Source organism: Thamnophis elegans, chromosome 1, assembly GCF_009769535.1.
Source record: "Thamnophis elegans isolate rThaEle1 chromosome 1, rThaEle1.pri, whole genome shotgun sequence".
Classification (NCBI taxonomy): Eukaryota; Metazoa; Chordata; class Lepidosauria; order Squamata; family Colubridae; genus Thamnophis; species Thamnophis elegans.
The window spans coordinates 169554318-169676213 of NC_045541.1; the positions used below are offsets into that span (position 1 = coordinate 169554318).

Sequence of the window (121896 nt, forward strand, 5' to 3'; positions counted from 1 at the left end):
ACCCAGAAGTGACTTCCAGTTTGCTCATAGGGTCGTTTTTTGCCCTCCGGAACCTTCAGGGAAGCCTCCTGAAGGCCCCTGAAGGCTGCGGAGGGCGAAAATCAGGGCTGTTTTTTGCCATCTTGATGGCACATGTCGGGGGGGGGGCGCCTCTGGTGGCCCAAGCGCTCTGCCAGTAAAAACAGAGCTCGGGAGAGCTATGGGAGGCACTCCTGAGCGTCATTTTCATTGGCAGAGGCACTCTGAGCCGGTCCTTCGCTATTTCCAGAGTGGCCAGATCTAAGCACCCTACGGGCCGACTCCAGCCCCTGGGCTTTGAGTTTGACAGCCCTGCTCTAAAGAATCACCCTCAACTTGAAACTTCCTTATCTTCTCCTTAGTTTAGATATGTGAAATTAGATGGCTTGCATTCAGGTCCATATTAAGTTTAGCCCCACCTGGGAGGCTTTGAAGATTAGGATATAAAAGCAGATGACGTCCGTCTACCTACCTGCCGAGGAGGGGAAAGAGGCATTAGCAGAACTGGTCTGGGACAGATGCCAACAATGTGGTCAAGAGCTTGGTAGGTCTAGCATGACTGAGATGATGCAGTTCTTCTGCCTTGGGTACAACCCACTGATCAAATTGGGTTTGGGCCAAAAAAAATGCTGGAAAGGGGGGGGGAAGAAAACGTGTTGGGTGACTGTGATGTGTTTAGCTTCTTCTTGGCAAAATGCCTGTTGAGGGTGGAAGAAGTGAAAGGGGCTATCGTGTAGCTTGCCACGAGTTGGAAAGATTTTGCTTCTCAGGTGTACAGGTGAGCAAGATTGCAGTTATTGTCATGGGACAGGTTTCAAGAGAGAGGGAGGGAGGGAGAAAGAGAGAGAGAGATGAAGGAGAGAGCAAGAACAGGAGATTGGGTGGAGTGAGTTACTTCCTGTTCCTTTTGTGCTTGCTTTTTAAAAGCCTCAATGCCTTGGCAATGTTGGTCTTCTGTGCCACAGCTTGGAAGCCACTTGAGGTCATCAGAAGCATCCTGGAGATCTGGAGAAGGGCAACAGCATTCCCTTTGGCAGGAAGGGAAGGATATAGGCAGGTAAGCCATGAGAATATTTCTCGCCAGCAATGCACAGCATGGATCTATTTGTCTCGTTATCCCTAATGAGCCCCAAGGGGAAGAGAAGAGCAGTTTGGGTGACTCCAAGCTTCTCCTGGTGCAACAGGGGAAGTGGTGCAACAGGGGAAACATGTTGTGTTACTGGAAGACGCAGAGGTGATGTCGTTAAGGTATCGTTAAGCAGGCACTGCCAGGCAGCTGCCAAAAAAGCCAACACAGTTCTAGGCTGCATAAACAGAGGGATAGAATCAAGATCATTGAAATGTTAATACCCCTTTATAATGCCTTGGTAAGGCCACACTTGGAATACTGCATCCAGTTTTGGTGGCCACGATGTAGAAAAGATGTGGAGACTCTAGAAAGAGTGCAGAGAAGAGCAACAAAGATGATTAGGGGACTGGAGGCTAAAACATATGAAGAACGGTTGCAGGAACTGGGTATGTCTAGTTTAATAGAAAGAAGGACTAGGGGAGACATGATAGCAGTCTTCCAATATCTCAGGGGCTGCCACAAAGAAGAAGGAGTCAAACTATTCTCCAAGGCACCTGAGGGCAGAACAAGAAGCAATGGGTGGAAACTAATCAAGGAGAGAAGCAACTTAGAACTGAGGAGAAATTTCCTGACAATTAGAACAATTAATCAGTGGAACAACTTGCCTCCAGAAGTTGTGAATGCTCCAACACTGGAAGTTTTTAAGAAGATGTTGGATAGCCATTTGTCTGGAACGGTATAGGGTTTCCTTCCTAGGCAGGGGGTTGGACTAGAAGACCTCCAAGGTCCCTTCCAACTCTGCTATTGTATTGTTTTGTATTGTATTGTATTGTATTGTATTGTATTGTATGCTATGGTATGGTATGGTATGGTGTGGTGTGGTGTGGTGTGGTGTGGTATTGCATTGCATTGCATTGTATTGCATTGCATTGCATTGAATCTGTTAGCTGGTGCAGAATGGGAGAAAGTGCTGAAGAAGTCAATTTGGATGATTGTGAAGTTAGAATAAGATTCAGACTTGATGGCTTTTCTTTGGGGTGAAAGGGAGAGAAAAGAAATGCATATAATTAAATGTGATGAGAGGAATGGCATGCAAGAGAAAGGGATCCATTGCACAATGCATTCTAGACCTGTGGAACGGACTATCATTCAGTTTTTAACCTCATTTGAAAAGAGAAATAACAGAATCACAGAGTGGGAAGGGATCTTGGAGGCCTTCTATTCCCTGCTCAAGCAGGAGACCCTGTATCAGTGATGGAGAACCTTTTTGGCATAGAGTGCCGAAAACGTTGCGCGGAAACACCACACACGCATGCACCTGCTCGTTGGGGCCGCACTCCGGAAAAGCTGACATTCCTGTTTCTGGTGCGCAAGCACACCCAACAATCAGCTGGCCAGCATGCATGCGCATGCTGGTTTTTGGCAGGGCCACGCACGCAGACAACTGATCATCATGCACACATGGACACCACAAACCCAGAAGACAAACGGGCAAGGCCGCGTGTGCCAAGCAACATGGCTTTGTGTGCCACTTTCGGCACATGTTCCATAGTTACACTATCATGGCCCTATATCATTCCGGGCAAATGGCTGTTCAATCTCTTCTTAAAAACTTCCATCGATGGAGCACCCACAACTTCTGGAGGCAACCTGTTCCACAGGTTCATTGTTTTCAGTTTCAGGAAATTTCCGCTTAGATCTAGGTTGCTTCTCTCCTTGGTTAGTTTTCATCCATTGCTTTTTGTCCTGCCTTCAGGTGCTTTGAAGAATAGATTGACCTCTCTCTTCTTTGTGGCAGCCCCTGAGATATTGGAAGACTGCTATCATGTCGCCCCTAGTCCTTCTTTTCATTAAACTAGACATACCCAGTTCCTGCAACCGTTCTTCATATGTTTTGGCCTCCAATCCCCTAATCATCTTTGTTGCTCTTTTGTGCACTCTATCCAGAGTCTCAACATCTTAAGATGTTGAGGAGGAAGAGAAGATCTATCAGAGGTTCTTGGCAGACGCAAGGAAAGAAGCTGCTTCCTTCATTATAGCAATAGCAAAAGCAATAGCAGTTAGACTTATATACTGCTTCATAGGGCTTTCAGCCCTCTCTAAGTGGTTTACACTGAAGTAGCCTGCAGTGCTGCATTTATCCACTGCGCCACCTCGGTTCAATTCCTTATGAACTTTTCAGAAAAGTTCTTTTTCCTCCCATTGTGGAAAAAACAGGAGAATGGATTGAGCTAATTATTGGATTTTAATTCATTCCCTTCCTCCTTTGGAGAAAAATTGCATAATGCAGAAGTCCTCACCTCAGGGGAGGGGACAGAGAGTGACACATGCAGTTCTGGTGAAATGTGTTAATCTGTTAATCTGGGTAGTGAGTGACAAGGGATCATCATGTCATCTGATAGTCACATTCCCAGACCAGGTGCGATCTGTGCAATGGGCTGTGATAATAATCTTAAAGGAGCAGGAGGGAGAAGTGTAATCAAGAGAATGGTCAGGAAAAGGGAATCTGTGTCCAAGGCAGAAACATAATGTTTTAAATTAACAGATTAACAGAGTTGGAAGGGACCTTGTAGGTTATCTAGTCCAGTCTCCGGTTCCACCACAAAACCACGGTAGACTAAAGCGCGTATGACTAAAGCGCGGTGACAAAACCGCACCGTCAAAACCCCGCGACAACAGCGCGCCGACAACAGCACGCCGACAGAAGCGCGCTGTAACATAACCCTAAAAATAACCCTAAACCTAACCCTAAACCTAACGCTAAACCTACCCTAAACCTACCCTAAACCTAACCCTAAACCTAACCCTAAACCTAACCCTAAACCTAACCCTAAACTTTACCTTAAGTTAAATCGCGCTTCTGTCGGCGCGCTGTTGTTGGCGCGCTGTTGTCGGCGCACTTTTGACATCGCGGTTTAGCGCCGCGGTGTTGTCGGCGCGCTTTTGACGTTCGCGGTTATGTCATGCCACGCAGTCTCCACTCAAGCAGGGGATCCTACACCTTTCCTGACAAATGGCTGTCCAATCTCTTGTTGAAAGCCTCCAGTGATGAAGCTCCCACAACTTCCGAAGGCAACTTCTGTTCCATTGGTTGATCGTTCTCACTGTCATAAAATTTCTCCTTATTTCCAGGTTGAGTCTCCCCTTGGTTAGTTTCCATCCATTATTCCTTTGTCTGACCTTCAGGTGCTTTGGAAAATAGCTTGATCCCTTCCTCTCTATGGCAGCCCCTCAAATATTGGAACACTGTTATCATTTCTTCCCTGGCCCTTCTCTTCACTAGACTAGCCATGCCTAGTTTCTGTAACCGTTCATCATCATATGTTTTATTTATATATTAGTGACTTGTTGTGTCAGTGTTGGTCGGGAGTATTCTTGATGGTTGGGCTGTTCTGTTAGCTTGTTTGGCAGTTCCTTGTTTGGGGCACTTTTTCCCTTCTTCATTGTAATCCTAACCTTGATTGATTGCAATGTGAGACAGTGACTCCGAGTTGACCCTCCTTATTTATCATGAAGAGAAGGGGAGGGAGGAAGGAGGCAGTTTCAGACTTGCAAGGTTCCTATTACTGTTACTCTAGAGCAGTGTTTCTCAACCTTGGCGACTTTAAGTCCTGTGGACTTCAACTCCCAGAATCCCCCAGCCAGCACAGCTGTGCTGGCTGGGGGATTCTGGGAGTTGAAGTCCACAGGACTTAAAGTCGCCAAGGTTGAGAAACACTGCTCTAGAATAAAATAAATAAAATAAAAACGTAGCCTTGGTTTCCCACTCTGGTCTACGTCAAAGGGTTGAAAGTGTGTCCATGTTACACTTGAAAAAAAGTCTCCAATATCTAAGAACTCTTGTACAAGTGGCTCAGCGATCATTTGAAGGGACAACAGCGTTGGAAAAAAGTGACTTACAACTGGTCCTCGCACATGCGACCCTTGCCTCCTCCACGCAGTCACATGATCAAAATTCAGGGACTAGGTAACCGGCATGCAATTATGACAATTGCAGCATCCCAGGGTCATGTGATCACCATTTGTGACCTTCCTAGCCATCTTCCCACGAGCAAACTCAATTGGGGGGAGCCAGATTGGTTTAATGACCACACCATTCACTTAACAACTGCAAATTTCTCTTAACAACCATGGCAAAATTATCACAAAATCAGGTACAACTCATTTAACAAGTGCCTTACTTAGCGACGGAAATCCTGATCGTAAATTCTGTTGGTCAGTTGAGGACTATCTGTATGCAAAGCCCAGAAATGTAAGGGGGTCCTTGGTGCTCTCTGAGCTTGGTTGCTTTTGGGGGGGGGTAGGCATTTCATTATGCATACTACGTAACGTCATCAGTGCTAGTAAGGAGTGCAGTTTCAAACTGCACTCCTCACCAGCATGGATGATATTACCTAGTTGGGTGATGAAACATCTGCAAGAAAATGATCATGCTCAGAGAGCAATCAGGGCCTCTCATGTCAACCCTGAGCTCCAAATATTCTCCTTTATTAGTCCAGGAATGTTTTAGAAATAAATGTGTTGCTCTGGTAGATTCTTTCATTCATTTCTCTCTTTTTAAAAATAAAATGCTGTAAAAATAAAATCATGGGGGGAAGTAGCACCTAATGGGCATCCCTACTGATGAGAGCCATGGCAATTATTCTGTGTTGGGAGCAGTGATGGGTTTCAAATTTGTTTAGAACCTCTTCTGTAGGTGTGGCCTGCTTTGTGGGAGTGGCTTGCTGGCCATGTGACTGGGTGGGAGTGGCTTGCTGGCCATGTGACTGGGTGGGAGTGGCTTGCCAGCCATGTGACCAAATGGGAGTGGCTTGGCAGTCATGTGACTGGGTGGGCGTGGCCAATTTGTAAAATGTGGTGAAACTCACTTAACAACGCTCTTGCTTAGCAACCAAAATGTTGGCTCAGAAACTCTGGCATTTGAAGCACACAAGTCTTAAAGCTGTCAAGTTACAAGACCCTTGCACCACCTAACCCTTTAGAAAAAAAAACCCCAGGGGTGTTCAAACTTGACAGCTTTAAGACTTGTAAACTTCAACTCCCAGAATTCCTCCTCCAGTCATGTTGGCTCAGGAACTCTGGCATTGAAGTGTGCAAGTCTTAAAGCTGTCAAGTTACAACACCCTTGCACCCCTAACCCTTTAGAAAAAAAAACCCCAGGAGGTTCAAACTTGACAGCTTTAAGACTTGTAAACTTCAACTCCCAGAATTCCTCCTCCAGTCATGTTGGCTCAGGAACTCTGGCATTGAAGTGTGCAAGTCTTAAAGCTGTCAAGTTACAACACCCTTGCACCCCTAACCCTTTAGAAAAAAAAACCCAGGGGTGTTCAAACTTGACAGCTTTAAGACTTGTGGACTTCAACTCCCAGACTTTCGAGGAAGGATTTACAGTCACAGACCTTATCTGGCTTGGAGAGCTGACAGTCCGATATCTGATTGATTGATTTGATTTTGATTTTATTAATATTTGTAGGCCGCCCTTTTCCCTGAGGGGACTCAGGGCGGCTCACATAAAATCAGGCGAGGGGAATACAAACATTGACATAGAGACATATTATAAAATAGTAAGCAACATACATTCATCATTCGGGAGGGGCGACTATCCTTGTCCCCAGGCCTGACGGGCTAGCCAGTTCTTAAGGGCTATGCGGAAGGCCTGGACGGTGGAGAGGGTACGAATCTCCACGGGGAGCTCGTTCCAAAGGGTCGGGGCTACTACTGAGAAGGCCCTCCTCCTTGTAGTTGCCAGCCGGCACTGGCTGGCCGATGGAATACGGAGGAGGCCTAATCTATGAGATCTTATTGGTCGCAGGGAGGTAATTGGCAGAAGGCGGTCTCTCAAGTATCCAGATCCACTACCATGTAGGGCTTTATGGGTGACTAATAGCACCTTGAAGCGCATCCGGAGATCGACAGGTAGCCAGCACAGCTCGCGGAGGATAGGTGTTATGTGGGTGAACCGAGGTGCACCCACAATCACTCGCGCGGCCGCGTTCTGTACTAGCTGAAGTCGCCGGATGCTCTTCAAGGGCAGCCCCATGTAGAGCACATTGCAGTATTCCAGCCTAGAGGTCACAAGGGCCCGGGTGACTGTTGTGAGAGCCTCCCGATTCAGGTAGGGTCGCAACTGGCGCACCAGGCGAACCTGGGCGAATGCCCCCCTGGTCACAGCCGTCAAGTGGTGGTCAAACGACAGCTGTGGGTCCAGGAGGACTCCCAAGTTGCGAACCCTCTCTGAGGGGTATAGAATTTGACCCCCCAGCCTGAGTGATGGAATATTGATCGAATCTTTGGGAGGGAAGCACAACAGCCACTCGGTCTTTTCTGGGTTGAGTACAAGCTTGTTAACCCTCATCCAGTCCATAACGGCTTCAAGGCCTCGGTTCATCACGTCTGCCGCTTCATTGAGTTGGCACGGGGCGGACAGATACAGTTGAGTATCGTCCGCATATTGATGGTATCTGATCCCGTGCCTGCGGATGATCTCTCCCAGCGGTTTCATGTAGATGTTGAATAGTAGGGGGGATAAGACCGAGCCCTGAGGCACCCCATATGTTAGGGGCCTAGGGGACGATCTCTGCCCCCCCACTAACACCGACTGCGACCTGTCCGAGAGGTAGGAGGAGAACCACCGCAACACGGTGCCTCCCACTCCCACCTCCCGCAGTCGTCGCAGAAGGATACCATGGTCGATGGTATCGAAAGCCGCTGAGAGGTCAAGGAGGACCAGGATGGAGGAATGTCCTCCATCTCTGGCTCTCCAGAGATCATCGGTCAATGCGACCAAAGCGGTTCTGCAGAACTTGGCAAGGAGTCTCAAAGAGCCACTAACCAATTAAGCAAACTAATTGTCTCCTGCAAACTCCACTCCCCTTTCATCCCTCTGGGAGGGGCCATTCACGTTCACTTGTGGCCTTACTCCCAAGTCAACCCCTGTTCTTTAGCTGTTCCTTTCGTCTGGCAACTCTGCGCCTGCGCACACTGGGAACAGGCTCCAGCTGTTCATCTGCCCCACTGATGTCAGCTCTGAAGGCAGCTGATCACTGGCATACGGCTCTGGCCCGTCTCTGCCTCCAACACAGAGCCCTCATCAGAGCCTTCCCCAGACTCCAGGACTGGCCCATATTCCTCCCCAACCTCCTCACTCTCCGAATCTGCTGCCAGCTCTGCTGGCTACTGACAGGCTGCAATAGGGAGGCACATTTATTTAAGTATTAGATTTATATCCTGGCTTTTCTTCAGGAGCTCAGAATAGTGCACATAGCAATCTCTTGCCCTATTTTTGCCCTCATCCTATGAACAAGCCAATGAAAAAGAATCAGGGAGCAATCCTATGAAAAAGCCAATACAAGTAGTCCTTGATTTACAACAGTTTGTTGACTGACTATTCAGAGTTACAATGGCACTGAAAAAAGTGACTTATGACCGTTTTTCACCCTTATGATGGTTGCAGCATCCCCTTTGTTGTCCGTGGCACGACAAAACCGCGCTCGTCAAAATCGCGGTGATAAAATCGCGGCGCTAAAGCCGCAACATCATCACCATGCGTCATCACCGCCGCGACAACAGCGCGGCAACAGAAGGGCGCTTTAAAACGGCGCCGCGGCAGAAAGCCGACTTCAATAAGGTAAGGATTAGGATTAGGTTTAGGAGTTTGTTTTAGGGTTAGGTTTAGGGTTAGGTTTAGGGTTAGGTTTAGGGTTAGGGTTAGGGTACTGAGTGCTTGGGAATGCGCGGATTTGCCCTCCGCGATTATGTCATTGCGGTAGGGTCGCGTTTTTCCTTAGCGCTTAGAACGGCGCGGATTAGTCTTCACGCTTATGTCTCCGCGGATAAGGGCTTCGCGGATTTGTGGTGGAACCCCCAGGGTCACCTGATTTACGATTGGATGTTTGACAACAGATTCATATTTATGACGGTTGCAGTGTCATGGGGTCATGTGATCCCATCTTGTGACCTTCTGACAAGCAAAGTCGATGGGGAAGTGAGATTCACTTAACAACTCCGTTACTAACCACTGCAGTGATTCACTTGAGAAATGTGGTAAGAAAATGGGGCAAAACTCGGTGAATTCTCACTTAGTAACATAAAGTTGGGACTCAATTGTGATCATAAGTTGAGAACTATCTGTACAATCCTAGGCTACATTAATAGGGGGATAGAATCAAGCTCATGTGAACCTCTAGTACCGCTTTACAAAGGCTTAATAAGAACACACTTAAAATACTGTATCCCGTTTTGATCACCACAATATAAAAAAGATGTGGAGACTCTAGAAAGAGTGCAGAGAAGAGCAACAAAGATGATTAGGGGACTGGAGGCTAAAACAATTGAAGAATGGTTGCAGCAATTGGGTATGTCTAGTCTAATGAAGAGAAGGACTGCCGTGATATTATAGCAGTGTTCCAATATTTGAGGGGCTGCCACAAAGATGGGGTCAAACTATTTTCCAAAGTACCAAAAGGCACAAAGAAACAATGCATGAAAAGTAATCGAGAGAAGCAACTTAGAACTAAGGAGAAATTTCCTAATGGTGAGAACTAACAACCAATGGAATGGCTTGTCTTCAAAGATTGTGGATGCTCCATCACTGGAGGCTTTCTAGAAGGGACTGGACAATTTGTCTGAAATGTAGGGCAAACCTTTTTGCCATCGTGTGACAAAAGCGGGGGGAGGGGGGACCACAGGGAGGGTCATGCGTAGGCATGCCCACACTCATAATTCTATGTGCATGATCCCCTGTGCATGCACGTGCGACCCCCCCCCCCCCCGTGAATTTGTGCAATCCCCTGCACATGTGCGGGGGATGGACCTTTTTCCCCCCTCCCCAGGCTCCAGAGGCTTTCTAGGAAAGTCTGCCCCCCCCCCCCGGAGGGCAAAAAATAGCAATAGCAATAGCAGTTAGACTTATATACCGCTTCATAGGGCTTTCAGCCCTCTCTAAATGGTTTACAGAGTCAGCATATCGCCCCCACAATCTGGGTCCTCATTTCACCCACCTTGGAAGGATGGAAGGCTGAGTCAACCTTGAGCCAGTGAGATTTGAACCGCTGAACTGCAGATAACAGTCAGCTGAAGTGGCCTGCAGTACTGCACCCTAACCACTGTGCCACCTCGGCTCTTTTTAAAAAATGGCCCTACGGACCCTACAGTGCGTGCATATGCGCACTGGCCAGCTAACTTCGGCCTTCATTTTCTGCCATTTTTCGCCCTCCTGAGTCTCCAACTTGCAAACAGGAAGTTTGGGAACCGACTTCTGTTTTTCTCCCTCTGGAGGTTTCAGGAGGATTCCCTGAAGCCTCCGGAGAGCGAAAAACAACTCTACGGGCAACCTGGAAGTCCGTTCCTGAACTTCCGGATTGCCCATAGGGCTGTTTTTCTCCCTCCAGAGGTTTCAGGAGGCTTCTGAACTTCCAGTCGGTTCCCAAACTTCCGGTTTGCAAGTTGGAGACTCAGGAGGGTGAAAAATGGCAGAAAATGAAGGCCATTGCACACTGGAGCTGACAGGGCAATGCCTCAGGTGCCCTAACAAAGGGTTCATGCCATAGGTTCACCATCATGGCTATAAGGTCTCCTGCTTGAGTAGGGGGTTGGACTAAATGACCTCCAAGCTCCTGTCCAACTCTGTTATTCTATGATGTCTATGATGTTTAACAGGTTACGAGAACTGCAACTTGCTTGGATAAACACATATCTGTCTTCTGACAAAAGTTAATAAATAAATAAACATTAGTGGTAGCTTTAACTGTTCAGTCATGTCCGACTCTTAGTGATTTTCTAGACAAGTGCTCTCCATGCTACCTATCAAACTTCTTTCGGTTGTTAGATGTTCCTCTTTTCTTCAGTTATGACGAAATCAAGCCAGCGAGTTCTTTCCTTGCCCCTTCTTTTTGTTCCACTAACCCTTCCTAGCATCAGACTTCTCCCACATAGTCTTGTGATTTTGACTTCCAGTGATGTTCCTGGTTTGATATGATTCAGCACCTCTCCGTCGATTGCACTGGCCATCTGTGGTATTCGCAATAATTTACCTCAGCGCCCCAGTTCTAAGGCATCAATTCTTCTTCAAACGGTGTCCAAAAAAAATAAAATTAATAAAACATTACAAAAAAAAAAACAATAATTAAAAATAACAACTAAATTAAAACCGGTTTGCTCGTAGGGCCGGTTTAAGCCCTCTGGAGTCTTCAGGAGCCTTTCAGAGGCTTCCCTGAAGGCTCCGGAGAACTAAAAACGGCCCTACGAACAAACCAGAAGTGACTTCCGGTTTGTTTGTAGGGTCGTTTTTTGTCCTCCAGAGGGGCAGAGGAGGCTGTTTTCACCCTCCCCAGGCTCCTATAAAACCTCTGGAGTCTGGAGAGGATGAAATAAAGCATACAAAAATGGGGGGAAGCACCTGTCATGCGCACATGTGCGCTGGGGGATGTTATGCATTGCATTATGGGTGTGGCGCACCTGCGCATGACCCCCCTGCGCTCACCCCGCTTATGGCACGCGGGCCAAAAAAGGTTCACCATCGCTGGTATAGGATCTCCTGCTTGAGGAGAGGGCTGGACCAGAAGGGATCCAAGGTCCCTGGAAAAAGTCTGGTTGTCTTTTGAAAAGTTATCTTCGGGACAACCTTGATCTGGGTGACCGAGAGTCTCCATAGACACGAAGACCAGGCTTTTTCCTAGGTGCCGGCTAGAGTGAGGCTGTCTGGCATTAATCATGGCACATTCCAAGGAGATGATTGAGGTGCCAAATTTTGTTTTATTTTCATGGTTGCAGTGGCTTGCCGTTTTTAATAGCTCTGGGTTTTATTGCTGTTGTAAGCTACCCAGGGCTATAGCTTTAAGATAAAAGCAGCCATACCAATCTTTTAAATACATAAACAAATAGTAATTAGCCCCACTAATGCAGGCATCAATCTCTCGTTTTCAATAGAATTAGGTTAATTATTACAGTAGCTGTTGAAATAATTGCTCTTACTCACGTCTTAGTCATCTCACGTTTGGGCCCATGTAGTGTGCTCTACAGACGGCTGTCCTTGAAGAGCATCCGGAAGCGGCATTAATCGGATACTTATGGGGGCTTCGAAAATCGGCCCTTGGGCCCTCCCTATTGCGGTTAGTCATGATTGACGGCAGTTTTTTCCCAATCACATCCTTTCCCTAGTGTTGGCCCCAATTTGGGTCTGAGCTTGGTGCCGAAGCCAATGATGGAGGTGCAGGTTTTCTGATTGCTTTTTATTGGAGTACTCCAAGGAAAAGGGTTCCTGGTCCAAAGGCCAAGAACAAAGGATTAAGAAAGCTACACATTTTAACTAAAGGAGAAGGCAGGACAAGGTGAGATAATAAGAAATCTCCTCTAATAAACATTTTAGCAATAATTCTACAATTTGTTCTATTGGTCTATAGCTGTCCCATTCCTAAGCCTTGGCAAATGTATGCTCCAGGAGTTATCTAATAGACATTTCATTTGCTGCTGACCATCTCCATTGCTAACTTTTGGCTGAGGTCTGCAAATTGTCTAATCCTTGTTACCTTTTATCAGCTTTCTAGCTACCCATAATTGCTACAAGCTTTACACATAGATATTTCCTGTTCCTTGCCAGACGTGCCACCCCCCACCCCAATTACAGTCTTCCTGGTTTACTTTCAAGTGTGTGCCATGACCTTGCTTTAGCGGCCAGCCCATCACTAGTGCTGCGTAACAGAGTGAGCTCCTGTTACTTGTCCCAGCTTCTGCCAAATTAGCAGTTCGGAAGCATGTAAAAATGCAAGTAGAAAACTAGGAACCACCTTTGATTGGAAGGTAACAGTGTTCCGTGTTATGCCAGCCACATGACCATGGAGACGTCTTTGGACAGCACTGGCTCTTTGGCTTTGAAACAGAGATGAGCATCACCCCCTAGAGTTGGGAACGATGAGCACATATGTGCGAGGGGAACCTTTAACTTTATCTTATAATACAAGGTATTAGTTACATACCTTGAAGCTACTCACTCGTGGGGTTGAAAAAAAGGGAAGAAAGGAAGAAAGGAAGGAAGGAAGGAAGGAAGGAAGGTTATTCCTTGTTTTATTGCTCTTGCTTCTGTTGATATTATAGTGCTTATTTGGTTTCTTATTTACATACATAGAGCTTAGATCTCAATAGTACAGCATAATGAATTGAATAATTGTTATTGTGTAAGTATCACCATAGCAATGGTCCTTTACAAGACGGCCAGTCAGGTGTCCCAAAGGATTTACACTCTTTAGACTGTACATATGCATGGACAGTTCCATGCAGTGGCATGAAAGCGATCATCCTTTGAGCAAGGCCATCCAAGGGTTACAAGCAGCATCACTTTGAGGATTTTCCAGGGACAGCTGGGGTACAAAGTGACTTTCATGATTCTACAACAAAACGATCTCGGTTTATTCTGGTAGGCGGACATAGTTTACAAGCTGTTTCTTCCTGATAATTTACTTTTTATATCTACCCCGTGCTTGACCTAGGCAAATTCTTTAAACGCCAATTTCCTTGGCATGGCATTAGGCATGTTGGCATGATAGAAGTCGTGGGTGGGTGCTGGTTTTCTGAAGTGTCTGTACTTTGCTTTCTTAAAATACATACGCTGGACTCTAAGGATATGGAACCCTTTGTAAAACATGATCTTTTCCCTCCCACGTGTCAGAACCACTGGGCTTTGATGGTTGGTGCTATTTGGGAATATTAACAGACAGAGGTTTTGTTTTTTGTATGGCTTAATTTCCTGTTCAGTGGCTTCAGAGAAAAGGTGGCATATAAATTGGTGCAAAGAAGGATAACGACAAATAAAACTGTAATAGCGATCAAGATGCGGTGGCTCAGTGGCTAAGACGCTGAGCTTGTGATTAGAAAGGTCGGCAGTTTGAATCCCTAGTGCCGCGTAATGGAGTGAGCTCCTGTTACTTGTCCCAGCTTCTGCCAACCTAGCAGTTTTAAAGCACGTAAAAATGCAAGTAGAAAAAATAGGAACCACTTTTGGTGGGAAGGTAACAGCGCTTCGTGCGCCTTCAGCATTTAGTCATGCCAGCCACATGACCACGGACACGTCTTTGGACAATGCTGGCTCTTCGGCTTTGTAACGGAGATGAGCACCACCCCCTAGAGTCGGGAACAACTAGCACCTATGCGCAAGGGGAACCTTTGCCTTTACCTAGCAATGAAGAACAGGGGTGGAGAAACCCAACGATTAAGACAAATCCTATCCAAACTAGAGAAGCACATAAGCACATAAGGAAAAAGGGATATGTCTCATCCCTGACATTAAAATCAAAATAAAATTGATCTGTATATTTAAAAAAAGTTCCATCCACATCTCAAGACGCTCCCTATGAATGATCCTCCAGCTGAACTCTCTCCAATGTGGCATCCTTTAAAAGGGACAAGAGTACCACATGTCAAATTCCAAAGTTAGCAATAGCAATAGCAATAGCAGTGGACTTATATACCGCTTCATAGGCCTTTCAGGTCTCTCTAAGCGGTTTACAGAGAGTCAGCATATTGCCCCCAACAATCTGGGTCCTCATTTTACCCACCTCGGAAGGATGGAAGGCTGAGTCAACCCTGAGCCGGTGAGATTTGAACCGCTGACCTGCTGATCTAGCAGTAGCCTGCAGTGCTGCATTTAACCACTGCGCCACCTTGGCTCAAGTTGGCCTTTAATAGAAGAGAATATATGTAGCTCAGGGTTGAACTGTGGAGTCCTTGATGCTCTCTAAGTTTGGTTGTTTGCTGGCAGATGTTTCAGTGACAATGGATGTGGGGTTTACTTCACTGTTTACATACAGTAGCTTGCTGTACCATTGTTGTGCAAGTGTTTTTTTTTTCTTGGTGTTCCTTGACTGTTTTCTGCTTGATTGTTTGTCTGGTGTTAATCCCTGTTTATCTGGATGTTGTTTGCTGGAGAAGATGTGTTCTGATCTTTTTGTTTCTTTCTTAGCTTTGAATGGTGTGTAAATGTGGTTTATCTCTATGTATCTATTGATAACTGACTTGTCTAATTGCCAAGCTTCTCAGAATTCCTCATCATCAACCACCTCTGCCTCATTACCTACTTTCAGTTTGACGGACAAAATATACCAGCATTTTTTTAAATGGAAAGTTCATTGTAATTGACTATTTAGGATCCCCCTCATGGGTTGCATATGCAGGTAGGCCAGCTTTGGTTATGAAGCTTGGACTTGTCTACAGTAAATTCTAAGCTGAATGGTGCTTCCCCTCCCCCCTTTTTTTGCAAACAGCTTGTTTGTAATACTATCTGTTTTTGTAGGCTTAATTAACTGGCTGATGAGTGAAAGCTATGCAGGAAAATTCAGGTGGAAGAAATAAAGGATTATTTTGCTTGTCTCCTTTTCTTCCTTCTTTTTCTGAACTGCATTGTTAGCTAATCTTTCAGGCAATCAAGTTTAACCATGAAAACCTAACGATGGCAATTATGAAGATGTGCCGAGTCATTTTTGACTCCTAGCAGCTGCATAGATGGGTAGATTTCCTCCACAAAAACCAAAGAATGCCCCTATCGATCCCATCTTAACCCAGCATTTTATTTCTCACTGTAGTCATCCAGAGAAAGCCACCATGGTGGTGAAAGTCCTGGAAGAGAAATGAGAAGACCCAGGTTTTCGTCCTGCCTTAGGCTGGGTGACTTCTCCACTCATCAGGCTCTGAAACAAATTGGCTGATCAGCAAAATTGGCTGTCAAGCCTGCAGCCATATTTTCTTTTTCTTTTTTTAAATAAATGTTTTTAAAACAGTTTAAAACAGGTACACATCTTTCTTTACATCTGTAGAAAATGTATCAATCAATTACAGATAAGTTTTGGTACATCTCCTCCACAGTCAACCAACATAACTCATATTAGCTAAAGCATTATTATTATATATCCATTTTCATTTAACTGTAATTATTATTTAGAAATATTGATAAAAGTAATAATCTTGAACAATCCCTGCCCACACCGGTGGGAAAGGAAAAAGTCAAAAAAAAAAAGGACAAATGAAAAATTAAAATTAAAATAAAAAATAAAAAATAAAAATAATACAAAAAAAAGACAAAAACGACAAAAGACAAGGCAGGGAGACAAAACAAAACACAGGTGTCTATCATGAAAAAAAAAGAAGTATATCAACTGGTTACAACATGCTTTGGTGCTTCTCTTCCATTAACTCATATTAATTCAAATATCTTAACTCAAATATTTACCATATCAACATCATTATACCTCCAGTTTTAGTTACCTATGGTTATTTAAACATCCTTCATCCTTAGCTATGCATTACATAATTAATCCATAACACATGCTGACAATTCATTTACTTATTTGTAAAATCCTCTATTATCATCAAATCCTCATATCCTATTTTAGCTGGACATCCATAATATTTAATTATATCATATATCATAACATTTTCCCAGTATTGATTAACATTTGATTGTATGTATTTTATTTAGTTTTTTAATAGTGATAATTATTGTAGTTAATGCTCTTTATGTATAATCTTCCAATTGTTAGTTATCATATCAATTCCACATTATATACATTACTATCAATATCAATTATTATTCAACTATATCTGTTACAAGAAAAGGCAATTAGGTTTAACTAGTTTTCAATTATATTCTTCAATCTATCAGCCAGTTCCAAATTATATATATTACTATCCATATCAGTCATTATTCAGCTATATCTATTACACATTAAGGTAATCAGATTTAGCTAATTTTAAATTACGTTCTTCCATCTGTCAGCCAGTGTCTCTCCAATAGCAAGGTCTTCTCCATCCAATTGCCACGCGTTGGGTAAATTTACCAAATGTTTTCATAAGCAAATCCAGACAAAGATATTTTGGCACCTTTGGACTCTGAATGTCAGTGATGAAATAATAATGTTGTCCTGGGCTTGTAAAATTTTCAAAATTAACTTTAATTCTCAAGGGTGGATTTTCCATTCCTCCTGCACTCTGTCTCTTTAAATGAGTCTTCTTTATAGCTTCCCCCCTCCTTTCTTCCTCTGAGATAGACCATACACCATTTCTCACATTTTCCGTTTGTATTTCAGGAGCATTTAAACATTCAACGATCTCAGTTTTTACTTCATATTTTAAAATCAGATGATCCAATTTTCTTTCCAGCTTTTGATAAGAGTCAAAGAGTCCTCTGCATGCGGAAAAAAGAATCTGGAATGAAATCTTAGAGGTATTTTGGGACGCCATGATGTGTCGCAGTTAAAAATTGCAAGCTCTTTTTTTTTTTCCACAGACTTCTTAGTCTCTTACAGGCTGTGCAACAAAGCCAAGTAATAAAGTAATAAAAGTGTCGAGTCGTGACGGGCTAATTAGTAGAGAATAAATTTTACGATCCACTTAGGGAGATTCAGAGGGGGGAGGATGTTGAGGAGTTTCTTGAAGCATTTAAGAAGTAAAGTAACCACCAGCCATAAATCCATTAAAAAAAGCCAATTCGCCGCTAAATTTCCCTGTTCTTTGGTTTCAGTTATCTTAAGTTTTTAATGCGAACAGTCTCTCTTGAATAATAAAATCAGCTTACCAGATGACATCACTTCTACCATTCTTAGGGGCAACCTGCAGTTTCAGTTAGCATGCAGCTAATCCAAAAAGGAATTGGCACGAGGAGTTAATACCCCCCCCAGAGACTTGCGGGTGTCTCTGAGGTCCTGGGTCTCTCCTCACCTTCACTGTCGTCTACGGGACAGCTAGGGTTCAAAGAACCCGTCCAAAAATCCTTCGGTATAGAGGAATTTCAGGAGTAGCCTGAAACTCCATCTTCTCACTGCTAAGCCCCGCCTTCTTCTCCCCAGCCATATTTTCTTGTAGATCTCAGGCCTGAGATATTTTCTATTATTCTACTATGCATTCTCTATTGTGGAAAAATGGGAGAGGGGGTGTCAGCTTCTGCTTTGCTGTTGCTTCAGCTGCCATGAAACGGGGGGGGGGGCGTGTATGTGGGAGGGATTTAATTGATGTGCTGGAGGAATGTTCTAGGATGTACCAGTCGTTGGGATTACGCATGCGTACGTGTTTCCCGCCTGCATCAACGGCCTACACATTCCATCTTCGGCCTGTCTTTTTGAAGTTATCTCACACCTGACATTTGAAGGACTTATGATTGGACTGGAGCTTTGATCCTAAGGGGGGGGAACGGGTTTTCCTATATATCAATTGCTTTCGCGCCATATTATTCAGATCTTGCTTCACTACTGCTCGCTTACCATTTATAATTAGTAAAAGTACTTTGGATTTCCAACCCATGGAGTCTCTTAGTCTTCTTTCCTAATTATGGAGTGGAGTGGGGCGTGACAAGAAGCAAGATCTGAATATATCCCTTTCCAGGAGATTTACGTCTACCGAGAAGGGAAAGAATGTCTTCTCCGACCAGAGAGGAGGAGGGCGCAGCTGGAGGGGATTCCAGTGAACTAGGACCTCCCGACCTTTCTTTACACCAGCCCAGCCCGTCTGACCGACCTTTGCACGAAGATTTATTTCAACTGCAAATTTCCAGTCAGCCTGAACCTTCCCCCCCACCCCGTTGGTCAATTTCAGCGGGGCAAAGAGAGATAGAGACAAGCTGGAATGCTGGGCTCACCCAAAGACCACCTCCACAAACTTCGCTGGAGCCAGGTGCTGTGAGAAAACTTCAGGCGAGTGAAGTCCCTGACTATTGGAGCCAAAGGTACTGTGGGGAAAGCAGAGGGGGCGATGAAGGAGAATGGAGAGGCTATCAGCACCGGGGCCCGATGAGAAAACCCCAGCGGAGTGAATTACCTGATTATTGGGGTCAAACATTTTTGGAAGAGAGAAGGGGGGAGGAGGCAAGAGACTGGGGAAACTGGCAACGTTACCCACGCCAGGATTCTCCCCCACCCCCCCCCTCGGCCCGTGTCTCCCCCTGCGGCTAGAGGTTTCGCTGATCAAAGAGGACCTCCCCCCCAGCCTCCCCCCCGAAGACATCGAATGGCTAAAATCCCTCCCTTGCCTGTACGTTTTAAGGGGGATTCTACTAGCCTTCCCTCCTTTCTTATGCAGGTGTTTAACTACATGGAAATTTATGGCCGGGACTTTGAATCTGACACTTTAAGGGTCAGAATGATTCTTTTATCTTTGGATGGTGAGGCGGCTACATGGTCGACTGCTTTGCACATGTCTGGCTCTCCCCTCTTGGGGAATTTCAACCGTTTTATGGAGGCTTTCCGCCAACGTTTTGATGACCCATTAACTGAGAAGCGGAACAAATTGAAGTTTTTAACCTTCGACCAAGACGATAGACCTGTCGCCCAATACATCCAGGAATTTCAGTGTCTCTCACAATACATGAGAGGATGGGGGGAGGACGCCCTTCTGGACAGATTTGCTGAAGGGTTGAACGCAGACATTTATCAACAATGTGTCAATCGTAACCTGCCAAGACGCTTAATCACGTGGTTTGAGCATGCTGCAGACGCCGAGCTTGACTTAATCCGTCTGCGTTATGCCACAGAAGAAAGAAGGAAGCGGAAAGAGAGGGCTGCCAGGTCCCTCCCCCCTCCTACTACGCAATCGTTTTCCAAACGACGAGGCGACGCGAGAGGGCCCCATTCTGGCTCCTCCAGACCGTTAACATGCTTTCGTTGTGGCAAGCTTGGGCACACCGCCCCCGAATGTCGGGCTAAACTGCCTCTCTCTGCCCAACCCCCTCCCAGACGTGATGACAAGCCTGCCAGAGGCTCTGAAAAGAAGAAGAAGGAGACAGCGTTCGCTGGGGAAACCAACCCCCCTCCTTTTGCCCAGCCATTAAAGGATGACGCAGATGCTAACTCCTCTTCTTCTGAGGACTCTGATGACGACACATCGCCTCACTGGGTGAGTTCAAACAAGGGGCCCCTTCTCATCCCTATTGAATTAAAAGTTCCTCCTGAGGGGACCCCTGCCACCCTCCTAGCTTTACTTGATTCCGGCTGTTCCCGATCCATGATCAATCCCGCCATGGTAGAAAAATTGGGCATCAAATTGCGCACTTTGAAAACCCCGATTGTGTTTTGCCAAATAGATGGATCGATTGCGGGGGGGGGGGGGGGCGCCCATTTTTTTACTGAGCCTTTGGAAATGAGGATGGGTACGCATACTGAATTAATCTCTTTTGTGGTCGCGCCTGGCATGGACAGGCCACTCATTTTGGGCATCCCATGGCTCCGAAAGTGGAACCCTCACATAAATTGGCGGACAGGCCGCTTGCGTGTTCGCTCGAAGGTGCCTCCAGTGGGGGAGGGCTCTCCGGACCGACCTGACGTCACTAACGTTCCTGAAGTCGCCGCTAGAGGGCAGGAGAGGATTGCAGGAGAGGACAAAATCCCGAAAGAATATTTGGATCTTAAGGATGTCTTCAGCGAGCAATCTTCGGACATTCTACCCCCCCACAGGCCTACTGATTGCTCCATTGACATTTTACCCGGGGTCAAACTCCCAAAACCCCGCATTTACTCCATGTCACCCAGGGAAATGGAGGAGATGCGTTCTTTCATTGACAAAAATTTGAACCGTGGGTTCATTGAACCGGCTCGACCCAAAGTGGCTGCCCCTGTACTATTTCGTGAAAAGAAAGATGGGTCTCTTCGTTTATGCTGTGACTTTCGCAACCTTAACGCGATCTGTACTCAAAACCTCTACCCACTGCCATTGATGAAGGACTTGTTAGCGCAACTGGGGAAGGGCCGCATCTTCACAAAATTGGACCTGCGAGAAGCTTACTATAGAGTACGCATTAAGGAAGGGGACGAATGGAAGACCGCATTCAACTGCCCTCTTGGTTGTTTCCAGTTCCGAGTTATGCCTTTTGGCCTACAGGGGGCTCCTGCTGTGTTCATGCAATTTATTAATGAGATCCTGCACGATCATCTCTATAAGGGCGTTATCGTATATCTGGACGATATCCTCATTTATACTCGCTCTTACGACCACCACGTCAATCTGGTGCGCACTGTTTTGAAAAAACTCCGTGCTGCCAACCTGTATGCCAAATTGTCTAAGTGCGAGTTTCACCAAACGACTATTGACTATCTGGGCTACCGTATCTCCTCTGATGGCGTTGAAATGGACCCTGAAAAAGTGAAGGCGGTCACTGAGTGGGACGCACCCAAAACTCGTAAACAGTTACAAAAATTTTTGGGTTTCGCTAATTTCTACCGTCAATTTATTCCCTCTTTTGCCAACATTGCTCTCCCTATTACTAATTTACTCAAGACTAAAGGCGACCCGAAGCCTAAACCCAATAAGCCTTTGGACTGGACCATGGAATGCCAGGCGGCCTTCGAAAAACTTAAACGCCTTTTTGCCGCTGAACCGGTTCTTAAACATCCTGATCTCGACCAGCCTTTCGTCGTGCAGGCGGATGCCAGTGATGTCGCCGTTGGGGCCGTTCTGCTACAAGCCAATGACCAAGGTAACTTACAGCCTTGCGCGTACACCTCACGTAAACTCACTGACACAGAGCGGCGCTGGGCGGTTTGGGAGAAAGAGGCTTTTGCGGTCCGTTGGGCCCTCGCTACTTGGCGCCATTTCCTCGAAGGCTCTAAACACCCATTTGAGGTGTGGACTGACCACAAGAACTTGGAAGCGTTACGCACACCTCGTCGTCTCTCCCCCAAACAGATGCGTTGGGCCCAATATTTTAACCGTTTCAATTTCACTCTAAAGTATATCCCGGGCGGAAAGAACTTCATGGCCGATGCTTTGTCCCGATTACCTCAGTATAATTGTTCCAAGCTGAGTATCGTCCAACCGCTCTTGGCAGCTCCGGTACTCACACGTCAACAGACCAAAGCTCAGGAGGAAGTGCCTCACGATCTACTTTCTGACCTCAAAGCGGCTCTTCCTCAAGACGACTGGTTCCTGACCCATCGGGACGAGTGCACCATGAGGGACGATCTACCGTGGATAGGTGCTAAATTATACGTCCCCGCTTCCCTACGACTTGTCGTCCTTCGTCGCGCTCATGACTCCAGGATGGCGGGTCATTTTGGGTTCGTCAAGACTTTGCACCTCGTGAAGAGACAATTCTGGTGGCCTTCTTTAAAAAAGGACATTGAACTTTATGTGGCCAGTTGCCCAGTTTGCGCTGCCGCCAAAAAGCCGCCGGGGAAACCGCAGGGACTTCTACAGTCTGTCGCCCGCCCGGTTGCACCTTGGAAGGAGATTTCTATGGACTTTATTGTTGAGCTCCCCGAGAGCCAGGGGCACACCGTCATCTGGGTGGTCACTGATTTGTTTTCCAAGCAAGTTCATTTCGTGCCTTGCCACAAAATTCCTTCCGCCAAGGCGTTGGCTAAATTATTTCTTTCCCACATCTACCGGTTACATGGGGTTCCCGACCGTATTATCTCCGATCGTGGAGTCCAATTCACATCTAAATTTTGGAAGGAGTTCCTCGCACGCATTGGTTCCGCCCAAGGCCTTAGCTCCGCCTACCATCCTCAGACTAATGGCGGCTGTGAACGTACTAATTCCGTCCTTGAACAATATTTACGTTGTTTTATCAATTATCAACAGGACGATTGGGTTGACTTGTTACCACATGCTGAAGTGGCCTATAACAATTCGGTTCACTCCAGTACGGGCTTCACCCCTTTCCGGGTCGTTTACGGCCAGGATTTTGTTCCTATTCCCGAACTGCCTACGGCCCAGCCTCAGGTTCCTTCCGTTGCAGACTGGAGTGAACGTCTCAGTCGCCTTTGGCCCCTGACTCTTTCCATCTTGGACGCTGCCCATAAGGCTCATAAGAAGCAGGCTGATAAGAAACGCTCTCAGCCCTATGAGTACCACGTTGGAGATTTAGTGTATTTGTCCACGAAATTCTTGCATGCTACACAAAAATCGAAGAAATTGGGTCCCAAGTATGTTGGCCCTTTCCCAATTGTGAAAGTTATCAATCCTGTTTCTGTTCGTTTGCAATTGCCCAAGCATCTCAACCGTATCCACCCAGTGTTCCACATTAACCTCATCAAACCAGTTCGGGTGTCCAACCTAAGGCCCACAGATGACCCTCCGCCTGCTCCGTTACTTGTGGATGGGGAACATCATTTTGAAATTCGTGACATTCTTGATTCCCGTCGGCACCGTAATCGCATCCAATACCTTGTGGCTTGGAAACATTTTCCCCCCTCCCACACGGAATGGGTTGATAAGTCCCACGTTCGTGCGCCCCGCTTACTCCAGAAATTTTATGCTTCTTATCCCGACAAGCCTTGACTTCTCTCCCCTCCCTTTTTCATTTGTTTTGTTATTTGTCTGTTTTGTTTGTTTTTTCTTCCAGGCCTGACAGCCTTTTTCCGGGGGACGGCCGGATGTCAGCTTCTGCTTTGCTGTTGCTTCAGCTGCCATGAAACGGGGAGGGGGGGGCGTGTATGTGGGAGGGATTTAATTGATGTGCTGGAGGAATGTTCTAGGATGTACCAGTCGTTGGGATTACGCATGCGTACGTGTTTCCCGCCTGCATCAACGGCCTACACATTCCATCTTCGGCCTGTCTTTTTGAAGTTATCTCACACCTGACATTTGAAGGACTTATGATTGGACTGGAGCTTTGATCCTAAGGGGGGGGAACGGGTTTTCCTATATATCAATTGCTTTCGCGCCATATTATTCAGATCTTGCTTCACTACTGCTCGCTTACCATTTATAATTAGTAAAAGTACTTTGGATTTCCAACCCATGGAGTCTCTTAGTCTTCTTTCCTAATTATGGAGTGGAGTGGGGCGTGACAGGGGGATTGTACGGAGTTAGATGATATGTAGCCATAACAAAATTCTTTCTAGAAAGCCAAGGTCATCCTTTCTCTTTGCACCTCTGCACCTGACAGGATGGGTGGAACTGCCAGCATGGCAGTGGAAAATTGGACCATGGGATGGACTTGTGGGTGTGGAGCCAAGATCTTGAACTTTCAACTGGGTGGGGAAAACCGGGAAGCTTTCAGATTCGGGTTTTCCCAGATGTGCCAAGATGGCTCTCTTAATAAATTGGAACTTTGAGCAATACTTTGCCTTGGACTCTGATTTAATTTTGGATGCTATTTGGAACCCTGACACAATCATCACAACATGCATTGGTAGCTCTGGTTTAAAGCTGTTGGAAGAAATATCCACCTGGTTCAGTTCCAAGCTGGGAGAAAGGCACTGGAGACAAAATGGAGGATAAAGGCTGATTGGAAAGAGGGTCCATTTATTGATGAAGCAGAACCACCAAGTATGTGTGATTCTGGGTAGCTGACCACATGGAGTTGAGAGTGAGGGGTTTTTATACCTTCTCTTGGGCTTTGAACTTGAGCTTCCTGTTCCTGTGCAAGAACATGTATTCTATTGGCTCATGTTAGACTCAGTTTGTCTGAGCTAAGTTTGGTTGAAGTTTGGGCTGATGCAATGAGGGGCTTGTTGAGCAATTCCTATTGTGGCTGAGGGCTAACCCTATTTTTGTTCAGACCATGTTTCAGGGAGTAATGGGTTACCAAATTTGCATTTCTAAAAGCTGGACTCAGTATATTATCAGCCTGGGGGCAATGAGCTGAGGCTCCAAGTTTCTGTCTCCCTGATGATTTTTATTTCTCTTTTAGGGGAAATATTTTATCCCGCCTTTTTAAATATTTCTCAAAATATTTCATTCTTCTAGGAGAGGGGTGGGTGCTAACTTTCTACGAAGCCATCTAAGTTAGAAGCCATATCTGTGTCTTGTGGTAATGAGTTCCACAAGGCTAAAAGGAGTTAAACTTATATGATTGAGTCTGTGTCAGAGGAATTATTGAGTCTGTCATCTGCACCTCTATAACTGTCTGGTTTGGCTCCCCAACCAAACAAGACAGACACAGACTTCAGCGGATAATTTGAACTGCAGAAAAAACAGTTGCTACCAACCTGCCTTCCATTGAGGACCTGTACACTGCACAAGTCAAAAAGAGGGCTGTGAAGTATAATTTAAAACTAGCTAAACTTAGAGAAATTTAGTGATAATAGATATAATTAAATACATAATTGATAATGATAATAATGTATACAATGCGTAGTGTTATGATAAGTAATAACTGGATATGAATATTGAATGGTACCCATGAAAGGAAGATTAGAAACCCTTTTGGATTATATATAAAGGTTAATAATAATTAAAAAAAGAATTGTTAGATTCAGTTAAGTCTTGATTACTAGGGGAAAAAATGATATGATGCAGGATATAGTTAAATAAAGGAGGGATAATGATAATAATGTATATATATGTATGGGTACAATATAAGGAAATGAGATGTAAATTGTAAACAGTGATTTGGAAAGAAGGATAGAAAACTTTGTTAGTAAATATTATGGTTGTTTAGCTAGAATAGGACATAAGGATTTAGTGTCATTGGAGGATTTTAGAAATAGTAAATGAAATGCCAGTATGTGGTTATGTATTAAATCTTGGTATATTTTATGATGAAGGACATTTAAACAACTATAGTCAAATGAAAATAAAGGTATGATGACAGTAACATGTATAAATATCTGAGTTAAAATACTCTAATTACGAATATGAATTATGCTTGATGACTGTGGAAGAGATGCACGAAAGTCTTTTGTAACCAACTGATACACTTTCTACAGTGTGTAAAGAAGGAAGGTTAGATGTGTTAGTTTTGAAAATTAAAAATTAAAAAAACTTTTTTTAAAAAAGAGGGCTGTGAAAATATCTACAGACCAGCAATGGTATCCTATTATCTTCACTACCGGTTTGGTAGCGGGAGCGCGCATGCAGAAGGTCCATGATGATGCCTGGGTGGGTGGGCGGAGCCTTGTACCACCACCACCACTTCTGGTTTACCCGAATCAGTGCAAAGCGACGTTATAGGGCATTGCACATCAGAACAACTAGACACAAGGAGTCGTCGTCCCCCCGCATGTCATCACTCTGCTAAACAACTAATTCCCACAACACTGTCAAATATTTACTAAGATTGTATTAGTATTATTCTTTGCAACTTTCCTATTACCCATTTCCTTTTCTACTTAAGACTACAGCTGTGTTGCTTGTGTCTTTATGATTTATACTGTTTATTTAGTTTCCTAGTATGATTTATGTTGATGGCTTATTAGGCAGCCGATGACTATCACTGTTTGAGCAAGGCCTGCCAAGACTTTGGACTAACAATCAGCCTGAAAAAAACACAAGTCATGGGTCAGGACGTGGATTCCCCTCCCTGTATTACAATCTCTGCACAAGAACTGGAGGTTGCCCATGACTTTGTGTATCTTGGCTCAACTATCTCCGACACTCTCTCTTCAGATACCAAGCTGAATAAACGCATTGGTAAAGCGGCCACCACATTTTCCAGACTTACAAAGGGACTGTGGCTTATTAAGAAGCTGACGGAACATACAAAGATCCAGGTCTATAGAGCCTGCGTCCTGAGCACACTCTTGTGCTGCAGTGAGTCTTGGAGAGCTGAACACCTTTCATATGCGCTGTCTCCGACGTATCCTTGGCATCACCTGGCATGACAAAGTTCCAAATAGCGCAGTATTGAAATGTGCTGGAATTTCTAGCATGTATACACTATTGAAACAGCGACGTCTACGCTGGCTTGGGCATGTCGTGAGAATGGCTGATGGTCGGATTCCGAAAGATCTCCTGTATGGAGAATTAGTGCAGGGAAAGCGCCCCAGAGGGAGGCACAACTGCGATATAAGGATGTCTGCAAGAGGGATCTAAAGGCCCTGGGAATGGACATTAACAGCTGGGAAAACTTGACCTCTGATCGTTCAGCTTGGAAGCTAAAGACGCAGCATGGCCCCCTCCAATTTGAAGAGACACTTGTTCGGCAGGCTGAGGCAAAGAGGCAGTCCCAAAACCAGCGAAATATGGGCGGCATTTTCAAGAGTTAATTGTGGAGAACTGAAAGGAATTTGGTGGGGGGCAGGGCCAAGCAGGGCTTGTTGATAATGGTTTGGAGACGTTAAAGAGCTGGAAATGTAAATTTAAAAGGTGCAAAAAGCAAGCACTTTTGATTTCAAGTGTCAAATCTTATAAGTGCCTGTAAGAGCAGCCTCAAAATGAGGCATGCTTTCTGGATGCAAAAATTGTTGAGAATCAGGGATGCTACCAAGAAGATTCCTAACATAAGGAAGATGGCGGGGGGGGGGGGGGTTCCTACAGATTTTTTTTCACCTTGATAAGCACATGCTAAAGCAACCTCGCCATCTAATTGTATTGCAAAAGCCTCCCACTATAGTGCGTGTGAGAAAGAGGGGGAGAGGGAAAGGGGAAGGAGAGAAAGGAAGGGAGAGAGGGAGGGAGGGAGGGAGAGAGAGAAAGGGAGGGAGGGAGAGAGAGAAAGGGAGAGGGGGAGGGAGGGAGGGAGAGAGAAAGGGAGGGAAATAGGGGAGACAGAGAGAGAAAATGAGGGAGAGACAGAAAGAGGGAGAGGGGAGGGAGAGAGGGGTCAGCTTAAGACATCTCTTAAGGATAAGTTGTGAGAACACAAAACTTTGTCCTCCAAGGGGGAAGAAAAGAGGGGTTTGAAAATACAATTATTAAATTTTCATATGACAGAAAGAGAGAGAGAGGGAAGGAGAAGGAAAGAGAAAAGGGAAAGTAAGGGAAGGAGAAAATAGGTCTGGAAAGGAGAAAGGAGGTTAGCAAGGGTTGTAAAATGGGTAAAATGAGTTGCTGCCTCAGGAATTCTGGGACTTGAAGTCCACAGGTCATAAAGTGGTTATAGTTGCCCACCCCTCCATACAAGGTATGGTAAAAAAGGCAAGATGGCAGTCACATTTCACACAAAATGCAGGTGGAGCTTCAATCACACTGCCACAGCTGCCATTGTGACTTTTGGGACACCGCTGCTATTTCTCTAGTGATCTGAAACAAGAGGTGGTATTCAGCAGGTTCTGACCGGTTCTGGAGAACCGGTAGCGGAAATTTTGAGTAGTTCGGAGAACCGGTAAATACCACCTTTGGCTGGCCCCGCCCCAGGGGTGGGTTTCTCGCCCCGTTCCAACCGGATCGGTTGGAACGAGGCTGGTGGCGTCCTCACGCACGCACGCGGTGCGCGCGTGCATGCACGCGGCGTCCTTGCGCACGCACGCGGTGCGCACGTGCACGCATGCGTACTAGCGTCTGCGCGATGCTCCAGCTGCTCCTGGAGGATCGCGCAGGCGTTCTGCACATGCGTGGAAAGCGCGAAATTTGAAAAAACCGGGTAAGGAGCGGGCGCGGGTGTGCGTGCGCCCACGGGCACGGGGGGGGGGCTTCGCCGTTCCCGGAAGTTACTTACTTCCGGGTTCGGCGACCAACCGGATCGCAGGGACCGGTGCGAACCGGTCGAAACCCAGCCCTGCCCCGCCCCCATGTACTTTCTGCTTCCCGAGTCCCAACTGATCAGGAGGGAATGGAGATTGTGCAGATTGTGCAGGCTGGGCAGGGGACAGAATGTATCTGCCCTCTGTGTGGAAGGGATTGCCATTCTCGAATTGTCTTTTGAGACTGAAGGATGCCAATTGAATGACTATCACTAAGTGTTGTATGTTATGATTCATGATGAGTGTATTTATGATGACTATGATCATGACTTATCACTTATATCTTTTATGTACACCAGGGGTAGTCAACCTTATTATACCTACCGCCCACTTTTGTATCTCTCTTAGTAGTAAAATTTTCTAACTGCCCACCGGTTCCACAGTAATGGTGATTTATAAAGTAAGGAAGTAACTTTACTTTATGAAATTTATAAAGCAGAGTTACAGCAAACCCCTACCGCCCACCATGAAGCCTGGAATGCCCACTAGTGGGCGGTAGGGACCAGGTTGACTACCACTGATGTACACTGAGGGCTTATGCACCGAAGACAAATTCCTTGTGTGTCCTATCCAGTGGTGGGTTTCAAAAAATTTTCAAATCTATTCTGTAGGTGTGACCTGTTTTGTAGGAGTAGCTCGGCGGTCATGTGACTGGGTGGGCGTGGCCAACTTGGAAAATGTGATGAAACTGCCCACCCAGTCACCGCTTGCTCGCTCCCCTTGCCCGCCCACCCCGGCTGTGGAGGATTGGGAGAAGCCCACATGGCGCACACTCCCTTCTCTTTGACAGCCTCCTCGTTTCCAATGCAGGGGGTGGGGAATCCATGCAGTGGGAGGAAATCACATGGATTCCCCATCCCCTTCATTGGAAACGAGGTGCCTGTCAAAGAGAAGAGAGCAGTGCGCACCACGAGGCTTGGTCAACAGCCAAAGAAGGAACAGGAGGCAAGGATTCGGCTGTTGGACAAGCCCATGTGGCGCGCGCTGCTCTCTTCTCTTTGACAGCCACTTCGTTTCCAATGAAGGGGGTGGGGAATCCATGCGATTTCCTCCCACTGCATGGATTCCCCACCCCCTTCATTGGAAACAAGGAGGCTGTCAAAGAGAAGGGAGCATGCACCACATGAGCGTCTCCCAATCCTCCATTCTGGCAAAGGAAGAGGGTGGGTGGGGCAAGCAGGTGCGGACAGGTGGGGCAAGTGAGCGGCAACTGGGCAGGCAGGTTGGGGGAGCGAGTGAACAGTGACTGGGTAGAAGGGGTGAGTGTGGAGGTTGGGAGCAGGCCAGAAGAGGGAGCATTCCGGTACAGGGCCTCTGGAAGAACAGGTACGGGAAGGCATGCTAAATTTCACCAACCGGTACACCTGTACCGGTCCATACCGGCTGAAACCCACCACTGGTCCTATCACACTTGGCCAATAAAGAATTCTATTATTGATGCATATGTACAGGTAGACCTTGACTTATGACCAGTTGCTTAGCAACTGAAATTCCAACTTACCTGGGGGTACTTATGACCCAGATTGAAAATTCCAAAAATCATCCCACCCCTCCCTGCAGGCATGTCGCCACCCAGAAACCAAGTTGCATTTACAACCATTTATGGCGTCTTGCAGTCATGTGACAGTGTTTTATGATGGTTTTGCCCAAAACTGGCATTTACTTCTGGTTTTCAGAAAAACTTTGACTACAGCAAACCTTTACTTCATTTAAAGACATGGATTCACTTAGCAACCATTGCAAAAAAATTTGTGAAAGCAGATCAGTCACATGGCAGTCATTAGTTACGACTATGGAACACAGACTTGGAGGGGACCTCAGAGGTCTTCTAGTCCAACCCCCTGCTGGAGCAGGAGACACAGGAAGAAGAGGCTCCGTAACGGTTGTAACTCGAGGACTACAGGACTACTTGTATTCCATGATCTGCTCCTCCTCCTTTGAATCAGCAGCATATTTTCTTTCGGTAGTGACAATAGAAATAGTGAATAGAGACCACACAGTAAAGATTTCAATACTATAGTGTTTCCCTGTTGCAGCCATAAAAGCCTTTATGAGAACTAGGAAGTTTTATAAACAACAGCTGTTTTACTTTGTATACTTTTGACAGTTGCATTACTTTTAATTTGGTTCCCCCCACTTTGGCAGTCAATAAGAACTAGAAGCTTTGGTTGTAGTAATGAAAAAGACTTTTGTGTCCTGTAATAATGAAGCATGTTTACATTGTTTGCATAACTGGTTTTGTTCTACACTGTTTGGTCTTATTATTCTAGCCTTGGGAGAGATAATTCCCAGTCCACTCAGGTTTCTGAGGTCCTGCTTCACAAACATTTTTTCCATGCATATGCTCCAAAGTAGTGAGTTGATTTTAAAAACAGAAGAGTAAGTTTCTGGGAAGCATACGGCACAGAAAAATCTAATTTATAATTTACAGAAACTGCATTTTCTATAATTTAACGGATACAACATGTTTTGAATAACCTTTATGCCTTTCACCTTTAGGGCTCCTTTTCTCTGTTTTTCTTCCTCCTCCTCCTCCTCCTCCTCCTCCTCCTCCTCCTCCTCCTCCTCCTCCTCCTCCTCTGTTGATCAGAAATTCCCTGCTTAACACATCGTCCTTCTCAATATTGCCTTCCTTTGGCTGGCTCCTCTCTGTCACTACTTGTCTGGAAACCCCCCAGATTGGATCACTCTGGATTTCTGCCCCTTGGTCTGACAGACTTCTCTAAACCTACTCAAGAGAACTCTATGATGTTGACATGGGTCCAAAAAATATAGGAATCTTCCAGAGGTGGTATTCAGCAGGTTCTGACCAGTTCTGGAGAACCGATAGCGGAAATTTTGAGTAGTTTGGAGAACCGGTAAATACCACCTCTGACTGCCCCCCCTCCCATCTATTCTCTGCCTCCCGAGTCCCAGCTGATGGGGAGAAAATGGGGATTTTGCAGTAACCTTCCCCTGGAATAGGAAGGGAAAGGACATTTTACAGTATCCTTTCCATGCCATGCCCACTAAGCCACACCCACCAAGCCATGCCATGCCCACTAAGCCACACCCACCAAGCCATGCCATGCCCACTAAGCCACACCCACCATGCCATGCCATGCCCACTAAGCCACACCCACCAAGCCATGCCATGCCCACTAAGCCACACCCACCAAGCCATGCCATGCCCACTAAGCCACACCCACCAAGCCATGCCATGCCCACCAAGCCACGCCCACAGAACCAGTAGTAAAACATTTTTAATTCCACCACTGGAATCTGCATAATCTCAGAGGAGACTATTTCTCCAACTAGAGGACAAGATAGTTGCACTGTTTAAAGAAGGAGATATGGGGAAACCTCCTGTGGTTTCAACATTTTCCACCCTCACAGATTGCAAGTTTGAAAAATCTCTGCATTCTAAAAAAATCCCAAGTGTGTTGTTAAGTGGATTGCAGTGTTTCTCAACCTTGGTAACTTCCAGAGGTGTGGAAGTTCAACTTCCAGAATTCCCCAGCCAGCTATGCTCTGCTAGCTGGGGAATTCTGGGAGTTGAAGTCCTCACCTCTGAAAGTTGCCAAAGTTGAGAATCACTGAGATGGAGGATGACCACATTATTACTATACCAAGCACAGTATTTCCTGCAGGTACTTGGAAGGATGTGAATGGCACTACTGGATTCTTTACAAGCAAGTTTCCTGGCCAGGACGACAAATGCCATGGTCAGATTGGAAGGCAGACGATCAGATAACATTCCAAAGGCATCCTTGAACCTTATAGGTCATCTGAATGCATCCTAGCAAACCAGACAGGCCTGGTTATTTTGTATGCACACTTCCCAGGCAGGTGATCAGCCCCTCACAGGCTTGTGATGCTGCTAGTGGATTATTCCCTCCAATGAGGACGATTGCGTAGTCAGGATTAAACTAGCCAGTGAGGCTGTTCTTATGCTTGTGTTGAACCAGCGTGCCAGTTTCTTTTTCTGAGTTTGCTGATGTGGAAAAGAGATAAGAAGAGGGGTGAGCCCGTTTAAGCCCGTGGGAAGGAAGGCTGGTGCATTTTATCATCCTAATCTGCCCTTTGGTGTGGGAAGGACTCAGGGGTATTTCCAAAGAGGCTCTTGCAGTGTGTCCCCATCCTCACACACACCCTTGGGTGACCCATCTGATTTTCCTCTGGCCAGGCTGCAAAACTTTTGCAACTCTAGAAAGTTTGAAAGTGAACTGTTTCCCCATTCCCTGCTTCTTGAGTCTCAACTGCCTCTCACTACTGAAATCTGGTGTTACTTAAGCCGCCTGTACCCAGCCTTAATTCTTCTAAACCGTTTGATAATCCCGGTGGAAAAACATACAAACAACCTCCAGGAAACCAAAGCACGTGATTCCCCTGCTTTCTCAGCCACAGCAATCAGGCTGAAAGATAACTGACTTGTGCCCATCACAAAGCGAGGGAGAAGGGTGACTGGGGATCTAAATCCAGATCTCCCCTCATCCCAGCTCAACCCTTCTAGGTCTGGCAAATCTTCCAGCTCTCTGGACTTCAATTCCCAGAATTCCCCAGCCATCCTGGCCTTTGCTGAGAACTCCAAGGGTGGAAGTCCAGACATCTGGGAGGCACCAAGGTTGGGAAAGGTGTGGTACCCTATCGCTTGGGAAATGAGTACAGGTGGCAGAACGGCTAAATAAGCCTTGCAGCTGCATTGGAATGTACAAGAATTATTCTGGAGGGGTGAATGTATCAGTCACCATCATCCTAATCAAAACGCTACAGATACTTCTTGGAGCAGCTCCTACCACTGTTGGGATCATAGCCAACAAGGGATAAGCTATCAAATTGCAGGAAGGTTAAATGACTTAATCTTTTCGCTTTCTAGATTTGAAAATGCCAAGCCAAGAGTCTCTCGGGAGTTACCAGGATGAGACTAAAACAGGACAAGGTAAGTACAAGTGGCGATTTTTAGAATCACAGATGGGAACATTTTTTGGGAGGGGGGGGGAAATATACAGATTTTTGAACCATGAAATGTATATAACTGAAGTAATTTTTTCCCCAGGTTAAAGCTTGTCCCCAGCTTTAGTTTCATCTCCAGTTGATGTAATCCAAAGGAGGGGGAGGGGAACGACACTTTAGAAGCTTGAAAAACTTGAATTTTTGGGGAGATATATCTTGGTATTTCCTCCCTGGAGCTGAGACTGGCAGACTTTGTTGGCAAACTTTTTTCTACTGTAATCAATAACAAGGAATCCTTTGTGCCCTGTTTCATTTTATTTCCAGCTAAGATCCTAAGGTGGTTGATATCTCATTGAAAGGCACGTGTGGATCTGTTCCTCACATAAGATCCCATCTGTGGACCAGAGCTAGGGACTCATAGAATCATAGGGCTGAAAGGGACCTTGGGGGTCTTCTAGTCCAACCCCCGTCTCAAAGTAGGAGCTTTATACTATCCCAATCAAATGGTTGTTTTCCAAATCCTCCAGCAATGGATCACCTACAACTCCAGGAAGCAAGCTATTCCATCAATCAATTAATTGTTCTCACTGCCAAAAAAAAATTTCCCCTTACTTCTAGGATGGATCACTCCTTAACAAGGTTCCACCCATTGCTTCTTGTCCTGTCCTCTGGAGCTTTGGAGAATACATCAATCCCATCTTCTCTGTGACAGCTCCTCAAATATTAGAAGACAATTTGTCAGGGTTTGCAATTATCACATTCCCTCCTAATCCTTCTCATGAGTAGGCTAGGTTAGAGACACCTGGCTCCCTCAACTATGTCTCCAGCTATCTCAAGATGCCTGTTCCTGGCTTTTTCTGAGCTCAGAAGGGGAATAAGGTTATAAGGTTATAAGGTTTATTGCACTTGTATGCTGCCCTATTTCCGAAGGGACTCAGGGCGGCTAACAAACCAAAGGGGAAAGGGATAATACAGACAAAAACAACAGGCAAACAAACAAAATACAAAAACAATTTAAAAGCAACCAACAGCCACACAAATTCGAGAGGGGGTGGGAACTCATCAGCCCCAGGCCTGTCGGAACAGCCAGGTTTTAACGGCTTTGCGGAAAGCCTGAAGGGTGGTGAGGGTCAGGATCTCCACGGGGAGCTCGTTCCAGAGGGTCGGAGCAGCCACAGAGAAGGCTCTCCTCCGGGTAGTCAACAAACGGCATTGGCCGGTGGATGGAATTCGGAGGAGGCCTAGTCTGTGGGATCTAATAGGTCTTTGGGAGGTAATTGGCAGCAGGCGGTCTCTCAAGTACCCAGGTCCAATACCATGAAGGGCTTTATAAGTGACGACTAGCACCTTGAAGCGTATCCGGAGACTGATAGGCAGCCAGTGCAGCTCACGGAGGATAGGTGTAACGTGGGTATACCGAGGTGCACCCACAATCGCTCGCGCGGCTGCATTCTGGACAAGCTGAAGTCTCCGAATGCTCTTCAAGGGCTGCCCCATGTAGAGCACATTGCAGTAGTCCAGTCTTGAGGTCACGAGGGCGTGAGTGACTGTTGCGAGAGCCTCCCGGTTGAGGTAGGGACGCAATTGGCGCACCAGGCAAACCTGGGCATAAATAATAAATAGTAGGGAGAGCTCGTTATGTATGCCTGGAGGGGGAAGGGGTAGGATAGGGAAGACTGAGTAAGCATGAGATATTACTATTAATGGGGAATCTTCATTTGCACATAGATGATTTTGTTGGGGGGGGGAGATCCTTGCTCAATTGGACCATGGGGGACACATGATTTTTGAGGCCTCCTGAACTCACAGCATACACACATGGAGGACTGGGGTGACGCTGAGTTCCCAAATAATTGAGGTCTTGTGATCCCTAAACTTCCCACTGAGCGAAACAGTCATCAACAGGCACATAGACGTACACAATTTCTACATACCATTCAAAGGAGGCAATCAAAAAGCCAAAAAGAAAACAAAAAGACCAAAACACCTCATCACCAGCAATCAACACACAGATGAGCCGAGACGAATACCAAGATGCACATTAGAATTATAATCAAGAAGCAAAAAATGCCCCAATCAAGGAACTGCCAAACAAGCTAACAGAACAGCCCAACCAAGGAACCATCAAGACCACTCCTGACCAACACTGACACGACAAGCCACTAATATATAAATAAAACATATGATGAATGGTTGCAGGAACTGGGCGTGGCTAGTCTAGTGAAGAGAAGGACCAAGGGGAGCCATGATAGCAGGGTTCCAATATTTGAGGGGCTGCCACAGAGAGGAGAGGGGTCAAGCTATTTTCCAAATCCCCTGAAGGCCAGACAAGGAATAATGGGTGGAAACTGATCAAGGAGAGATTCAATCTGAAATAAGGATAATTTTTCAGACATTGAGAAACCAATGGAACAGAAGTTGCCTTCAGAAGTTATGGGAGCTTCATCACTGGAAGCTTTCAGGAAGAGACTGGACTGCCATCTGTCAAAAATGGTGTAGGGTAGTGATGACGAAACTTTTTGGCACGAGTGCGCAAACTGGAGCATGCATGCATGTGCATGAAAGTCCGTGCGTGTGCACGCCAGAGCACCTCCGGTCCTTCCGACGCGACCTAAAAAGTTGGCTTTTCCAGCAAGCCGGCCTGGCCTGAACAAAATAAAATAAAGGATTGATTTAATTGTTAATTTTAATTTAATTTTTAAAATGTTATTGTTGATATTAATTGGGGTTTGTTTTTGGATACTCTATCTAATTTCCTTTTTAACTTTTGTAATATGTGTTTTTTTTTAATGTTGTACGCCTCCCTGAGTCCTTTGGGAGAAAGGCGGCATATAAATCCAATAAACAAACAAACAAACAACAAACCAGAAACCTGGAGACCAACTGGCCGACGCACACATGCCTGTTTATTGGCCATTTTTGGCTGTTTTCAAGCCATTTTGGGGCCATTTTGGGCCTGAAAATGCCCCCCAAACAGCTGAAAAACAACCTGAAAATGGCCCCAAAAACAGCCCAGAAAACGGCCTGGAAAACGGCCTGTTTTTTGGCTGGTTTTGGCCGTTTGGGGGACTGCTTTCAGGTCATTTTCTGCCACTGTGGCGCCCACAAAGACCAGCTGGCTGGTGCACATGTGTACACCGGAAACCAGAAGAGCAGCTGGCGATGGCACAGGTGCCCACATGCCATAGGCTCACCATCACAGATGTAAGGGCTGCTTAGGTGGAGGGGGTTTGGGCTACATGACCTACAAGATCCCTTTTAACTCTGTTAATCTGTATCTGTACGAGATCAAACCCCACCCTCTACTAGGATTAGGATTAGGATTACTTTATTTATATGCCTATATGTCGCCCTTTTCCCTGGGGGGACTCAGGGCGGCTCACAATCCAAGGGGGAGGGGAGTACAAGACAAAAATACACACATAAAACAGTACATCGTTAAAAAAACGCAACAGTCATACTATTCGGGTGGGGTTGAGATCTTAGCCCCAGGCTTGTCGGGACAGCCAGGTTTTAAGGGCTATGCGGAAGGTCTGGAGGGTGGTGAGGGTACGAATCTCCACGGGGAGTTCGTTCCATAGGGTCAGAGCAGCCACCGAGAAGGCTCTCCTCCGGGTAGTTGCCAGTCGACATTGACCGGCTGATGGAATTCGGAGGAGGCCTAATCTATGGGATCTTATTGGCCTAGTGGAGGTAATCAGCAGTAGGCGGTCTCTCAAGTATCCAGATCCAATACCATGAAGGGCTTTGTAGGTGACAACAAGCACCTTGAAGTGCACCCGGAGCACTGATGATGTTACCTAGTTTGGTAGTTAAACGTCTGCAAGGAAAAACCTAGCTCACCTCTGGAAGACCCTGTGTGATGATCACGTAGGGGACCTTTTTCTTTCTCAGCATCCTTTCAGTGAGACTCCCGTTGTTGCAAGGGATTCTTCACCTTTTGAAGAGCCCCTCCCCTCCCCCTCCCCAGGGCTCCTTTGAGATTCTGGTGAACCTCTGTGGATCCCTCCTCAGAAAAGTAGTTTTCAATGCATAGTTAAACTTCATTGACACAGATTTTATTGCAAAGGCAATTGATTATACTTGGACTCGGTGATCAGGATAGTCACAAGTTGTGTGGGTATTTAGTTTGAAGTACAAATGGTGCTGACCATTGCCAAGGCAGGGCATGCTTTCGGAGAAAACGGCACAGATAGTCCACGAAGTGCAACCACAATTGGGGCCAGTATTTACTGTCCTTTCCTTCCAGATTTTACCTGGGTGGTTAAGGCTAATAACCGGGCGTATCATGCACAAATTCGAAAGAGGCATCTCTGGTGTTTGAAGAAGAGGAAATATGCAGTAAGTCTTATTGGAGGTCAGGGGAGGGAGGGAGGAATAACAATGTTAGGGATTTCAAACCCTCTTTATATTCTGCTTCCCTGTTTGTGTGTGTGTGTGTGTGTGTTTGTCTCTCTTTGTTTTAAGTTTAGTGAGCCTCCCAGAAGCTAACTAGTTCCTTTCCTTTCCCTCCCCTCCCCTCCCTTCTCTTCCCTCCCTTCTCTTCCCTTCCTTTCCCTCCCCTCCCCTCTGTCCCCTCCACTTCCTTTCCTTTCCCTTCCTTCCCTACCTTCCCTTACTTTCCCTTCCCTCCCTTCCCTCCATTTCCCTTCCTTCCCTCCCTTCCTTCCCCTTCCTTTCCCTTCCCTTCCCTTCCTTTCTTTTCCTTTCCTTCCCCACTTCCTCCCTTTCCCCTTCCCTCCCTTTCCCTTCCCTTCCTTCCCTTCCCTTCCTTTCCTTCCCCCCTTCCTCCCTTTCCCCTTCCCTCCCTTCCTCCCTTTTCACATTTCTAAACCTTTTTGCTGTTTTTCTGCTAGAAAAATAAACATGGCAAAAATGTCACAAATCTCAGCTTTGGTCTTGCCAAGAATACCTGCCTATTCCATTCTTCACACTTCGCAAAGTGGATTTTGATTTATGAAAATGTACACGTGATAATAAATTAGTTAGCTCAAGTTTCATGTGAATCTTTTGCTGGTTTCTCGTTTGCAGGCCAATGCCATTAAGACAGCGAAGTACAACTTTTTCACTTTTCTCCCTCTCAACTTGTATGAACAATTTCACCGGATGGCTAACGTATACTTCTTGTTCATAATTCTTTTGCAGGTAAGAGGGCTCTTTATTCCATTCTCGATTAGTAGCAAAATTAGGACCTTTCTACTTTTTTATAGAGATATGTACATAACCTGTTTAAGGAACCTGTCAGTTCTCTAAAGCAATTCTATTCCCAATCTATTTTTAAAAAAATATGGCATCCTTTGGGGCAGAAGAATCAAGATGGCTGCTGCAATCACATGACTGAAGTCCAACCCCATTTTAGCATGCATCACACATGTGAACAAGAGATAGAGCTGTCAGCCTTATGAGATAGACCAGTCAGGAAACACAACCAGGTGAGCTAATTGGAATTAAGTAGAAGTGTAAGGTAAAGTTTCCCCTTGCACATATGTGCTAGTCGTTCCTGACTCAAGGGGGCGGTGCTCATCTCCATTTCAAAGCCGAAGAGCCAGCGCTGTCCAAAGACGTCTCTGTGGTCATGTGGCTGGCATGACTAAACACCAAAGGTGCAAGGAACACTGTTACCTTCCCACGAAAGCTGGTCCCTATTTTCCTACTTGCATTTTTATGTGCTTTCGAACTGCTAGGTTGGCAGAAGCTGAGACAAGTAACGGGAGCTCACTCCGTTTCGTAGCGTTAGGGATTCGAACGGCCAAGCTGCCGACCTTTCTGATCGACAAGCTCAGCATCTTACCCACTGAGACACCTCCTAAGTAGAAGTGTAAAAGTATATTTTATGAGTCTAAAAGTACAGTTCTTCCCCTGCCTCTTTTACAACCCAGAATCTAGGGAAAGTTTCTTCTGAGCTTCTTGCTATCCCAGATTTCTACTGAGGGCTAAATTGCCTTTTGCCTGACATTCCCTTGGTGACATATTTTAGCTCTGCCTTCCAAGGTCATTTTTCACATAACATTACAGAAGCTTCAGTTTCACTGGCAGACTTGCCATCCTGACTTTTTGGATTCACTTTCTAGAGCCTTCTTGGTATGAGGAAAACAACAACAACAACTCCATGAGAAATCACACCACTTAAATTCAGCCATTCTGCCCCCAACCTGAAGAGTATGAACTTGAATGACTGAAAGCTGGAAGTAAGGATTGCATGTGGGTGGATGGTATTGGTGCAGAGGTGGCATTCATCAGGTTCTGAGCAGTTCTGGAGAACCGGTAGCAGAAGTTTTGAGTAGTTCAGAGAACCAGTAAATACCACCTCTGGCTGGCCCCGCCCCCATCAATTCTCTGCCTCCCGAGTCCCAGATGATTGAGAGGGAAATGGGGATTTTGCAGTAACCTTTCCCCACCATGCCCAGCAAGCCACACCCACCAAGCCACACCCACCCAGCAATGCCAACAGAACCGGTAGTAAAAAAATGTTGAATCCCACCATTGTATTGGTGCTTACCAGATTGAAGTTTGAGGTTAATGTGGGTTTGAACAAGATGAATAATATTTTGGTATACGCTTTCACAGCCTGTATCTTTTGGGCAAGGTTGAGCTTGAGGGTTTAGTAATTATATTGTCTAGGCCATGGTCACTATACTCTGAAGCTCCACACTGCCCAACAATGTGGACATTCGTAGGCATTCCATCATTGGATGTTTTTAAGAAGAGATTGGACAAGCTTTTGTCTGAAATGATATAGGGTCTGTTGCTTGAGTTCCCTTCCAACTCCCTTCCAACTCTGTTATTCTGATACCAGTTTTGGCTTCTATTTTTTCCTCACCTTTAATTACACATGAATCCTACTCTATGAGGATACAAGGAAAATTGCATTTATAGTTTTGTCACGTCTCATGAGTTGCCACGATATTTTCCAAGGGTGACTCAACACTATTGCTTAGGAAGTTGGAGTGCTTGAATGGTTCCACCACAAATGCGCGAACGACAAAAGCACGTCTGACTAAACCGCGGTGACAAAACCGCACCGACGAATGAGCGCTGAAGCGCGCTGACAACAGCGCGCCGACAGAAGCGCGCTGTAACCTAACCCTAAAAATAACCCTAAACCTAACCCTAACCTTAACCCTAAACCTAACCCTAACCCTAACCCTAAACCTAACCCTAAACCTAACCCTAAACCTAACCCTAAACCTAACCCTAAACCTAACCCTAACCCTAACCCTAAACCTAACCCTAAACCTAACCCTAAACCTAACCCTAAACCTTACCTTAACTTAAATCGCGCTTCTGTCGCCGCGCTGTTGTCGGCGCGCTGTTGTCGGCGCGCTTTTGACATCGCGGTTTTAGCGCCGCGGTTTTGTCGGCGCGCTTTTGACATTCGCGGTTTTGTCGGGTCATGTGCTTGAATTACTTTCCCCATAATTTTGCAATGTTATACAGCTTGTAAGTGAGCAAACAAAGTAGAAGCATAAAGAGCTTATATATTTAATTTTGAAAACAGAGGATCCTTGAAGTGGTAACCCTTTAAAACTTCCTTATTTCCTATTCCTTGCCCGCTTCCCTAACTTGGTGGAGTACCATACTGTCTAGATCCACGTAGAACAAACTTCTACATCAATGAAGAGAGCAGGATTCTAGTTAATCTTATCAGATCTACCTTGGGGTAAGAGCCTATTTGCCTGTGAACCTCAAGGCCTCTGCTTTGCCACTTGTCTGGCCCTTCTTGTACAACAAGAATACAGGTAGTCCTCGATTTACGACTTCAACTGAGCCCAACATTTCTGTGTCTAACCAAACTGTTTTTAAGTGCATTCTTGCCCCCTTTTATGACCTTTCTTTTGTTGACACCCTGCCAACAAAAGTGCGTATAGTCAAGGCTGTGGTTTTCCCAGTTGCAATATATGGCTGTGAAGGTTGGACCAGAAGGAAGGCTGGGCGTCAAAGAATTGAGGCCTTTGAACTATGGTGCTGGAGACGACTCCTGCGAGTCCCTTGGATTGTAAGGCGATCAAACCGGTCAGCCTTAGAGGAGATCAACCCTGATTGCTCTTTAGAAGGCCAGATCCTGAAGAGGAAACTCAAATACTCTGACCACCTAATGAGAAGGAAGGACTCCCTGGAGAATGCTGGGAAAGATAGAGGGCAAAAGAAGGAAGGGACGACAGATAATGAGGTGGCTGGATGGAGTCACTGAAGCAGTCGGCGTGAGCTTAAATGGACTCCAGAGGATGGGAGAGGACAGGAAGGCCTGGAGGAACGCTGTCCATGGGGTCGCAAAACAACTTTGCAACTAACAACAACGATGACCTTTCTTGCCACTATTGTTAAGTAAATCACTGAAATGGTTAAGGTAGTAACAAGGTTGTTAAATGAATCTGGTTTCCCCTTGACTTTGCTTGTCAGAAGGTCGCAAAGGGTGATCCCACGGCCCCCGGGACACTGCAACCGTCATAAATATGAGTCACTTGCCAAGCTTCTGAGTGTTGATCCCATGACCATGGGGAAGCTGCAATGGTCCGAAGTGTGAAAAACGGCCATACGTTTTGTTTTCCAATGCTGTTGTAACTTTGAACGGTCACTAAACGAACTCTTGTGTACGTGCCCTGTTTTGATTCTACTTTCCCCAAATGGAAGGAATGCTTTGTTCCTGCTGAAGGTATTGAAGTGAAATTCTCCCTTTAAGCCTCCTTTGTAATAAGTAAAGTTTCCCTTTTACCTTCTGTTACAGACCGTCCCACAGATCTCCACACTGCCTTGGTTCGCACTTCTCTTTCCCCTCGGTATCTTGTTCTCCATCAGGGGCATCCGTGATTTAATTGATGATGTCGTAAGTACCGTATTTGTTTTCAGCGCCTGCAAAGGAATCCGCCTAATTGGATGATGAGTGTCTGTTATCTCTTGGAGGAGGATAGTAGGATCATTCTGTAGCGGATGAGTCATCTGTGGGGTGGGGGGGCGGTGGGGGGTGAAGGCAACTCAACAATCTAGACCAGTGTTTCTCAACCTTGGCGACTTGAAGTTCTGTGGACTTCAACTCCTAGAATTCCCCAGCCAGCTGTGCTGGCTGGGGAATTCTGGGAGTTGAAGTCCACAGAACTTCAAGTCGCCAAGGTTGAGAAACACTGATTTAGACCAGTTGTCAGGTCCCCGTAGGGACACTGTCATTCTGGAGGGGGAAGGGGCAGGTTGCTGGAGCTAGATTCCTTCCATGGCTTTCGCTGTTGCTGTAACACATGGGTCCTCAAACTACGGCTCGCGGGCCACATGTGACCCACCAAAGCCATTAATCCAGCCTGCACAGAACCAAGAGGCTGTCCCGCCCACATCGCCCCGCCCACCCTTACCTTTGTGAGCCCCGCAGGCTGGAACTGAAAGGTAAGGTCAACAATTTTGGCCTGCCGAGACATTCTGGAGGTGGGGAAGGTGAAAAACGGGGCATAGAGATGCCCCAGGAGGCAAAAAAAAATTGGGCAAAACGGCCCATTTTTGTCCTGCAATGAGGTTCTGGAGGCAAAAAATGGGGTGCACAGACACCCCAGGAGGCCAAAAAAACAGTCCATTTTCACTTAGTTTTGGCCTGCAGAAACGTTCTGGAAACGGGGGCGGTGAAAAACGGGGCACAGAGACACCCCAGGAGGCCAATGTTTAGTGGACTGTTCAATTGACCATGCCCCCCCAGTCATATGACCACCTAGCCATGCCCACCCAGCGGTCCAGTGACCCCAACAGTCTGAGGGACCATGAATTGGCCCCCTGTTTAAAAAGTTTGAGGACCCCTGCTGTAACACATGGAATTTGGAGAGAGAGACAGATGGATGGGCTTCCTCCCAGCCAGAACCAGTTTACTGAGGTTGCAGCACCCTGAGAGTGAACTGCTATCAAGTTAAGAGCCAAGGTGGCGCAGTGGTTAAATGCAGCACTGCAGGCTACTTCAGCTGACTGCAGTTCGGCTGTTCAAATCTCACTGGCTCAGGGTTGACTCAGCCTTCCATCCTTCCGAGGTGGGTAAAATGAGGACCCAGATTGTTGTTGGGGGCAATATGCTGACTCTGTAAACCGCTTAGAGAGGGCTGAAAGCCCTATGAAGCGGTATATAAGTCTAACTGCTATTGCTATTGCTAAAGTCTTGGAGTTCTCAAAACACCTTTGGGGCATATTGTTGGCTACTGGTGGACTGGGGGATTGGGGTGGGATGGGGTGTTTGAAAAAGGAGAATTAGCTTAACGCTTTGCGTAGGAACTTCAGGTTCTGCCTGACTTCTCCGCAATCACTGTCTCTCAGTAAAAGTCATTTCAAGAGTCATGCTTTCCTGAGAAGATAGCTGAGGCAGGTCCTTTTCCAGTTTGACAACTTTAAGATCTATGGACTTCATCTTCAATTCCCACTCAGAATGCATGGGCTGAATGTCTGTGTCTTATCTTGTCCAACCAACTTTCCTCTTTCCTTTTTTCTTTGTTGTGTGAACTATAAAAAGGAATGTAAGATGGGTCTTGAGGTTCTCCTCTTTCATAAAAAGAGATCCCACTTTGTTAGGTTACTCTAATAAACTGCTTTTTAAATTATCTTTTGACTCGGTTGCTTTTTGGGAAGGTAAACTGAGGCAGAACCTAGGGCCCGATTTGGCTATCGGGGTCACCTAAGTTTAAAGAAGGTAAGCCTAGGGCAAGAAAAGAGCCAAGAAAGGCAAGAAGGGTGATTCACCAGTTGTTTTATCATTGTTCAACTGGAGAACTCCACTGTTAAAATATAGCAGTTAACTCTACTCTATTTATGCCCTGGGATTCTCGGGTTGACCAAAGCTAAATGAACACATCTTACAGGACAGAATTATTGTCATCCAGAAAAGGCAAAAGAAGATCAGGGACTTATCTAGCATTGCAAAAGCTCATTTCCTGTAGGCATGTTTTGTATAAACTTTTCATGATTTGATTAAGGTGACCAGATTTTCAGATTGGAAAAGAGGGACGCCTTTGACCGGGGGGGGGGGGGGGGGCGGGGGGGGGGCTTGATTAAAAAAAAAATTTTTTTGTCAAAAGGTCACCCCAGGACACTGAAACCAGCATAAATACGAATCTGTTGCCAAACAAAATTTTGATCACGTGACCATGAGGATCACGTGACCACGGTCGCTAAGTGTGAAAAATGGTTGCAACGGTCGCTAAGTGTGAAAAATTGTCATCAGTCACTTTTTTCAATGCCATTGTAACTTTGGTCACTAAATGTTTTCCCCCTCCTCGAGACTCCTCACTTCTTCCTTCATTCCTCTTGCTTATCTACCTTCACCTTATCCGTCTTCTGCTCTTTCCCTCTCTTCCTTCCTTTCTCCTTCCATCCACTCTTCTTTCCTCACTCACTCCCTTCCTCCTTTTTTCTCTTCCTTCCTCCTTCCATTCTTTCAGCTTCATTTCTTTTGCCTATCTACCTTCTCTGTCTTTCTGCTCTTTCCATTTCTCTCTTCCTCTTCGCTTCTGTTCCTTCCTCCTTCCCTCCTTTCCTATTTCTTCCTTCTTCCTTCTGCCTATCTACCTTCACCTTCTCTGTCTTTCTGCTCTTTCCCTGTCTTCCCCTTTCCTCCCTCCCTTCTTTCCTTTCTAGTTCCATCTTTTCTTCTTTCCTCTCTCCCTCCCTTTTTCTTTTTTCCTTCCTTCCTCTTTCCTCTTGCCTATCAACTTCATCCTCTTTGTCTTTCTGCTCTTTCCCTCTCTTCCCCTTTTCTTCTTACCTCCTTCCCTCTTTTCTCCCTCCCTTCTTCTTTTTCTTCTTTTTTTCTTCCATCTTCCTCCTTCTCCTCCCATTCTTTCTCCTTCCATCCATCTTTTCTCCTTCCATCTTCTCCCCCCTCCCTTCTTCTTTTTTCCTTCCCCCCTCCCTCCTTCCTTCCTCTCCTTCCCTTTCTCGCACACAGGAAGGGGAGGGGAGGCTTTCTAGTCGCTTTCACAGCATAATTTCTTTATCTAACTTTTAAAAAACAGTGTGCAAATTTCGTAACCTGCGAAGCACCAAGTTATTATCTTCTGTTGTTACAAATTCGCAGCTACTCCATTCTTTCCGATAGGGAACTGCATTTCCCAAGATGCCTCAGGTCCTCAAAGCGCTGAACGCGGTTTTGCAATTGACTCCAGTGAGGCCTGGTAGCCGCCGGTTGGGGTGGCTGTCAAGGCGCTGAAAGGAAGGAAAGGAAGCTGCAGCCGAAGGGAGAGACGCTCGCCCCCGTGTTCAGCAAAGCAAGCCCGCTGGCGGCGCCTGTGCTGTGGTGGGAAGCGAACTGCGGGTCCCCCCCTGCCGCCGCCTTCTTTACCTCTGCCTCTTCCAGAGCCCGGGGTGGCTGTCAGGGCGCTGACAGCGGAGCAGACGCGCCGTTTGTTACTGCTTCCAGCAATCGAGACGGACGAGGGAAGCGGTGGCGGCGGACGTCAGCAGCGACTGTAACGAGGTGCGGAGGAAGAACGGAAGGTCCAGCCATGGACGAGCAGGCTGGCCCCAACAACAACAACGCGCTGCTCTTGCCGCCACCTCCGGATGGGAAGCAACCAAGCCTTGCAGACTCGCTTCCCACCACAGCGTGTTGTTGTTGGGGCCAGCCACCGCCGCTTCCCTCGTCCGTCTCGATTGCTGGAAGCGGTGGCGACGGCTGGAGCACAAATCCGGGCAGGTGGTTCTGGCTGTCCCTTCCCCAAGCATATCCCATTGCTGCTGGCGCCGCGGCAGGAGGAGCGAGCGAGAGAGCCACCGACCGACCCCGCGCATCCCATCGCCGACTCCAACTCAGCGGGCGAAGGGGCGAACTCTCATTAGCAGCGGGGATGGTTAAATGTTACATCGGAAGATTGATGGGGTATTTTAGAATTCAATCAGCGCAGTAACAACTAAACAGGCAGGCATGCCAAGTGGCACAGGACAGGCAAGAATTTACCAGGGGCTTTTTAATTAGGGGTGGAGGGAGATGGACCTCAATTCAGGACCGCGTGAGGGAGTCCTGTTTTTTCAAGCAAGAATTCTCAAAGAGCAGTTGCTGCCGCGAACGAAAAGCAGTTTTTAACCCCAAGCGCGATGCCACGAATGTCACTATTTCCACCCAAGCCGCCACCACAATCCTTGCAAGCTGGCAAGAAAGCGGAAGGAAGAAGAAAAAAATAAATAAATAACCATCCTCCCAAGCAGCCAGAGCTTGCAAATGGCGACGTTGCAATGAGGGTCGTACTCCTGACCCTCTAAAACTCTCGGGAAACTCCTTCGCAGCCACGGGGGGGGGGACCACATCACAGGAGCAGCCCCACTGGCGGGAGAACGATGGGACGGCTGCGAAAAGGCACAAGGGCGGGGGGAGATTGACAGCAAGGGTCCGTCCCGCCGCTCGCCTTAAAGTTCTCGCCTAGCCGAACTCTGGGGTTGCAGCCGCTGCTCCCATTCCCTCAACTCAGAGTACGGAGCGCACGCAAAACCCTGCCATGCGGGACTCCCCGCAAACCTTTCGCATATCCCCCCCCGCTTGCTCCGTCTTACCAGATTTTGGGGGGTATCTGTAGAGGGAATTGGACGGGACATCCACCTCTTCCACTCCGGCGTTCTGCCGGCTGGTGAGCGCTCCCATGCTTCAGGCACGGCGGCAGAGGGTATCCGGGGTTGCAGAGGGGGGGCAGAGAGGAGGGGGGTGCGTCAGCTTCCCAGTTCGTGGCAGACCTTTTCTAGCCGGCTCAAAGGACTTCCCCGGACTTGCTTTGCTGAGCAGGGGCTTTAGTAGAAAGGAAAGCAACTTCAGAGCTGGTATCGGGCCGGCAAAGGCTTCCCACTGCCGGCATGACTTTGAAGTGCGGCTTTCCTTCCACGCGGGCCGACATGGAAGCCAAGCCAGCCCTTCAAACTCATGCTGGCACTTTAGTGTGCCCCTCGGCTGCCATTCAGCGAAAGATGTTTCGCTGAATGGCGGGCGAGTTCTAAACTGCCGGCATGACTTTGAAAGGGCTGGATTGCCTTCCGCGCGGGCCGAAGTGGAAGGCAAGCGGCAAGCCAGCCCTTCAAACTCATGCTGGCACTTTAGCGTGCCCCTCGGCCGCCATTCAGCGAAACATCTTTCGCTGAATGGCGGGCGAGTTCTAAACCGCCGGCATGACTTTGAAAGGGCTGGATTGCCTTCCGCGCGGGCCGAAGTGGAAGGCAAGCGGCAAGCCAACACTTCAAAGTCGTGCCGGCAGGCAGGGCTGGAGCGAGCGTGCTCCGTCCCGGTGGGTGCATGAGCGGAGCACTTTTCCAGCGCTCCTGTGCCTGGAGAGCTCCCTCTGCATATGAGCCCGGGATCCGCCATTTGCGCTCCCTTGCTCTGCCTCGCCACCCGCCTTCCCTATCTAGGGACTCCTCCAGCAGAAATAGCAGAGTTGCGTCGAGCGCCGCTCTGCCTTTCTCTGTGCTCTTCCCGCCCGGACGCCCAGAGCCTCCCAGCCCGCCCGGCCCGGGGTGAGTCAGCTGCAGTGCAGCGGGTGGCGATCCCGCCACCCCCCCTCACTCGCCCCGCCCGTCACTTACTCTGAGTTCGGAGAAGAAGCGGCGGCCCCAGGTGGCACTTTTCGCAGAGGTTTTTCCACAGCTTGTCCGGAAGTGGAGCTGGAAAGGCGAGCTCGCTCCCCGCTCACTCGCTACGCTACCCCGCCCATGCGAGCGGCAACGGATGGGCGGGGGACTCATGCGGCATGCTAAGCGGACTCCAGCCAATCAGTGAGCTGGCTGGGATGGAAAACTTTAAGCACGCGGTGTTTTCCATCCCAGCCAGCTCACTGATTGGCTGGAGTCCAGGCCAATCCAATCTGTGAGCGGCAGGCTGGGCTGGCTTAAATTTGTAGGTAGGAGGTAGGATAGAGAACAGAACGATGAGCCAGCCCAGCAAGCTAGCAGCTGATGGGCGGGAGCTGCGAGCGCCAAAAAAAGCGTGCTTTTTAAAAAAGCGGGCGGGACGCGGGAAAATGCATTGGAAAGCGGGTGTGTCCCGCCAAAAGCGGAATGTCTGGTCACCTTAGATTTGATGGAAATATTTCACATTCCACCTTTGGTGAAATGTAAGATGAGAGTTTCTGGTCAGAGGGCTGGCAACGTTTGATCTTGGATTAAAACAGTGTTCCTCAAACTTGGCATGGAGCTGAAGTCTACACATCTGCCAAGTTTGAGAAACCCTGGATTAGATGCCGTTCTGGATGAACAGAAGCCCAGTGTACCAATGCATTTCATTCATTCTTTTTTTTTTTGCTTCGCAGGCACGACACCGAAGTGATGGTGAAATCAACAACCGCCCTTGTGAGATCTTGACAGGTGGAAGGTAAGCCAACCGGGGAGATGCTTTCAGAAACACGTTAATCTCCTTTGAGAAGCACTATCCTTTTAAGTAAGAGCGTAAAGTCGGAGAACAGGGGATCACTAATACTTTTTTGAATGCTTATATTCTTCCTGGAAGTTATTCCTAGTAATGGGCTTCCTGGAATGGGATAGCTACTCATGGGGCAAATACAGAGATCGTCAAGGCATTGACAAAAGATCCATATTAGAATAATATGTAGCCATGGCTTCATTCTGAAAAAATTGGGATGCGATCTTCTACCCGACTGGCGATTGGTGGGAATCACCCAAAAAAGATAGCAGTAGCACTTAGACATCCCAAGGGTGCTTTTTAAAACAGGCAACTTGATTTTCTGGTTTTTCTTTGAAGACGTTTCGCTTCTCATGAAACGTGAAACGTCTTCAAAGAAAACCGAGAAAGTCCAGTTGCCTCTTGAAAAAAGCACCTTTCGGACAACCATGATCTCAATGACTGAGAATCTCCATAGACAATAGACATATACTGCTTCATAGTCCTTTACAGCACTAAGCAGTTTACAGAGTCAGAATATTGTGCCCAACAATCTGGCTCCTCATGTTAATGACCTCAGAAGGATGGAAGGTTGCGTCAACCTTGAGCCGGTCAGGATTGAACTCCTGGGAGTGGGCAGAATTAACCTGCAATACTTCATTCTAACCACTGCACCTCCAGGGCTGATAAAGTAGATGGCTTGATTGACTTGATCATTATTACTTCTTCCAATGGCACTGAATCATCAGATAGCAAACGCCCAAGCAAACCACAAGAAACAGGGAGAGTGGAGATCTGTGGGCCTTTATCTCTCACAATATCACATTTCATGCTCAAAATGCTTGCTTGGCAAAAATGAACTTGGGGTTGAATTTTCCTACAGTGTCCAAGGTGTGTCCAAAGAACACCCGTGACTTTGCTCATTTACAACTATAGTAGGGAAAGTTAACATGAGGGCAACTTGGAGTGAATTTCTTCAGAGTGGCGGGGGGGAATATTCTCCAACAACTCTTTTAAAACTTTTTCCAGTTTTAAAACTTTAATAAACACACACACACACATACATACATACAAAGAAAAAAGAAAAGAAGTTAGAAAAGGGGAAAGGGATAGCAAAAAAAAAAACATTACAGTGTGCAAGGAACAACAAAAAACTATTTAAAAAAGGATCTTCCGTCTTTCTTTGATAGAGATAAAAATTCCTTAAATCAATGCCCCTTTGAACTACAATATACCATAACAAACAGTATCTCTATCACCATAAACGTACTATATTAATCATCAAAACCCAAATTTCATTTTTTCCAGTTTCGGTCAAAAATTCCAAGAGTTGGTTTCCAGGTGGAAACAAACCTTGATAAAGATTTTTCTTTAATCAAAGCAGTCAGTTTTGCCATTTCTCCAATCGTTCTTGAGAGTGGCATTTGCTAAAAAAAAAGTTACCCTTCTTTCTTTCCTTCTTTTTAGTCTATTGACACAAATCCTTTCATTGGTCCCACAAAGTGGATGTATTTATTTTATTTGTATTTATTTATTAACTTGTATCCCACCTTTATTATTTTTACAAATAACTCAAGGAGGTGAATATATCCAACACACCTTGCTCCTCATATTTTCCCCACAACAACAACCCTGTGGGGTGGGGTTGAGAGAGAGTGATTGGCCAAAAATCACCCGGCTGGTTTTCATGGCTAAGGTGGGATTTGAACTTGCGATCTCCTGTCCCAAAGGTGCTTTTTCAGGAGGCAATTGGACTTTCTTGTTTTTTGTTTGAAGATGTTTCGCTTATTAGCTAAGAAGCTTTGAAGGGATAGTGAGGAATGGAAAGATTTATACTCTTTGTAGACAACTGGTCATTTGCATTCTTTTAGAGGGTCATTGAAGCACTTGGAGGTTTATCTGTGTCCTCAGAGTCACCTGAGTTAATGCTCCTAGTTCCTCTAGTCTGCAATTTTTCCTCTGGAAATAGAGCATTACAGGAACCAAATTGCAGGCTTCAGGAACCAGGAGTATTACTCAGCACTCAGATGACCCTGAGGACACAGATAAACCTCCAAGTGCTTCAACGACCCTCTAAAACAGGACTGTCGAACTCAAAGCCCGGGGCTCGGATCTGGTGCTTAGATCTAGCCTGTGGGTTTGCCCTGGAAACAGCGAAGGACTGGCCCGTAGTGCCTCTTCCAGTGAAAATGGAACTTGGGAGGGCTGTATGCGGTCTTCCCAAACTCCATTTTCACTGGCAGAGGGTTTCAGGAGGCCGTCGCAGCCTAAAACGGAACTCGGGAGCCCATTTTTCCTGGCAGAGTGCTGGGGCCACCACAGGTGCCCCCAACATGAGTGATGTTGAGCTGGTCATGTCCATCCTGGTCACGCCCACTCCACTGTCCCCAAGGTCAAATAGAACCCTGATGTGCCCCTCAATGAAATTGAGTTTGACACCCCTGCTCCAAAAGGGTGCAAATGACCAGCTGTCTGCAAGGAATATAAATCCTTCCATTCCCTGCTATCCTGTCAGAGCTGAAGAAGCTTCTTGGATGAGAAGCGAAACGTCTTCAAAGAAAAAACAAAACAGTCCAATTGTCTCCTGAAAAAGCTCCTTTGGGTCAGCCATGACCTGAATGATTGAGAATCTCTACAGACGTTTGCGATCTCCTGCTTTCTAGCCCGCTGATTTAACCATTAGACCAAACTTTTCTTATCTATTATCTTTCCCATATTCCCAGTTTCTGCAAAATGAAGTGGTGTGATATACAAGTGGGTGATATCGTTTGCCTCCGCAAGGATAGCTTTGTACCGGTAAGAATTTGTCTTTTCCTCTCTTAATCAAGGCTGCCCCAGAATAAAAATTTAAGTTCTCAAGAGACAAAATCAAAAGTGGTTGAGCTTCTATCAGCACCGTTTTGCTTTTCCAGCAAGTTGCCCAGGTTGAAATGGAAGACCAGGATCAGAGGCGTAGTAAATTTCCTTTACTATGCACTGAACAAACAAAATTGTTTTGGTGAGATGGTGGTTAAAAATGTTGAGATCCTAAAAGAATCTGCTGCCTCTTCTAATTGTGGCAGCTCCATTTCGGTTCAGAACAGAAGAGCGGAGTTTTGGAAAAAAAAAATTGTGTTTGCAAATCTCCATCTTTAGATTCGATCTAGTGGTTGGAAGGGAATGTCTTTTGTCATATATAGAGGCTTCTGTGAAATTGCTGGTGGGAAAGGGCAGGTTTTAACATGCTTCCCATCGTTTGCACAGTGATGCTGTTTTGTGTATAACTGGACCTGAAATCATGAAATCCATCCAGGAGGGCAGCCTAGACGGTTACAATCTACTTTTTTAAAAAAATCTTGTTTAAAAAAACTTCCCCACAGAAGGCAATGGAAAACAAATACAATATTTTATTTATTTATTAGATTTTTGTCCTGCCTATTATTTTATTAGTCATTCACAGTGAATACAGCGAATACATACTGTATATTCCTTCCTCTTCCTATTTTCCCCATATCAACAGTTGAGGTGGGTTGAGCTGAGGGAGAGGAACTGGCCCAAAGTCATTCAGTTGGCTTTCATGCAGTAGTGGGATTCAGCCGGTTCGCACCTATTCGGGAGAACCGGTTGTTAACTTTCTAAGCAATTCGGAGGACCGGTTGTTGGAAGAAATCTCATTTTCTTTTTCCCCCCCACTTTACAGGGCTAATCCTGTAAGGAAGGCAGGAAGGAAACATTCTGGTGTTGTTTCTAGCCTAATCTTCTAGCCTAAACCTGCTTACAGAAACTGTCTCTCCGGTTAACCCTTATTACATTGTAACAGCTAAGGCAAAGCGCCCATCGACCTGAGTGACCTTGAGTTGGCCATGCCCACCCAATCACATGACCATCGAGCCACATCTACCCAGCTGGTCATTAGGGCAGAGAACCGGTTGTTAAAGTATTTGAATCCTACCATTGCTTTCATGCTTAAAATGGGACTAGAACTCCCTGTCTCCTGGTAATTGGTTGGCCTAAAGTCACCCAATCACTTTTCATACCTAAAATGGAACTACAAGTCATAGCATTCCAGTTTCTAGGCCAGCATCTTAACAATTACATCAAAGTGGCTCTGGTATTTCAGTTTGAATTTACCTAACTTTTCATTTCCTACCAACACATGAACCATAATTTTGGAATCATTTAATATTTGCACTTTTATGAATTTCACCATTCTGCAATTCAAATATATATTAGGAAAAAATGTATGAAAACCATATATTTATTTATATAATTTATAGGTTGCCCATCTGGCCTCAAGGTAACTCACACCAACATATTACATGCATTAGGGGAAATGGGTTCTTAAAACTGCATTATGCAAAATTAAAAACTAAAATCTTTGACTTGAATAATTAAACTGATGATATACAGATAGTCCTCAACTTACAATCACAATTGGAACTGGAATTTCCGTCGTAAGTCGTTGCTGTTACAAGTTGAGTGAGACCTGACTTTATTACAAGTTTTACTTGTAACAAAGTTTTACTTCATTAAGTGAATCAGAGAACCTTTTAAACTTTATTAGACATTATGCCCGTATAGAAAAAGATTGCCTCCTGTTCTTTCTAATGGCAATTATCAATCGATACCGTTCACCTTATATTATTTCCTCTTCTATTGTATTTCATTTGGATTTCACCATTCCTAACCCTCTTATTTTACTCATAACTATTATTTTTTAAGTTTTGTTATATTCCTTCATTGATTCTTGTTTCTTTCCTCCATCCACCTATACCATTTATCCCATATCTGGAAGCTCCTGTTCGTATTGTATTGTGTAAATGTGGTGTATGTCTAAGTTTTGTGTGTGTATATTTTACATGTTTGTTAATAAAATATTTTAAAAAAATTAAAAAAAGAAAAAGATTGCCTAGAGTAGCATTTTGTCGGAGATGTAATAAATACAATTCTTCTTTAAAACATGTTTTTACCAAGTCTTATATTTACTAAGCTTGGAGAGAAAGTAGTGGATAATGTAAATGTGACAAAATCCAGCATTTTCAGAAGATGGATTGGTAGTTGCTGGCTGCGTTTGGGTCCATCAACAAAGCTCTCTGCTTTTTTTCCCAGGCTGACCTGCTCTTACTCTCCAGCTCAGAACCAAACAGCCTCTGCTATGTGGAGACCATGGATATAGATGGGTAATGTCTTTGCTTGTTATTTTTAAATTATAGAATTAGAATAGAATGAAATGGAATAGAATATAATATAATTTTTTATTGGTGAAGTGTGATTGGACCAGTGGTGGGTTCCGGATCCTGTTGCAACCGTACGGTGCAATGGGTCCACCACATAAACGCGCACACGTGCAGCGTGTGCATGCGTACTTATCGCCGCAACACTCTGCGATGCCTTCGCGATGCTCCAGCTGCTCGGGAGAATATCGCGCAGGCACCGTACGTCTGTGCGGAAGCCCTGAAAAGCTCAAATACCGGTAAGGAGCACGGGCGGGCGGGTGGGTCCTCTGGAGCACCGTACCGGAATGGTACCTGGTGCTCCCGGCATGGACTGGTACACCTGTACCGGGGTGTACCGGTCGTAACCCACCACTGGATTCGACACACAAGGAATTTGTCTCCGGCGCATAAGCTCTCAGTATACATACAAGCAATAAGTGATAAATCATGATCACAGTCATACATTCATCATAAATCATAAGATACAACACTTAGTGATAGTCACAGGATACTAAATAAGCAATCACCATAAATCATACTAGGATACTAGGTAAACAATATAAATCGTAAGATGCAAGCAACAAAGTTAGGGTTTGATTGTCCTGTCATTACACATTGAACACAAACCTTCTCAAATACTGGCTGGGGAATCCTGGGAATTGAAATCCATACACCTTCAATTTGAGGTTGAAAAACACTGATTTGGACATTTTTCACACATCAAAGGTGCTCTTGGCTAACGGATAGAATAAGGGCAAAAAAAAATATTTTTATACCAGTTAACTAATTATTTAGTTAAGGGTGATTTCAACTTGTTTCGCTCCTGGCTTAGGGAATAAAATTGAAGACCATGTAGGAAATAGTTGTGGCAGGACTCATGCTCTGGTTAGATGCCAGTATAGAGGAATGCATTCAATTAATTAATTTGAATGAATTAATTTTGATTAAATGGAATTGGTCTATTTATGCACATGAATACAGGTAGTCCTCAACTTATAGCACAGTTTGAGGCCAGAATTTCCATTGCTACGACCGTGGGGGTGCTGCATCGGTCAAAAGTGCGACAACTGGCTGTAAGTTACTTTTCTCAGTGCCATTGTAACTTTGGACACTGAATAAATGCTGTAAGTCAAGGACCACTGTAGAAATCCAAAGAAAGTAGCACATATTCCCATCCCAGCCTTCATTTAGGAAATGTTCTCCATTAAATTTACATTGAAACAATACAACGCAACACTACAATGCAGAAGTACTACTCATTTCCCAGTTTTTAAGCTGACTCCACTCTGCTTTTTTTCAGAGAGACTAACCTGAAATACAGACAAGCTCTGCTGGTAACACATGAGCAGCTGACCTCCACGGAGAGCATGGCTGCCTTTGATGGTCAGTGTTTCTCCTAATCTTTTTCAGTTTCAGAAATAGTTCTCTGGGATTGGTGGTTTCATTTATGATTAGCCTGGTGTAAAGTACCCTAACGATGCCTGCTTCATAATAAGCGACCCGATATTGTAATACAAAAAGCAGTGATTTATTAACAGCTTCATTAGGCATTCTTCAGTAGGCATTTCTTATTCTCAGCCATCTTTTTTGCTTCCTTTATCTGCTTTTGAACTTTGCCCGTGTTTCTGTCCTCCCTTCAATCTTGTAATAAATCACGTTATCCAATAGCTTCATTCATCTCAACCCAACTACTGTAATCCGAGATCTGGCTCCGCCGATGCTCTGCATGGAATGTCAACACAGAGAGTTGACATCCGGCTCCCCTCACTTTTCAAAGGCAATCTGTGCAAGCAAAAACAATTTGAGTACCAGAGTGGGATTCAAGGCTGCATCCTCCCCCCAGGCTTGTTTGGATTTTTTTCATGGAATCTCTCTATAAGGCGATCAGCCTGGATATTTCTACTCTTTACCCAAGATGCCTCTGACAAGGGATAGACCTTTCACTTAATTAAGTACTGGAGTTGCCTCTTGTGCCACTTCAAATCAAGGATGCGTTGCACCGTATAATGGGTTTGCCCCCCTATGACCACAGGGCCTGGGGGGCTCCTGGGGCAGTGGTCTCAGAGTGGATCCAACCACGGGATTTAAGAGACTACTATGGAATACTGGGTGTACCTTCCCTAGCAGTCGGGGCAGTTTCAGTTGCACTGAGACTGGGTTGATGATCTTTACTATGGGGAATGGTCCCATAAACTTTGGTCCCAGTTTCTTGCTAGGGAGTCTTAACCTCAAATATTTTGTGGAGAGATAAACCTTCTCTCCCACCAGGAATGGTCGTTGCGGAGCTCGTGTTTATCTGCCTGTTTCTTATAGGTTTGTGCTGCTTTAGCTAGAGCTTTTTTGACATTCTCCCAGGCTGCTTTTAGCATTGACATCCAGTCAGTCAAGCTGACTGAGGAAGGGAGGTCCCTCGGATACTCAGTCATTGGGACAAAGTCCATGCCACTCACTACTTTGAACAGTGTTAGACCTGTGCTGCTGTGAACAGGATTATTGTACGCAACCTCAGCGAAGGTCAGAAGATCTGCCCAATTGGACTGCTGATAGTTCACTTAGCACCTTAGGTACTGCTCTACCATAGCATTCAGTCTCTCTGCCCCCCCATTGGTGTTTGGGTGAAAAGCCGAGCTAAGGCCCTGGGATGACCCAATGGACCGCAGGAACTCCCTCCAGAACTTAGCCGTGAACTGGACCCCTCTGTCTGAGATAATTCTCTGAGGTACTCCATGCAGATGGTAGATGTGCTTCAGGAACAGTTCGGTCAGCTTGTGAGCTGAGGGTAATCCGCTGCAGGGTATGAAGTGTGCCTGTTTGGAGAACAGGTCTATTACAGTCCAAATCACCCTGTTTCCCCCACTTTTCAGCAACTCTACTATAAAGTCCATTGTGATCTCCTCCTACGGTCTTGTTGGCTCTGCTACTGGCTGCAGCAATCCGGGGGTTTTTCCTGGTGGCCTCTCCATTGTGGCACAGATGGTGCAAATTTTCACATAACTATCCACATCTTTCTTTATTTTGGGCCACCAGAACTGCCTCCGGGCTAAGTGTAACGTCTTTAGGAATCCAAAGTGGCCTGCTGGTTTGGTGTCATGGCTCCTCTGGAGAATTAGGGTGCATAGGGATTTTGGGACATAGAGTTTCGTCCCCTTCCATGCAAGGTCATCTCTTTTTGTCAAGATGTGTTGGTTGTTTTGGAACCAAGGGTCTGCTAGCAGTTCAGTTTTGAGATGGCTGTCTGTAAAGTACCCTAACGATGCCTGCTTCATAATAAGCAACCCGATATTGTAATACAAAAAGCAGTGATTTATTAACAGCTTCATTAGGCATTTCTTATATGCAGCCATCTTTTCTGCTTTCTTTAACTGCTTTTAAACGTTGCCCATGTTTCTGTCCTCACTTCAGTCTTGTAATCAATCACATTATCCAATAGCTTCATTCATCTCAACCCAGCTACTGTAATCTGAGATCCGGCTCCGCTGATGCTCTGCATGGAATGTCAACACAGAGAGTTGACACCTGGTTCTATTCAGGTTTTACACAATTTAAAGAATGCTGTAACTGAATCAGGGATGAGCTTCAAAAATTTCAGCAAGGGGTTCTCTGCCAGGTTGCTGGGTGGGCGTGGCCATGATGGACATGACCTAGTTGGTCTCCTACACTACAGTGGGGGGGGGGGGGTTCACCTTCCGCAGGCTCCGGAGGCTTTCCTTGAGCCTCCGGGAGGGCGAAAACTGCTTCCCCCAGACTAACCTCTGGAGGCTAGAAATGGGCCCCTTTTCCGGCCTTCCAGAACTTTCAGGAGGCCCATTTTCCCCCCTCCCCGAGCCTCCTCGCGGGCCCTGCACTTACCTCACATCCAAAACAGGCTGCATGGAGTCTCCTGGGAGGGAAGGGGGCAGGGCCAACCAGGGGTGGGATTTGGAGGTTCTCCAAACTGGCCGTAACATTAAGTACAGGTTCTCCCGAACCGGGTGAATCAGTAGCAGCCCACCCCTAAATTGAATTCTCTTTCCTTTGCTATTGAAGTTTTGATCTTATAAATGACTTTAGGGATACAATTCGCAGAGGAAAATATGCTTGAAATTTTTTTTTTAAAAAAATACACATATCAATCCTGGTTGGCATATAGGTGCCATTTTAAGACGAATGCTTAAATAGGTGCTGGGATTGCAGGAAAAGGAGGGTTTCTTTACAGAGGAGAAGCAGGTGAGCCAGGTTCTTATCTCCTCTTTCCAACCATCCAGGTGAGGTGGTCTGCGAAGAGCCAAACAGCCGGTTACACAACTTTGTTGGTACCTTGGAATGGCACGGAGAGAAATACCCTCTTGATTGTGAGAAAATCCTGTTGCGTGGCTGTAGAGTACGTAACACAGCGGTCTGCTACGGCCTTGTTATTTATGCAGGTAAGTGAGCAAGATCAGGTTGGCTTTTCATGGAATCGGGGTTGGAAGGGACCTCTGAAGTCATCTAGCCCAACCCCACTGTGCCAGGCAACATCTTGATGCAGCTTTAACGGTGGAACTTTTGCAATTCTGGCAGTGGCAGTGTATCATTGCCATCTCTCTCCAGCAAAAAAAAAATCTATCCTTCCCTCCCTGCCTCTCTCCCTGCCTTTCTTTCTTTCTTTCTTTCTTTTCCTCTCTCTCTCTCTCCATCCATCCATCCATCCATCCATTATCTCCCATCCTCCCTCCCAAGGCAGAATATTTGTCATTCATTGATAAGTATTTCCTAAAGTTTTCCAATTCCTGTTTCTCTGTAAATGTCTGTCCAGAGAAATAATAGCAATAGCACTTAGACTTATATATCGTTTCATAGTGCTTTTTACAGCCCTCTCTAAGCGGTTTACAGAGTCAGCCTATTAACCCCCAACAATCTGGCTCCTCATTTTACCCACTTCAGAAGGATGGAAGGCTGAATCAACCTTGAGCCAGTGAGATTTGAACTGCCGAACTGCTGCTAGCAGTCAGCTGAAATAGCCTGCAGTGCTGCACTCTGGATGGATGACTGAGAATCTCCATACACAGGAAGCAAAATTGTTCTATCTTCTCTTTAGCAGCTGGTCAGAGACATCTGAAACAGAGGTGGGTTTCTGCCGGTTCGCCCGGATCGGGAGAACTGATAGTGGCAGCGGTGGGAGGCTCCGTCCACCCACCTGGATGCTTCTGCACATGCATGAGTGGATGTGCACATACGAGCGAACCGGTAGTAAAATAAATTGAAACCCACCACTGATCTGAAGGGAGAAAGACCATTAATCAGTGGTGCCACAGAAGCCACTTTCCATTTTAATTCGAGATGGATTGACCAGCTTTATGTCTGTAATCCAGGATTTTCCAAATTTGGGAACTTTAAGGCATGTGGACTTCAACGCCCAGAATTTCCTAGCCAGCCATGGGAATTCTGGGAGTTGAAATCCATGCATCTTAAAAGTTCCCAAGGACTAGAAACCCTACTGTAATCCTTTCTTCTCCAGTCTAGACTTCTCCATAATCTTTTACCAAGCTCCAGTCTACTTCTTCCAAACAAACTTTTCTTTTGGATCACATGCCACCCCACTTCTGTGATGTATTTACTCTTCTCTGCTCCTTTTTCTATATTTACTCAACTGGGAAGTATTAAAGTTCCAGTTCATGCTATCTGGGCTCTGGATAATCTCAAATAGGATCTCCCTTGCTTCACCTGAAAAAGTTGCACCCACATCTGTGATGAGATGAGAGGCTTACGATCTGGTTTGAAACTGTTTATAAGAGTTTTTAAATTAAAAAAACAGCTAGATAAGTAAAGGAACCTAACCCAACCCCATCAATCAAGATCAAATAATGTGCCAGGTTTATTATTTCATAGTGGAAATTGGTGACAGCCTGTTTGCGCGTATGCCCATCTGCCCTCAAACAACATCTTAAACTGAGGTGGCACTGAGGAGTAGCCAATCCAGTTCACAGCTACTACAGGCATTTGGTGACTGGTTTCTCCCACTGTGGCAGCTGTGTTTATTTTGTTTTCGATCCAACCATCTCAAATGTCTCATTTCCAGGTTTTGATACCAAAATCATGAAAAACTGTGGAAAGATCAAGTTGAAAAAAACAAAACTCTGCCATCTGATGGATCGTCTCGTGCTCTTGGTAAAAGCTCCCTGCTATTCAAAGTTTCTATGGCCAAGGAGGAACAAGAAGGAGAAGAAAGGGAGGTGGTTCAACCTTGAACATTAGAATAGAGTAGAGTAGAGTAGAGCAGAGCAGAGCAGTACTTAGACATATATACCGCTTCCTAGTGCTTTACAGCCCTCTCTAAGTTGTTTACAGAGTCAGCCTATTGCCCCCAACAATATGGGTCCTCATTTTATGGACCTCAGAAGGATGAAAGGCTGAGTCAACCTTGAGCTGGTGAGATTTGAACTGCCAAACTGCTGGCAGCTGGTACTCTGCAGTACTGTGTTCTAACCACTGCTCCACCACAGCTCAGAATAGAATAGAATAGAATAAACTTTATTGTCACTTTGAATGTACAGTAATTGGCATACATTAACATGAAATAAAAAAGCATGCAAAGGGTGTGTGTGTGTCAAAAACAGCAAGATGGCGGCAGCAGCAAAGCCCCCCCCCCACTTTATACCTGTGTGTGACTTCTATAAAAGGGATAGGGTTCAAATTGCATGGCCAAAGCCTCCATTTTTCTTTATTTGACCGCCTCCCCTGCAAATGCCACTGCTCCCTTCACTAATGTTTAGTTTCATTATTCAACATCTGCTTGTCACATCCCTGAAACCTGCGTCCACAGAATTAGTTCCACAAGCTTTGAAGTTGTTCTCTCTTATGTATAGATAGTCCTTGACTTATGACCACAATTGTGCCCAGAATTTCTTTTGTTTTTTGTTTCAATTTTTTTTAAAATTAAACATAAAACATTCAATGTCTACATAAACTCGGTTTTATCTGGTATAGTAAATTTTAATTTTAATAATATTTATAACAATAACAAGGAGGAGGAGGAGGAGGAGGAGGAGGAGGAGGAGGAGGAGGAGAAGAAGAAGAAGAAGAAGAAGAAGAAGAAGAAGAAGAAGAAGAAGAAGAAGAAGAAGTAGTAGTAGTAGTAGTAGTAGTAGTAGTCTGGAAGCAAGATGCAATTTGGAGAATAAGGAGATTGCAGTAGTAATTGAACAGCTGAAGCAGAGGGTTGTTGCCATTGCTGAAAAGATTAAACGGTATGAAAATCGAGTAACTCAGTTCAAGGAAAACTCACAGTTCAGAGCAAATCAGCACCAGTTTTATAAGAGCTTAGAAAGTGGAGATGGAGTAACAACAAATGAGAAGCCTGATAAAGAGAAAGCTCTGAAATTCTGGAAGAATTTGTGGGGAAAAACAAGAAGCACAACAGAAATGCAAAATGGATCAAACAGGTTGAGGAGTCTATTAAAGTGCATAAAATGGAAGATGTGAAAATAACAAAAGAAATTGTGCAAAGGCAGTCAAGAAAAGTGAAGCATTGAAGTGCATCTGGAGCAGATGAGCTACATGGTTTCTGGCTAAAGGCACTTACAAGTATGCACGAAAGATTGGCAGTCCAAATGAACCAGATCTTTAAAACACCTGAAAATGATGAATGGATGACAACTGAAAGGACATTTTTGAACCAAAAAGATAAAGAAAAAGGAAAGGACCCTGGAAACTATAGGCCAATCACCTGTTTGCCAACAACATACAAGCTCCTTACTGGTATCATTGCAAACCAAATTTACGGATACTTGGAAAGAAATGACTTGCTTCCTGTAGAACAGAAAAGATGCTGCAAAAATTCAAGAGGAACAAAGGACCAACTGCTGATTGACAACCTAATCCTAAAGAATTCAAAGAAAAGACGAACCAAGCTGTTCATGGCTTGGATAGAAAGCGTTTGATTCAGTTCCCCACAGCTGGATCAAGAAATGCCTGAAAATCTTTGGCATCAGCAGCAACATAGAAAAATTCATGGAAACTTCAATGAACCTCTGGAAAATGAAGCTTATGGCTAATGGAGAAGAACTGGGTGAAGTTGAAATTAAACGAGGCATTTTCCAGGGTGATTCCCTTTCACCCCTACTTTTTATACTCTCAATGCTACCACTGACAACCATTTTGAAGATGGTGAACTTTGGATATGAACTTGCAAAGAAAGGACTGAAAATTTCACACTTGGTGTACATGGATGATTTGAAGCTGTTTGGTAAAACAAAAGCTGAACTGAATTTATTAATTGAAAGCACAAAAGAATTTAGCCAAGACATTGGTAGGCAGTTTGGAATTGACAAATGTGCAACAATGGCAATCAAAGAAGGCAAGGTCATAGAAGATGATTGAATACAACTTGAGAATGAAGAAATCATAAAGGGAGTAAAACCAGAAGGCTACATGTACTTGGGGATTTTAGAGGCCTCTGACTTAATGCATAATAAAGTCAAGGAATTAACCTCAGCCAAGTACATTCAACGAATTCGCAAGATATTAAAGTCCCAACTGAGTGGAGGAAACATCATAAAAGCCATAAATATCTGGGCTATACCTGTGATTCGATACTCTGCAGGAATAATTGACTGGACCCAGATGGAGTTGAACAATTTGGACAGAAAAACAAGGAAGCTTATGACAATGAATTATGCTTTGCACTCTAAAAGTGATGTTGACCGATTGTATCTACCAAGAGCAGAGGGTGGTCAAGGACTCCTACAAGTAAAGCAGACTGTGGAAGAAGAAAGACACAGCTTGAATAATTACATACAGAAAAGTGAAGAACCAATGATTAAGGAAGTAAATAAAGGAGGCCTTTTGAAGACAACTAAGTTAAAAGCTGAATATAAGAAAGAAGTAATTGAAAAGCAAGCTGAAAATTGGAAAAGCAAAGCTATGCATGGCCAATACTTGAAAAGTATTGAAGGCAAAGCTGACCAAAAACTAACTTGTAACTGGTTAAGATCAGGAGTACTGAAAAAAGAAACAGAAGGCTTTATTTTGGCAGCTCAAGAACAAGCCTTAGCCACAAACTGCATGAAGGCAAAAATTCAACATGTTATCACCAACAGCAAATGTCACCTCTGTAATGAGAAAGATGAGACAGTCGACCACTTGATCAGTGGGTGCAGCAAAATTTCACAAATTGACTACCTTCAACACCATGACAGTGTTGCTAAGATTATTCACTGGAAATTGTGCCAAAAGTTTGGATCTGAGTACAGCAAAAACCACTGGGACCATCAGGTTGAGAACGTTTTAAAGAATGAGAAAGGCAAGATCTTGTGGGACTTCAGAATGTATAGACTGACAGGCACTTGGCCTACAACACACCTGACATAACAATAATTGAAAAGAAAAAAAGTATGGTTCATTGACATTGCAATACCTGGTTATGCACGGATTGAAGATAAACAGCAAGAAAAAAATCACAAAATGCCGGGACTTGCAAATTGAGGTTGAGCAACTGTGGAAAAAGAAATCATGTGTTGTCCCAATTGTAATTGGAGCCCTTGGAGCAATACCTAAAGGGCTACCTCACTATTTGGAAATTCTAAATTTACCTGACTTGAACATTCTGACTACAAAAAAACACCCTACTCAAAACAGCTTATATCCTCCAATGTTACCTTAACACTTCCTAGGTCCTTGGTTAGGACTCGAGCTGTTGAGCTACCAACCAGCCCCAAAGGCTGTGAATCTCACCAAAGATGATGATGATGATAATGATGATGATGATGATGACGACAACAACAACAACAACAATAACAACATTTGCTTATCCATTTTAGGGAATCTTCCTTGTATAATTAATCATTTTCTTATGTTTTTAAATTTCTAACTTCTGTTTCTGCTAGTTAGCCATTGATAAAACAAATCCCATGATAAAAAGTATTCAGTTTCTTCCGTCTTAGTTTTAAGTGTTAATCTATCCATTTCTGCACATTCTAATATTTTTTAATTACATTTTCCTATATAGGGATCTCTTCGTTTTCCCACTATTGTTCAAACAGAATTCTAGCTGCTGTTAACACGTGTAAAATTAAATATGTATTCCCTTTATTGTATTTTTTTTGGTAGGATATGCAACAAAAATATTTCTTGGTTTTAGATCTGTGTGTTGCTTTACTATTTTTTCTAACCATGTGTGTATTTTTGTCCAATATTTTTTTGCCTTTGAGCATGTCCACCACATATGATAATATGAACCCAGTATCTGATTACATTTCCAACATTTTGCAGACCAGGGCTCAGAATTGCCATTGCCAAGGAAGGTGGTTGTTAAGTGAGTTGCATCTGATTTTAGAACCTTTTCCCCCATGGTTGTTAAGTGAATCACTGCAGTAATTAAGGGAATCATGCAGTCATTAAGCAAACCCATCTCCTTCCATTGACTTTGCTCATTGGAAACCTCCTGGGAAGGTTGCAAATGGCTATCCCAGGACCTGAATTTGGGTCACATGACCTTGGGGATACTGCAACAAATGTAAGTGTGAGGACTGGTCTTAAGTCACTTTTTTCATTGTCATTGCAACTTCACCTATCACTAAATGAATGGTTGTAAGTTGAGGATCACCTGTATAGACCAAATTCTACATCACTTTCTGTATAACTCACATTGTGCCAAGGGCATCAGATTGGGCAAGGCCTGGCATCCTCTTTTTTGACTGAGGTGGAATTTCCCCCCGCTTTTACAGGTAGTCCTCGACTTACAATAGTTCACTTAGTGACCGTTGAAAACGACACCGAAAAAATATGACTTGTGACCATTTTGTCATACTTACGACCGTTGCGGCATCTCCATGCGATTAAAAATTCGGATGCCTCGCAACTGACTCATACTTATGACGGTTGCAGTGTCCTCACATCATGGGATCCCCTTTTGCGAACTTCTGACCAGCAAAGTCAATGGGGGAGCCAGATTCACTTAACAACTATGCTACTAATTTAACGCCTGCAGTGATTCGCTTAACAAACGTGGCAAGAAAAGGCATAACAAATTTCCCACATAAATTTTGCGCTCAATTGTGGTCAGAAGTTGAGGACTAACTATATTTGGAGATGCTGAAGGTTGGTCCTAAGTTTTTCCCTCCTTCTTCAAACTAATCTAATGCCCTTCTTATTGTTCCATGTTTCCTTTAGATCACAGTCACTCTCCTCCTGGTCTCCTTCGGCCTTGCCATTGGCTCAGGGTTATGGGCCACCAGGTTCTTCCGAGAACACAGCTACCTTTTTGCCTTTTACCGCCACACCAGTGCAGTCAGCTATGCCTTCTTTGCGTTCTGGGGATTCCTCATCCTCCTCAGCTTGGTCATCCCCATGTCCATGCTCATCACGTAGGTTTCAACTCTTCCTTTTCTTACTCTAGAGCGGGAGTGGGGAACCGTGGCCCTTTTATGACTTGTGGACTTCAACTCCCAGAATTGGAAACAAATGAGTAATTGGAGCATGTGAACTTGAAGAGGATGATAAGCCGTACGGACAGATCCTATAGCTAAAGATCTCTCAGCTTTGATGCATAATGACTAGCATCAGTTCTCTACATCAGTTTGAAAGCAGAATCTATAGCAATAGCAATAGCAATAGCAATAGCAATAGCAATAGCAATAGCAATAGCAATAGCAATAGCAATAGCAATAGCAATAGCAGTTAGATTTATATACCGCTTCATAGGGCTTTCAGCCCTCTCTAAGCGGTTTACAGAGTCAGCATATCGCCCCCAACAACAATCCGGGTCCTCATTTTACCCACCTCGGAAGGATGGAAGGCTGAGTTAACCCTGAGCCGGTGAGATTTGAACAGCCGAACTGCAGAACTGCAGTCAGCTGAAGTAGCCTGCAATGCTGCATTTAACCACTGCGCCACCTCGGCTCTTCCCGTGTCCTTCCTGGAGATTTGAAGGGTTGAATCAGGACCAGTGGTGGGATTCAACGTTTTTTACTACCGGTTCTGTGGCCATGGCTTGGTGGGTGTGGCAGGGGAAGGATACAGTAAAACCTCCATCCCTTCCTCACTGCAGGGAAAGGTTACTGCAAAATCCCCATTTTCTCCCGATCAGCAGGGTCTTGGGAGGCAGAGAACAGATGGTGGCAGAGCCAGTCAGAGGTTATATTTACCAGTTCTCCCAACTACTCAAAATTTCTGCTACCGGTTCTCCAGAACTGGTCAGAACCTGCTGAATACCACTTCTGATCAGGATTCTTTTCACCCAAATCTGCTGGCTAGATCATCTTGTGCAGGGGAATAAAAAAAGGAGTGTGGCCTCTCATCTGCCTTCCTAATCATTGTTGTCCTTCATCCCTAGGTTTGAATTTATCTACCTGGTCCACAGCTGTTTCATCAACTGGGACACGGAGATGTATTATGCAGAGAAGGACACACCTGCCAAAGCTCGGAGCACAAGTCTGAATGACCAGTTGGGGCAGATTGAATATATTTTCTCAGACAAAACAGGCACTCTGACTCAGAATATCATGACTTTCAAGAAATGTTGTATCCACGGAATCATCTACGGTAAGGTTGACCCGGAAATGAATGGATTCAGAACGCAGGCAAATGTACTGGTCATTTTAGAGTGTTGAGATTTGCAAACACTTGAATCAGTTGGAATAACAGAATACAGAATAACAGACTTGGAAGGGACCTTGTAGGTCATCTAGTCCAACTCCCCCCGCCCCGCCCAAGCAGGGGGCCCTACACCATTTCTGACAGATGGCAGTCTAGTCTCGCGCACACGAGAGCCCGAGCGAACCAGTAGCGCCAAGATTTGCAACCCACTTCTGCCCCTAATCATCTTGGTTGCTCTTCTCTGCACTCTTTCTGGAGTCTCAACATTTTTTTTTAATAGTGTGGTGACCAAAACTGGATGCAGTTATTCTAGGTGTGGTCTTACTAGGTCTTTATAGAGTGGTATTTGTACCTCGCTTGATCTTGACTTGAATGTTAATGCAATTTAAGATTGCATTGGCTTTTTTGGCTGCCGTTGCATAATGTTAACTCATATTTAATTGGTTGTCCAGTAAGACTCCAAGATCCCTCCCACAGTTACTGCTATTAAGCCTGGTTTCTCCCAACCTATATTTGTACTTTTGGTTTTTCTTGCCTAAGTGTAAGACTTTACTTTTCTCTACACTGAATTTCATTTTGTTAGGGCCCAGTGTTCAAGTCTGTCAAGATCCATCTGGATCTTGAGCCTATCATCTAGGGTATTGGTTATTCCTGCCAGCCAGGGGTGGGTTTCAGGCGGTTCGCGGCAGTCCCCATAAACCGGTTGGTCGGTGAACCCGGAAGTAAGTAACTTCTGGGAATGCTGAAGGATCCACCTGCCCGCCCGTGTTTCTTACCCGGTTTTGACGAGTTCTGCGCTTCCACGCATGCGCAGAACGCATACAGCACCTGCGCGATCCTCCAGGAGCAGCTGGAGCATCGCACAGGCGCTAGTACGCATGCGTGCACTGCACACGTGCACGAGGATGCCGCTGGCCCCGTTCCAACCGAACCGGTTGGAACGGGGCGAGAAACCCACCCCTGCTGCCAGCTTAGTATCATCTGCAAATTTGATAAGTTCCCCTTCTATTCCCTCATTTAAGTCATTTATGAAGATATTGAAGAGTAGTGGCTCTAAGATGGAACCTTGTGGTACCCCACTGCTTACTTCCCTCCATGTAGACATAATACCATTAAGGACTACTTGTTGATACAGTTTGTCAGCCAGTTACAAATCCATCTGATGGTGAAGCTATCTATCCCGCTTGAATCCACTGGAGGATTCAAATGAGTTTGTATCTTGCTGATAGATTCTTATTTACATGAACAAGTATCCTTGACTTAAAACCATTCATTTTAGCAAGTGTTCGATGTTACCATGCCAGTGAGAAAAAGACGTATAATAGGACCTCATACTATGACCAATGCAGTCTTGTGATCAAAATGTGGGTGCTTGACAACCAACATATATTTATGACAGTTGCAGTGTCCCGGGGTGAATTTGAAACCTTCCCAGCTGGCTTCCAACAAAAGCAAAATCGATGATTTAATGACCATGTGATTCACTTTTGCAATCAGGGTGATTCACATAACAATTGTGGCCAAAAAGTGTCATAAAAATTGAGCACAATTCATTTAGCAACCACCTTGCTTAGCAATGGAAGTTCTAGTCCCAGTTGCAGTTGTGAGTCAAGGGTAAACTTTAATTTAGCTTAGCATATTAGATCAGAGTCAGCGACGCAGTGGCTCAGTGGCTAAGATGCTGGGCTTATCAATCCGAAGGTCAGCAGTTCAGCGGTTCGAATTCCTAGTGCTGCGTAACTGAGTGAGCTTCTGTTACTTGTCCCAGCTTCTGCCAACCTAGCAATTTGAAAGCATATAAAAATGCAAGTAGAAAAATAGGGACCACTTTGGTGGGAAAGTAACAGCGTTCTGTTCGGTGTTTAGTCATGCTGGCCACATGACCGTGGAGGTGTCTTCGGACAGCGCTGGCTCTTCGGCTTTGAAACGGAGATGAGCACAGCTGCCTAGAGTCAGGAACAACTAGCACATATGTGCAAGGGGAATTTTTACCTTTACATATTAGATCAGAAGCAGGCAAAGAGACTTTGGATCTCATATGGCCATTTTGCTAAAACTATTGACTAATCTTTAAAGTGCTTTACATGGTTGATGTAGAAAAACCTCAAACACAGCTACCAAGTGAATGCAGAAAAAGGAGTGGTGCCTTAAAGGAATTACTGACAATACAGCAAGGATGCCCACACACTGAAGCCTTTACCAGTTTAAATCTGAATATTTAAATTCAGTTCAATTTGCAAAAAAAAATTATTAAGAGAAACGACTTGAAAACCAAAACAAAAGCTTAAAAGAACCATTTTCCATGACACAAAAAAGAGATGAAAAGGTAACAAGTTTGTCTTCTTCCCAGGCAAACAAACTAAAAACAAACAAACAAACCCTCCCTCCAAATTTTCTACCCTGTGTTTACAAAAGAATTTAATAGAAATATATGATTTGAACTGCCAGAGCACAATTTGCAATCTTCCTTAGAAATCAGGGTTTCTTGAACCATGTACATGTTAGATTTCCTAGGATGCATATGTGCTTAATTTCTGTTGAAAGAAATGTCCTTCTGGGTTTGGCTCCAAGTGGGGAAAAAGACACTGGAGACATGGAGGCTGCTTGGAAATATGGTTTAATGGTGGACAGGATCACATGGCTTGAGCTCCTGAACAGAAAAGGTGATCACCTGCTTCAATGTTGATGGAGAAGAAGAGAAGGAAGGGCTGAGATGCTGAAAGTCCCTGGGTTTATGCCCTCTCTGGCCTTTGATCTTGAGCTTGTATTCTGATTGGTTGCAGATTCCCATGGGGCCATGCAGGGGCAACTCTCTAGGCTGTGTTTTGAATCCAGGTTTGGTTGAGGTCTCAGATGCCATGTGGTGAGTGGGTAATGGCTAGTCATGCCTGAAGGGGAACTGAGCAGAAGGGGAGAACTCTTTATTATGTAAATGGACTCGCTTGGGCATCTTAATGGCCCATTGACAAAGGGGGATGGGCAGGAAGCTGCAGGGAGCTACTCTGTCTTTTTAAAACATGTTTCTTCCTTTTTCACATCCAGGGAAATATTCTGCCATTTCAATATTTCCTAGATATTTCATTTTTCTGGGAGAGGGCTGGGTGATAACTTTCCACACTTCCAAACATTGTTTCCTTAATATTCTCTTTCTCCCATTTTCAAATATTTGTAGGTTCAAGCAAGACTGAATGCAAATCAAAGGTACGTCACATGTTCCTGTTGTAGATCTGCCTGTACTTGTGGCCATACAAAAAGGGGATTGCACAATGGCAATCAAATGAACCTTCCACCAGCTGGTGGCAGGATTGCACCGTTGCATTTACAGAAGGAAAACAATTTTCTCAATCAATGTCTTCCAGAAACTCATCAACCCCATTCATTTAAACATCACACCAAGGCAGTTGGGTGTGTCAGGCTGAAGTCACTTTAGTATGGCTGAACAACAGGGTTTCACCACCCTGAAAACTTCAAGATGTGTGGATTTCAACTCCCGGAATTCCCTAGTCAGCTGGGGAATTCTGGGAGTTAAAGTTCCACGTGTCTTAAAGTCATCAAAGTTGAGAAACCTCAGTGTACAAGCTTATACTGTACTTTTGAGATCAGTGGGGGTAGAATTAACCTGTGGTAGAGACCTGGAAAAGAGTTTGCAAGGATAATCATAATAATACACATCATTTTTCTTCCTTAAGCACCCTATAAAAAAGTAGCATTAGATAACATGATATAGGTTAATGCAGCGATGGTGAACCTTTTTCAGGTTCAGGTTTCAGGTTTAGTTTATTTGTATGCCGCCCTTCTCCGGGAGGGACTCAGGGCGGCGAACAACTCCGAAGGGGAAAAGGGGACACAGACACAATACACATAATTAAAATACACAAAAGTCATACAGCCATACAAGTCGAGAGGGGAGGGGAACTCATCAATCCCAGGCCTGCCGGCACAGCCAGGTTTTGACGGCTTTCCGGAAGGCCTGGAGAGAGGTGAGGGTCCGGATCTCCGCGGGGAGTTCATTCCAAAGGGCCGGAGCTGCTACAGAGAAGGCCCTCCCACGGGTGGTAACCAGATGGCATTGGCTGGTGGACGGAACCTGGAGGAGGCCGACCCTGTGCGATCTAACGGGTCTATGGGAGGTAATTGGCAGCAGGCGGTCTCTCTTTTTGGGGGGTTGTACACAGGCGTGCCGCACCCATAATACAATGTGCGACACACACACACACCCAGTGCACATGCGTGCATGAGACGCATTCCCCCTATTTTTTGCATGCTTTTTTCACCCTCCCCAGGCTCCAGAGGCTTTATAGGAGCCTGGGGAGGGTGAAAACAGCCTCCCCTGCCCCCCCCCCGGAGGCGCTCTGGAGGCTTCAGGGACCTTCAGGAGGCTTCCCTGAAGCCTCCAGAGGGCTTAAACCAGCCCCAGGAGCATACCGGAAGTGACTCCCGGTTTGCTCGTAGGGTCGTTTGTAGTCGTGAAGGTCCCTGAAGGCTCCGGAGGGCTTAAACCGACTCTACCAGCAAACCGGAAGTCCGTTCCCGAACTTCCGGTTTGCCCCATAGGGCCATTTTTTTGCGCTCCGGAGGCTTCAGGGAAGCTCCAGGGAGAACGGGGGGCTCTTTTCGCCCTCCCCAGGCTCCTATAAAGACTCTGGAGCCTGGGGAGGGTGAAAAATGGCTTTAAAAAAGGCTGCGCGCTGGCCAGCTGACAAGGCAACGCCTCGCCATCCTGGGGTTAGTGACATGATTTTCAATTGATCTGTCTGCTTTTGTGAGTGTTGGGGAACACTTGACTTATAACCATTTGTTTAGTGACCATCTGAAGTTATAGCAGCCCTGAAAAAGTGACTTACCACTGGCCATTGCACTTACAACCATCTCAGCCACGCCACTGTCACATGATCAAAATTCGGGTGCTTGGTAACCAGCATGTGTTTATGATAATTGCAGCATCCTGAATCCCGTGATTCCCAACAACTTCCCAACAAACAAAGTCAATGGGAGGAGCCAGATTCACTTAATGGCCACATGACTCACTGAACAACTGCAGTGATTCTCTTAACAACCACAGCGAAAAAAGGTCATAACATTGGGTATGACTTGCTTAAAAACACCTTGCTTTAACACAGGGGTCTCCAGCCTTGGCAATTTTAAGACTTGTGGACTTCAATTCCCAGAATTCCTCATTCAGCAATCTGGCTGAGGAATTCTGGGAGTTGAAGTCCACAAGTCTTAAAGTAGCCAAGGTTGGAGACTCCTGCTTTAACCAACAGAAATTCAATCAATTGTGGTCATAAGTGAAGGACTACCCTGCACTTGAACAACATCTGAAAAGTGTCAGCTTCCCCAGACACAGATTTTAGAGTGAGTATCAGGGTATAGGAGTTGCCAACAAAATATTGGAGGGTAACCCAGAGGTTGAACAGAGGTTTGAACTATGTTGCTGGAGAAGACTCGTGTGAGTCCCTTGGACTGCAAGGCAATCAAACCAGTCAGTCCTAGAAGAGATCAACCCTGGCTGCTCTTTAGAAGGCCAGATCCTGAAGAGGAAACTCAAATACTTTGGCCGCTTAATGAGAAGAGAGGACTCCCTGGAGAAGAGCCTGATGTTCGGAAGATTGAGGGCAAAAGAAGAAAGGGACGACAGAGAATGAGGTGGCTGGATGGAATCAACGAAGCAGTAGGCGTGAGCTAAATGGACTCTGGGGGACGGTAGGGGTCAGGAAAGCCTGGAGGAACGTTGTCCATGGGGTCACAATAGGTTGGACACGACCTCGCAACTAACAACAACAACCCAGAAGTTGTGGGTCACCCGTGACACTATTTGTGCTCTTCTCTCTCCTGTAAAGCCCAAATAGGGACTGCTAAACCTCAGTGACAAAACGTCAGCTATACAATTGTCATTTTATTTATTTCCTTCTATTCCCCAAAATAAAGAGGGGCACTAGCAGCCCTGGTGGCGCAGAGGTTAGGATGCACTATTGCAGGCAAATTCTGCCCACAGCCTGGAGTTCAATCCTAATGGGCCTCAGGATCGTTGACTCAGGCTTCTATCCTTTGAACATTGGTAAAATGAAGACCCAGATTGTTAATATGCTGACAATGTAAACACTATGAAGTGGTATATAAGCCTGCTATTGCTATAAAGAGGAGGCCTTCTATGAAAGGCTATAAAGAAGTGAACGACTTCCAAATTGAGCAAAATATTTGAGCTTCATTCCCTCTAATGATTTTCCCATTTGCTGGCAATTAAGGGGACCTTAGCCAAAGAAAGGACCTCACCCCTGCACTCTATGGTTTTCCTTCTTCCCAAGATAGCAATAGCACTTAGACTTATATACCGCTTCACAGTGCTTTTGCAGCCCTCTCTAAGCGGTTTACAGAGTCAGCCTATTGCCCCCAACAATCTGGGTCCTCATTTTACCAACCTCGGAAAGATGGAAGGCTGAGTCAACCTTGTGCCTGGTGAGATTTGAACTGCCAAATTGCAGGCAGTCGGCAGGAATAGCCTGCAGTACTGTACTCTAACCACTGCACCACCGCGGCTCAGGGGGGGGGGGGGTGTTACACAGTTTCAGAGCCAACCAATATAAATGGGTAAATTATCCTGGTGGTTTCCAAGCCCATCTCTGACCCTTGTTTGTCTTTTTCTCCAAGGATTTGAGCTGGAACAAATATATAGACAAGAACCTGGAATTTTATGACCAGTTGCTTTTGGATACCATCCGGCGTGACCAGGATCCGGTGGTGAGGGAATACATGCGGTTGCTTGCCCTGTGTCACACTGTCATGGTGGAGGAGAAAGAAAGTGAGTAAACTAGTAGTTGATTCTACTTTTGGTCATCTCAGTTTGGTAGGAGTTGGTCACGAGCAAAGCTGGAACAGGCCGAGACTGGAGATAACAGAAAAATCCCCAGCAGCCATCTTCTTTTTTAAAAAAATTATAACCTGCCTTTATTGTTTTTACACATAACTCAAGGACGTAAACCTATCCCACATGCTTATTCCTCCTCTTATTTTCCCCAGAACAACAATCTTATAAAGTGGGTTTTGCTCAAAGAGAGTGACTGGGTCAAGATCACCCAGCTGGCTTTCATAGCTAAGGCGGGATTTGAACTCAAGAGTCTCCCGCTTTCTAGCCTTGGTGCCTTAACCACTAGACCCGTGATGCCACCAGTGACACACAGAGCCCTCTCTGCGAGCACGCGAGCCTTCGCCTAAGCTCAGCTCCACTGCTCAGGCGTGCGAGCCTCCAGCCGGCCAGCTGATTTTTGGGTTGTGCGTGCATGTGCAGAGGGGTCATGCATGGATGCACAGGGAGAGTGCTGGGATGTGTGGAGCCCCCCCCCCCAATGGCCCATTTGTTTGTCCCAGGAGGCTGCATGGAGGCCTACTGGGCCAAAAATGTGGCGTGGGAGGGTCATGCGTGCATGCGCAGGGGCCGGGGAGCGCACTGCAATATTTGGGCACGTGACGACATAAAGGTTAGCCGTCACTGCATTAGTCCAAATTGGCTCTCTGAATACTGAATCCTTTTGCACCCCAAATAATAGATTTTATGTGGGCTTCACGTTCTGTTGTGATCTTCAGGAAAAGGTTTAAGCTGACTTTAAGCAGAGAGACACTCAAACAGAAAGTTCAGATGGGAACTGGAAGGACTGCCTGTCTAAGCTATGTTCTAGAAAGACCTCAGACATGCATTTGCCACTTTTCCAAGAAGCCATTTGTCTCTGATAACCTGTACAATGCCTAATCTTTCTAACATTACTCAGACAGGCCAGCTGTAGGTCTTTTAAGCACACTGGGGAAAGGCTGAAAAAAAGATATCCTCTGTTTTGGTTGTTGTGCTGGCATCTCAACCCATCTGATTTGCTTGACTGCATTTCGTTGCCAATAGGAGAAGGATGCCGGTATGGCTTGACATTAGATCTGAAGAGATTAAAATCTTCTTTTGAAACTGCAATTAATTCGACGACACCTGAGCCACTCTCTTTCTAATCCGATTACCTGTCCGCTTGAGGCATGACCAAGGAGGGTGTCTCCCCAAGTTACAAACAATGCTGGGCTCTACTGTGACGCCTCATCATCAATGCTGAAAGAGATACAGTTTTGTTTTGAGAAACAAAATAAGGATTGGCGACGGGTATTTTTAGGTAAACTCCCCGTTAGGAGAGCGAGTGTGTTTAGAGAAGCATTGTGAGAGTGTTGTTGGAGAACACACAAACCAGCATACAGAGACACTGCAGTTTAAATAGGCTTTTACTTTCGTGGAAATAGAGGTAGTCATACACGGATAAGACAGTCAGTCATCAATGTCTTTCAGTTAAGGGATAATCCAAATAACATAATCCAGTATCATATAATCAGTACAGTACTCAAAGTTTGCTAGCAATTGCAAAACTTACAATACCTCACGGCAATTTCTAACAGCCAGCTTCCAGAACACTCAGATCAGCCCAGCATCTAATGAACAGAGAGCTAACAGTCATTCTGGCTTCCTCTTATGGGTGATTGAGAAGAACAGCAACATTTTACAGTATGATTTAAAGAAACAGGTATAGCATTGTGTTGTGGCCCAGCAGGAGCTGTTGGAGTTGCCACCAGACTCCGACAGCGAGAGGCCCGATGAGTCGGCTCTGGGGGATGTGGAGGACCCTGGACAGGGTTCCGACTCCGAACAGGGCGCAGAGAGGCTGGTTGGCCATTAGGAGGCACCTGAGCCTTGGACCAGTGGGGAGGAGACAAGGGAGTGTGAGCCAGATGCCAGTAGTGAGTTGTTCCTGGATGCACGCCATCGAAGAGCTACAAGGCGTCAGGAACAGTTGCGCAGTTACAGGAGGTGATTGCACTCAGCTGGTGGTCATTAGGCTCCTCTCCAGACTATAAAAAGACTCCTTGTGCACATGCCCCTCTTTGCAGAAGTCAATGCAGGATTGAATGTCGGAGGACATTGCTGTGAGCTTGGCAAGCTGGATTTCTGCCAAGCCTTATCTGTGCTTATTGCTGCCCAAGCTTGTCTGTGCTGGTTTGCTGCCAAGCACCTGTTAATTAAATGCCGTAACTTATATCTGGCTCGGAGTGTGTGTTGGTGTGGGACAGGGGGGTCAGAACACATTGCTATATGATTTATATATTCCCAACCCAACCGTTAGATTATATTCCTAACAGGTATGCTTATTATGCCTGTGTCAAGAAAAGTGTTCATGACATGTCAGTCAGTGGTGGGATTCAAATTTTTTTGCTACGGGTTCTGTGGGCTTGGCTTGGTGGGTGTGGTGTGGCTTGGTGGGCATGGCAAGGGTAAAATCTCCATTCCCACTCCAGGGGAAGATTATTGCGAAATCTCCATTTCCTCCCGATCAGCTGGGACTCGGGAGACAGAGAATAGATGAGGGCAGGAAGAGGTAGTATTTACTCTTCTCTGAACTACTCAAAATTTCCGCTACTAGTTCTCCAGAACTGGTCAGAACCTGCTGAATACCTCCTCTGATGTCATTATAACAGAGAAATGGTTGTCCAATCTTTTCTTCTCCAGTGATGGAGCCACCTTCGAGCCATTTATGAAGATGTTGACGAGTATAAGACCTATGACAGTGCATGCTTCTCTCCATGTAGATGTAATATTCACGGTTCATCTATCTCGGCATTAAATATAGTTTTTAAATTTTTAAATTAAATTTTAAAATGTGTTTAAAACTAAAGGTAAACTGCTCCAAACTCGATTGCAGAAAATATGGCTTCAGCAACAGAGTGGTCATTGCCTGGAATGCACTGCCTGACTCTGTTGTTACATCCTCAAACCCCCATAACTTTAACCTTAAATGGTCTAGCATGGACCTCACCCTATTCCTAAGAGGTCCATGAAGGGGGTGTGCATAAGCGCATCAGCGTGCCTACCGTCCCTGTCCTATTGTCCCCATTTATTCTTCCCCATTTCCTGTTGTTATCTCGTAGATGTTGGACAAACTAAATAAATAAAATAAATAAACACAGACACCTGAGCCTTCACATAATGTGTCCCAAGTAGGATAATGTGAACCTGGTCATTCCTGCCTTGAGGGAGATCTCTGGGTTGATTTCTTCAATCATCCATTTGTTTATTTTCTTGGCTATCCACAAAATCCTCAGGAGGCTCCCACAATACCAGAGTTCAAAAGCGTCAATATTCTTCCTAGCCTCCTTCCTCAAAGTCCAACTTTCACCTTCATAGAGTATATTGCAGAGAATACTAAGGCTTGCACGATTCTGATCGTGGTAGTGATAGACACATCAGAGCATCTGAAGAATCATAGGATATTTTCTGTTTATTTATTCTATTATCAAAGGCTCCGAGAGAAGTATAGATGGCTTCCCCCACCACACATCACACACTTTTTATGTTCAGGCTAATCCTGTGAGGGTTTTTTATGGCCTTTCAACTAAACGTTTGTGAAATAGTTTAGAAGATACAATAAAGAAGCCGTAATAAAGAAGATAATAATTCCTGGCAACTGTTAGTAGCCTAAGAACAGCCACAGCAGAAATAAATAAATTAAAAAATACACTTGAGTTTTTAAAAGTCAGGAAGAATAAAAGGTAAGATATCTAAAGATACTACAGGCGCGGTGGCTCAGTAGCTAGGATGCTGAGCTTGTCGATGAAAGAGGTCGACAGTTCGGCAGTTCAAATCCCTAGTGCCACATAATGGAGTGAGTTCCCATTACTTGTCCCAGCTTCTGCCAACCTAGCAGCTTGAAAGTATGTAAAAATGCAAGTAGAAAAATAGGAACCACCTTTGGTGGGAAGGTAACAGCGTTCTGTGCGCCTTGAGTCATGCTGGCCACATGACCATGGAGACGTCTTCGGATAGCTTTGGCTTTGAAACTGAGATGAGCACTGCCCCCTAGAGTGGGGAATGACTAGCACATACAGTATGTGCGAGGGAAACCTTTACCATTATCTTATCTAAAGGTACTAGCATAAACCTCAGGTGAGTTTCCTTCAGAAAAGGTTCCAAAACCAATACCCTTTTCCCCCTCTAAGATTTAGAATGTTTTACAAGGTCAAAATATTTATATAAGGGTAAATATGAGCCAGCAATGTGCAGCAGCTGCCAAAAAAGCCAACACAGTTCTAGGCTACATAAACAGAGGGATAGAATCAAGATCACATGTGCAGAGAAGAGCAACAAAGATGATTAGGGGACTGGAGACTAAAACATATGAAGAACATGTGCAGGAACTGGGTATGTCTAGTTTAATGAAAAGAAGGACTAGGGGAGACATGATAGCAGGGTTCCAATATCTCAGGGGCTGCCACAAAGAAGAGGGAGTCAAACTATTCTGAGGGTAGAACAAGAAGCAATGGGTGAAAACTAACCAAGGAGAGAAGCAACTTAGAACTGAGGAGAAATTTCCTGACAAAACAATTAATCAGTGGAACAGCTTGCCTCCAGAAGTTGTGAAAGCCCCAACACTGGAGGTTTTTAAGAAGATGTTGGATAGCCATCTGTCTGAAACGGTATAGGGTTTCCTGCCTAGGCAGGGGGTTGGACTAGAAGACCTTCAAGGTCCCTTCCAACTCTGCAATTGTATTGCATTGTATTAACTTCTGTGACACTCTTTTGACTTTGGTCTAATCTTTTTGTTCTTAGGTGAGCTTGTTTATCAAGCTGCTTCTCCAGATGAGGAGGCCCTGGTCACAGCTGCCAGAAACCTGGGTTATGTTTTTCTCTCCCGCACTCAAGATACCATCACAATAAGTGAACTGGGCGTACAACGAACTTACAAGGTGCTGGCATTGCTAGATTTCAACAGTGTGAGAAAACGGATGTCTGTTTTAGGTGAGTATATGGGCTCCTCTGGTACTATTTCTCTGCATATATGTTGAACTGCGAAGTATAGCTTCTCTAATGGGTATTTGGCAGAGGTGGGTTGCTCCTGGTTCAGCCCGGATCAGGTGAACCAGTAGTGGCGGTGGTGGGAGGCTCCGCCCATCCGCCCGGATGCTTCTGCACATGCGCACAAACTGGTAGTAAAAAAAATGGCAACCCACCACTGGTATTAGGGCAAATGTGCAGGATTGGAAAGAAAACCTTTTTTAAAAAGTGGAGAATTTCATTTTAAGGAGGATTAGGCAGATGCATCTGCTTTATTGAAAGCAGCCTAGAACTGTAGGAAGGGGTGGCGTATAAATTAATGCAACGGACTAAGGAAATCTGGTGAGAAACAAAACTTACAATTTGAACCAATATTGGCAAATGGAAAATGAAAGCAACAGATAAGGATTTTGTGTCTAAGTACCTCCATGTTCACTCCTTTCCTACTGCTGAATTGGGATAAATTAAAATGAAATTTCATTGTTTTAAGACAAAATAAGCTGGGGGATATCCCAAAGGTACTTTTCCCCAGAAGGCAGCCAGACCTTCTTGGATTTTTGCTTTGAAATCCAAGAAGCTTTCTCCGTTCTAACAGACAGGTGGGGAATGGAAGCAGAGATGGGTTCCTACCGGTTCGGCCAAATAGATAGTAACTCTGCCGGACATGTGACCATATCAGTTCTATCCTGGGCCATCTTTATTTTCTGTTCTGCACAGGCACAGAACAATCTTCATTGCAAAAATGTATTTTTTTTCCTTTTTAAATGGTGTGCGCATGCACAGACCTTTTAAAGTGTAAATGCACACGTGTGAAGCGAGTGAGCGTGCGCAAAATTTTTCAGGCACCGAACCAGTAGTAATGCCACCAGGAACCCACCCCTGAATAGAAAATTGTTACTTTTTTGATGGAGGTGGGTACATTGTGAGACATGCCAGCAGAATCAAGTTAGGCATTTTCTGAATTTTTGATACATTGAGCCCAAAACATTGACCATCGCTGATCTGGGAACAGAGAGACCGGGAGTGGGGGGGTGTATTCACTTACTTTCCCTACCGGTTCACAAATGTGAGCCATCCATGCATACACTCTGCCTTCCGCGCATGCACTTTGGCTTGAAAACGTGTCTACATAAGATGGCATAGAGCCGGGGCGGGTGAGTGCCACCCAGGGATGGGTTCCTGCCAGTTCTAACCTCTTCTATAGAAGAGGTTCCACAAATCTACAGTGCCGTTTAGAACCACTTCCAGCTCCCTCCCCCCGCCCGTCCGCACATCATCAAGATGAAGAGCAAGAGGAGGAATTCTGGGAGTTGAAGTCCACAAGTCTAAAAGCTGTCAAGTTTGAACACCCCTGGGGTTTTTTTCCTAAAGGGTTAGGGGTGCAACGGTCTTGTAACTTGACAGCTTTAAGACTTGAACACTTCAATGCCAGAGTTCCGGAGCCAACATGACTGGAGGAGGAATTCTGGGAGTTGAAGTCCACAAGTCTAAAAGCTGTCAAGTTTGAACACCCCTGGGAGTTTTTTTTTCTAAAGGGTTAGGGGTGCAAGGGTCTTGTAACTTGACAGCTTTAAGACTTGCGTGCTTCAAATGCCAGAGTTTCTGAGCCAACATTTTGGTTGCTAAGCAAGAGCGTTGTTAAGTGAGTTTCACCACATTTTTACAAGTTGGCCACGCCCACCCAGTCACCTGGCTGGCAAGCCACTCCCACCTGGTCACATGGCCAGCAAGTCACTCTCACAAAGCAGGCCACACCTACAGAAGAGGTTCTAAAAAATTTTTGAAACCCACCACTGGTGCTACCCCTTTACACTAAAACCATCCAAGGACAGCCTTGAGCCATGTGAAAGCTGTTAGGCTTAATCACCCATTACTTGGGAGGGAAAGCTGGAAAAAACAGCAGGATAGGGAGCAAGGCTGAGAACAGCAAATGTCATGCCAGCATATTTTTCAGCAGCCTCAAAGTCATTTGGAGACTAGAGCAGTTCAGCTCAGCAGTGGCAAAAAGCTTTTCAACTGAATTTGCTTCTGGAGTCCCTTCTCAGGCTGCAACATCCCTTCCCCACCCCACCCCCGCCTTGCCCCCCCACACACACACTTAAAGCAAGCAACCACTGGGTGGCAGCAAAGATCTTCTGACTGCCATCTAGTGGTCACCTGGATTTTTTGCATCCCAGTTCTGATAGCTCGACATTGGACAAGCAGAGAGAAATAGCATGAACTCCTCACACACCCTGGGGCAGTGATGATGAACCGTTCTGGCACCGAGTGCCCAAAGCAGAATGTGCATGCGTGCCGGCCACCCACAATTTCCACTACCAGTTCGGGCGAACCAGCCAAAACTGGCTGAATACCACCTCTGAGAGAGACCAAGGTTTAAATGTTCTGACCTCAGTCATGAAAGCTCATGTATAACTTAGCAATAGCAGTTAGACTTATATACCGCTTCATAGGGCTTTCAGCTCTCTCTAAGCGGTTTACAGAGTCAGCATATTGCCCCCAACAACAATCTGGGTCCTCATTTTACCCACCTCAGAAGGATGGAAGGCTGAGTCAACCCTGAGCCGGTGAGATTTGAACAGCCAAACTGTAGAACTGCAGTCAGCTGAAGTAGCCTGCAGTGCTGCATTTAACCACTGCGCCACCTCGGCTCTTGGATCAACCTATTGTAAGAACTGAGTGCTTGGAGGGAAAAAGAAATGTGAATGTAAAAAACAAGCAGGCAAACCAACCAAGAGATGAATACAAGGGGGCATAAATATCCTTATCTCTTTTTCTCAGTGCAAGATCCTGAAGGTTGCATCAAGCTTTATACCAAAGGGGCAGATTCTGTCATCCTAGAAAGACTCCACAGTGACCGGACTAATGAAGATTGCACTGTCAAAGCACTGGATGTAAGTTTTGTATTGTATAGAAAAGCCATGAATGGGGACCATGATTATCTCGTACAGGGGTGTCAAACTCAAGGCCGACAGGGTGTTTAGATCTGGCCCGCGGGCTCACCCTGGAAACAATGGGAGAGCTGTGTGCGGCCTCCCCGAACTCCATTTTCACTGGCAGAGGGCTGCAGGAGGCTGTAGCAGCCGAAAACAAAGCCTCGATGAGTGACGTGGAGCTGGCCACGGTTCCACCACAAAACCGCGGAGGACAAAATCACGCTCGACCAAAGCGTGCATTTGACGTCATCACAGCGCGACGAAAACATCGCGCTGTGATCAAAAAATGTAAAAATAAAGCAAAAACCTTACCCTAACCCCCCCAAACCTAACCCTAAACCTAACCCTTAACCTAACCCTAAATCTAACCCTAAACGTAACCCTTAACCTAACGCTAAACGTAACCCTAACACTCTAAACCTAAACCTAACCCTAACCCTTAACCTAACCCTAACCCTTACCTTTATGTGAATCAGCTTGCTTTAATTTTAATTTTATTTCAATTTTTAATTTTTTTCGTCGCGCTGTGATGACGTCAAATGCGCGCTTTCGTCGAGCGCGATTTTGTCTTCCGCGGTTTTGACGGGTCACGGCTGGCCACGTCCCCTGCCCCCGAGGTCAAGCACAACCCTGATGCGCTCCACGATGAAATCGAGTTTGACACCCCTGATCTAGCTGAAGCTCTGCCCCATTTTTAGGTGCATCTATGTGTGTTAAAATGAGCAGGGTCATCAATCTTGCAGTTCAGCTGTCATCTTGATGGCTTTAGTTACAATTAACACCCACCTAATTAATCTGCTTAATTTTGAGCCAATCACTCCTCCCAGAGGTGGGCTGCTGGGGGTTCACAGGGGTTAGGGAGAACCTCTAGCTAAGATTCTGTGCAGTTCGGAGAACCCCCAAATCCCACCCACCCCTCCCATCCCCTCCCAGGAGTCCCCATGTGGCCCATTTTGGATGCAGGTAAGTACAGGATGCTCGCAGAGGCTTGGGGAAGGCGAAAAACAGGCCTACCAGAAGTTCGGGCCTCCGGAGCCTGGGGAGGGCAAAAATACCCCCCATCATAGGGCAGGAGGCTGCCCACCATGGCCACGCCTACCCAGCAACCAGGAGGAGAACCCCTTGCTAAAATTTTTGAAGCCCACCCCTGCTCTTCATCCAGGGACAAAACCTGACCTAAGAAGAGATTGGAGAGCCATTTGTCTGAAATGGTTTCCTGCTTGAATCTGGGGTTGGACTAGAAGACCTCCAAGGTCCCTCCCAACTCTCTTGTTTTGTACACTGCTGAAGTTCTTGGAGGAAAGTTTGGATGAGAATCTCACAAATAGGCGCACAAATTCATAGCAAATGCCGCCCCCTGAACAACCCATGCTTCTCCTCTTCTCCCAGAGTTTTGCAGCGGAGACCTTGAGGACTTTATGCTTGGCTATGAAAGAGGTGGACAAAAAGGACTACGCTCTGTGGAGGAAGAAACACCATGCGGCGAGCATCTTACTACAGGGCCGAGCCCAAGAGCTGGACAAAGTATATGAGGAGCTTGAGCAGAATCTCAAGGTAAACATTGGTTTTGGTCTGGACTGACAGCCGAGTCAAAGGGAGATCAAAGGGGTATATTAAAAGACGACGTATTAAAGAGGAGAGTTGTTAAAGAAGACAATGTGAAGTACTACTGTTATTATATCACTGTTATTACATTATTATTATTATGTGGTTAATCTTTGGTGAGATTCACACCTTTGGGTCTGGTTGGTAGCTCAACAGCTTGAGTCCTAACCAAGGACCTAGGAACTGTTAAGGTAACGTCGGAAAGTATAAGCTGTTCCAAGTAAGGTGTTTTTTTGTAAAATCAGGATGTTCAAGTCCGATAAATTTAAAATTTCCAAATAGCGAGGTAGCCCTTTAGGTATTGCTCCAAGGGCTCCAATTACAATCAGGACAACACATGATTTCTTTTTCCACAGTCGCTCAACTTCAGTTTGCAAGTCCCGGTACTTTGTGATTTTTTTCTTGCTGCTGATTATTATTATTGTTGTTGTTGTTGTTAGAATACTAAAGCAAAGATGAATATTTTTTAAAAAAAAAAAACAAAGGGAAATCTTGGATATTGTTCCATTTTTTGTGTAGGAAGTTAACCCCCCCTCCTCTCCTAGAAAAATGAAATATCCTGGAAAATATTGAAAAGGCAGAATATTATATTTCCCTGGATCAGAAATGGAGAAACATGTTTTTAGGGAAGAACACTCTCTTAATAGCCCCCATCTTTTAATGGGCCATTAAAATGCCTGAGCCAGTCTATTCTATGTAACAAAGATATCCCAATTCAGCTCCAGGGTGATGGGATTAAGGCATGATGATATTAGGCCTTTATCCATCTCACCACAGGGCATCTGGGAAGAAGCAATGCTCAACCAAACGTGGACTCAAAACAGCCTAGAGCAGTGATGGCGAACCTTTTTCGCCTCGGGTGCCAAAAGCCCCCCCCCTAATTTCATGCCCCGCCGGGCTGTGCCCTCTGCGCATGTGCATGTGACCTCTCCCGCTACCCCATGCATGTGCACACAGTTTTCTTGGAGCCTGGAGGCTGGAAACTGCCCGTGTTCTGACTTCCGGTGGGCCGGCCCGGTAGGTCCATTTTTCACCCTCCCCAGGCTGCAGAGGCTTTGTAGGAGCCTGGGAAGAGCAAAAAACGGGCCAACACGCAAACCGGAAGTTTGGTAACGGACTTCTGGGTTGCCCGTTGGGCTGTTTTAAGCCTCCGGAGCGTAAAACACGGCCGAAAATCAGCTGGCCAGCGCGCTGGAGCTGACAGGGCAACGCCTCGTGTGCCCTCAGAAATGGCTCCATGTGCCACCTGTGGCATGCGTACCATAGGTTCACCATCACAGGCCTAGAGAGTTGCCCCTGCATGGCCCCATAGGAGTCTGACAACCAATCAGAATACATTTCTTACACAGGAACAGGAAACAGAGAGGTGGGGCCAAACAGAGAGTATAAAAACCCAGCAAACCCCTTCTTTGCTCTCTTTTTCTTCTTCACCCAACCTCTGGAAGCATGTGATTCCCCCTTTTCTGTTCAAAAGCTCAAGCCATGTGATCCTGTCCACCATTAAACCATCTTTCCAAGCAGCCTCCATGTTTCCAGTGTCTTTTTCCCCCCACTTGGAAGTGAACCCAGAAGGACATTTCTTCCAACAATTGAGAGTTGACATTATTTGAAACTACTTTGGCTGAAAAGAGTCATACAGATAGTCCTCGGCTTACGTCCACAATTGACCCCAAAATTTCCATTGCTAAGCAAGACCGTTGTTCATTGCGTTTCTCCCCATTTTACAACCTTCCTCGACACAATTGTTAAGTGAATCACTGCAATTGCTAAGCCAGTGTGGCATGGTCGTTAAGTGAATCTGGATCTCCCCATTGACTTTGCTTCTCAGAAGGTCGCAAAAGGTGGTCCCAGGATCACACTGCAACCGTCATAAATGCATGCTAGATGCATGGCATTGCATCACATGGCCATGGGGATGCTGCAATGGTCTGGGGGAAAAATGATCCTGTCACTTTCTTCCAGGCCTGTTGCAACTTTGAATGATCACTACACAAATGGTTGCATTTTGAAATGTTGGGCTCAGTTGGGTCGTACGTCGAGGACTACCTGTAATGTACTATGAAATTTGTACTGTGAAGTTTGTACGGTGAAGTTTTGAATCAACTCTCCTTTTGTTCTTTCAGCTTCTGGGTGCCACAGCCATAGAGGACAAACTACAAAATGGGGTCCCTGAGACCATTCATCTTCTCAAAAGGGGGGGCATCAAAGTGTGGGTACTAACTGGAGATAAGCAAGGTACCTCAGCCAGTTTGTGACTTTCAGAAATGACGTTCTTTTATGGGAATTTTTTTTTTTTTTTGGTCGACATCCAAATGATTTTACTTTGCTTCAAGACATAGGTCCACAGCTAAGTACAGAATCTGAAAAAAATTAACTGCATAAACAAATTAAAATTCATAACTCACTGAACCCCTAAATCCGTGATGGTGAACCAATGGAACCATGTTTTGAGGCCATTTTTCACCTTCCAGAGCTTAGCAATAGCAATAGCAATAGCAGTGAGACTTATATACCGCTTCATAGGGCTTTCAGCCCTCTCTAAGCGGTTTACAGAGTCAGCATATCGCCCCCAACCACAATCCGGGTCCTCATTTTACCCACCTCGGAAGGATGGAAGGCTGAGTCAACCTTGAGCCGGTGAGATTTGAACAGCCGAACTGCAGAACTGCAGTCAGCTGAAGTAGCCTGCAGTGCTGCATTTAACCACTGCGCCACCTCGGCTTCAGGGACGCTCCTGAAGTGTGAAAAACCAGCCCTATGGGCAAACCGGATGTTTAGGAACGGACTTCTAGTTTGCTCGTAGGGCCGGTTTTTTGACCTCCGGAGCCTTCAGGGAAGCCTCCTGGGGGCTCCTGAATGTTCTGGAGGGCTAAAACCAGCCCAGGGGGCCTCCGGGGGCACTGTTTTCACCCTCCCCAGGCTCCTATAAAGCCTCTGAAGCCTGGGGAGGGCAAAAAAAGCACTCCAAAAATTGGGGGGGGGGGTGAGTGCTGGTTGTGTGCGCATGTGCACTGGGGTCATGCACAAAGCATTATGGATGTGGCACGCCTCCACCCCCCCTGCGCTCCCCCAGCTTTTGGCACACAAGCCAAAAAAGGTTTGCCACGAATGCCCTAGGTTAATAACAGCCATGGTGGTGCAGTGGTTAGAATGCAACAGGGGTGGGCTTCAAAAATTTCAGCAACCAGTTCTCTACCCGGTTGCTTGGTTGGGGGTGGCTAGTCAGATTCCTGCAACCCATTGGGAGGGGGTGTTTTTCACCTTCCCCAGACTCTGGAGGATCTGTTGTTTTAAGGTATAGGTAGTCCTTGACTTACAACTCCTCATTTGGTGAGGTTAGATGTTACAACAGCACTGAAAAAGCGACTTATGAGCGTTTTTCACCTTCTGCATTGTAGAATCCCCATGGTCACACGGCCGAAGTTCAGGCTCTTGGCAACTGGAATGTATTTATGATGGTTGCAGTATCCCAGGGTCATGTGATGAGGGGTGGCATTTACTTACTTTCCCTACCGGTTCGCAAATGTGAGCATGCACCCATCAATGCATGAGCTCGGCCTTCCATGCATGCGCTTTGATCGCATGCGTGGCTTGCATGCATGCACACAGCTTGAAAATGTGCCTAAATAGGACGGCATAGAGCTGGGGCAGGTAGGAAGCCACCCGCGATTTCCACAACCGGTTCGGGTGAACTGGTCCAAACCGCCTGAATACCACCTCCGTATGTGATCATTTTTTTGTGAACTTCAGACAAGCAAAGTCAATGGAGAACCCGGATTTACTTATCAACCATGGTACTAGCTCAATCACTAGAGTGATTCATTTAACAACAGTGGCAAGATAGGTCGTAAAATGGAGCAAAACTCACTTAACCAATGTCTCATTTAGCATCAGAAATTTTGGCCTCCATTGTGGTCGTACGTTGAGGACTACCTGTAGTCTTTAAAAAAAAAGACCCTTGTTTCAGGCACGGAAGCAGAAATAGAAGAGAATGTCCCATGCTCCAGCTTTTAATCCCATTTCTGGTCTCCATTGTGTTTGCAGAAACTGCTGTCAACATTGGGTTTGCTTGCCAACTCCTTTCTGAAGATATGACCATTCTGGAGGAGAGCGAAATCAGGTACCGAGTTCTGAAAGTCGGGCTTGGGTGTCTGTGGTTGGGCAAGTGAAAGGAAGGAACTCAAACTGAGAAATAATCAGGTGTTGTTAGGAAACCCTAGATCCGTGATGGTGAACTCATGGCAAGCAGAATTCTCTCTGTGGGCATGCAAGCTATTGCCCCAGCTCAGCTCCACCGCACACACGCGCCACCTGCTGGCCAGCTGCTTTTCAGGTCTCTGCTGTGCATGCAAGGGGGGGGGGCGTATGTGGGAGATACGCACACATGCAAGGGGGCATGGGGTCACATGCAGGGGTCACATGCATATGCACGGGGTCATGCACACATGTGCAGGACCAGGGAAGAAGGGGGGGTCATGAATTTATGCATGGTGGCAGTGCAGTGCAGGGGGTGTCGTATGCACATGGGGGGGTGTCACACACACCTTGTATTATGGGTGTGCATTCAACACGCAGCAACAAAAATGTTAGCCATTCCTGCCCTAGATCAAATTTGGATCTAGGTTCACTAAGGCCAGTTGCAAAGGGAGAACTAAAACTCATAGTAGGATCTAGCCTAGCATCTTAACCATCACACCAAACTGGCTCTCTCTTATGTTCAAATCATTGGATAATTACTCTCAGTCACACACCTTGACTGTATTGATTGAATGTTTTAGTACAGCTTGTACAGAGGTTTTCCCAGAAACTTCACGAGCCCTTAATACAATTAGGCCTCAACTTATGGCAGCTATTGGGAGCAGAATTTCCATTGTTAAGCAAAGCAATTGTTAACTGAGTCAAGCCCGATTTCACTATATTTTTGCCGTTGTTGTTAACCAAATCACTGCAGTTGTTAAGTGAATCATGTGATCATTAAGCAAATCCAACTTGCTTCATTGGCGTTGCATGTCAGAAGCGGGCTGAGAAGATTGGCAAAGGTGATCACATGGCCTATTATGGCCCGCCAGCAGATCTGGCAGCAGATTCGGACAGTGAGGAGGTTGGGGAGGAACATGGGCCAGTGCTGGAGTCTGGGGAAGGCTCTGATGAGGGATCTGTGTCGGAGGCAGAGATGGGCCTGGGCCATATGACAGTTATCAGCTGCCTTCAGAGTCAGACATTAGTGAGGCAGATGAACAGCTGGAGCCTGTTCCCAGTCTGTGAATGCCCAGAGTTGCCAGATGAAGGGAACAGCTAAGGATCAGGGGTTGACTTGAGAGTAAGGCCACAGGTGGAGGGTGAATGGCCCCTCCCAGAAGGAATAAAAGAGGAGCAAAAGGCGAGGTAAATTCGGATATTGGGCAAGTGGTTCATATTTATGATGGCTGCAGTGTCCCAGAGTCATGAGATCCCCTTTTGTGATCTCTTAAGCAAAGTCAAAGGGGAAGCCAGATTCACTTAACAACCAGGTTACTAATTTACGACCTGCAGTGATTCAGTTAACAACTATGGGAAGAAAGGTCATAAAACGCGGCAAAACTCACTTAACAAATATCTCACGACGACAGAAATTTTGGGCTCAATAGTGGTCATACGCCGGGGACTACCTATACTTCTTCAAGTGAAGACCAGCTGTCCAGCGCGCATGTGTGCAACGGGACCCAGAAGAGCAGCTGGCAATGGCGCATGTGCCCACAGAGAGGGCTAATACGGACTCTGTTCCTGAACTTTCAGCTTTTCTTTGTGTCAGAGTTTGTTGCAGAACAATCAAATCCAGAAAGCACACACAGATAACTAATTCAGTTGGATTCATTAACTTCTTTATATACATAATAACAGATGAATAAATGTACAATACCGAGAAGCAGGTTCTTCCAATGTGGTAGAAAAGTAGAGAGCAGTTACAAGCAAGCACAAAGCAGAGGAGAGCAGTTAGTTTCACTTCAGAGTTCAAAGCAGACAGGCCTGACAGACTGCTAGTTTACTTCACAGACCAGCAGACTGCTTTCTGCTTAAGTTTCTGTTTCAATTCTCTGCACCAACTCAGATCTATTTAAGCTCCCATTGGCTGACTTAGTTGCTATGCCTATTCATTGGGAGAGACCCATGTCTCTCCCACTCATAAATATTCTTTTTTTAAATAATTTTTTTATTTTTTATTTAAAACAAACAATCCTTCTTTACATGCTGTAGAAAGTGTATCAGTTGATTACAAAAAGACTTTCGTGCATCTCTTCCACAGTCAACAAACATAATTCATATTAACTCAAGCATTTTAACTCAAATATTTAAACATGTCACCATCATCATATCTCCATTTTCATTTGACTATAGTTGTTTAAACGTCCTTCATCATAAAATATACCAAAGTTTAATACATAACTACATACTGGCCTTTCAATTACTATTTTTAAAATCCTCCACTAACACTAAATCCTTATGTCCTATTCTAGCTAAACATCCATAATATTTAATAACAAAGTTTTCTAATCCTCCTTTCCAAATCGCTGTTTAAAATTTACATCCAGTTTCTATATTATACCCATATCTATCTATATATATATGTTGTTATTCTTATCCCTCCTTTATTTGACTATATCCTGTATCATAACATTTTCCCCCTAATAATCAAAACTTTAACTGTATCTAAGTTGGTTCCCTTTTTTATTAACCTTTATGTATAATCCAAAGGGATTTCTAATCTTCCTTACATGGGTACCATTCCATATTCATATCCAATTATACTCATCATAACTACACATTGTATACATTAGTAACATTATCAATTATTTATTTAAACTACATCTATTGTCAATAAATTTCACTAAGTTTAACTAGTTTTAAATTATATTCTTCCATCTATCAACCTGTATCTTTCCAATAGCAAAACAGTCTCATATCTTCTGCCATTTGTGGTGCCAGTCCTCTAATCATCTCCTTGATCAACTTTGTATGGACTCCTCTTAGCAACTCCTTGCTTATAAGATCTCTCATGTAATCCTGATGCCCTTCTTCTGTTTCCTTAATCAGTTTATCTTTGCTTGTCAGTAGTGTTATCCATGCTATTGCTAATAAAATTTCACTCTTTAAATCTATGGTTTTTTTCTTCTGTATCTTGCCCTCTGGGATAAGTTTCCTCTCCCTTTAATTCCTCTTTCAGTATCCCACTCTGTCCATTTTCAGAGAGCAGCCAATCACCATAAATATCAGCAAATTTAATCTCTTAATATTCATTTTCCACTTCAATTTTTTGAGTTTTAACCACTACATTTTTCATTTGATAAACATCTTCAACGTCTTCATCATATTTTGCTGTTATGTACTCTAAGTCTTCCAGCTTCTTCTCTATCCTCTCCTATGTATTTGATAATTTCTGTATTTCTGAAAATATCTTTTGCAAGCTCAAGATTTCTGTTTGCTTTTGAAATTGTGCCATCCTCTCCAGATAACAAACACAGCTGCTCTAGCTTGGAAGGTTAAAAAAAATTAAACATAGATTCACAAAAATGTTTGTTTTCACTTTTATCTGGTTAGAGATATACTTCAAAGGGACATCTGTATGCTTCCCTTCTTATCACTCTCTATAACCAAGCAGTAAGACCTTGCAGTGCCAAGCCAAAACAATCAGCAAAGAAAAAAAACTGTTCCATTTCCAATACACAAACTCCAATACACAAACCCTCCAGCCTCCGAGCAGCAGTATTACCGTTGCAAATCTTATTTCTTTTGTACCTTTTTTGTATTTCAAGATAGAAAAAAGAGTCCAATCTTTAAATGAGTTAGAAAAACACCCACAGCAATGAAAGAGGAAAACTTTAGTCCATAGGTTACAGAGAACAATAAAAGAAAAAATAGAAGAAGAAAGCTTAATTCATCCGTTTCAAAAGGCTTGCATAAATTCCATCCACGAAGATAGCATTTAAGAAGTAAGATAACCACTGTCCAAAACCATTCCAAATTTAATTCCGCCGCTTGATTCTTCTGTTCTCCAATTTAAATTAATTTTAAGTTTTTTATAGGCAGTCTCTTTTTAAAACAGTAAAAGTTCCTCACCAGCTGGAAACACTTTCTCTTTCCGTATCCTTCCGTTTTGGAGCCGCCCCGACTTCGTCAGCCTTGGCTGGATTTTTTGTCGCCGGCTTGAAAAACTTCTCTTGCATCGATCAGGGACTTTGCAGTGTCCCTGAGGTCAGCAAGACATATTCTTCCTGTTCACCATCTCTTCGGGGTGGTTTAGGTCTGATTGGACCACACAGTGGCAAAAGTATTGGCTGCGGTCTCGGAGCAATCGAGACCGCATGTCCATATCGTTGTGACTTTGGCTCCTCCCCACTCATGAATATTCTAACACTTTGTCTTTATCTCGGACTCAGAAATTAAACTTTTCATGAATATCCTGCAGATTCCACAACCGAGGGATGGGAAGGTTAGATGTTGCAGATGCAGATGTGATGACTTGTGGTCCCAGGTTCATGACACCTGTCCTTGTTCCCCCCCTCCTCCGCCTTGTTTTTCAGTGAGATTCTTGAACCAGCCTGGTACAGCGGCGACAGTTTGGCTGGCAGCGGTGAAGCCCTGTGCAACATCGGCTCTTTTCTTCCTTACCAGGCATCTGGAGCACATGGCAAAAAAGCCCTGGTGGTCACAGGCGACTTCCTTGTAAGATATAACATTTTCAATGGGTCCCTCTCTCCTCTATAGTACGGGTAGTCCTCAATTTACAACCTCAATTGAGCCCAACATTTCTATGGCTAAGCAAAACAGTGTTTAAGTGCATTTTGCCCCAGTTTACAACTTGTCTTGCCACAGTTGTTCAGAGAATCACTGATGTTGTTAAGTTAGTAACAAGGTTGTTAAGTGAATCGGGTTTTCCCCTTGACTTTGGTTGTCAGGCGGTCGCAAAAAGGGAATCGCATGACCCCTGCCTGGGACACTGCAGCCGTCACAAATATGAGTCAGTTGCCAAGCGTCCAAATTTGGACCATGTGACCATGGGGGTCGTCAGTGTGAAAAACTGTCATAAGTCACTTTTCTCAGTGCCATTGTAACTTCACGCAGTCACTAAATGAACTTTTGTAAGTCGAGAACTACCTGTAACTGGGTTTTCTTTATGACATCTGGGATATTTTCCTGCACATTGATAGGAGAAATTCAGAAGAACAGATTTCCGTCAAGGTAGGGAAAAGCCTATTTTTTAATTAATTTAATTAAGGGTTCCCTGACTTCATCTACTGACTGAGGTAACAGAATAATAGGATTATAGAATAACAGAATGGGTAGGGACCTTGGAGGTCTTCTAGTCCAACCCCTACTCAGGCAGGAAACCCTACACCAAATGGTTATCCAGCATCTTCTTAAAAACTTCCTCTGTTGGAGCATTCACAACATCTGGTGGCAAGTTGTTCCATTGATTAATTGTTCTCACTTCACTTAGTTCTAAGTTGCTTCTCTCTTTGATTAGTTTCCACCCATTGCCTCTTGTCCTGCCCTCAGGTGCTTTGGAGAATAGCTTGGCTCCCTCTTCTTTGTGGCAACCCCTGAGAGATTGGAAGACTGCTATCATGTCTCCCCTAGTCCTTCTTTCTATTAAACTAGACATACCCATGTTCTCACCTAGGCTTCCGCAGCAGCATGAAGCCAAGTCCTCGTCCCAATAAACCCCTTTTATTTAATTTACAGTGAATTCCTCTCCAGCAAAGTCCCAGCCCACAGTCTTTCAAGATAGTTCACAATTACTGACCTTTATCAGGCTTGGAGAGTGACCAGGCCGATATCTTTCAGATGCCGCAATACTTGGCACGAATGCAGGAATGAACTAATTGTCTCCTGCAAGCACCTCTCCCCTTTCGCTCCTCTTTTATTCTCTATGGGAGGGGCCATTCACAGTCCACCTGAGGCCTTATTCCCAAGTCGACCCCTGTTCTTTAGCTGTTCCCTTCGTCTGGCAACTCTGCGCAGGCGCACACTAGGAACAGGCTCCAGCTGTTCGTCTGCCTCACTGATGTCTGACTCTGAAGGCAACTAATAACTGTCAGACAGCTCTGGCCCCCTCTCTGCCTTCAACTCAGGGCACTTGTCAGAGCCTTCCCCAGACTCCAGGACTGGCCCATGCTCCTCCCCAACCTCCACACTGTCCGAAGCTGCTGATAGCTCCATTGGCGGGCCACAACAATCCAATTCCAGCAACCGTTCTTGGTAGGAGAGCTATAATTCTGGGCAAAGAAATCAGGCCCCTGGGTTATATGTCTGGGCTTCATCTCTCCCCAGGAGAAAATCTTTCACAAGGAGGAGAACAAGAAATCCAAGGAGAAGAAAGGTCTTTTGGAGCATTTGCGCTTCCGGATTAAGGATACCAGCAAGGAGCACGGGCACTTCATTGAAAAAGCCTTTGTGGAACTGGCTACCACTTGCCAAGCTGTGATCTGTTGCAGGGTCACCCCCAAGCAGAAGGCCCTCATTGTGCAAATGGTGAAGAGACACAAGAACCCCATCTCCTTGGCCATCGGAGACGGGGCCAATGACGTCAACATGATTAAAAGTGAGTCTGCTGCCCTTTTTGGTCTCAGAGATACAGTCTTGGGTAGCCAGGTTAGGACCTTAAACGGGGTTTTCTCAGCCAAGACGCATGGAGATGGTACAGGTTATCCTCAACTTACAGCAGTTCGTTTAGTGACCGTTCAAAGTTACGACGGCACTGAAAAAAAGTGACTTGTGACCATTTTACACAGTTACGACCTTTGCAGCATCCCCACGATCGTGTGACCGAAATTCAGATATTTGGCAACTGGCTCATACTTATGACGGCTGATGGAACCAACCTTGAAAAGCCACACAGAATTTTGATTAGTATTTGGATTTCAGAAATCCTTGGCCTGTAAGCTAGGTTTAGAAATTTCAATTCCTTCAACTTGAATTTGATTGGAAGGTATCTTAAATGGTAAATTTTTTCCCCCCAAGAATCAAGGAAGGGAGAACTATCCCTTACAAAACGTTTAAACAGATTTCTTGCTGAGGATGGTTGAAAGTTGGCCCAAGTTGCCTTCAGTTTCACTTCTACAGGGTTATCTACCTGGTTTATTGGAACAGGTGGTGGTTTTCCACTCCTTTGGGCCTCTTTCTGGGAACTAAAGCTGGGGTGATTCGCAAACAAGACTTGCAGTCCCCTGCAAGGATCCCTCCTTCCTTCCGCGTCTCAGTCAGAAACTGAGCTTTTTATTAAGCCACAAATTGGAATACTTGGAATACTGCATTCAGTTTTGGTTGCCACGATGTAAAAAAAGATGTGGAGACTATAGAAAGAGTGCAGAGAAGAGCAAAAAAAGTGATTAGGGGACTGGAGACTAAAACATATGAAGAACAGTTGCAGGAACTGGGTATGTCTAGTTTAATAGAAAGAAGGACTAGGGGAGACATGATAGCAGTCTTCCAATATCTCAGGGGTTGCCACAAAGAAGAGGGAGTCAAACTATTCTCCAAGGCACCTGAGGGTAGAACAAGAAGCAATGGATGGAAACTAATCAAGGAGAGAAGCAACTTAGAACTGAGGAGAAATTTCCTGACAGTTAGAACAATTAATCAGTGGAACAGCTTGCCTCCAGAAATTTTGAATTCTCCAACACTGGAAGTCTTAAGGAAGATGTTGGATAGCCATTTGTCTGAAGCGGTATAGGCAGGGGGTTGGACTAGAAGACCTCCAAGGTCCCTTCCAACTCTGCTCTTGTATTGTTTGGTTTTGGTTTTGGTTTTATTATTATTTATAGGCCGCCCTTTTCCCTGAGGGGACTCAGGGCAGCTTACAAAATATAGGGAAGGGGATACAAAACAGTAAACATAAAACAATACATAAGTAAAAATAATACACAACATTCATTCATCATTCGGGTGGGGACAGATTACGATCTTTATCCCCAGGCCTGACGGGATAGCCAGGTCTTGAGGGCTGTGCGGAAGGTCTAATTGTATTGTATTGTTTAATGTTTAATGAAAAGAGGGACTAGGGGTGACTTGATAGCAGTCTTCCAATATTGAAAGGTCAAACACATCCCTGATGCAGCCCTCAATGAAATTGAGTTTGACACCCCTGATTTAAGGGACTGCCAAAAGAAGAGGGGTGGGTCAATCTATTCTCCAAAGCACCTGAGGGAAGGACAAGAAGCAATGGATGGAAACTAATCCAGGAGAGAACCAAGCTAGAACGAAGGAGAAATTTCCTGACAGTTAGAACAATTGATTAGTGTAGCAGCTTGCCTCCAGAAGTGAATGCGCCAACACTGGAAGTTTTAAAGAGATTGGATTAATGGTATAGGACCAGGATGGTGAACCTATGGTATGCGTGAGCCATTTGTCAGGGCATGCGAGGCGTTGCCCTGTCAGCTGGCCAGCACGCAAGTGCCTTCTGGCCAGCTGACTTCAGCCTTTTTTTGAGGCCATTTTTCAACCTCCCAAGACTCCAGAGGCTTTATAGGAGCCTGGGGAGGAAGAAAACAGCCTTCCCTGACCCCCTCCTGAGACCCTTTAGGAGCTTCCCTGAAGCTTCTGGAGCGCAAAAAAACAGCCCTACAGGCAAACTGGAAGTTTGGGAACAGACTTCCGGTTTGCTCGTAGGGCCGCTTTTAGTCCTCCGGAACCTTCAGGGACCTTCAGGAGGCTTCCCTGAAGGTTCCGGAGGATGAAAAACGACCCTATGAGCAAACCGATCACCTCCGGGTTGCCTGTAAGGTCCCTGAATGCTCTGGAGGGCTAAAACCAGCCCTATGAACAAACCGGAAGTTCGTTCCTGAACTTCCAGTTTGCCTGTAGGACTGGTTTTTTGAGCTCCAGAGGCTTCAGGGAAGCTCCTGATGCCTCCGGGGGGGGGCTGTTTTTGCCCTCCCCAAGCTCCTATAAAGCCACTGGAGCCTGGGGAGGGTGAAAAAATATGCAAAAAATGGGGGGGGGGAGTGCTGGTCATGCACGCTGGTGTTGCGCAATGCATTATGGGTGTGGCACGCCTGCGTGTGACACCCCTGCGCTCCCCCTTCTTTTGGCAAGTGAGCCAAAAAAGGTTTGTCATTACTAATATAGGACTTCCTGCCTGAGCAGGAGGTTGGACTAGGTGGCCTCCAAGGTCCCTTCCAACTCTGTTATTCTGTTAAATTGCCGAAGTCAGAAGTGGAATGCGGTCTGACATTAGCCCTTCCTTGTGTTCTCTCCAGCTGCAGACATAGGGGTTGGAATCAGCGGGCAAGAAGGCATGCAAGCGGTGCAGTGCAGTGATTATGCGTTGGCTCAGTTCCGCTACCTTCAGAGGCTTCTCTTCGTCCATGGCAAGTGGTCCTACATCCGGATCTGTAAATTTCTCCGCTACTTCTTCTTCAAGACATTTGCTGGCATGATGGTGCAAATCTGGTTTGCTTTTTATACAGGATTCACAGCACAGGTGAGTGTTAATTCCCCTACCCCACCCTAAACTCCTGATTCCGATCTTTTCAGTTGGCCTTTCATTTCTCGTATGATGTTGGAAAGCTCCCAGCCAGACATGGAGGAGGAGGTGTCAAGCAAGGAAGTAGTCTTGAATCCTTATGTGGCCACAAGAAGCATAACCCTGACACCCCACCCCTTTAAGTTAAATGAAACCTTATCAGTGTCAAGTTTCCATAACTGATTCATAATAATTGTTTGTTTTAATACGAAAAACAGTGATTTATTGATAGCTTCATTAGGCAAGATTTATTCGCAGCCAAATCTTTGCTCTGTTTATCTGCTTCTGAACTTTACCCTTGTTCCTCCCCTCCCCTCAGTCTGTATCATAAATCACATTACCCAGTAGATACACCCCTCCCAGCCGGCAGCAGTAATCTGAGATTCCAGATTCCAGCCGAGCGGTATGCATGGTATTTACTCCCACTCATTCTGTTCCCATGACAACAAGGAGAGTTGACAATCAGTTTGTTCCCAAGGAAAAACAAGAAGCCTGGGGAGATTCTTGTAATATAGGTAGAACACAATAAAGTTGTTGACTTGAACCTTTCATGAGTGGATCTGGTTGTTTGTTTGTGCCAGACATGTTCATAGCATTTTTCTGGTCTACTAAATTTTGTCACATTGTCGAAGAAGGAAGTAAGATTTCTCTGGAATGTTCTGTTCTTGACAAACCCATGTTGGCTTCTAGTTATGACTTTGTTTGTCTTTAGGTGTTCGGAGATTTATTGCTTAATTATCTTTTCCAGAATCTTCCCAGGTATTGACGTCAGGCTGATAGCTCTGTAGTCCCCCCCCCCTTTTTTCCCCTGAAGGTGGGAACTACTGTATTTTTTGGTGTATAAGATGCACTTTTTTCCCTCCAAAAAGAGACTGAAAATCTGGGTGTATCTTATACACTGAATACAGCATTTTTTGCCTCCCAAAACTCCACCCCCTTCACCAAAATGGCCGTGCATAACTTTTAGGAGCCCTGCAGAATGCTCCTGGGGACTGGGGAGGGCAGAAATGAGCGAAAAATGGGCCATTTTTTTGCTCAATTTTGCCCCCACCCCACCCCACCAGGAGTACCCTGCAAGGCTCCTAAAAATTATGCATGCCCTTTTTTTGACAAAAATTTTTTTTGCCATTTTTGCAAAAAAAAAAAAAAAAAAAGACCGTTTTTGCTCGTTTTTGGGGCCCTCCACCCCTCCAGGAGCACCCTACAAGCCTCCGAAAGGCTATTCATGCCCTTTTTTTGAAAAAGGTTCAGAACCTTGGGGTGTAATCCATCTGATCCTGACAACAGAATAGAATAGAATAGAATAGAATAGAATAGAATAGAATAGAATAGAATAGAATAGAATAGAATTCTTTATTGGCCAAGTGTGATTGAACACACAAGAAAGCTGTCTTTGATGCATATGCTCTCAGTCTACAAAAAAAGACAATATACATTCATCACAAATCATAAAGTACAACACTTAATGATAGTCATATGGTACAAATAAGCAATCAGGAAACAATATCAATATAAATTATAAGGATACAAGCAACAAAGTTACAGTCCTGCAGTCATAAGTGGGAGGAGACGGGTGGAGACGGGTGATAAGAACGATAAGAAGACTAATAGTAATAGTTCGACAGTGTTGAGGGAATTATTTCTTTAGCAGAGTGAGGGCGTTCGGGGAAAAACTGTTCTTGCGTCTAGTTGTCTTGGTGTGCAGTGCTCTAGTGTGTCGTTTTGAGGGTAGGAGTTGAAACAATTTATGTCCAGTATGTGAGGGGTCTGTAAATATTTTCAATATTTGACTCATGCAGTATACAGGTCCTTAATGGAAGGCAGGTTGGTAGTAATTGTTTTTTCTGCAGTTCCAATTATCCTGACATGATAAGATTCTCGGCATAAATTTCTTCTGAACTCACCCCATGGCCTTAAAACAGCTATGATACAGAACAGCCGATGTATTTTACCTTTGTGTGGTGGAATGTAGTCTGGATCCCCAGGAGGAGGGGGCTGCATTCCAGAGGGCAAAGAGCAGCAAGGCTTAGATAGTAGTTATTTTAATTTGGCAAACTGTCTATTAGAAGAGGAACAATAAAGGAAACTACTCAGAAGTAATTCCATGTTTATTTCTTGGTTCTTGGGACCTGACACTGTGCATGCTTATATCAGTCAGTTGCTATTATAAATAACTGTACTATTAAGAGCCATGGTGGTGCAGTGGTTAGAGTGCAGTACTGCAGGCTACTTCTGCTGATCGCCGGCTGCCTGCAAGTTGGCAGTTTGAATCTCACCAGGCTCAAGGTTGACTCAGCCTTCCATCCTTCCAAGGTGGACAAAATGAGGACCAGAGGTGGTATTCAGCAGGTTCTGAGCAATTCTGGAGAACCGGTAGTGGAAATTTTGAGTAGTTCGGAGAACTGGTAAATACCACCTCTGACTGGCCCCACCCCCATCTATTCTCTGCCTCCCAAGACCCAGCTGATTGGGAGGGAATGGGGATTTTGCAGTAACCTTCCCCTGCCATGCCCACCAAGCCATGCCACACCCACCAAGCTACACCCATAGAACCAGTAGTAAAGTTTTTGAAACCCACCACTGATGAGGACCCAGATTGTTGGAGTCAAAAGGCTGACTCTGTAAACCGCTTAGAGAAGGCTGTAAAAACACTATGAAGTGGTATATAAGTCTAAGTGCTATTGCTATTTTGTGGAAAGGGCGAGGAAGATGCACAGTTAAACAGAAGGAAGGAAACATTGTGGCATTTATGCACACAGGGCATTGTGCATATTGTACTGAAGGATTAGCTGCATTGGAGAGTGAGGCTGTGCAAAGCATTTAAAGGCACATTGCAAAGAGTGCCAGCATAAACACAGCTTCCTCCTCCTTGATGCCCGGAGGCAACCGTGTTTTGCAGAAGGCTTGGCGGGGCTCCTGGCAGGATTCTTTTCAGGTTATGCAGAGGGAAACATAGCTACATCTTCACTAGTAGCAGGATTATTGCTGGCGCTTGCACACACCTGCTGAGACAAAGCCCTCGCCTTGATTAGTTGGCCAAGAAAATCAACATACGGAATCTGTTTATCCTGTAATTTGTAGATGGACTAGTAGTGATTATTCACAAAGACGGTGGGCTTTCTTGGGAATAATTGGTCCTCCCTGGCATATTACCTTCCTAGAAAAGCCATCCAGCTTTAGGAATTGGTGTGAATATTATGCAAAAAGTGTGTTTTTCACGCTCTCCTTCCTTCCACAGATACCTCCCCACCAGGGTGCGTTGCAGCCGGCATTACTGCCAGTTCGCAACCCATGCGCAAGCCAGACATGCCAGACGCACACTGTGCATGTGTGCACTATTCTTGCGCAGAACAATTTACAGTGAACTGCGCATGCACAGTCACTGAAATTCAAAATGGCAGCGGCCAAGCGGCAGCGAGGGTGCTAGTTCAGGGGTGTGGCAGGCCTGAGTCACTGTTGGTTCTGCGACCTAAGCCTGAATTCCACTACCGGTTCGGCTGAACCGGGCCGAACCGGCAGCAACCCACCACTGCTCCCCACAATCTAACAGACCCTTTGCGTTTGTTAAGCATACATTAATAATCCAGTGCAAACAGCCCCAGTTTCGTTAAAGAGAACCAGCAAGAGCTCCTAAAAATAAAACATCCACTGGTGATGTATGATGTCCACTCCTTCATTTAAGCCCTCCAAGATAATTCACATTTTAGCTCCTTCAAGCACAATTTCCACAGGGAGACTCTTCCATAAGATAAACACAGCAATTGAACAGCTGCCTCTCAAGTTCACAAAAAAACTGGAAACACTCAGCAATTTGTCTCAGGATGCAGATCCATTCCAGCTCAGAGAGGCATTTCTTGAAATCAAGGCCCTTCGGCTTGGTTTTCCCATTTATATCTTTGGCCATATCAAGTAGTCCAATTCAACCGGTTCTCATTGGTTTGTGCAAACTGATTGTTAAACCCCACCGCCTCCCCCGCTATCAAAGTGGATCCTGGGCGCTGCACTGCAATAGAGAAATGGGCAATGGAGCAGCCAGAGGGAACCCTAACCCTCCTTCCCTCGTGCCGGCTGCTCCGTTGCCTGTTTCTCTATTGCAGCGCAACACTTAGTGATAGTCATAGGTTACTAATAAGCAATCAAATCATACTAGGAAACAAATAAAAACAATATGAATTGTAAAGATACAAGCAACATGGTTATGGTCATAAATGGGAGGAGATAGGTACTAGGAAGGATGCGAAGAATAATAGTAATACAGTCTTAGTAGATAATTTGACAATGTTGAGGAATTAGTTGTTTAGCAGAGTGATGTCATTCGGGGAAAGACTGTCCTTGTGTCTAGTTGTGCAGTGTCTTATAGCGTCGTTTTGAGGGTAGAGGTTGAAACAATTTATGCCCAGGATGTGAGGAGTCTGTACAGAAGAAGAGCAAAATGCAAATCAACTGGTTCACTTTAGAAGCATCATCATAGCTGTTTTCAGATTTTAAAGAACTTTTTCTGTTCTGTTTCTGGATAATATGCTGAGGAAGAAAATGATAGTCCTGGTCATGGAGTTCAAGGTGTCTCTCTAACCTTTTCTTTCTTTTTTTTCTTTCTTCTCTTTCCATTCAGCCTTTGCTGGAGGGCTGGTTCCTCGCCCTTTATAATGTCGTCTACACATCGTTCCCAGTCCTGTGTTTGGGCTTGTTTGAACAGGTAAGTAACTTTGCATTGTGCAATGTTTTACACTGAATCATTTTAATTGTAAGTTAAATCAATGGCCACTGCTATGTTCGTAAATATCCTTTACCTAAACACCTCCCTAATGCAAAAGAGGGAGGGAGGGAGAGAGAAAGAGAGAAAGAAAGCGAGAGAGGTGCAGCCCTGATTTAAAGACAACCACTTAGATAGAACCTCAAATTGCCCAGTGTTTTCGATGTCTCCGGTGGGAAACCTAGAAGAATGAAATATTTTGAGGAATATTTTAAAAGGCAGATTATTATATTTCCTAAAGAGAGAAAGTCTTGGAAAGTCTTAAAGTTTAAATCTTAAACACAAGACCTACCACAAGACCCATCACAAGACTCACTAATGACTCACAGCTGACTCATCACAAGACCCGTCACCCCAGCTCCACTCTAATTCGCATGTTCGGACGCCTCCCACTGGTCAGCTGATTTTCGGGTCTCTGCCACGCATGCGCACAGCGGGCAGGGGGAGCGCAGGGGGAGCAACGACCCCCACACCCTGTTTTTGGTTCCAGAAGGCTGCAGGGATGCCTTGCTAGGCCCAAAATGGGGCATGGGGGGGGGGTGCGGCGCGACACCCTGCGGCCTGTTTATGGTCCAAGGAGGCTGCAGGGAGGCCTGCTAGCCCAAAATGGAGCAGGGGGGGGGGGTTGTACATGCAAGCACGAGGAGAGAGAGTGGGGGTCATGTGAGCATGCACAGGGGGTTGGGGTGCATGGTGTGTGTTTGTGTTGCGTGCACATTACATTATGGGTGAGGGCATGCGACACGCAACGACAAAAAGATTAATCATCAATGCAACACTGACATCCCCTAAACTCCATTGAAGATGTTATCTAGCCTAGTAATGAAATCTTCGGAAACCAACCAACAAGCTTGGAGAATGAATCTTCACCCTAATTTTACAGTAGCCAAGGTTGCACACACCCTCCCTACAGTATCTTTTAGCCCAGGGGTCAGCAAACTACGGCTCTGGAGCTGCATGTGGCTGTTTCCTCCCTCTGCTGCGGCTCCGTCACCGGTCAGCACCACAATTTTGAGAGGAGCTTCGGGGGGGGGGGGGGGGAGAGAAGCACAGTGCGCCAGGAGAAGACTCTATGGCAAGGGGAGGGTTTTCCAGTTATCTCCACAATTGATAGGACTTTCGGTTATGACAGGTAGAGGAAAAAGGACACCGCGGTAGGAGGAGACTCTATGGTGGGGGAACTGAACTTCTGGTCAGCTCCAGAATTGAACAGGGGGCTTCCGGTTAGGAACTTTGTGGCTCCCGGTGTTTTCTTTTCTGTGGGAAACGGATCCAAATGGCTCTTTGAGTGTTTACGGTTGCCGACCCCTGTCTTAGCCCAACCAACCCAAGAGGTTTGCTGTGTAACCATGAGTGTGGTCTGAAAAATTTAACAAATTTAGCAAACCAGTAGAAAAGGGGAAAAGACAAACTGAAATGTTAAAGTTTTATGTTAAGAAAAACCCAAACTTGGGACATGTTATGAAACTTATTAGTAGGATTATAATCCAAAACTCAGATTCATATTGATTTAAATTCTAGATAAATTTAAAAACACAACACAACATGAAGTTAGCTTTTACTCCCATAGCTTAAGTTGTCAAACTTCTGCGGGAGAAATAAATAAAAGATAGCAAAAACCACATTGGTGTATTTTGCAAGTTTGCAAGTTTGCAAGTTTAATAACATTTATATGCCGCCCAAACCCGTAGGACTCCGGGAGGCTTACAGTACAGAAATAAATAAATAAAAAAATAGAGAGAAAGAAAAGATAGATTTAAAATACAACACACCATGCATTCCGTTCTAAATGGGGCTGGACCGTATTTTGGGGTCAACAGCCCCAGGCCTGTCAGAACAGCCAGGTTTTAATGGCTTTCTGGAAGGCCGAGAGAGTGGGGTATAGAAGGTATAACTATATTTTTATTAAGCACTATTTGCCTTTCAGCAAAGTGCAATGATACTACTTTGACAACATAAGGATAGATGCTGTTATTTCAAGAGTTAAAATTGAGAAGAAGTACAGAATGGCCTAATGGTTGCAGGCATTACTTAACATTTTGAGGAAATCCCAAATTGCATAGGGCTATTTCCCCATCCCCCACCCCCTTCTTCTTTCTCGGGTAATTGGGTGAAGGGTTTTTTGTTTTTAAAACTATAGCAAACCTCTTGTAGGTTTTCCAATATAGTTTTCATGCATTTTCCACCCCAAAATGGGGAGAATTGTGACGTTAATTCTCTTTCAGAGTCTCAGGGAATGAGTCTGGCTGTAGAGCTGTGAGTTACAGCATCCATCTTGGAAATAGAGAATCCGTAGATCAGATTTTTGCCTTCTGAACCTGACATCACCAGCAGGGGGCAGCAGTATCCCTTTTGTGATAGGACATTGTCCCATGTTCTTTTACTAAGGCATAGATGGGAAATAGTTGTTTATTATCCCCCCCCCCCTTTATAAATAAGAAAGCAAACATGCGTAATATTCCTTCCTCTTATTTTCCCCCATCGCAATCACCCTGTGAGATAAGTTGGGGTGAGAGAGAATGACTGGGCCAAAATCATCCACCCAGCCTTCATGCCTAAGGCGGGACTAGAACCAAGGGTAGGAATCAGCCAGTTTGGACCGGTTCGGATGATCAGCTGAGAGCGAATCAGTTCGCTCCGACGATCAGGTTGGCCCACTGGCCTGCCCTTGCGCTTTACTTACCTATATCCTCTCAGCTGATTAGGTTGTTAAACCAGCAGGATCCCACCACTGATTAGAACTCACAGTCTCTTGGTTTCTAGCCTGGTGCCTTAACTGCCAAATCAAACTGGCGCTACTTTAGTTTGCAGATGACACCAAGCTGGCAGGAATAGCCAACACTCCAGAAGACAGGCTTAAGATACAGAAGGATCTTGACAAACTTGAACATTGGGCACTATCTAATAAAATGAAATTCAATGGTGAAAAGAGGAAGGTTCAACATTTAGGCAAGAAAAACAAAATGCACAGGTACAGTATAGGTGGTACCTTGCTCAATAGTAGTAACTGTGAGAGGGATCTTGGAGTCCCAGTGGACAACCATTTAAATATGAGCCAGCCGTGTGCAGCAGCTGCCAAAAAAGCCAACACAGTTCTAGGCTACATAAACAGAGGGATAGAATCAAGATCACGTGAAGTGTTAAATACCACTTTATAATGCCTTGGTAAGGCCACACTTGGAATACGGCATTCAGTTTTGGTCGCCACGATGGGGAGACTCTAGAAAGAGTGCAGAGAAGAGCAACAAAGATGATTAGGGGACTGGAGGCTAAAACATATGAAGAACGGTTGCAGGAACTGGGTATGTCTAGTTTAATGAAAAGAAGGACTAGTGGAGACATGATAGCAGTGTTCCAATATCTCAGGGGTTGCCACAAAGAAGAGGGAGTCAAACTATTCTCCAAGGCACCTGAGGGTAGAACAAGAAGCAATGGGTGGAAACTAATCAAGGAGAGAAGCAACTTAGAACTGAGGAGAAATTTCCTGACAGTTAGAACAATTAATCAGTGGAACAGCTTGTCTCCAAAAGTTGTGAATGCTCCCAACACTGGAAGTCTTTAAGAAGATGTTGGATAGCCATTTGTCTGAAACGGTATAGGGTTTCCTGCTTAGGCAGGGGGTTGGACTAGAAGACCTCCAAGGTCCCTTCCAACTCTGCTATTGTATTGTAGTTTATGTCCAACAATTGCCTTTTTTGAGCAATATTTTTAGTGGTTGAGTATAAAGGTGCAGCAATCTGTTGATGATGTCATTGGAGAAGCAGTGACGAATTCTTACTTTTTTCTGCCACTGCTGTGGAGGTTGTGGGCCAAAGTAAAGTTAAGGGTTAAGCTTATCAGTGTTTCTACACATCTGGTTTTTTTTATTGTCTTTTTTTATTTGTCATTTTATTTTTGCAAAAACTAGAAACCACCTGTTTGCTACCCAGGTTCAGCGGGTCACATGTGGAGTGTTTTGGGAACCAATAAAAAGGAACAGGAGGGGGGGGGGTTATTAAATTGCACCCCTGTTTTAGAGTACAGGTAGTTCTTGACTTACAAAAGTTTGTTTAGAGATGGTTCAAAGTTATATGAACCATGGGAGCCGAGGTGGTGCAGTGGTTAGGGTGCAGTACTGAAGGCCACTACAGCTGACTGTTATCTGCAGTTCAGCGGTTCTAATCTCACCGGCTCAAGTTTAACTCAGCCTTCCATCCTTCCAAGGTAGGTGAAATGAGGACCCAGACTGTGGGGGCGATATGCTGACTCTGTAAACCGCTTAGAGAGGGCTGAAAGCCCTATGAAGCGGTATATAAGTCTAACTGCTATTGCTATTGCTATTATATGGCACTGAAATAAGTGACTTAAGACATTTTTCACACTTACAACCATTGCTGAATCCCCATGGTTACATGATCAAAATTCAGATGCTTGGCAATGGACTCATTTATGACGGTTGCAGTAACCCAGGGTCACGTGATCACTTTTTTGTGACCTTCTGACAAGCGAAGGCAATGGGAAAGCCAAATTCATTTAAAAACTTCAGTGCTTCACTTAACAATTGTGGCAACAAAGATTATAAAAAGGGGCAAAAATCCTTTAAAACTGTCTTGCTTTGTGACAGAAAGTTTGGGCTCAATTGTGGTCATAAGTTGAGGACTACCTGTAATCTTATCCAGTGTGACTCCCTCCAGATGTCAACTCTGAAGGTGAGCTGCCTGAAGCCATCTTTTCTTGCCTCATAGTTGCCATGAACTTTGAAAGGGGGAAGAGAAGGGGGAAGCAGATAGACCGGCTACCAGTCAAAACAAAAAGTTTTCTTGTGAGAATCAAGGTCATCCCAGCAGATGGCAAGGGAAGGAGGGGAGTGACCAAGCAGCCTCCCAGCTACCTTCATTAGACAATGTGAATGGGGACACCTGGGGAGGGAAATATTTGCTCTTTTAATTAGGGGGGAAACCGCTGGAATCTTTCGAGTTGATTTTCACTACCTGTGCCAATAGGATGTGTCCAATACACATGTTCTTTGAGGTATCTAACCTGCCTTGGAGTTCTGCTTTTAGTGGATGCGTTACTCGGAACCTTGACACCAGATATGTTTAATCTGCAACTGCCAGCAGTCAGTTCTACTGTTCCAAGCAGCCTTTTCCCTCGTTCCTAGATTGCCTTCGCTCTTTTTTCCCATTAGGATGTGAATGCCAAGAAAAGTCTGCAGTTCCCTGAGCTGTACAAGGCAGGTCAAAAAGACCTCTTCTTCAATTTCTGGATATTCTTCGTGTCGTTCATCCATGGATCCTTTGTCTCTTTGGCCAACTTCTACATCACCATGTGGGCTATGGGGGACAGATCGGGCGTCCGGGTGACGGGTGATTATCAGTCCTATGGTATGGTTGTTGCAACCTCCGCCATCTTGACAGTCCTGACTGAGGTGAGTAACTTTGTGCAGTGGTGGGGAGGTTGAGTGTGATGGAATTTCTCCATGAATTCCTCTGGGAGTAGATTGAGGAGCAAATGCCTCCAACAACATCCCTAAAGATACTGGCCAGAGATAGTCCCAGAGTTGGCACAAAATAAAACGAATAAAGAGCTGGTTCAGGATTGCGCAGGGTCATTCCAGGAAGTGCTGAGAAAGGGAAGAAACCCTTCTAGAAAGATCCTGTCTCTGCTATAAGCACAACACGTCAGGGTGCTTTTTTTAATATAAATTTAAGAAAGCTTTGGAGAATAGCTTGACTCTCTCTTCTTTGTGGCAGCCACCGAGATATCAGAACTCTGCTATCATGTCACCCCTAGTTCTTCTTTTCATTAAACTAGACATACCCAGTTCCTGCAACCGTTCTTCATATGTCTTAGCCAGTGGTGGGTTTCAAAAATTTTTGGAGCCTCTTCTGTAGGTGTGGCCTGCTTTCCGGGTCCACTGGTGGAACCTCTTCTAACTGGTTCGGTAGATTTGACGAACCGGTTCTACCGAATAGGTGCGAACTGGTAGGAACCCACCTCTGGTCTTAGCCTCCAGTCCCCTAATCATCCTTATTCTCTGCCCTCTTTCTAGAGCAGTGATGGGTAACCTTTTTATTGTCGCGTGCCAAAAGCAAGGGCACACGTATGCAGCAGCGCACATATGCACACCCATAATGCAATGCATGTGACCCCCTGCATGCGCTCCACCCCCTGTGCATGTGGCCATGACCCCCGTGCTCTCCTGCCCCCCCACCATGCATGTGCAACCCCGCGCATGTGCCCCGCCCCATAAATGCGCGGCAGAGACCTAAAAAGCAGCTGGCTGGTGGGAGGCACGCACAGGTTTGCCATCGCGGTTCTAGAGTCTCGACATCTTTTTTTATATTGTCGGGACCAAAATTGGATGCAGTAACTATGCATCCAGTTTTGGTTACCACAATATCAACTGTGGCTCAATTGTATGTCAGGTTCCGAAGGGTTAATGAAACCAGCCAAACACGGAAACGGTATGTAAATGCAGTTTGTATCCTTCCTTCGGCACGAACTGACCAACAAAGCACTAAGGCAATGAATAAATTGTCAGAGCTGCCACCCTGTGCTTCCCACCATGTTTTATAGCTACATTGGTAATTAAGATAAACCGCACCCCGTACGTGCACACACCGATCCCCTCGTGACCCAGAGCGAAAACCACCCGGCAATTAATCATGGATTGTTAGCAGGAGTTTCTTCTGCTTGTGTAGGTGGGACGGTGAGTCTTGGCAGCTGCCCAGTCTTCTCCCCTGAATGGCAGCTCCAGGTCTCTGGGCTGGCTGGAGCTGACGTTATAAGTCAAGGACTACCTGTAGCGGGGAAAAATGCACTTTGATACCACCACTGTTGTGGACAGGTTCTAAGAGACAGAGTCCTACTCACCTCCCATCTGTTTCTGTTCATTTTCGGGGCCGGTGGGGTGGGGAGAGAAATTTACCAAAACAGTTATAGAGACGGAGAATTCAGGAAGATCCTTTTTCTTTTTACAGAGTCTCTCCAAAACTTTCTCTTGATCTCAGAACTGTTAAGCAGTTCCCATGAATGCATAACCTGAATGAAATGAGTTTGACCCTCTGCTTGACTGGGTTTATTTGATCCCCCCTCAGGATTAGTTTACTACCTCAATTGACTCCATTTTAACCTCCCTTAACCCAGTTAAATGCATTATGGGAACAGGATCAGCATGTCTGATACCGTAGCATTTATTTTAAAGCAATCTAATGCAAAGTATAGTATATTTTTTATAGGAAATGAATGCAGTGGAAATGAGAGATATACAGTATGTCCATGTTTTGTAGCCACTCTTTCCATTCTCCTCCACTAGTTTCTTTCTTTCTTTCTTTCTTTCTTCTCTTTCTTTTTCTTTCTTTTTTTCTTTCTCTTTTTTCTTTCTTTCTCTTTCTTTCTTATTCTTTCTCTCTTTTTCTCTCTCTTTCTCTCTCTCTTTCTCTTTCTTTCTCTTTTTTCTATTTCTCTTTTTTCTTTCTCTTTCTTTCTTCTTTCTTATTCTTTCTTTCTCTTTCTTTCTCTTTCTTTCTTTTCTCTTCTTCCTTCTTTCTTTTTCCTCCCCTTTCTTTCTTTCTCCTTTCTTTCTCTCTCTCTTTTCTTTCTTTCTCCTTTCTTTCTCCCTCTCTTTCTCTCTCTCTTTTCTTTCTTTCTTTCTCTCTCTTTCTTTGTCTTTTTTCTTTCTTTCTTTCTTTCTTTCTTCTCTTTCTTTTTCTTTCTTTTTTTTCTTTCTGTTTTTCTTTCTTTCTCTTTCTCTTTCTTTCTCTTTTTTCTTTCTCTTTTTTCTTTCTCTTTCTTTCTTCTTTCTTTCTCTTTCTTTCTCTCTTTCTTTTTCTCTTTCTTTCTCTCTTTCTTTCTTTTTTCTTTCTTCTTTCTCTTTCTTCTCTTTTTTCTTTCTCTCTCTCTCTCTCTCTTTCTCTTTCTTTCTCTTTTCTCTTTCTCTTTCTTTCTCTCTCTTTTCTTTCTTTCTTTCTTTTTCTCTCTCTCTCTTTCTTTGTCTTTTTTCTTTCTTTCTCTCTCTCTTTCTTTCGTTCTCTTTTTCTTTCTGTCTTTCTCTCTTTCTTTCTCTCTCTCTCTTCCTTTCTTTCCTGCCTTTCTTATTTTACAAATAACTCAAAGCAGTGAACATATCCAACACACCTTCCTCTTCCTATTTTTTCCACAACAACAACCCTGTGAGATGGCTTGGGGTGAGAGAGGGTGATTGGCCCAGGTTTTGCCCTTCTTCTCCCCCCAAGTCTACCGTTTTTTTTTATCAGCACAATTCTGACAGTGTCTTCCACCCCCACCCACATTCCCTTCTTGCATAGATCATTCTGGAGTTGAAATTCTGGACCATCTTCTCTTTCCTGGCCATCTTGATCAGCCTCCTGCTTTATTGCTTTTTCACGTATGTCACTCAAAACTTCCAAGCCTACACAACTTCTCCCCAGATGTTCCCCTTTCCTGGTAAGTTAAGAGCTCCAGATGTAACTCTTTGGGATTTTCTCTTGCACGTGTGATGCTAAGCTGCAAGATTGATTGACTTCTGGGAGGGCTTGAGTCATACAGTATTAACAATCTGGTTCTAAGATGTTAAAAGAAAAGAGAATTGGGTTAATTGGATCCCTTATTATCCCTGGCATCTCATGCCTTAAAACCATAATATTCAACATCATGTTAAAAAGCGGTGGGAGAAACCTAAGGAGGGGATTGGTTGGTCCAAGAAGCCAGAAGAAGGTTTGGAGTATTTGTGGTCCAGTGGATTTAAAGCAGAAGTCTCCAACCTTGGCAACTTTAAGCCTGGCGGACTTCAACTCCCAGAATTTCCCAGGCAGAGATTCACTTAACAACTGTAGCAAGAAAGGTCATGAAATGAGGCAAATCTAACAAGCATTGTCTTGCTTGGCAATGGAAATTTTGGGCTCAATTATAGCAATAGCACTTATACTTATATACCGCTTCACAGTGCTTTACAGCCCTCTCTAAGCGGTTTATAGAGTCAGCCTATTTCCCCCAACAATTTGGGTCCTCATTTTACCCGCCTCAGAAAGACGGAAGGCTGAGTCAACCTTGAGCCTCATGAGATTTGAACTGCCAAATTGCAGACCACCATCAGTCAGCAGAAGTAGTCTGCATTCTAATTATGGTCATAAGTTGAGGACTACCTGTCAGAGTTTTGGCAGTGTGACTATTATTATGAGATAAACCCAGGAGCAAAACAGAGCACACAGCATACAGAGCCTTTAGACAATTAATAGTGGTTTATATATACATATATACAGACATACACATGGCAGATAAATCCCTTACCACTCAGCTATGGACACAAGGAGAGAAATGAGATACACAATGAGAGAAATACACCTTCTAATGGCCACATATATATAGACACCTCTTAAAAGGGTAACAGACTTGTGTGGATCACACCTGAGTCTTAAGTAGGCTATACCTATATTGCTGAATCATCCTCATTGCATCAGTTTACAGTTTACAGCTTACAACCTTACATCAGTTGGCAGCTATTAAATCCTCAGTACCTGACACTACTTGTTTATTTGTATGCACAGCATACTGTTATGCAAACTCAAGTGTAAGGTTTATCAAGTTGTGTGAATTGCCCTATTCAAAGAATCCTCCTTTCTCCTCCAGAGGCCACCAGGAATGCTCTGACTGACCCAACTGCTCTGCTTGTCATCTTGCTGTGTGTTGTGGTGAACACCATCCCCTCCCTTGCCATCCGTTTTGTGTACCATACCATCAGCCCTCCAACTATGTCAGAGGTGAGTCCTGCTTTCCCAGGGCAGCAAGCATCCATAGACAGCTTGATTGGTCGGGTTGCAAGGAATGGTGGAAGAAGAGTGACAGATGAATGACTTTGCCTTGATGAACTAGACAGGCTTTTAAATAATTAGCCTGTTGGATGAAGCTATTCTGGTTTGATTCTGATTCGGTGTATTATGTGAGTTGAGAAGCTAGATAATGTCAGTAACCGGTTAGAGACACAGTGCAAATCTAGCCTTGATTTCTCTGGATTTGGGGCAAAAGTTGACTATCATATTTTTCGGAGTGCATGCCAAAACCCATAATTTAATGCCCCCCGGTGTCATGCCCCTGTGTATGCGTGCATGACCCCGCTGCCCCGCGCATGCACGCATGGCTTTCTTGGAGTCTGGAGAGGGCGAAAATGGCCTCCCCTGCCGCCGCCCCGCCCCCCCGTGGCCCTTTGGAGGGTGGAAACAGCCCATTTTCTGACTTCCGGTGGGCCCGATACGTCTGTTTTTTGCTCTTCCCAGGCTCCAAAGGCTTTCTAGGAGCCTGGGGAGGGCGAAAAACAGCCTAACATGCAAACCGGAAGTTTGGCAACAGACTTCTGGGTTACCCATTTGGCCATTTTTCTCCCTCCTGAGGCTTCCGTTCCATTCCCGAACTTCCGGTTTGCACATTGGGAGGTTTTTCACCCTCCGGAGGCTTGAAGAGGCTTCCCTAAAGCATCCGGAGGGCGAAAAACAGCCCAATGCGCAAATTGAAAGTCCGTTCCCAAACTTGATTTTCGTGCGTGCTGGAGCTGACAGGGCAAAGTCTCGTGTGTCCTCAGAAATGGCTCTGCATGCCACCTATGGCACGCGTGCTATAGCTTCGCCATCACAATGCTAGGATAAATCTTTGGGCTCCCCCTAAAACCTGCTCATAACCTCATGGTAGAGAGAATGTGCTATTTAACCACAGCAAAATCTGCATTACCAGGAGGTATTAACACTTAGCAAGTGGACCCTCTCCAACTTGGAAATGTCTTGAGGGAGTGAGGAACTTCCTTGATGCCCAGATTTGAGGGCTTATGGCAGGGGTGGGTTTCAAAAATTTCTCTGCCTGGTTGCTGGGTGGGCGTGGCCCCGGTGGGCATGGCCTAGTCATCCTCCTACACCACACAGAGGCGCCTGTTTTCACCTTCCCCAGGCTCCAGAGACTTTCCTTGAGCCTCTGGAAGAGCGAAAACTGCCTCCCCCGGGCTCTGGAGGCGTTTCTGGCCTTCCAAAACTTCTGGAAGGTCCATTTTTCCACCTTCCTGAGCCTCCGCGCAAGCCATGCACTTACCTTGCATCCAAAACTGGCCACATCAAGACTCATGGGAGGGGAGGGGTGGGCATGGCCAGACAGGGGTGAGATTTGGAGGTTCTCTGAACCAGCCATAACATTAGCTATGGGTTCTCCCGAACTCCTGGCATATGGAAGCTATAGTTTATCCCAGAGGGAGGATTGCAGAATCAGGAAGGCTGGTACATAAGTTATATGCTGATTCATCTCCCTTCCTTCTTTCCTTTCAGATGTTTCAAGCCCGGGAGATGCAGAAGAAGCAATCGACGGTGGAGCTGACATCTCACAACAATAGGAATTCGCTCCTGAGACGTTCCAGCTACGCCTTTTCCCACAAGGAAGGATATGCCCACCTCATCGCTAAGGGAGCCAGTCTGCGGAGCAAGACTGTCCCTGTCCGCAGACAACTGAATGGCTTGTACAGCACCCACAGTCCTGGAAAAGACAACTCACTGCCAACAGAGATCAACACTGCCCCTAAAGAAGATTCTTTAGAGCAGAAGGTCCAGCTCGGTTGAAGGAGACAAAGCCAATTGCAGATAACAGGAAGGGCCATCGCTGGGCCTGTATTCTCTGTCCTGCACATTGTCCCTGAATGCCACAATGTCTTCCTGAAACTGAGGATTGCACTGGGCAGAAGCTTTCCATGGACAGCGTCTGTTTGTCATTCATGAAGTTCTGAGTTCGACCTGATTCAGACTTCATTGATCAGATCTTCTCATTCTTTTTTTTCCCTGCCATATTCTATTCTGTGCAATATTATTGTGAGTGATAATAACCCACCTTGACTAGGTTACATGGAGATGGTGGGCAGTCAGTGGGTACCAGTACTGGCCCATTGCCAACCTAACAAAACAGTGTTTGTTCTGGTTTTGAATCTGGAAAGCTTTGGAGATCTCAGCCGGAGGTTCTCGTCTCTAGGCAACCTTAAAAGCCTCTGAACTGGGCACGGCACTTCCTGGTAAAGGAGAAAATCCTTGCTTGCAGAAAGCCGCCATCTCAGGCAGGAGGTCCTCCAAATTCAAGGGTGGGATTCAGCCGGTTCGATAAGTTTTTAAGCTTAAAATGGGCGGTTTTTGAACGCTGTGTGCGCGTGTGAAACACACATTAGGCGCCCCCGCATGCAATTGTTAAACTTTTAAACCAGTTGCATCCCACCACTGTGCAAATTTTGGTTGTGGAAAGGGCAGATTGTGAATGCCAGAAGGAAGGCCATAGGCGTTGCCCTGTCAGCTGGTCAGCTGCATGCTGGCCAGCTGATTTTCGGCCTTGATTTTCACCTGTTTTTTGCCCTCTGGAGGGAGAAAAACAGCTCAACCAACAACCCGGAAGTCTGGTCCCAAACTTCCGGTTTGCGTGTTGGGTTGTTTTTCGCCCTGCCCAGGCTCCTAGAAGGCCTCTGGAGCCTATGGAGGGAAAAAACAGACCTACTGGGCCCACCAGAAGTTGAAAAGTTGGGCTGTTTGGACCTACTGGGCCCACCAGAAGTTGGAAGTTGGCCCGTTTACGACCTCCGGAGGACCTCCAAGGGGGTACGGGAGGCTATTTTCATCCTCCCCAGGCTCCAAGAAAGCTGGGCATGCACAGGTTGCACGATACGGGGCGGTATTAAATTATGGAAGTGGGCATGCAAGCACACGCGATAGCGCACCCGTGTGTTCTTTTGGCACCTGAGGCAAAAAAGGTTTGCCATCACTGCTATAATGTTAAGAGGTTTGGACTTCAACTCCCAGAATTCCTTGGTCCCTATGTCTTTCAAGGTGTTTCAGATATATGAGCCTAAGTGGTTAAGCTGGTTTGCAAAGCCAAGTCCAAACACCATTGTGCCAAAAAGACTGTTTTCTCTCCCGAATCAGAGAAAAAGGCAATGCCATCCAGTGTACTCTTCATAATGGTTATCAATCAAAGGTCTCTGGAAAGTCCATAGATAAGTTACCATTGCAATAGCCTTCTTCTGTTTATTGTCCCACATGTCTGGTATTTAAGTTCCACTTCCTTAACTTGTGAAATGCCAATTAATACAATTTCAGAAAGTAAGAGAAGGGCAGCCAGATCCGACAAAATTACTACCTAATTTGGAACAAACATGCAAAGAGCCAGATGGGAGATCTGTGGAAGTTCCCCAACAATTAATCCACGTGCCAACTGCCTATTGCAAGGAATCTAAACATAGACTTTCTTCTGTTTACGGATAGTTTCTACTGAGCTATCATGGCTTTAGAGACAGGGGAAGACAATCAGAGTAATATGATGGCATAATTTTCACTCTGCTTTTTAAGATTTATTTTAAAAAGTAGGGCTTTATCTTTTCTGGCTGTGAGAAAGGTGAACAAGATGTGTTTACATATTTCTTTTACAAATATAATAAACCTATTTTTTAAAAAACAACCCACTTTTAACATTGAATTTGTTTATAAAATCATTCCTCCCTCTCTCCCTTCCTTCCTTCCTTCCTCCCTCCCTCCCTTCCTCCCTCCCTCCCTCCCTCCCTCCCTTCCCTTGTTGCATAATAGATAAAGAACCAGCATCCTTTCAGAAGTTGCTGAATAACCACTTCAAACACCCTCAGCTGTCATAGTTTGTGGTTAAAGTTGTTGGGAATTGTAATTCAATAATTTCTGAAAGGTTATTGGCAGGGGTGGGCTTCAAACATTTTAGCAAGGGGTTCTCTGCCCAGTTGCTGGGTGGACATGGCCATGGTGGGTGTGCCCTAGTCAGCTTCCTGTACTACGGTGGGAGGGGGGTGTTTTTGCCAGCGGCGAAATCCTCTGAAGTCTGCTACCGGTTCGGCGAGTCTGCTACCGAGTGTGCTCACACAGCACTAGAAAATGAAATATTTTGAAGCCTTCCGAGTCTGCAAAGGTAACAGCTTTGGGGGTGGGGGTGGGGATCTACTGTGCCATATGTTTTAGATTAGCTAGAAAGCAGGAAATCCAACAATTCTAGCCAGTATAAATCACGCGTCACAGCTGATCGTTGGAAAACAGTTCGTCTGAACCAGTAGCATTTTTTTTACTACCGATTTGGGCAAACTGGCAGCATTTCACCCCTGGTTTTTGTGCTCCCCAGGCTCCAGAGGTTTTTCCTGAGCCTCCGGGAGGGCGAAAACAGGTTCCCCAGGCCCTCTGGAGACCGGAAATGGGCCTGTTTCCAGCCTTCCCAAACTTCCAATAGGCCCATGTTTTGCCCTCCCCGAGTCTCCGTGAGCGTCTTGCACTTACCTGCATCCAAAATGGGTTGTGTGGGGACTCCTGCGAGGGCTGGGGGGGGGGACCAGTAGTGGGATTTGGGAGTTCTCTGAACTGCACAGAATGTTAGCTAGAGGTTCTCCCAAACCCTTGCAAACCCCCCCAGCAGCCCACCACTGGTTATTGGTTACATACCTTGTAATGTATTATTTAATTTATACTGGGTGTCACATTGAATGGATCTGCCAGTGTTTCTCAAACTTGGCAATTTTAAGAGGTTTAGTCTTCAATTCTTAGAATTCATCAGTCATTGTGGTGGCTGGGGAGTTCTGGGAGTTGAAGTCCATACATTTTAAAGTTACAAAGATTGAGACACTCTGCTGTAGAATGATATGGCGGCCATAAAAACTGTAGGTCTATTGGTCCCATGTAATGAATTTCTCTTTAAGCAGTATGTGTCAACTCGCAAAGCATCCCTGGCCTGCTCTTGAGTTGCCATAGGCAAGGGGGATGGGAAACTGATGAAGAAGCATGGCAGCTACAAACAGAAACACATTCCAAGCATATCTTTCTCAAAGCTGTCTCCCAGGTTACCTGCAGCAGCCGGAGGGGAGTGATCTCTACAGCCCACAAAAGTGCTCTATTGGTGAATGTGATTTATGACACACCCTGGGGGGAGGGGGGAAACAGACTCATAATTGGACCTAAATTACGTGGGGTGAGAGTTGGCTTCACTTGGGTAAGTGCCAACATGTTGCTCCTAACTGGATTTCTTTTGAAGTTTGGCTCGAGGCTCATGATTTAGTTAGGGCATCCGTCGGAACCCTGACAGTGTGTAGGATGTGTGTTTGTCTCTGTGTGTATGTGTGTTTGTATGTGTGTGAGAGAGAGGGGAGGAGAGAAGATGTATATTATGCCAATGTTTTGAAAGCATTGGGACTTCCAATATAACTGGGATTCAGTTCACGGGTGTCTCAACAATTTTGCACAATCCAGTGCTTCTAAAATAAAATAGACTCCACACTTTTGGAAAAAAATCTGTCTGATCTTGCATGGTCTTTAAAACCATCTCATTCAAGCTGCCTTGCTCACCTGAACAAGGTTTCTACAGTATAAAAATATCCAACCATGTTGGGCACAGTCCAAATCTCTGCTCTTGTTGTTGTTGTTGTTAGTTGCGAAGTTGTGTCTGGCCCATTGCGACCCCATGGATAATGTTCCTCCAGACCTTCCTGTCCTTTACCATCCTCTGGAGTCCATTTAAGCTCATAGTGACTGCTTCGATGACTCCATCCAGCCACCTCATTCTCTGTCGTCCCCTTCTTCTGCCCTCAATATTTCCATCATCAGGCTCTTCTCCAGTGAGTCCTTCCTTCTCATTAGGTGGCCAAAATATTTGAGTTTCATCTTCAGGATCTGGCTTTCTAAAGAGCAGTCTTAAGACATCTCTGCTCATGCAGAGTGACAAAATATATGGCTTGATAATGGAAGCCGGATGCATTTGTATTTTCAAGAGAGGCAGGATCTGACCCTCTGTTCTCTTCAACTTGGCAGCTGCTATTTTACTCTTCCCAGGCAGTGGTGGGATTCAGCCAGTTCGCACCACTTCGGGAGAACCGGTTGTTAATTTTCTAAGTAGTTGGGTGAACTGGTTGTTGGAAGAAATCATTAGGGCAGAGAACTGGTTGTTAAATTATTTAAATCCCACCACTGCTCCCAGAATGCTGTGTTCTGGGAGGCAGTTAAAACAGGAAGTGGCAACCTGACCAGAATCCAAATAAAAGCTTCTCCCTCAACCTGAACACTCAGGATTGACCAGTCCAGACAGGGCTGGAATCTGGGACTCCTTGTTCCCAAACCAGCACCTTCATTGTTGCACCTGATTGGCTCTTGAGGTGACAGGGAGGGACTGACCCAAAGTCCTCCAATGAGCTTCCATGATTGAAGGGAGACTAGAAGTTGAGTCGCCTTGCTGCTGGCCCTGCACCTGATTGGCTCTTGGACTTGAGAGGGAGGGACTGACCCATAGGAGCCAATGAGCTTTTGTAGTTGAAGGGAGACTAGAAATGGGGTCTCCCTCAGTGGTGGGATTCAAAAATTTTTTTACTACCGGTTCTGTGGTTGTGTCTTTGTGGGTGTGATGTGGCTTTGTGGGCGTGGCTTTGTGGGCAAGGCAATGGAAGGATACTGTAAAATCTCTCTTCTCTGCCCACTCCAGGGGAAGGATACTGCACAATCTCCATTCCCTCCTGATCAGCTGGGACTTGGTAGACAGAGAATAGATGGGGCGGGGCCAGTCAGAGATGGTATTTACCGGTTCTCCGAACTACTCAAAATGTCCACTACTGGTTCTCAAGAACTGCTCAGAACCTGCTGAATACCACCTCTTGTCTCCCTGCTCCTTAATTACCACCTCACATTGGCTCTGTCTGCCCACAAGATTCTCACTTCCCCAAATGTTCACAAAGTGTGCCTTTTCAAACATACTGTGAAAGATTTCAAAGTAAATGTGAATTGTACCTTTGCATGTAAAAAACAACAACTGGTATTCTATTAGGAGCATGTGCAGCAAGTTTATTATGTGTAGGTCGCAGGACATAAGGTGAATGAGAAAAATAATTCATTAAAAGAACCTGAAATTTGTTGTAACGTACAGCATAGTTATGTGTTCTGCCCCCCCCCTCCGTCTGGTAATGAACACAGACAAAGGCTTAGCTGTTTGCCACTCTTTATTCACAGCAATTATAATCCTGTTGGCTGAAAGCCCAGACACGACTCACTGGCAAGAAGTTGGCAGCAACCCAGACTCCAACAGACACGGGAACCCAAGGCAGACCAGACAAGGAGTTCAGACCAGATTACTACGAACGGTTGTGTCCTGCAAAAGGACTCCTCCCAAAGTCTCTTCTTATATACTCTCTCGGGAGGGGCCAAGCCACAACCACCTGGGCTTGATTATCTCTTATGAGTCTGTCTCCATAACTGCTGCCTCCGTTTCTCCGCCCTACATTGCCTGGCGTCAGGGACAAATTCCCTTTGATCTTCCCCATTGCTCTATGCCTCAGGCATGGCCAACCAGCCTCTCTGGTCTCTGCTCTGAGTCTGAATCCTGCCCAGGGTCTTCCACACCTTCCATAACAGACTCATAGGGGCCCTCGCTATCGGAGTCCATCGGCAGCTCCAACAGCTCCTGCTGGGTCACAACAGTTATGGAACAGTATATAATATTATGAACAGAGAGATTTTTCTGCTTGTCAGATTTGGTTTGAGTTGACTTGGTTTCCTTTCAAAAATCAGCCAACAAAAGGTAGCCCAGCTACTGGTGCTAAAACCCAGCTGCAAATAATACAAATAGCTCCTTATTATTATTATTATTATTTGATAAAGTGCCCAACACATACCTTCTTTTTGTAAAATGATTGCTAAAAATAAACCAAAAGACCCCAAAACTTGATTGTATTCATTAAAGGGAGGATGGGCATTTATACTTCTAGATCAGAGGTGGGTTTCTGCCGGTTTGCCCTGGATTGGGCAAACCAATAGTGGCGGCTCCATCCACCCATCTGGATGCTTCTGCACACGCACAGAAGTGCCACATTAGCGTGCAAGCGCACAAGTGAAATGGTAGTAAAATAAATTGAAACCCACCACTGTTCTAGGTCCAGATTTTTCCCCTTAGTTGCAAAATTTGAATTACTTGGCACAACTTTGAAGGACAAAACAGAAATTCTGCTGCTGAAATTCCAGATTATGCCACTGTTTCGTCACAAACCCCACAAATTGGGTCCCTAGATTCAGTTTTTCACCATCCCCTTCCAGGTGGCAGTGAGTCTCCTTTTCTTCTGGTTGGAATGACTATTTTTTTTTTAAAAAATCCAGTCATCCGGAACTTGGTCGTTTTAAAATGTAAATCTTCATGAGGTTTGAAAAATGAAATTTGATGCCCAGAGAGGAGCAATTGATCATGGTTTATCAAATTTAAAAAAAACAAAAACCCACTGGTTGCATTCACAGAACCTAAGCAACCAAACCACTGAAATTGAGTTTACATGGCACACTGAGCTGTAATCAAGGAAAACATTATGGCTTGATGTCTATGGAGATTGTCAGTCATCCAGGTCATGGTTGTCCCAAAGGTGATTTTTCAAGGGGCAACTGGACTTTCTAGTTTTTCTTTGAAGACGGATGGTGTCCTACCTCACCAGAAGAAAACCTTTTGTTTCAGGCCGGGCATATTTCCCTAAGCTTTAATACATTTAATAAATAAAAATTAATAAATTAATATTAATATAGTGAATAACTTTAAGGGATGTCCTAGATGGCATGTCCTCCATCAAGAACAAGATTGATCAAGATATTTCTTAACTTCTCTGTTTATAATACAATACAATGGCAGAGTTGGAAGGGACCTTGGAGGTCTTCTAGTCCAACCCCCTGCCTAGGCAGGAAACTCTACACCGTTTCAGACAAATGTCTGATTTTAAAGCAGGATTAGACCTCACTAATACTTGGATGGGAGCCTTGACTAAGAAATTAAACAAAAATTGGAAGACGACAACCGATTCTGCATTGAGCACAGTAGGGTGGTGATTAGAATGCAGTACTGCAGGCTACTTCTGCTGCCTGCTGGCTGGCTGCCTGCAATTTGACAGTTCAATTCCCATCAGGCTCAAGGTTGACTCAGCCTTCAATCCCTCTGAGGTGGGTAAAAGGCGGACCCAGATTGTTGGGGGCAATAAGCTGACTCTGTAAACTGCTTAGAGAGGGCTGTAAAAGCACTGTGAAGTGGTATATAAGTCTAAGTGCTATTGCAATTGTTCGCAAGAAACCTATGTCCTTATATTCAGCCAACATCAAGCTAAAAAAAAGTTGCATTTTTATTGTTCCTAATAATTTGAACCTAAATTCCTTTTTTTAAATTTGCATTTTTTAAAAAAAATATGCCACTGGTTCTGATTGTCAGATTGACACTACTGAATTAACAGGGTAGTCCAGGTTTCATGGCATGTACGTCCTGGATGGATCTTCAAGCAAGGAAGCAGAAGAAGAGAAAAGGTTGATATGAGGTCTTAGATAGAATAAATGTTGGGGAATCAAGTCCAAATTTACTTGTTCTAAACTCCACACTCTGGATTGTGATCTTAAGACAGACTCAAACTCCAAGATTCAACACTATTATTATCATTACATTGAGAGCAGGCGGGGAAAAAAAGTATCAATTAAAGTTTCTCAGGAGAGATGGTGTATTCTAGATCAGATTACTGCTCCGAATTAGATCAATTCTTGCATCAGGAGTGATCACACGCACGGCGCTGAAAATGGAGCATTTAGAAGTTCAGCTGTTTACCTTGTAAGTCAGCAATGGAAAGTAAAACTGCTGGGGAAGGGAATCAGCTGTGCTGCGTGATTGAGATGAGCTAGAAAGTAAGAAATAAAGGACAGGATAGAGCAGGAATCGGTGGGCAGGGCCAGCTGATCATCAGAGCTACCGGTTTGCCCGAACCACTCCGAACCGGCTGAATACCACCTCTGCCTTTAACTCTTTTCAATTTGGAAGAGAATGGTTTTACTGGTGAGTTAGGTTGAACCAAGGCCAACATTCAGCCAATAATCAAATATGCCCAGAAGATTCTCCAAGAAGAGTAGGAGAAACAGAACAGCTGAAAAAGCAATTCTGTCCAGTAAGGAAGTCCATACCAAGGCAGTATGAAGCATGAAATACATTTCCCAAATGGATGCAGTGTCTAAACTACATGGTTTTTTTTATTCCTGCCTGGCCAGTGGGGAAGGGAACAGACTGAAGTATTATCAATATTTGTCTCCTGGACATGATCTCAAGACATGGAGGATAGGGAGGAAGATTCCGTATTCTTTATTACAAAGAAAACCTAACCCTCTTACGGTGACTATGTCCTACCAAAATCATTGGTAATAAGATATGACTGGTTAGTGCAGTGATGGTGAAACTTTCTGTCCTCACGTGCCGAAATTGTTTGGAAGTTATGGATGTTCCGTTTCCCCCCCCCCCACCAGTTCCAGAGGCTTTCCTAGAGCCTGGGGAGGGTGAAAACGGCCTCCCCCAGCTCCCCGGAGGCCCTCCAGAAGCCGGAAACGTGTGTTTCTGAACCTCTGGTAGGCCAGGGGTGGGTTTCTCGCCCCGTTCCAACCGGTTCGGTTGGAACGGGGCCGGTGGCATCCTCGTGCACGCGCGTGGTGCACGCATGCGTACTAGCGTCTGCGCGACGCTCCAGATGCTCCTGGACATCCTGCGCATGCATGGAAGCGCAGAACTCATCAAAACCGGGTAAGGACTGCGGGCGGGCGGGCGTGCCCTTCGCCATTCCCGGAAGTTACTTACTTCCGGGTTCGGCGACCAACCGGTTCACAGGGACCGCCGCGAACCAGTTGAAACCCACCCCTGTGGTAGGCCCAGTAGCCTGTTTTTTGCCCTCCCCAGGCTTCGGAGGCTTTCCTGGAGCCTGGGCAGGGCAAAAACGGCCTCCCCTGGCCCTCTGGAAAGGCCAAAAATCAGCTGGCCAGCACACACATGCATGCTGGAGCTGACATAGGGCAACGGCTCGTGTGCCCGCAGAGATGGCTAC

At 45.3% G+C, this 121896-nt stretch overlaps 1 protein-coding gene across 1 annotated transcript; it reads left to right on the forward strand.

Annotated features, from left to right (window-relative positions):
• Positions 1-26277: 26277 nt before the first annotated feature.
• ATP8B3 (ATPase phospholipid transporting 8B3) lies at positions 26278-112624 on the forward strand. Its single transcript, XM_032214210.1, has 27 exons — positions 26278-26533; positions 33260-33322; positions 37586-37677; positions 38368-38481; positions 42062-42160; positions 48576-48637; positions 51388-51460; positions 53753-53823; positions 55160-55242; positions 58104-58262; positions 59897-59985; positions 64987-65180; positions 66149-66401; positions 73060-73210; positions 78035-78223; positions 81041-81153; positions 82585-82749; positions 84924-85035; positions 86845-86920; positions 91359-91500; positions 93109-93379; positions 96036-96259; positions 100914-100997; positions 106222-106461; positions 109343-109481; positions 110664-110794; positions 112337-112624. Exons 1-27 carry the CDS (start codon positions 26278-26280, stop codon positions 112622-112624), a joined length of 3933 nt encoding a protein of 1310 aa, XP_032070101.1.
• Positions 112625-121896: the final 9272 nt, after the last annotated feature.

What these genes read in the sequence shown, in the direction of transcription:
- ATP8B3 (XM_032214210.1), top strand. Translation starts at nt 26,278, where the DNA reads ATGGGTCAGGACGTGGATTCCCCTCCCTGTATTACAATCTCTGCACAA. An exon ending in TGAAGAAGAGGAAATATGCA is followed by an intron (nt 37,678 to 38,367) that starts GTAAGTCTTATT and finishes TCTCGTTTGCAG; the next exon opens with GCCAATGCCATTAAGACAGC. An exon ending in GATTCAGAACGCAGGCAAAT is followed by an intron (nt 66,402 to 73,059) that starts GTACTGGTCATT and finishes TTTTTCTCCAAG; the next exon opens with GATTTGAGCTGGAACAAATA.